Source organism: Amphibalanus amphitrite, unplaced genomic scaffold (genome assembly GCF_019059575.1).
Source record: "Amphibalanus amphitrite isolate SeventyFive unplaced genomic scaffold, NRLGWU_Aamphi_draft 000109F_arrow, whole genome shotgun sequence".
NCBI classification, from domain to species: Eukaryota; Metazoa; Arthropoda; class Thecostraca; order Balanomorpha; family Balanidae; genus Amphibalanus; species Amphibalanus amphitrite.
The window spans coordinates 427,819-532,336 of record NW_024881604.1 but is presented as its reverse complement, the minus strand read 5'-3'; the positions used below and the strand labels follow the sequence as shown (position 1 = coordinate 532,336).

The following is a 104,518-nucleotide window of genomic DNA, read 5'->3' as shown; positions in this document are numbered from 1 at the left end:
GGCCAGTGGCGGCCGCTGTGTGCCTCTCCGGTGGGCTGACCCACACTCAAGTGACCTTAGAGGTTGTTGTGGCCTTTGTACTCGAGCGGGCGGCGGGGTGGATCGTGCCGACGCCCCGCCGTCCGTCCAGAAATGTTTTGTCGAGATCCGATGAGTGATCGCACGCCTTGCACTAACTCCAGTCGGCGACCAATACACTCGGACGCCAGAGGCGGTGGTTTGGTTCGCCGTCTGACCTAGAGCGCCATCTGCACCGCGGGATTTTGCAGATGACAGAATACGGCTGTGAGCCGACATCGGTCTGCACTCGCCAGCGGGCCGACAGTTCTACATGTTGGGTCGGGGTCCGAGAGGTCGTCCAAATATTTCCAGATGAGTCACCTATCCGAAACTCCCTCAGTCCCTTCCAACATGATAGGTTACTAGGTCGAGGGGAAGGTCTAAGGATCACTTCGTGTCCGCTGTCAAGTGGAAATCGGCTAAACGCCTGACTTCAAACTACATCGATGGAGCATTTTTCTTGCTTGCTCCCCTAGCCACGACTTCGGGGCTGTTCATTTCAACGCCGATGACCACTGTAGTCCGCCCCCTCCCTGTTCATTCCAAGCTTAAACACGCGCACATACGTACGGCTCCGATCATCAGCTGGGTTTGTTGGTTCATTTTGTAGAAATCACAACCAATTTGCATATAAGACGCCGTTTACTAATGCAGGAACCATATGCGACATCCTCATAGCCAGGGTTACTTTTACAGGAAAAGTTGAGAGGGGGAATAAAGTTCGGGGCAAAGGCGGATCCAGGGGCATCTGAAAGGGGGGTGGGCGGCAATACCATTAGGTTTTTTGTTAGGATGGAGCCCGCAGAACCTTACCTACCCCCAAATCCTATTCTTTCCTCGGGTTTCAGCCACTTTATTTTGGAAGGTTACCAAAAAATAATTTTGCTAAAAAATATACGCACCTACCTTGGCTGTAAGGGGCGGGGGAGGTCCCAACTTGACTGCGCCCTTGCAAATGCCAATCAGTAGTATCAACCTATCAGTGGTATCAATAACTAGTAGGTATACCCCGGCCAAACATTAAGTAACGCCTTTCTAAAGAGAGAGGTTAATCCGCGCCCTGATTGGAGGTCATTTTGGCCCCCATGTGGGTTTTCTTGAAAAGCGAAAAAACGGCGGCGCGCAGCGCCGCCAAATTTTTAGTACCTTACCGGGCATCAATTTGAAACCTTCGCACAAAATTTCAAGTCTTAGGTCACCTTAGGTCAGGAGTAATTGATGTCAAACTGTTCGAGCAAAAATGAGCAAAAAACATGAAATTCTTAAACGCTCACAAAAGCTACAGTTAACGAGCAATTCCAAAGTTCTTTGTGTGGTCGTGTATGTAGAGAAACGACGGCGCTACAAAACTGCAACCTCTACAACTACAAGGTGGGCAGTGATATCCGAACAAAAACTAATGAAGCACAAAACTTGAATTATTACTATTAGTATTAGTGAGCAGTGAAAGTTCCATTGGGAAAGCCGGCTGTGATGAGGTACATTTTTTTGCGCCCTGCTCTGCATGCAAAGCAGATGAACGTGAATGCTGCATAAAGAGAAAAGTCATTTATTACTCAAAGCTTTAACCCTATTCCTGGCGGGCTCCGCCGGGACAAGAAACTGGCGGGGGGGCCGATTCGACCCCCCCCCCCCCTGAGATCTCGAGAACGAAGCAAGATAGCGACAAACGGTAAACGGCATCGGATACGCACGGTCAAGATCTACAATTTTTACTAAGGTCATTTTCAGGTCAGGTCAAAGATGATGTCACAGGGGTCGAAAAAGTCAAAATGGCGGCGCTAGATATGGAGAGAGTTTTTCTCGAATAACTTTCGAATTAGTCAAGATAGGAACAAACTAAGGGCATCATCGTGATCCTCTCGTCAATCCGCATCGAATGATATATATGTTGACCTCGCAAGGTCAAGTTCAAAGGTTGACCTCAGGTCACGTGACCTCGAGGTCATCATGTATATCATTCGATGCGTCTTGACAAGCTGAACACAATGAGACCATCCACGCGTCTGTATCTTGTTCCTGTACGGAGTTATTGGCCAAAAACCTTTGGTAACCTTTGATGACGTCACATGACCTCACAGCTGCCCAACAGCAAAACAGACCTCAAGGTAGTGAAGGTTGATCGTATATGAAGTCATGTATGGTATATGGGGCCATTCCGACCCGTTTTAGTGGTAAAAACAGGGAGTTGATTTTTCCCCCATTGACTTATAATGGGGAGGTCGCGAAACTGACCTGACCTTAGGTCACCGATATCAAAATTCCGAGATATACAAATTGCACATACTGGTACCCTAACTAAAGCCTGAAGAGAAGAAATTGATCGGTCAAAAACTCTAGCTCTGGCGTGATTGCAAACTTTTCTGAGGTAGGGTCACCAAACCGCCTCTGGTGACCTGACCTGAGGTCAGATCAACTCAAAATTTTCAGACATGTTGCGTAGAAGCCTTTTAGGAAAAGTCAGAAAATTTGAGCTTCCTAGCTCAACGCTTTGGGAGAAATAACCAAAAAACCTCAGGGGGGGGGGGCTCCTGAGGCCCCCCCCGCCAGGAATAGGGTTAATGCCTATGGGACAAAAATAACGTTGTTTTTCCTTCAATGATTCCGGTTTGGAGGATGGTTAAACACGGCCATTGTCATATTGGGACAAAAATTTTAGATGTCTGGCCTTGGCGTCGATGAAAAAGTGAAAATAATCGTGAATAAATGGGTCGTTTCTGAGAAAGAACACAGAATATAAAAGGGGGTCCAAAAGGGGGTCACCTTCTTTTTGCGTCAAAGGAGGGGCCATGGCCCATTGCCCCCCTCCCCCTGTATCCACCCTTGGTTCGGAGAGGTAATCCCGTCCCCCGCCGGTTTCTACGCCGACGCCTGTACCGATATGTCAGTGATTGCGAAAAGACGGAAGAGACAAGACAAGAGACGGTCCCACCGACTATCCGATCGGTATCGGGTCAAATCTGGAGTTCCTGCTGCACTGAACGTAAAATGGTTGGATGGAACCGAAAATTGAAAATTAATAATTATCTTAACGCCAGCAACGTTGATTGATGACGAGAATCTGATTAACGATGGCTATAGAATCTGAATAGCGAATTGATTGAAAATGGGCTCCAAAATAAATTTGAAAGGGGGAAATTCCCCCTTCCCTCCCTAGCCGTTCAGACACGATTTGAAAGGGGGAGCGGAATTTTCGAAGGGGGGAAATTCCCCTCTTCCCCCCTTTAAAAGTAACCCTGCTCATAGCTCATGTTGGACATGTATTACGTATGGATCAGTCGTGGACCAGAGCTTTCATAGCGTCGTTGGTCTCATCATTTGGACATGTATCGGCCATTTCAGAGTAAAATAAATCCCTGGAGCGACCGGTGCATCACTGAGGTCACAGTAGCACAGAAGCGTTTGTAGTTCGGATTGCACAACGAGGAAAGTATAGCCCGGTGACGGACTGCTCCGGTTGTTTTGCAATAGAAACACACAATTTTAACGAAAACTGTTTGACTGATTTTCAAATAACCTGCGGTTACGAAACAAAAAGCCAACGAAGCATGCACTAAGCACTGAATAAATATAAATCCACGTAAAACCGTGCCATGGCCCGCAATCAGAATGGCATGAAATTTGATAATTTGTAAAATCATGAACCTACCCGACACCCGTGTGGTGAAAATGGCAAATACATATAGCCAGTGAGGTACCTCAAAATGCAGTTTAATGTAATCATGACATATTGCGGTTGGCAATCGTCAGCGTACGTAAGCTGGTTTAACCTGGTTTAATATCGCGTAACGTAACCTGCGTAACCTGGTTTAATATCATCAGCAAACAAGCACAATACAAATAAGCAACATTAAGGTTGCCTCAATTTCAACAATCACAAAGCATGACAGAATCTACGAGTAGTTAGATGCGTAACAGACATAAAGCTCTATTGAAGAATGGCACACAAGCGAATGTTCATTTGCTCTTGCTGGCTTCCCTCCATTGGGCGATTTTCGGCTTCATGTGTTCTTGGTACATTTGGTAGCAAACGCCTAGCGTCAAACAACTGACGACAAAGCCCTGAGCTCCCACCCGCATGTGGATCAGGTACACCGACAGCTTCATGTCCTTGGGCTTATGCCGCAAGTGGTACAGGTTGTAGCCAACCACGCCAACCAGACCAGCTAAACCTGCGATCAAGCAAAGCATCGATTGTGAAAGAGTTTGGTGGCAGTCAAAACACCGATACCATTCACCAATGTTTATTCACAGTTTTCAATGCTGCTGAAAAATTCATGTTTTTATGTTTTTTTATAATTATCCACACTCATTTAACGTGTAATCTTGGATTCTACTACAGTGAAGATGCTAGGTCAATAACTAAAAATGTGTTATTTTTTCTTATTTATGCTGATGACCTAGACTTACTGTGATAAAAGGAAAAAATATTCAGTAGTGTAAAGTTTTTCTATCCAGTGTTTACATTAGTTTTTAGTTCACACTGCATTCCCTTGGTAGGTTTATAGCATCTAATGTGTACTCCTCTTCAGGTCAAGGCATGTGAAATTGATGTGCCTTTTGGCTTACCTGCCACCATAAAAGGAGACTCCTTCATTTTTCTGGCTAGTTTTGAGCCCTCAGCCTGCTCAAATGATTCACTTGGAATTTCCCTGGATGGATCCATGTTGTGAAAGCCTGTGAAGAAAAAGATATTATTTCAGAAATGAGCTATTCTTATATATTTTCTGTTTCTGTGCCTGACAGGGCCCTCTGTGCCTGAGATTGCCCTCTGTGCCTGAGAGGGCCCTCAATGTGCCTGAAAGGACCCTCTGTGTGCCCGAGAGGATCCTGTTTGTTCCAATTTCCAAAGAGCCCTATGTTTACTTCACAAGGTCCCTCATTTGCCTAAAGGCGCCCTCTGATAGTCCTCAAATGGTCCCTAAAAGAGTTCCCCAATACTTTTTCAGTATGCAAAAAAAAAGGAAGTGGTCAAAAGGGCCCTCAAAGTCATTTCATTTTGTTCATAGTTAATTTTTTTTAGGCTCCAGGGGGAGGGGGTTCAAGGACCCCAGGACCCCCCTTAGATATGCCACTGAATACTACTTGTTATGTATGTTATTCATGATACAAAAAATAACAGGTAGCTACAGTGTGATTCTCTCAAAACAGTTTTTACGTGATGGAGGGTGGCTCTGACTTTTTGCCATTCACAAGGCCAAAGCAAGTAGCAACAATTTGTTAGTATGGAGGTAATACTTTTTGCATGGGTACTGCATTTTTCTACCTATTTAAACAAAAATATCACAGTCATGATGGGCCTTTTATCCACCGTAATGATACATTTGAAGTCAAAAAGGTAGGTACTACAGGTACCTACCAAAATGAATAAAAAATTGATTCCATGGCCATAAATGGACATGGCTCCTCCCACCAGAATCAAATTATTGGGTCTGTTCCAGTTACACTTCCTAACACCTCTAAACTCCTCCAAGATTGCTTCCCTGTTCCAGTGGCAGCTCTAGCTCCTACAAAGCCAAGGAGGGCCCTGCTCCAACCAATATTCCTTTAGATAGCTCCAACCTCCTCTACCTTGCTCTTGGAGGAGTTTGGAGGTGTTAGGAAGTGTGACTGGAACATACCCATTGATGCCTCCATATTTTGATTCCAGAGGTCTAGTTTGCCCAACTACTACCTACACTCTTCAGTGCCAACTGTGGCCACCACCCAGTTTGAGTTAAACTTTTTAGGTGTGCCAAGACCCAATATTACAAAGATTGCTAAGTTGCCAAAAAATGCACCAAGAAGGGTCCTATTTGGACTCAATATACAAAAACAAATTAGTCACGAGAATGTAGTCAACCTCTTTTCATTTTGATTTCTTGACATCATTTCACGAATGCAAAGTCAGCTTACCGAGATCGAGGTGTGCAGGTTGCAGCCCAGACGGATGTCAAGATGATACTACGCTTCAAATACTTGTGCCTAGGCCAGGCAGTCTTGATCCGCTATTGCTATGCACTACTGACCCAGTGCTGCCAGATGGAGAAGGCTGTAATCCTCCAGATCAGTTACAAAAATCCTCCAGATTCCTCCAAATCCCATTGGCGGATCCAGATAGGCGGTCTTGGACGCTGCGGGAGGGCATATCTCCGAAAAGGTTTCTCCAAATTCTAAAAACTCATCGGATTTCGATTCCTTTCGCACTGCTGTGTAGTTTAAAAGATGCTTTTTTTATAATAAAAGTTGTTTAGTTTTCGTTTTATCCTTGAAAAAAACGAAAATTTTCTTCGATTTTGGACGCTGCAGGAGGGGGGGGGGGGAATTTGCGCCAAATGTCCCCCTTTGATCCGCCAGTAGTTCGGTACCTTCAAAAACATATGGTACAATCGTACACGAAATAGGAACAAATAGTCACCATGATATTCGTGGATATAGCTACAGACTGAGACATTCCAGTCTCACGGTGATAAAGGGCAGTGATATATCCTAACGGGTAGGGTGAAGCTGGGCAGGAAAATGTCTTTTGAGTCTTGAACGCGTTGTATTTTTCCATGAAATTGAATATATTAATCGGGTGACAAATCCTCCAGATTTTCCTCCAGAATCAAAAATCCTCCAAACGCGAAATTTGTCCGCAAATAGAGTTCAAAATCCTCCAGATTTGCGGAAATCCTCCAAATCTGGCAGCACTGTACTGACCTACGCAATACTTCTAAGGCTGTTGCAACGTTGCAACGCGCCTAAACATCGCCCACAAGCTGCGTTGGTGCTTGGAGCTGCTGCGCCATAATCGCAATCGCTCGGCTGGCTGACCTCCAGTGTTGACCTTCAGACAGCACTATTCGACTGCCATCAGTAGGGCGGAACACCTTCATTTTAAGCACACACAAAAAATCCATTGCAAAAAAAAAACTAATTTGAGGAAAGTGCCTTTTGGTTCCATTCTTTCCATGCAACGCCCATAGGTAGGACTAATGTTAAAATGCCAAAATTAAGGGGGCACGGTGCCCCGTTGTTCCTCCCCCCGTTCCGCCGCCTATGACTGCCATCTTGGTCAGGGGTGTAATTTTATATCCCTGTGTACGTGCAGATGCAACCACAGGCCACAATCCTGAATTATGCCCCCACAATGATGAAAATGCACCCACAAGTGACAAATCTTTCACAAGCGTCCTTTCGAGAGCACGGCGCCTTTCGCATGCTCTAACGGCGTCCTCCTGACCAGGTGGGTGACGGGCGACGGCACGTGATCGCCTGAGGCGGTGGGGGGCAAAGATATTTTCGTCATTTACCTAATGCTCAATGCAATCGCTGCGACTTTTTACAAGACCTCCTCGTCGTTTCTTGCTTTCAACGACTGGTCCCCGAGTGATGATTATCCTGAATCCTCACGCAAGATGGGATGAATGGAGCTAGCAATTAAGCCCAAAAAACATCGAAAATGTTACAAAACAATTCTTTTGAAGGAGCTGGATTGAATGGTTTTGGAGCCTCGCGAAACTCGGTCAGGGCTCTTCTTACTCGGCTTCTGGGCCACGTATGTACCAGCACGCCAAAAGCAACGTTTGAAAGAGCGTAGGTACTTAAACAATAATTACGAAATTACTTCGGTCACTTTTTAGATCAGGTCAAAGGTCAGGTTGCAGAGGCCATCCAAGGTCAAATTTCGCCAATTTTTAGGTCCAATTTAGACTAGTTTCAACAAACCACCCCATAACTCGGAAATGAATAGAGCTGCAGTGCCTAGGAAAAGCGTAGTTAATAGCTCTTAAACACCCGTTTCGTCGTTCACATCTTCAGGTCATTCAAATCTTTCTGCTTCTCCCCACGCCACAACCCCTGTTCTGGGGCTGGACGGGTAACTTTATTCCATGCTAGCGCACCGCAGCTCCTAAGGGAGCACACCCGTAGCCGGGTGCATTGGGACTTAGGGGGCTGGTCGGCCTGTCCTGTTGGACGGGCTCAGCCCCGGTGAACCACCAAGGTGCCCGCCCAGACCAATGTCTCCCCTCGGCTCCCCTCAATTACTATCATCCTTTCCGGCCCTGAAATGGTCTCGTCAGACCGAAAGGGCATATCCCAACAAAACAAACAAAGCTCTTTTGACACTCTTTCTGTAAAACTTAGCTCAGATTTGACCTAGAGTCAACGCTTCAGCCTGCAGGAGGCAAGAACTACCAAAATAGACGCTGTTTTTGCGGAAAGTTTTTGCTGCAATAGGTAACGTGTGATTCAGAACTTGCACGGCCAAACTTTTACTGGCATCGTGCTTCTCTTGTCGAGTGGCCCGTCAAATGAGCAGTAATTTGACCAAGAAAGGTCAGCATGAAAATTTAACCTCTGATCAAGGTCATAACCTGACCGGAAACGGGTCGTGCTATATAGGTATCAGTCAATCCGTATCGTCGAACTGAACACATCTAAGGTGTTTTCATCGCTCTAGAGTCTAGTGTGCCTTGATCAAAAGTTATTAGCGACAAACCGTCAGATATTTTGTGACCTTAAATGACCTCAGGGACCTAAACAGAGATCACAGGTGCCATAGTCCGCTTCATCGTGACATGGTTGCTCATGTAACTGGGTGTTAAGAACAACGTTCATGCAAGAGAGGCGTCTTTCAATTTTCTCCCATTGGCTTAATGAAGATTTCTCAACTGACCTGACCTAAGCTCAACACTATCAAAATTCCGAGATATGCATTTTAACAGAGTTAGGTAGGTAGGTACTGTTGTCCACATCGATTGCTGAAAGTTTTAAAAGCGACTTATTATCGCCCCCCCCCCCCGTAGGGCGCGGGTTAACACCCTTTCAACTCAGGCTTCAAGGGCCCTTTTAACATTTAGGGCCCTTTCAACCGAGTCAGTCAAGGGCCCTTTTGACTGCGGGACCCTGGAAGAAATCCTAGATACGCCACTGCATGTATCGTTACCCTTGCAGCTGCAACTTTATCTATTGACGTCTTTTTTATCACTCCGCATTAAAAAATCTCCAGTCAAAGCCACCCGTTGCATAGGCGGCGGAACGAGCGCGGCACCGGGACACCGTGCCCCCTTTGATTTTGGCATTTTAACATTAGCCCTGTGGGTTTTGCATGGAAAGAATGGAACCAAAAGTCGGCAGTGCCCCCCTTAATTGAAGGTGTTCCGCCGCCACTGATCCGTTGAGATTAGTAAAACGTGGGTAAAACCACGGTGACTATTATAAATAACCGCAAATTACTTAAGCGGTGGGCTGTAGCCTGTACGTTTTCTTTTGTGCGATGCGGACCTTAATGATCATTGCGTGACCTTGGTGACCCTGGAATGTATGAGCTAAGTAAGTACCTACCTGTAGGATAGCCTACGAAAGGTCCGCAATTCGCAAATCTGATATATAAAATATGGCAGCAAAAAAGCGAAATCGCCTATTAGACGTTTCAATAATTTTGTGATCATGCAAGCTTCGATACAGCTGCAGCTGTATCGAAGCTTGCTGTATTTAGAGAGCGCCCATGGGCGCTCTCTAAATTCATAAATGGCAAATCATGATGTGTTCACTCCCATGTAGGATTGAATAATGTTTCGAAATATCCAATACCGTCTTAGCCTCAGTCCCGTCTGGAGGACGGTCGGCTGAATGAATTCGTTTCAGAGTACGAATCAGCCGATCATTTTCTGCAAAACATGGGCTTTGGCTGTGCACGTGAAACGATCATGCTGCGTTATTTTTGTGCTCGCCTGTCTGGCATGTTTCCAGCGGCGAGCGGCGCTGCAGAGCGAGTGACATGCGCAGCAGAGCCGTCCCGTGATGGTCGGCCAGGGGCGCCGTGGATTGTGCAACCGCGACACTTCGGGAAAGGCAGCGGCGACGCGGCCTGCGGCGGGGTGCGCAGGGCGCCGCTGCGATCAGTCTCAGAGCGCTGCAGACCTGTCCGCGGTGGCCCCTGTCACTGGCGGTGGCGGTCAGACGACTGGAGTGGTCCGCAACAAACGGAGTGCACCAATCCTACCACAGCAGCACTCACAGCACCATGGCGCTATGGATGCTGCTGTGCTGGTTTGCAAACGAACCGGAGTAGCACCCGTAGCAACAGCAGTGGTCCATTGCGGCACTTGAACAGCGGCAGTCCCATCCATGATATCAAGCGTGTATCGTGGCAGGCCGCGCCGAGGACGTGTGTCACCTATTCGCTGTTCAGGGATCAGTGACATACGGGGATACCGGTAATCGGTATCCATCAAATAATAGAATCCGCCAATGATTCACAAGTGTAGAATCGCGTGGAAGACAGCACGAGCGAAGGAGTCGGCACGAGCACTATGTGCCTTATCCAGGCGCGCTACGAGCACCGGGCTTCACCACAGGCCGGCGAGGCGAGTCGAGTGTCCCCGGCAGGCGGCAGGTGTGGGCGGCTCACGATGTGTCACCGCGCACCGAGCGACGTCAGCGCGCTTCCGGCGGCCGTGTCGCCGACCCCATGTCCTCCAGGTGCTACGCAGGTGACGTCATTTCTCCTGGTTACGTTATAGCAGCAGGGCCGACTGCCATCGGTGTGCTGGTGGTCCGAGGCAGTCAAATATACGTGCACAGGAAACTACCTAGTGCACGGGAAGGCGATACGTACACGTGGCTGAAAAACGAATCAATGCGATTTGTCCAGATAGCGGTGACGTCATGACAGACTACAATAAAGTGTAGCGTCAATTCGGAGAACGCTGCGGTCCCCAAACTGAGAGCTATGCATGCACGCTCCCAGACCATGAGCTGCAGATCTGCCTGAATCCGGCTCATGTCGCGCAGTTAGTAATCAGCGATTGAATTTCCAGATACCTCTACACACTTTCCTTTGACGTATGCGGTGCATTCAGCTCACGTCATTACCTGGCTAGACCAGACGAGACGACGACTTTGATCAACCGACGTGGTAATTTGTGCATGGCTCACAGGAGGAATGTTGCGTTATTGCAGCCAACGAGACGCCATTCTCCTCATGGCTTCTCACAATGAGACCCCGTTCTCCTCGTGGCTGCCCACAATCAAGGTATCATCCATCTCATCGGTTTATTCACTGTAATTACCAAAAGGGCAGAATACCTATTTATTTGTGTCGTGCAGTGGATGCCTATCATAGACAAGATGGCAGCTCCCTGTCGTCGCCTCCCTGGAACCGCCATTGACAGGTACTACCCCGGTTTGTTTGCAGCGAGCTGTGGTGAGGTTCGCGGTGTCTTATCAGGTGTTGCAGGGAGTCGAGGGCAGACGAGCGAGATCCCCCTCCACGTCGTTTGACCTGTGCAGTGTCAATAGCAGCGCTGGTTAGTGCTTGCACCGCGGCGGTTTTTAGCAATGCCAAATGAGTTGTGTGTTGCATCACGCTGTTGCTCCGGCCATGGGTTACAGGAGCCCGGCGTTGTGCAGCTGGGAACAATGGGCCCCGCTCGGCGGCGGCCAGTGTGATGCGGCGTGTCGGTATGGGCTGGGCGGCGTTTACCTGCCGGCCGACCTTCACGGCACGCCACGCTGTTGTCCGGTGCGCAGTTGACGCTCCACCGACCCTGCAATACATGCACCGGGCCACCGCTCTGCTTGCCTACCGGGAACTCGAAAATCGAGCCCGAGACTGCACCTCGCCGGCCCAGGCGCCGTCTTAGGCACGGCCCGGGGTCAGCTGGGCTTCCGAGAAGGTGAACGTTTGTATGTACTGAGGTGCATGCATAGTGCATGCATACAAGTCTGGCGGAGTGAGTGGCTGCCTCTGGGCCGGGAAACCCGTGGTCGTACAGCGTCAGCCGCCAGGCACGCCGCACCGGCCGCTCGCTGCGCCTCTCCCCGTCACCGCCACGGGTTGCGCCGCGCTGAGTCAGCGAGCACACACAGCCCGGTATCGGTGTCACCGGAGCGCGCCGAGCGGCGCTGAGCCGACAGCAGGAGTGCTCTCAGACCGCGGTGACCCGGCCTGGTCGTGGCTCCGTGCGGCGTGGGACGCTCAACGCTGGGCTGCTGTTGATAAACATTCCGCATCACTGGTCATTGCGAGTTCTCCGTATAATGAGTAACGTTTCCTAGTACTCGTCGTCATCCTGTTTCACCATCTCTGGTGAGAGAATGGAGGAGATAACGGAACGTTCTCGTGCTGAAGTTACGACCTTCTCGGGATACCTGCATTCTGCTGCTTCATCCGGGGCCATTAGCTTACCAATCGCATGGAGCGAACAGTTTCGGAAATGAATTATTCCCATACCCAACGTCTTTCCGTCATACCCTTAAATTCGAGTTGATTCGTAGCCCTAACGTAATTCAGAAATGTTGTCGATGAGCGTGACATGCAAGACTGCATCCAGATCTTTGGTCCCATCGTATGCACAACACATGTCAGCATCGCTATCGCTTTCCTTGTGCCTCCAAACACGGGGTAAATGCACAGTTACATATTATTTAACATGAGCCAATCAATAAAATGGATATGAACGAGTTGGGAACATGTGCTGCATTATAGAGCATGCAACGACAGCAATGCATGGCAGGCCGCGACATCCAGCGAGCTAAAACGGGAAGCGACATAAATTGTCATGTCACGCACATACGTGCACTACCGCGTCTGCCGCTATTTTGCTACATGAGCGCAACATCTCCCCAGAGCGGAGCGGTAGTGGTGAGGTGCTAACAGTCAGCGTTGGTAGGCATCGAGCGGAAACAAGAGCATCATCACGGAAAACCCCCAGGTACATAACACAACAACAGCTGATACACAATATCACAGACGCTCGGAATCGGCGTGGCGACAAGCGTGGCTTTGGGGATCGATGCGAACTCACTCACAACGGGTGCAGCAACAACACCACTCTATCAGTGTCGTCTGATCACGCCAGAGCACTGAAAATCGCCACGCCCTTCAGTCTTTTCCCAGTCCAAACACTCCTGATTTCTGAAACTCACGCGGTTCGGAGGCTATGCCGACAGCACTGCTGAGCATCCGGCCCCATCCTCGCCGAGCTGACTAGATAACTACACGCGGCCCAGTGTCGGTCCGTCTACACCATCTGGTCGGCCGTCTGGTGAACGGCGTCGGTGCCCAGTTTGCCCAGAGCGGGGGCGTGCATCCCGTTTCCGGACGGCAGTGTGATGCCGTTGGCCACCGGCGGGCCCGTACCGTTCACCATCCCGAGCATACCAAGCTTCTCGGTTTTGCGACCCTTGCCTCGCTTCAGGCGTCGGCCCTTGTGTGGCAGGGCGTAGCGGAGACGCTGCCAAAAGTGGGCGTCGCCCCATTTAAGATAGGTGTTCGTACTGATGTAGAGCCGCAGTTCGGGAGCCATGTCCTCCGGGTCGGGTAGGTCGCCGTAGACGATCATAATCACGCGGTTGCGCCGGTCACTGAGCGCCTGCTTATGGGCAGCGATAAACTCGTGCCGGCCCCAGTCGCTCTGGATGAAGTTTTTGGACACGACGACAATGACGCGGCGTGAGTCCTGCACAGAGGTCTGGATCTGGTCCAAGATAAACTCTCCGGCCAGCCAGTCGCGGAAGTGCAAACAGAGTGTGTACTTGGGGTCGCCGCACTCCAGCTCCGGCACCAGCTGCTCCAGGATAAAGTGTTCGTCCAAATGCGAGTAGCTGATGAACGCGTCGTACTTCTTATCTGCGTCCAGCTCCTCCTCGGTGACGAACCAGAGACAGAGGTTGTGCGAGTACAGCCACGCCTTGAGCATCTCGCCGTTGCGGTAGTAGATGCAGAGCATCACCAGAAGGCATGTGGCGACGGCTGCGGCCACTATGCAGATGGTGACTATGGTGGCCGTTCGAGAGGGACACAGCTGCTCGGAGGTCAGCTTCAGGACGCTGTTCTGCTCGCCGCCGACGCACACCATCTGCGCGGCGTCCATGATGCGCAGCGAGTTGGCGCTGATGTGCAGCTGGAGATAGTGGTGCAGCGGTAGCAGCTCGCAGTCGCACACGAACGGGTTGCCGCCCAGCCAGAGACGCGTGTCGTTGTTGGAGGCGGCGTCGAGTCGCTCCAGGAACTGTTTGCTGACGCGTGACACGTTGTTGTGGTTGAGACGCAGCTCGCTCAGACCGGCCGGCAGCAGGGCCGGGGTCGGGTTGCTGATAAGGTTGTGACCCAGATAGAGGCTGGCCACCTGTCCTTCCGACCAGGAAACGTTGCCCAGGTCGCGAAGGCCTGCTCCCTCCACACGCAAACTGACTGCGTAACCGTGCTTAACGGGCGGCGTCCAGGCCGGCAGACTTGAGCAGGCCGTGATGAGCGTGCTTCGACTAGGCTGCCTCGTGCAGTTACAACCGGCCGGACAGCCCTCGGGTACCGGACAGACCAGCTCATCCGCCGGGACTGTGCTGAAGGTCCGGTTAGCCAGTGGTGCCGGCCCTGCACATTTCAGCAGTCTGGTGTTCAGTAGAAACGGAGGGCCGGGCAGTCCCTCCGGCTGGGTCACATTGGTCCGATTGATGAAAACGTTCAGCCCTATTGTCTCGCAGTTGCAAATAAGTGGATTTTCGCCAATGTATATCAAGTTTGGATCGGCTTTGCCCGCTGGCAGCCATCGTACATCCATTCTGGAAATGTTATTGTACATCACACTGATCTCCGTACCGGATGACAAAAAGTTCAGAGATGACATGTCAATAGCCTGAAGGTCGTTATGCTCAAGATCCAGCCTTTCCAGCTTAATCAAGTTCAGTCGTAGCTGGCTTGGGATCATCCGTATGCGGTTTCTATGCAAATCCAAATTACGGACTTCGCGTACAGTCGAGAATGCAGACTCATGACTGTCTAACACTAGGCTGTTGTTAGATAGGTCTAGGTGACGGAGACTGAAGTCCAGACCGGTAAACGCACGAGCACCCAGCTCTGTGAGGTTGTTGTCCTGTAGGAATAGTCGCTGAAGGCGAGGTGTGCGGACAAACATCTCGTTCGGCAGCTCCGTCAGACCGTTGCCGTTCAAGTAGATGGTGTCTAAGCTTCTCAAGCCGCGCAGCAGTCCCGAGGATAGCTGGCGCAGCTGGTTGTGACTGAGATCCAGGTTAAGCAGCGCGGTCAGCTCGGCAAAGCTGTCATCCGGTATCTCGGTCAGCTCGTTGTGGTCCAGAGTCAGGTTTTGGAGGGCGGTGAGGTCGCGGAACAGGCCGGGCGGCAGCCGCTGCAGCCCCAGCCGGTCCAGCATCAGTAGCTCCAGGTGCGACAGGCCGCGGAAGATGCCCGCCGGCAGAGAGGACACGTCCACGTCCACGTTCAGCCGGCCGTTGATACGCAGCAGCTTGAGACGAGGTGTGCCGGCGAACAGCGTCTCGTTCAGCGCTCGGAATGGGTTGCACTCCATGCGCAGCACCTCCAGCTGGGTCAGAGACGCGAACACGTCACCCGGCAGCGTCTCCAGACTGTTTTTGTACAGGTCCAGGTGTCTGAGCCTCCCTAGGTCACGGAAATGCTCTCGTGTCAGTTCGCTAAGCCCGTTTCGGGTTGCCAACAGCTTCGTGAGATTATGCAGTCCGTGAAGGAATGTGACGGGTAGCCTGCCGGCGTTCAGGTTCCGGATGTGCAGTTTCCGCAACTGCGGTGTGTGCCGGAGCAGCCCGTCGGGAAGACTCGTGTTGGTACCAGTGATGGTCAAGTTGTGCAGACTCCCGGTGGACGCGAAGAAGTCGTCGTGCAGTTGGATGCGCGTCAGTCCGTCCAGATGTAGCGTCTCCAGGTCCATGCCGTCGAGGAAGTCGGCCGGCATCGTGTCATTGAGCAGGCCTAGGGACACCACCTTCACCAGCCGGACACCGCGCACGCCCAGCTGGTGCACGAAGTGCCGCAGCGTCCCGTCTGGCAGCGGGCACTGGTGCAGCACCACGCTGTGCGTCACCCCCAGTCGCAGGTTCATGGCGTACAGCGCCTCGTAGTCCGTTCGTCGCACATCGTGCGGCTCGCACACGACCACCAGCCGCGAGTGGGTCGGCGTGTGCGAAATGCGCAGCCGGAAGTCCGTGTTGTCCAGCAGACAGAACACCTCGAGCTCCGTGGCGTTCTCGGCACTGAACCGGGTGCAGTTGGGCAGCATGGTCGCCGGTGTCGGTGCCGCAGCCGCAGCTGCAGTGTCAGCAGCACCGGCCGCCAGTGACGCCGCCTCCGCGGGCGCTGCCCTCGCTACGGCTGTCAGCGCTGCTAGCGCCGCCACCAGGGGCGCCAGCGTCGCCAGGCGCGGCGGCATGACTCGCGATCGCCGCTCTTCGGCCGTTGCTGGTAGTTTGGAGCTCGTCAGTGGTAACGGCAGCCTGTCCTGAAGAGTGGGTGGCTCGTTCCTCTTTGGCGTGGGCCGGCCGCCGACAGCCACCGTCCTCAGGAGACACTCTCTCCGGACCTGCGGAAAAGGTCACAGCCTTTCAGATGAGCTCAACACAATGAGAGCACCGTTAACATTTCGTTCATGGACAAAAGTCATGAACAGACCGGTCACAATGAGAACGAAAATTGACCCCGGAAGTCACCAGTTAACGCAAGTAGTTCGCCGTTGAAGCGGACTTCTCGTGAACTGGTGGACTGAAAATGAAATTGTCACGGCAATGTAAAGTTACTAATTAAATTCACACCACAACCATAGTGATGGTGATGATATCATCAGAACAATGAAATGCAAAAGGACAATTGACATCGCACGAGCGCGGTACCTTTCAAAGGCGAGATGGGTAGGGGGCGGGGAGGGGGCGGGGAGTAAACGTCAAAGGCGATGTCAATCTCCCACTCATTTAAACGGCATAAGACGATATCATCGATATCAGCGTTAGCATCTGCATTCTCCAGTGGTAGCAGCTGTGGCTGTTAGCAGCTGTGGCTGCTAACCCCGCAGCTGTGGCTGTTACCACTGGGTGATGGAGATGGTGGCTTTTTGGGCTGTCCAGGGGCTGAGCGGATAGAGGCTCTAAAATAGTGGTGAATGTGAATGGTGGCGGCTGTACAGGCGAGCTCTCTCCGTGTTTATGGCGGGCCGTTCCCGTTCGGCGGCAGAAGGCCGGCGGCTGCGGGGCACTGCGCAGTGCGGCTCTAACCCAGCGAGGTCGGCCGCCCTTCATACCCCATCGCACCGGCCCGGCGCGCCGCCCTGTGCCCCGCCGCCTGAGCCGCAGAGTGCAGACAGGCACACACGGCACACGGGCAGGCAGCACCGGTCGTGAGCGAAAGGATCTCACGATAGAACCACACGCTGGTACCGGGTGATTCAGCGCTGGAGCACAAAAGAGCCGAGTCTCCTGTCTGAGCAATGCGCCAAGGGTTTGATGAACATGATCGACGACGAGCCTTATATCCACATCCCTCATTCGCGGGGTTCACCGTGCGCAGTCCCGCTGCAGGATAGCAGCTAATGTGGGCCAATCAGGTATCGCTAATCAGGTGTGCTCGTGCAGCCGTCGCGCGGTGGCCCCTCAGAACTGGTCAGGTCGGGATCGCGCCCATTTCAGATGGGGCCGATTACATCACGCGGGCTCCGTGGAAGGCCTTGGCCGGTCCGGCGAGCGCTGCTGCTGGGCCGCGGGGCCACCGATGAACGCCTTCTCTGAACAGGCACCATCGGCCGCCCCTTCCTAGTAGCCACCTGTGTGTTCTCAGCCGGGCATGGGGCCAAACATTGCATAGGGTCAGCGGTGCGCGCCTGCTGCGGGATCCGGGGAGTCCCCGGGCCGGGCCGACCGACCGACCTTGGTGTGACCGGAGCAGTGCACGGCGCGACCGGCCGGGGACCCGGACAGCGGGGTTCAATCCCTGCCGGCCAGCCCGACCGTCAACGAGCGCCCGCCGCGGGACCCGCCCACGCCATTAGGCCGGCGACCTACGGGAGGGGCTGGCGGCAAACGACGGGTCGTCCCGCGGCGGCTATATTGCCGACACCGAAACAGTAGTGTCATTACCGGCACTGCCAGACCGGCTGTGAGCCATCCGTTTGGAGGGAGGCTCATGACGGGATAAGCCTTTCCAGAGAACTGCGCAACCGGCTATGTTATCAACTCGGACGGGCCTGGTGGCATTGACGCAAACTGGTTGGTAATGCGAGGCGCGACTACTGACAGCCCTATGAAGTCTCCAGTAATTCCGGTGTTTAGCTGGAAGTCTTCAGAAAGAGTTGTTCCTGAGAAACCGATAACGAGTATTGGCTGACGTTCGATGAAGTGTTTGCATACCCGCCGGTGTGGGATTTTGTGACATCCGATACCACCACTAGATTCGTAAGGTCAGCCAGTTTACGACTGGGTATACTGGATGAGCCACGGACGGGGTCATTTTCCACCACTCTCCAGATCTGAGAACTTGCCAGAAATTGGAAATGGACAAGATATCCACATAGGCGCGGGAGCCGGGGGGGCAGTGGGGGCAGCTTGCCCCCCCCCCAACTCTGGGGCCGTGGGGGCGGTGCCCCCACAGCTTTGAGACGGAATATCACACTTTTTTTTGCAAATGTTTTCTTTTTTTGTTGAAAAAGCCGAGGGGTGAAAAATAAGTGGCCTAAAACCGGTGAGAAAACTAGATTTGGGGGTACCCTAGGTTGATCTCTTTTATGGTGTGCCCCCCCAGTCGGAAAGTAGTTCCCGCGCCCCTGGATATCCATTACACTGGCGGCCTACGCCGACCAAGAATATGCCACTTGATATACGACAGTCATACCTGCACCCGGACCTCTGGAGTCCGACAGGTCTTGAATTCTCAATTTAAAGGTCAATGGGGCCGGAGGTGCGCTGTACCGGCTCGTTCCAAGGAATGCCGGCGGGGTACCGCACCGCGCCGCCGCCCCAGGGAGGTGCCCGAAGGCAGCCCGCCGAACAGCTTGTCTAATGGGGCCCCCTGACGACACCCGACTGACATTTACCAGCCCCCGCGCGGCAGCGCTCATGTGCACATTTAAATATTAAACTTCTGCATTGCTGCTTCGCGGGATTGCACAGCATACCAGGCGCCAATGTGAGGCTCAAATCAAATTTGCGAAACTGAATGCCTGCCTGGGTTCTCTTTGGAATTGTACTCGGGGCCATGTTAGATTGCAGTCGTTGAGTTATGAAACATCCTGTAACACAGACTGTTCATTTTGAACTAGGCGGCTATAAAGAAACGGTTGCTTTTCTTGTCGAGGGACGGGGTGGCTGAGCAATGGGAACGTCAAATATGCGATGGCCAGGAAATTCACCAGAAAGGTGGATTGGCCAACCATTATCATCAATCATCAACTCTGGAAAAGTCACAACTGGAGCATCAGAAGCACGAGATGGCGAGCCACCCAGCGGCTTAGCATGCCCAGCGCCGAGAATATTTGCTCGAGCGCAGTGCAGAACGGAGCCGGCGCGGCGGTTTGCCGACTTATCGTGCCACTTCCTCCGGCCAGACATCTCACTGCAGCCGTGCACGTGTGAACAAGCCGGGGAGTCGGGCCGTGCCGAGCCGAGCCGCAGCTGCACGGGCACAGCTGCGCAGTGACATGGCGACGAACGCACCGCAGCGGCCGGCGCCCGTGACCCAGACAGAGCCCAACACTGTATCAAAACGGACAGACAAAGCACGACACATGGCGCACAGACAGAGCCCCCAGCACTGTATCAAAACGGACGGACAAAGCATGGGACACGGCGCAGATACAGAGCCCCAACAGTCAACACTGTATCAAAACGTACGGACAAAGCTTGGAACACGGCGCAGAGACAGATCCCCGACTCCAACATCAAAACGTGCGATCAACCCACCAGTCCACGACACATCACGTACTTACAACCTCGACACAATGCTGTAGCGTACCTACTGCCAAACACAGCACATGACATGGCGCGTGGACAGAATATGAACAGCACAAACTTACTACACCGAGTACAGCACACGTCTGACAGACAGAACGCATGACAGAACACACGCCACATTTAGACGTAATGCATGGAGTGAGCTCAGCCTCCCCTATAGTTTGCGACATAACAGTTCACTACACGACGTCGACGCCAGACATACCTAGTCACTTAGCACAGCACACCGATTTATCAGCACACACGACTCGCTGACAGACGCGCCGAGCACAGCCATACTCTGCAGACGTATACATTTACCTACAAACCGATCATGTTGCTACGAGTGGGGGGGGGGGGGCGTATCACTAGGTGGGGCCCCGAAGTCCTCAAACACATACCACTACCATGGCGGACGGGAGGGGCTAGCACTGAGGAGGGAGGGGCTCGGCCCCCACCGGACTGTCGCCAACCAGTTCCCCACCACACGGCGACACTGCGCGCCGGCAGTGGCCTTGGAGAAAAGCCGCCGAGCGAAACATGGCGCAAACGAACCACAGACCGCATCGCCGCGAGACAGGGCTGTTCCAATCATGCATGACATTTTATAGACAAATCACGGCACATGTGCTGTGAGGCCTGGCTTCCGAATGTGAATACTACTCGTACTGCCTAGTCGTTCGATGCCGATTCATTAGTCATTTGAGGTCGTTCGATGACTATTGGATTGGACCTCTTTGTTCTGTCGAGTGTGTGCAACTGTATTTATGCAGCGACATTCAGCGGCCTGTCCAACAAAGGGAGAGCAGCAATGCGGTGAGGTCAGCCGGCGAGTCCCCGGCACCCCTGCAGACTGGTTGCGGTCCCCTTCCGCCGCGATCCCGCGGGCCGAGTGTCGATCAGGAACCGGCAGTGGCTCGCCGCGCGAGCGGCGCCCAGTCCGGCACGCCAGGCGCGGCCCGCCCATATTCGGCCGGCACGCCCGGCCCATTGCGTGCAGGCCTCTGTCGGGGCGTCACGTGAAGTGGTATCGCTGGATGCAGTCGGCGCCTGAACAGGCGGCTCCGGCGGCCGTGACACGTGGACCGGCTGTGGGACGCCGGCGGCCCCGTCGCGGTGGTCGCGACACTTACTGCCGACGGGTATTAATGGTTACCGCAGCGGCAGCCGGCAGCCCGCACATTTACCTGGTCATGGTCCTGGCGAAGGTAAGTGAAATTGAGGTGGGAGAATTTCCCACCGCAGAAGCTCTGAAGTGAGCCGAAGGTTTCCACCAGCCGCCTGGTAACCAGTACCGGTGCGAATTGGTGGTCACCGTGCAATGCACATGCCTACCGAACCGTGCATGGCTTGGGCGTTGTCCCGGTCTGATGTTTTGATGTCCGAGATTCTCATGATAACATTTTTCTAGGCAACGCTTCATTCGTCGAAAGTCAATTATAGAGTCATCCATTGTATCATATGAAGGTGCACTAGGTAGAGCAGTTTTTTTTTAATTGAATGGATGGGTGGAGTTTCCACGAGAGAGCCACTTTTTGCCAACATAAAGCTGCCGATCAGTCTTTGTCGACAAAAGGGTCACTCGTTTCACCATTCATCCTGTCCATGGCCTGGGTCGGTTCCGTCAGATTAGCGCAAGGGCTCCGCCACCGGGGGGGACGGGGGGGGACACGTCCCACCCAACCAAAATGTTGGGTGGGATATAGTGTCTTTTGTCCCCCCAAAAAATCTGTCCAAATTTCCACTATAGTTATTCAAACGTATTACAGATTTTGTCACTCTAGAAGAAAGGGAACGGCCACGGGGTAAGCCTATGAAGGAAAAATGGCTAGCAGAGAGTTACTTCATATGGAAGCGATTGCTTTCAAACTCCGTTGCCGCCTTTTATTTCATTTTTCAAGTTGTGGGAGGTTAACAGGCTTTTGCCGTAATAGGTAATGTGAAAATATGTACAGAGCTGAAAAATGGCTTGGCTGTCTCCAACTGTACAATAACAGGCTCAATTGTGTCTCCCTGTCTCAAATTGTGCAGATATGACATAACATACCACATAATGCATATGTCATGGACAACATGGATTATACACATATGTACATTGGTTACATTTTTCTTTTGAACGTTTTCACCAAAATAACAGGTAACAATCGACCGCCCAAATGGTAACAGAAATATCTTGATATTTTAATGCATGAACATTACAACTTGGTGTCAATGCTAACGCCAGCGGTAAGCAGCGTGATAGTGGCCGTGAAACGGACAGGCGTTTTTAGGCGGTCGCCATAAGTGTCCGCGCCGGCGAGCGCCAGATGAAAGCGCCCATTGTTACATTTTATGGCACACAGATGCTACCATTGGGCCCCAATCCCATACTGAACGATACGTAAGCGAATGCAGATGTCTGGGCATCGCTCCGAGCGGCGAAGAGCCTCCGCCCTACCCCATCCGGGCTAACCTGTGCCCGGGCGCCCAACATTTGTTGGGTGGCCGGGCCGCCTGTGGCCCGCGTGACGGGTCGGTGGTCAGGGGGCGCCGCCTCGCGTGGGTAGAGGTGCGAGGCGGCGTGGGCGGAGACCGACGCTATCACCTGCAGTGTAGTGATACCCTAGATTGTGAATATCTATATTTGTGATGTATGAGTGTCAATCAGATGAAGGCATTTAAGCTAGCTCCTAGCTGCAATAGTTTCAGAATGTTTGGGGCAGGGTAACAATTGAAGCTCTTCTCGTAATGGCCAACATATGGTGAATACATATCGTGGTATCGATTGTTCCTTGTGGATGATGCATGTAGAGTAGCTGATTAATTTATCTCGAGTGCAATAACTATATAGCTCTTTGCTTTTGTATAAAAGATGACAACAAAATTGTTTAAACTAAGGTGTTATGCATATCTTACCATCAACAAACGATTCAAAATAAAAATTAACTGAATTCGCAACTGAATTCGCGACAAGTAGATACATGCATGCACCTATTCATGTCTGGGCATCGCTCCGAACGGCGAAGAGCCTCCCGCTACCCCATCCGGCCTAATCCGTGCCCAACCGCCCAACATTTGTTGGGTGGCCGGGCCGCTGGCCACCCGCTATTCTTACAACCGTCTTTGATTTGCGAGACCGCCCCCCCCCCTCCCCTAACCTGAACTCCGTGGCGGAGCCACTCGGCAAACCATTTTTTTTACTGTATTAAAAAAAAAAATAATCGCGCCAGGGCTATGACGAAAAATAAGTGGCCTAAATCCGATGAGAAAACAGGATTTGGAGGTACCCTAGGTTTAGAGGACACACAGGGCGATGAGCGAAGAATTGTCCCCCGTCCCCCCCAACCAAAAGTCCGTGGCGGAGCCCTTGGATTAGCGGGCGCCGGTCTTATAAGGAAGTCGCAGGCCGTAGGCGTAGCATAACAATACATTTACGGGGAAATATATCAATAATATTATGATGCTCTCATAAATTGAACAAATACCTGCCTGGGCGGCCGATAATGTAATCATTTCCTATGGCCGGGAAATGTCCACTGGGACATCCTCACCTTCAGAGGTCTAGTGAGGAGGATAGCGCGACAGGGAAATCTGAAAGGCCGCTCTGCATTCGATTGATGGACAATCCAGCGCCGACCATAGAGCCAGTACGCGTCTTTGGGCACTCCCAGACCAGCAAACGGTCACTGACTGTCACAGAACAACTTCCGGGAACCGTCTGTGCCCCCCCTCCCTCCCCCCTTCACCCGAGAACGCCAGGAAGGATTAGCAACTCGTGTCCCTCGCCTCCTTGTTTCGACCGCGGTGCTAACACGTGGTGCTTATATCTCGGTATATATGGCCAGCACTCATGTTTTGGACATGCCACATGCACGTCATGACAACCAAATTTGGCCATCACGCTTCGTTTGATAGTGCTTATGTGATAACAAAACAACAAAAAGCGATGAACTGTAAAAATATCTCACCCATAACTGCTGGTAACTGCTGAGCTCAAGAGGAGACTGATCGAATCAAATCCTGTTTTTGGGGCAAGTCAGCATGGGCTGTGAATCAGAGCATTTTTAACTCCATTTCAAATCCTAAAAATGGTAGGGCGACGAAGGCTAATATAAACGATATTTACAAGAAACTACATACATATCTCCCGATTTAAGCAGTTTCTTAGCAACTATCTGGTCTCACTTACAAAAAGTCGTCCGCTTCATTCCGTGTTCACTCTGGCCGGCCAGCGCACGGCGGCCGTTTATTGAAGGAATGCGGCTGAACTGCCGACAACTGAATGCTAACCGCAGCCGGTCCGGCGCAGCAACCCTCAGCTCGCTGCTAATGATTCCCGGTACATGCGAGACTTCGAGGACAGGCGTGCACGTCACGAGCAGACTCGCCGCCGCTCCCGGACGCCGGAACAAAAACGTCGCGCACGCAGGGGCCACAGGCGGTTCCAGGAGACTGGGGACGTTCGAGCAAAAACGGAAATTCTTCCAGAGTACGGCTGGCGAAGACGGACACCGCATGTCTCACGAACAGACTGCTGTTCGTCATCACATTAGTCTGCAAAATAAGTTTTGTCGGTGTTCAGGAGGCCCCGGGCTGCAGCGTATTGTCGGTATTCAGGAGAACCCGGGCTGCAGCGTGGCCCCCTTCTGCTGGACAGGCGGCTCAGACGAGCCCTGTTTCGCTGTCGCTGGGGATGCCCCTGCCTGCCGAACCAGCTCCTCTTGTCCGAGCGTCTGGCCCGAAACCGTGTAATTTAACTGGTGGATCAGAAACTCAACACAAGCACGCCGTCACGGAACCACCAGGCATAATCCGCATAAGACATGCACTCGTAAGCCGAGATAAGGCCCGTTTACGATGGGACTCGGACGCTCGGTGCGCGGAGATGGTCGTGCGGCGCGCGGGACGACTCCTGCCGACGGGCGCGGCCGCTCCCAAAAACAGGCAACCAGGCTCCGTGCTTCCAGGAACGGGCCAGTATCGTGAACCGCGCCGCTGATCTCATGCCGGTGCTCCGGCAGAAAACAGCGCCCGAAGTGGCCATCGCCCGTGTCTGAGCAGGCATTCCGCTGGTGCCCGGGCCGGCAGGGCGCGCGGCGCCACCACACCTGCCCACTGCAGGCGAGCACCGCGCTCATAGCGTGCTGGGGCCCATGGGTGAAACTTTGACATCACCATTGGGGTCCCAAACGTCCAAGGGGGCCTCCATTTAGTGGGGGCCTCCAAGCAATTAGGGGCCTCCAATTGCGGAAGCGGTAATTTACGAGCCACGCCAGGGCCTCCTCTAAGAAATTTTCATTGGGGGACCAGAGGCTCAGAAGCCAAACATGGGGTACCCCCAAATCCAGTTTTCTCATCGGATTTAGGCCACTTATTTTTCGTCACAGCTCTGATGCCATGATTTTTTTTTTTTAATATCGATAAAGAAATGGTAGGTCACCTGACCCTACTGGTGGATCCAGGCCAGCAGGGTGACATTGTATGTAAATATCCCCCGCGGCATCCGAAATCGACGAAAATTTCTGGCTTTTTCACTTTTGACAATAAAACACAATGCCTTTATAATAGAAAAAAAATAACGGCACAGCATTGCGCAAGGAATCTAGCCGTAAGCCGACCCCAGAAAGTGTGAGGGTTAACCTTCGCCGGCACCTGGGGGGAGGGTCGCCACCCCCAAGTTAGTTTTTCTGCTCTACACTTAACATTTTTAAAGCTAGAAACCTGATTTTCTTTGTATAGCTGCTTTTCTATCTTTTCTCAGCGTCCATTGAAAATTTCAAGCTTCTGGGGCATTTGGGTTTGGAGATATGACCTTGTTCTTCAGGTCATGACATGTCATGTCCTAAATGACGAATACCCAATATCTTGCGATGGCTATGGGCCTTGTGAGCTTTTGACACGCTGATTTCGGCTTTTTTTTTGCCAGTCTTACCTCCCACCTATCATTGAACATGTTGTTCTGCGATGTACAGATGTCAGAGTCAGGGTCAAGGTCAACCTAGGTCATCTAAAATTATTGCGCTTTAGGCAAGCTGAATTTACTTTTCGTGAAGTTTCTTTGACTGTATGTTTAGTAAAAGCTTCTCACTTCATGATCAAGTGTAATAGGGACACACAAACCGATCTGTGCACACATCAGTACATACACAGACATACACAGACATACAAACACATATCATTGACCTTGACCTAACTTGACGTGAAATGACCACAGCCAGCAAATTAGTCGGATAGTGTGACAAAGAGCTGTTCTAGCTCGCTTGGCACTAATACGGCAGCGTCATCGGTATATGATGGGTTGGCCCGCTGCTTGTGTAGGTATCTTATTCGACATCACCACAATTTTTTCTTACAAGATTTTAAGCCTTGCGGTCAAGAGCAACAGATTCTTTGGGAAGTGACGAATCCAATGATACCAATTTTACCTCATCAGGTCAGTCATTGACCTTCCAGGTCAGGTCAAACTAAAGAATGTTGCTGTTTGGGGTCACCGTTGCCCGTTGGAATATCACGTGCGCTGCTCATCATGTACCGATGACGCTGCCGTATTGTGGTGCCAAGCCAGCTAGAACCTCTTTGTCACACTATCCGACTAGGTTTTTGCTGGCTGTGGTCATTTCAGGTCAAGTTAGCTCAAGGTCAATGACATGTGTTTGTATGTCTGTGTGTGTCTGTGTGTACGAGTATACTGATGTGTGCACCGACTGTGAATGTGTCCATATTACATGAGATCATGAACTGAGAAGCTTTTGCCAAAAATACAGTCAAAGAAACTTCACGAAAGTAAATTCAGCTTCCCTAAAACGCAATATTTTTAGACGACCTAGGTTGACCTTGACCCTGACCCTGGCATCTCTACATCATTGAACAACATGTTCCATGATAGGTGGGAGGTAAGACTGACAAAAAAGGCCGAAATCAAGGTGTCAAAAGCTCACAAGACCCAACGCCAACGCAAGATATTGGGTATTTGTCATTTGGGTTATGACATTACCTGAAGAATAAGGTCATATCTCCGAAACCAAAAACCACAGAAACTTGAAATTTTCAGTGGACGCTAAAAAAGGATAGAGCAGCAGCTATACGAAATATCCGACTTCTAGCAATCAAAATGTTTAGTGCAGAGCAGAAAAAAACTACCTAGGTCGGGGTGGGGGGTGTGGCAACCACTGCCCCCCCCCCCATGTGCGGACGAGGATTACCTAAGTAATTTGAATATCAGGAAAATAATTTATTAAATCAGGTATTCCAACAGAGTCCCGCTTTTTTATAGGTGACCTCCGATTTGTGTTGCATCTAAGTTACCCAGGGGGCCTCTTATTTGTAATTGTAGGTACAGTACAGAGAGCCTCCTACTTCGACTACTTGCACAGAGAGCCTCCTAGCGTACATACGGCTAAGCTTCTACAGGTCGAGCGCCGGTCTCTTGTACGTACAGAGAGCCTCCTACTGTTACAGAGGGCCTCCTGTTTGTCTAGGGGGCCTCCTATTGGTTAACGGCGCCTCCTATTTGTCCAAGCGGCCTCCTATTCGTCTATGGGACCTCCTATTTGTCCAGGAGGCCTCCTGTTTCTCCAGAAGGTCCCCTATTTATCCAGGGGGCTTCTATTTTCCAGGGGGCCTCCTCTTTATCTAGGGGGCCTCCTACGTGTTCAGGGGCCTCCTATTTGTCCAGGGGCCTCCTATTTATCCAGGGGTCTTTTATTCGACTAGGAGTCTCATATTTGTGCAGGGGCCTCCTATTTGTCCAAGGGTCTCCTACTTGTCCCGGGGCCTCCTTTTTTTTAAGGGACTCCTTTTTGTTAAGGGAGCCTTCTATTTGTCCAGGGGGCCTCCTATTCGTACAGAGAGCCTCTAGCTCCTACTTGTCCATGGAGCCTCCTATTTGTTCAAGAGGTCCCCTATTTGTCCAGGGGGCCTCCTATTTGTCCAAGGGACCTGTTATTTTTCTAGGGGGCCTCTTTGCCCAAGAGGCCTCCTATTTGTCCAGCGTGCCTCCTACATGTTCAGGGGGCCTCCTATTTGTCCAAGGGGCCTCCTATTGGTTAAAGTAGCCTCTTATTTTCCAAGCGGCCTCCTATTTATCCAGAGGGCTCCTATTTTTAGGGGGCTTCCTCTTTATCCAGGTGGCCTCCTTGTTCAGGGGGCCTCTTAATTGTCCAGGGGCCTCCTTTTGTGAAAGGGGCCTCCTATTTGTCCAGGGGGCCTCCTTTTGTGAAAGGGGCCTCCTTTTTGTCTAGGTCTAGGACCTTCTATTTGTCCAGGGGGCCTCCTATTTTTGCAGGGGCCTCCTATTTGCACAGAGGGCCTCCTACTTGTCCATGGGGCCTCCTATTTGTCCAGGGGCCTCCTTTTGTGAAAGGGGCCTCCTGTTTGTCTAGGTCTAGGACCTCCTATTTGTCCAGGGGGCCTCCTATTTTTGCAGGGGGCCTCCTAATTGTACAGAGGGCCTCCTACTTGTCCATGGGGCTTACTATTTGTCTAGGGGCCTCTTATTTGTCTAGGGCCTCCTATTTGTCCAGGAGGCCTCCTACTTGTCCAGAGAGCCTCCTATTTCTCCAGGGGACTTCCTGTTTTCCGGGGGCCTCCTACTTGTTCAGGGGGCCTCCTACTTGTTCAGGGGGCCTCCTACTTGTTCAGGGGGCCTCCTATTTGTCCAACAGGGCCTCCGATTTGTCCAAGGGGCCTCCTATTTAAACAGAGAACCTTTTATATGAATATCGGACCTCCGTTTGCAAAGAAGCTGATGCGTCTCGGGGGCCTCCACTATTGGGGTCCCAAAATGACAATTGGGGTCCCAAATGTTCGCATTGGGGTCCCACATGGGACCTCGAAAGTATACAAAGTTACACCCATGCTGGGGCCTCCGCACGGAGCGCGCCTGCTGGCGTTTTGGGGGAGGGTACCACGGCAACGTCGCCACTCCTCGCGCCTGCCGGATGGGCGGGAGAGACCCGTCTGCCGACTGAGAGGCCCATGTTTACATTTTGGAGCGACTGGCTATAGCCTGTCGCGCGGCGCCCCAGCAGTGCTGGGTCCCGCGAGAACGTAAGACCACTGCAAGATGTTTTGAACGTTGCTGCAGACAAGGCCTGCTCTTCGGATTAGGCTAGCAGTTACTGTCGTCAATTCATCCAAATATTTTGCCAAGAAGCTGTCTGGTGCAAAGTGCAGTCGTGAACGCAGACGGCATTTCATTACATTTTACGACGCTGTAATGCGACATTAATCCAGGGTAACTACTGAATTTGACCTGCAGGTCCCTTTCATCACTTTATAAGTCAGGAAGTGGTTCATGCTAGCATCCGTCTTATTCACTATGGCATACTCAACCAAGCCTATGTAAAGGTCAACAACTGGATTGCGTCCTTGTCATGTAGCAGATCCTATCAGACAGCATCTGAGAGCTTTTCGCCGAATTTATTACATTGAGCCCCGTGAAGTCTCGAAACGTCTGTGTACTGCGTGCTTTGAGGCAGCGCTGGGTGGCGCGGGACCGCACTAGCTTGCGTCCCCAGTTCAGCCTTCTGTTTCCGAATAGTCGCGCCCTGTATTCCCTTCAGCGAACCACCCACGATGACGAGCCCATGTATGTCCTTGGCAAAGGGGCTTCTAAGGACAGCACGTCGAGATCTGAAATCGCTCTCAGAATTCAGCCAGACTAGCGTGGTCGTATGTGACATTGAGGTTCCGGATACTAATGACGGAGAAGGCAACTGAAGTGTAAGTAAATGGTGGTCCGAATGGAGGTTACTTCTACCTGCAATACCAACGTGTGGCACTGGACCAGCGGATTCACAAGCGGGGAGGGACGTAACCCAGGCCCAAAGACCTATGGGTAAATATTGCAGCCATTTGGGAAGATGGAAAGCATGCCCAATGTTGACGCTAGACCTCTCCGGTAGCAAATGCCATGTGGGATCCGTCCGCGGGTGCAACAGTCTCACTTTGAAGGGTTTGCCAAGCTACGGGCACACCCGAGCGCCCTGGGAGACAGGTCGCCGAGACCCCGTCGGAGCAGTGACTGTTGCTCGAGCCTCGAGGCTGTCGAACCTCCTCAGCGGTGACTGCGGGCGATCAACCCGGGCCCACCAGACCGGTCCGCGATTCGCTCCACGGCGGTCTGCACGGCCGCTCTCACCGCCTGGGCGCCCGGCTCCCGCGACACTCACGCCATGTGCGGCCGTGAGAGCTGCGCGCAGCCCGGCTGTCACGCGCGCCCGGCACAGATGGCCCGTCACCGAACCGTGGAGGGAACTTCGTCGAAGGCGCGTGACGTCAGCCGGCCCGGAGAGCGGCGTCTCTGAGTCTGTGACGGTAGCGTCTGACGGTTTATCGCCGGCCCCGACACGGGCCATCGGCCGGCGGTCCAGGTCCGCCCCGCCGGCCGCCAGCGGCGTGACGGTGACTCAGCTCCTGCCAGGTCAGCTGCGGGCCGCTGACCTGGCAGGATCGGACAGTTGGGAAAGCGAGAGGCCTTCGGTGACAAAGCCCGCGGCCATCTAGTTCAATAAGAGCGGCACGGCCAGCCGCGGTGGCGACGACAGGTCCGGGAGAGCCGCCGGCGGGGGCGGGGCGGGAGAGCCGCCGGCGGGGGCGGGGCGGGCAGGCCGCGACACCGCCCCCGGGCCGTGGACATCGATCGGCCGGGTCACGAAGTATAGGGTCACGGCACGGTCGCGCCCGCCCACCCGCCCCCTGCCATCGTCGGCCGCACCGATCAAACGCTGCAGAGGCCGGTACCGGGACCGGAGCCAAGTGGCCACCAGTGTGCCGAGACGTGAGTCAGTCGCAAAACGGCCGGTCCGCTCGGTTGCAACATACAATAGTATTGGGTGGAGATACGAGTGACTGGCGCCTGCCGTTGCATGTCCATTAGTCAGACGGTTCCGAGAAAGTAAACACGCGGATGGTGGGTGGTGAATAATCGGACAGCAGCGCTGGAGTCGACTTCGCAGACTCTGATTACTTACTGTCGTTAGCTCCGCATCAAATCTCACCAGTCGGTGAGTGTCCTCCAACCAGGCTTAGTTTTCACCCTCCGTTTTACCATCGTGTCAATGTCCAATGAACACCGGCCCTTCGGCAGCCCCTGCTGCCGCGCAGTGTCCCTGACCTCGATCCAAACCTCGGACCGTCTCCAGAGCCGTCACGTCGCCTCGACCAGCGGTACCGAGGGTGCTCGTCAGAGCTGGCCGCTCACAGGGCGCCGCTTTCCTCCCGGCGGAGGTGCGATGCTACGCGCGATAGGCAGCGCCGACCGGCCGCTCGCTGCCGGGCGCCGACTCATGCTGGCCGTCCGGGCTGTCCAGCGCACACAGCCGCTATCAGGGTTCAGAAGTGGCCAATACCCTAATTTTCGACAAATTTTAAAGCGTGATTTTCTCACATTTTCTGGTCGTAAATTGATCAGACTGTATAAAATATCATCCAGAAAAAATATTACTCATTCTGGCACAGATTGGTGGGCTCCCAAAGAACACCGTTTTGTTTTGCTCCGTGAGACCGAACTTGTGCTGCGATTTTCATGTAAATGTTGACGAGTCTCCTGTCATATTCTTTGCTTGAAAATGCGTAAGTAAGATATCAGCTGAAAGGGGAAAATGTGCGGAATCCATTGGTAACAAAAGTGCATCTAAAAAACTTCCCAATCAGTTATTATAAGCTAATTGTTGCGCACTTGCACAAAGCAGAAGGGCTTGAGGATTTAAATATTTACATAGGCCTACCAAAAAACGCACAGCGTGCTTCACATCGAGACAACGTCCATAACATATACCGTACAACTGTGATTCATTTGCTGAAAAAATTAGGTCGGCATCACACTGCCGGCAAAAGTTATTGCAGTTCTAGTGACGCTAGGTCGCCGCCCGGCCGACCCCGGTCAGGTCGGCCGGGAAGCGGCCGTGCAGCTGACGTCCGTGCGGTTCGGCAGCTGACCAATCAGCTGCGAGAGAGGAGCGCGGTCCGTCTAATCGCCCCCGGCAGTTGCTTGTGCTGAGGGGTGCTCGACGCTCGTGTCGATTGCATTTGTTGGTTGTCGATTGTCGAATGACTTGTGGGTATACTTTCTGGTGACCAATAAATGTACGTCGTCTTAACAGAATGTAGTCTGATCAAATTCAATAAAGTAAAAAGACATCCAGCCAACAGAATATCGTAAGAATGTCCGATATGGTTGATAACATTCAGAGTTTTGGGGAGCAGCCATCGACCAGAATGAACGTCATTGGCTTTTGTATGTAACATTTGCATTGCTTTTGGAAAGTTTCAGTCAGATATCTTCAGAAATGGCAATGTTATTGGCTTTTGCATTTTACCGTAGTCAGTTAATCACAACTTTCGAGATTGCAAAGGCAATTTCAGTACGTTCTTGACATCGAAAACCAAAATGAATAGCATCATCGTGTTCCAGAGCTCAAATTGCATCCGATGCACATCTTTTTTGTTGATAATGCTCAACTTCAAAATTTGACCTTTTTGACCTCGCCGTGACCTGACCTTCATTTGTCGAATGGAAATAGTTTCGAATCGGACGACCCAGATGACATCATTTGTAGATGCTTTTGCCGAAATGGACCATTAAAGATGTGTCGCATGACCTTAAAAAATGTATACATTTCCTTCCATGACCCTTTCCATGACCTTTTGTGACCCATGACCTTTCCATGACCTTTTGTGACAAAGTTAGGTTTCGTTTATCAGCTATTCCTATCAGAAGCCGTTTGAACTTTTAGTATTGAACGAGTAGTTTCGAAGACAGCAGGGAAGCTATGCAGAATCCCCTCCCGAGTCACCCACGTTATGGGATATATGCCCGTCATCCGCGGATTACAAGCAAAAATATTTTTTACGGCAATGATGTATCAGCATGGATGCTCATACGTTCCCATATGTGACCTTACGGTTGACCTTACATACCATAAAAATTCCTTGGCAAAATGTCAACTGGTTAACGAGTTATCGCATTTTGGCCACTTCCGAACTCAAATAGCGGCTGTGTGCAGCGGCGCGACCGGACGGCCCCCGCACGGCCACGGCCTCGGACGAATGGCGGAAGAGCGGATGAGCGGCCCCATTTGGGGCCAGTTCCAGCCAACAATAACAAATCACAGAGTACAGTGCGTGTCGCCGCTACTGGCGCTGTCATTGGTCGGTTTCATTGGGTAATACCGTGCGAGTCTTTCTCTGAAGCAGCCATTACGGTCACCGTACCCCTGTGGGGCGCCCCTTCCGGACTAGCCGCTCGCCGTTGGGGGACAGCGGCGGCTCCGAAACTCTCTGGGTCTACTCACCTGTCTCTCCTCTGCACGTTCCGTTCCTCACACGGCCCGTGGACCGCCGCGGTCCGGCTCGATCACAGCGCAGTCGACCGCACCCCCTCCCTGTCAGCGTCACAGCTATCACTGGCAGGGAGTCGCCGCCGGCCGCGGCCCGCCGCCCGTGACGTCACGGCACCGCCTCTGACGTCACGACCCGGGCGGCGACGGCAGCGGCACCGCGGCGATGGCGGGCGCGGGTCGCGTAGTGCCGCAGGCCGACCCGCGGCACAAACGTCAACAAGGGTGGGTGGTGTGTTTCGCCGTGGGGTGAGCCCAGGGCCGGGCCGCAATGGTCGGACTGACCCAAACAGACCGAGGAACTTGCGGGAGCGGCCGGCGGAGGACAAACAGCGCAGGACCCCCGACAGGCGCAGTGAACAGCGGCGGCTCCAGGAGCCCTCGACAGGGGCGGATAGAGCCTTACAGCGACGACTGACTACCGACAAATACCCATAGCAGGTGGTGTCATAGCGTTTAAAGTTTAAACCCTGCCAGGCGTTAAAGGTGTTTAACTTATTGTGCCTCTGGAGTTCTTTGAATTGATGGGACAACGTGTCGGCCGAAGAACCCGTCGTCCGAAATGTCATCGCCTTGTTTGTTTATTGGAATTTTAAGGCGCGTCAACTGCGGTGATCATTTTGCGCCCCAACGTTGAAAATGTCATCCCCAAACCCCTCCCGCCCACCCACACATTGAGATGGGAATGTCTGTACCCGGTGACCTGCCCCGACCTAATCTGTTTTAGCGCGCTCCGGTGTCCGGGGCATGCGACTCGGTGGCCTGAGTGCGGTCGGCTGTCGTCGATTGGCCCACAGTTAGTGGACAGTGCGGCTGTCGCGGGATAGCTATAGCCTTCATCTGGGGACGATCGCCCGTGAACGGCCCACCCGGATAAGGATGGGCCTGAATAAGGCGATACCGTCCGCGTCCGCCACGACCCGAATAGTGGCACATATGGTGCGCTATTTGCATATCCACACCTACGTGTGCCGGGGACTTGTCGTTTGACAAATTTATGGCACTTGTTGAACATGACGTCACGAGATTTCGCGCTGCGAGCAGACAGGCCACGGAACCAGCGCCCGCTTCAAACGTGTCGCCAGGATTCGTGTAGCCGCCATCGGAGCTGATTTACCATCCAAACAAGGCTCGGAAGTCGCTCGACAAACACCATCGATCCATTGTGGCGTTGTATTACGAAATGTCCACCGGTGACCGGAGCGCGGAATGATGATGAATGTTTCAGTGCGTGTCAGCGAGAACGCGACCAGGGTGCACGGAGGGCATAGTCCGTGGCACCGGAGATCCAGCTGGAGAGCAACACAGGACGGCTTCTGACCGACCGAACTCGCAGCCAGACATCCCGGAACAGCATAGACCACGTCAGCACAACACAAACAGGCAGGCGTGCTTGGTCACGACAGCGGCGTCAGAAGCTTCCCGGTAACACCTTGTACAATTTGTTCATGAGGAATGAACCCCGACCTTTCTGAGGATCGGTGACGAGTGTGGGTCGTCATTTGAGCTCGGTCCGTGAGTCGGCACAGCTGGCGGGCTCAGTCGCGGTTGGCCTCGACGTCGGCCGCCGGCTGCTCTGACTCCTCGTTGTAGATGTTCTCTGCCATCTGCCAGACCTGCATGATGTTGTCCTCGGAGACGGAGCACACCACCCACGGCTCGTTGGGGTTCCACGAGAAGTCGGAGATCTTGGCCGTGTGGCCGCCGTGGATGAAGAGCAGCTCGGGCGGCCCGTCCTCAGCGTCCTCTGCCGACTGCTCCTCGCCGATCTTGCTCAGATCCCAGACGTGCAGGCGACGGTCGGTGCCGCTGCTCGCCAGGATTGTCTCGTTATGTGGCGACCACTGCACCTGGAAAATCTCGTCCTTGTGCGACTCGAACGAGTGAAGTTTGAGTTTGAGGTTGCGCAGGTCCCAGAGGGCGACCGTCTTGTCGGCCGAGCCGGTGGCCAGGATGTACTCCGAGTACGGGTTGAACGACAGACAGTTGACCTCGGCCGAGTGGGCGTCCACGATGTGTGACGGTTTGTTGGTGGTGTTGGAGCGCGTGTCCCAGATCATCAACTTCTGGTCGTCAGCCACCGAGCCGAAGAACGTCATGTGCAGCAGGTGCCAGGCCACGTCCTGAGGAAAGAACCGCGTGTCTGATGAAGCAAGAACACGTCTAACACCAAGTCCTGTCGAGGCATGATCATATGCGCATGTATCTTTGCTGAGATCGACTTCATAATTGACGAGAAAGCGGCAGACGGTTGAGTTCCTCTTATAAATAAACAGCGAGATTGATATCAGAAGCAATGAAGAATGATTTCGGCCAGGCTCTACGAGTTCCATTCTCAAGCCAGCGTACCTCGACGACGGCGGTATGGCCGGTGAAGATGCTCTTGGCATCCACCACCTTGTTCTCCTTGGGCGTGGCGTTGATGTCCCACAGGCAGATGGTGTGGTCGTCCGAGGCCGACAGCAGGTTACCGTTCACGGACGGGTTCCACGAGAGGCCGTACCCCTCCTTCTGGTGACCACGCAGCCTGGTGGCACGGAGCGGAGAGCGACAGTCAGCGCCCAGCGGTGCACACTGCACAGGACTGTTACTCGGGCTACTGTGTGTGAACGGTTAACAATACCAGACAATGTTGCATTTCTTATGCCTCATAACTGCTCAAAACTTTGTATTTTATCTTCCTTAGGACATGTCTATGATTGACGCTGACCTGAGGTTGGGGCTGCACACGCCGCCGGGGTCCGACTAGGGTGACTGACCAGAGGTCGAGCGAGAACCGCATTGTGTGACTGACCTGAGGCCGAGGACTGATTTGGGTGACTGACCCGAGGTCCAGGCCTGGTTTGGGTGACTGACCTGAGGTCGGGGCTGCACTCGCCGCCGGGGTCCGGCTTGCTCGGGTGTTTGGTGTAGTCGAACACGAGCACATCGGAGCTGGGCGTTTTGGTGGCGATGACACACGGGTTCTGCGGCATGTAGCGCGCCCGGTTCACCTCGCCCTCGTGGTTGATCTTGATCTCGATGTCGATCCGGCCATTCACGGAGCTGAAACCGCCGAACTCTGCACGGAGACGGGGACGGTGAGATCGGTGGTTGGTTGGCGTGGGGAAGGTGTAAGTGAGGCGGAAACGGTGCCGATAGGCTGGCGGATGATTCTAACTACTAAGCAGTTGTATTCATCGGACGTCTTCGGAAACATAAACATAGAAATTTCGGGAACATGGGCCAAAAATATAAATGTGAATGCAGTCTTATTGAGTTGGTATTATTGCCTCGATGGGGCACAGGAATTTCTAAACAGGGTGTGTTTTTCGTGAAGCTGCTCAAAAAGTATTTCCAGTTGAATTCGGGTTTAAGGCCCTCAAAAGGCAAACTGTAGAAGAGGTCATTGGTTTCCCAAGTTGTAACATTAAGCAGCGACTACTCGCATTGAAATATTCTTTCAAAAATTGACGACCGCGGCTTCATAACGACATTCAGAAACCATTACACATATGTTTAAGAACAATATCAGTTCAATGGTGGCATGACTATTTCATCGTGTGACATTCCGAGTTTCTCAAGCATGAACATGCTTTGCGAAATAACTGCGGTTACCTGGTGCTCGATGTTTAGTCAAGCTTGGCTTGGTGCATTACCAGAGGCACGTACTGAAGGACGAATGGCGTGACCGGTCGAATCTTGAGTTCGCTACTTAGGTACGTTCTACTTTTGCAATGCAACGCTAAGCTGTTGTTCGGAGAATCGGGCATGCTAAGTAATTCCAGTGGTAGGGCTGCATGACAAATAGCAAGTTTATTTGCTGCTATTGCATTAGCTCGTCTAATCAAGAGGAATGCTGAATGATGATAACTATACCCGTAGATCAACTATGCCGCCCGTATACAATAAAACTACTGACGTATGGCTACACATGTCTACCTCCCTAGTCGAACCAATCCAATCTATAAAAAGACTTGGTTTACAAGGCGCCAAAGAAGTCAAGAAATGAACCGTAACACGCAGGGAACTCGGAACAATTTCCAGCTCGATGAGCGCCACTAAACAACGATACCTGAATTTATCGGCGACAAACAATGATCGCAATTCGATTAACATCTTTGACGTTTGAAAATGACCCGACTGGGAGGAGAAATGGTTCTGTTCGGCCAACAATAAAGTAAAACAAAGAACATCTAGTAAATGCGCAAGATAATTGTATGAGGTACTCTGGTGATTGATAACAACAAAGAAGCTGTGTGAGTTGTGACACTGATACAGCGTCCCATTTTTCGGAATCTCAGGTGGAAAATCACATCAAATGGGACAAATATTTTTATCCCCCCCAAAAAGAAAAAAAGTGGTATTACTTCACCTTAAAAAAAAAACGTTTCATGCATTTGAACTTGGCAAGGTTACATATGATTGGACGGTTGATGACCCATGGGTTCACATCCTTTTCTTTCAGATCCTGACAGGAAATCCTGCTTTATCAAATGGCGTTAAAAATGGTATTGCACCCTTTGGCGAAAATACTATAGAAGGTATGCGTCGTATCTTTTTTTTGTCATCCTATGATTTTTTTTTCACGGGGACAATCGACCAAAATCCAATTTTAGTACACTGCTGTGATAGTTTGCAGTGGCTATTGTCTTACCTCCTCTCACACTGTTGGTAGAGTAGCGGGTCCAGCTAGGTATCATGCTCAATGCTTATGTGAGCACCTACGTCGCTCGCTGTTGTAGTGGGATGGGTCGAACAGGGTTAGTACGTCGCTGTGTGATCCTGTCCTCCCCGCTTGCTGTCGTAGTGAGACGGCTCCAACTAGGTAGTCTGTGCAATCCTTACCTCCCCGCTCGCCGTCGTAATCGGACGGGTCCGTTCTTATCTCCCCGCTCGCTGTCGTAGTAGGACGGGTCCGTCCTTACCTCCCCGCTAGCTGTTGTAGTGGGACGGGTCCGTCCTTACCTCCTCGCTCGCTGTCGTAGTGGGATGGGTCCGTCCTTACCTCCCCGCTAGCTGTCGTAGTGTGACGGGTCCAATGGGGCAGTCTGTCTGTGATTCCTAGTTAGCTAGGTAGTGGTGTGCGATCCTTACCTCCCCGCTAGCTGTCGCAGCGGGACGGGTCCAGCTGGGCAGTCTGCCTATGATTCCTAGTTAGCTAGGTAGTTAGTGTGCGATCCTTACCTCCCCGCTCGCTGCCGTAGTGGGACGGGTCCAGCTGGGAACTGGGCAGTCTGTCTGTGATTCCTAGTTAGCTAGGTAGTTAGTGTGCGATCCTTACCTCCCCGCTCGCTGTCGTAGTGAGACGGGTCCAGCTGGGCGTCCTCGGTCGGCAGCTGCACGGAGGCGATCAACAGGTGGTTCTGCTCGTCCGACGTGTGCGTGCCCAGGATCAGCCGGTGGATCGTGTAGTCCTTCCCGTCGGGCCTGATGGTCACAATATCCCGGTCATTAACTGTTCCTGGGATTCACTACTGTTTTTGCCACATTTTCACACATGCATACATCTCCACATCTCTAATGTTGACATCCATACCATCCAGTAGCTACAAGAAGGTAACTATATGATAATATTAGCCAATTGCTATGGATATCTCCAAGCTCCCAAAGTGTAACAGATAATCACACAATCTTCTATCATAAAGCTGAAAGCACCTGTGGTGGCATGGCCTCTCAGCAACACTCCTCGCTGATCATGCGCACAGGAGATGTATTGGCTCACGCACGAAGTACAGTCCGGCCGTAACGCCCCTCGCCGGTCAACTGCCCGTCGGTCGGCCGCGCGGCCGGTCACGTGACCGTACAAGGTCACCGCCGCCCAACGGTACGGCACGGCATGTTGCACGGGCCGCCCAAGCCCGATATAGACCACCACAGCATCATTATCAGTGGGTATAATACCATCTGTCACGATTTTCTTCATCGCGGGTACAGTAGTGACTAGCAAGCTGTTATTTAACGGCACGAGAATTTGTTGACCCCAGAAAATTCATCGCAGCTTGAAACAGAAAGGTTACTTTTTCTCGTGGCCGTAGAACGCTTAACATATTTGACCACACATACGACAAACAAATATTACGAACTTAGTGGCTAATGTAACGTTTAATATACAAGGTTTGTTTATAGATCGTGCGTCAACAACTTGCAAACGCGGTACGAGAACACCATCATAACAGGAGGCATGCCAACAACATCATCATCATCATCAACATCATGCCAATTATTTTAATTAGACCTTTGACACTACATAAAAGAATGACAGTTTTGATAAGATCTTGTTGGCGTAGAGTTGCTCAGCTGAGCCTGAGCTTAATTACCAAGTACAATGGAGTGTTCCATGAACTTAGTGTGCCTTTTTTGGTACCACCTTATGCTATTTCAAACTGTGCTGCCTGAGCAGAGTTGCCCAGTCAAGAAAAGGATGCATGCGAGACATGGCTGAGTTAGCTAGTGTCTAACACTTTTCATTCGATCCCAAAGATAAGTGTATTTTATATAGCAGGGCAAAAAATAAACACAATTTGATGAAAGTCATAGTATTTAGTTCTATTTGAGATGAATGAGAGAAGATTTATCCCCCTACCTGGTGTAGTTTGTCAATGCTGCTGCCATTGATTTAATTTCTGGTTGGAAAGGAACCCTACAGCTCACAACTTCTGCCAACTGCATCAGGTACCCACCTGGTGACATCAGGCAGCCACTGAGCAGTCAGTGAGGGCCACTCCAGAGCATGTGTCATCACCAGGTCATACAGGAATGGGGTATTCTTCTTCCAGATCTTGTACTCCTCATTGATAACCCGCTCCTCCACAGCATCATCGAAATGCTCTGTGAAGGTGACAGCTGCATGTAAGTTATCGGTAAAACTAGGAACAAGTTATGGTCAATGGATGGTAAGATTCATAACCTTACCACAGCATGAGTTATAAGTACTAACTTACCCTACAACAGGGCAAAAAATAGACCTTTGATGTTGAGAAGCTCTAACAACTGTACTTAATTGTTAACTTTATTGTAAGATGTCCCTTAAAACTAAAATGTGTCAGAATACCTATCCAAATACTGCACTCATGCCATAGTCCTGCATTGCTTTTAGTTACAGGGAAAAACAGGAATTTCTCCTTGATTTTGAACACTTCAAAGGGGTGAGAGGCATATGTGCCAACCCCAATACCTACCCTTGGACCCATAACTGTTAATTATTCTCACCTCCATCCTTGTCTGTCATTGTTTGCCTTTGTAAGCTTCCTTGAGGAGTCTCAATTGTTCTTGTGAGTTACTCCTATTTTTTTCTGAAAAGGTCACAGATAAATTCAGTACAAAATATACCCATGAACTAAAATGTTGTAACAAAGGCAAAGTTGAAAGAAGCTTAGCTACCTACCTACTTCACAATATACCCACAGTAGCAGCGGAACACCTTCAATTAAGGGGGGGGGGGGCACTGCCGACTTTTGGTCCCATTCTTTCCATGTAACACCCATAGGGCTAATGTTAAAATGCCAAAATCAAAGGGGGGTACGGTGCCCTCCCCGTTCCGCCGCCTATGTATACCCACTAAAAACATTCAAGTAACAGGTACAAAATAATGGTATTGTTCATTTACGCAGATCACCCCCTGATCCTGAAGTCCGCAAACAGTGTGCAATACAATTTATAACAATCCTGATCCTAACTCTCACTGACACCACGCACCCACACCGCGATCTCCCAAACGAAAGAAACAGAGCGCCGACGAAATGGCGCGCTTAGCAAGTGTATTTCACTGTTCAGTCATCAATGTCGAAAGCTTGCATGTCTTCTTTAAGCCAATCAACGATAGAGTTATCCAATACGCTATGAGTACAGCAGTATTTGAACACAAAGTTAAATTGAGACGAAGCTTGCGCGTTAGCGCATAGAATGAATCGAAAACTCGAAATATTTTATTAGCAAAAATGACGTATTTGGTAGACTTGCTTTGGGAGACATTGATTAAAGTTCCGTCAAAATATTTCAATATTTGGTGTAAATCAGAAGTAATTATGATAATCATAAACAACTTAATGCTTTGAACTATTTTATTTAATTGAATTTGTCAATGCTTTTTCATATGACTTCGTGATTCTTATGAATTTTCTTCTTTTCAATGACGTCAGCGAATTATTAAATGAGCCAATCGGGTGCTATGATTGTACGTGACCTTGTAAACGAAAGTTGTGAGTGGTAAAAAGCTACAAGCTCTTGTCTTGAATTTGTGAGTATGCATGCTGTGTGTGTGTATGCCTTTTAGTTCTTTGCGTGTGTTATATCATGTATGGCCGTTTGTGTGTTCAATTGCTTCATGGGAGTAATTGGGTTAATATCTTGTACCTTGTACCTTGTAAAGTTAATTAAATTAATTATTAGGAAGTTGCTTAAACTTTTTATTTGCCTTTCTAATGGGTTGTTATTTTTGCTCTTTTATATGTCTGAATGTCGCTTTTATCCTACTCACAATCTTATTTGTATTCACTGGCATTTTACTGTAATATGGCCTATTTTGTTAAGTAAGCGTATGACGAATGTTGCATGTATGACAAATGTTTGACTGGATATTCTTTTATTTTTTCAGGCTACCATTACCTAAATAGCATGAAAAAGGCAACTACAAAATGAGCCACAAGAGCTCAAGAGAGGTATGTATCAGTGTGATACTTTTCATCAGTAAAAAATTCAAATACATAAAAATATGAGATCCTGACTGCATTGGTGCAAGTTGCAAGTTGTAAAAATGCCCAAATGCAACTGCGGATGCTGGAGATGCCTACTTAAAATCAAAGGTGTTTTGTCACATGAAATCAAGCAATTTGGTACCTATTTATATATCATCCACAGCATAAGAGCCTATCATCCTGACCTTAACATACATAGAGTTTTAGGCAGTGTTCCATTTTTCAGACTTTTTGGTGGCAAATCACACCTAATGGGGAAAATACTTTCATCCCTAAAATATGAATGGCCGACTTTACATCATCTCTGAAAAAAGTTTCATGTATTCCCAACAGCCAGTTTACATGTCACTTGACAGTTGATACACCCACATCCTTTTGTTTCACACCGTCAAGATTCTGACATGAAATCCTGGTTTATCAGTTGGCATACAAATTGGCATTACACCATTTTACAAATATACTTTGGTTATTTATTTCCCTTTTTCTCATCCTATGATTTCTTTCTTCATCAGCACACCCAACCAAAATCAAATTTTAGAACACTGGTTTTAGGTGCTAGTTAGTAGGCACTGATGTTACCAGAGGTTATTTCTCTGAATATCACCAATTTAAATTGGCACTTATTAAAAAAAGAAAACATTTTAGATTTTGCAAACAATTGATTAAGAAGTAATGCTTGAATATTGACATTTGTCATGAACATTTTGTTAAACACCTTATTTTTTACAGACGTAGTTCAACCTTTATGCTCATGTTGAGGAAATTTCAGCCTCAGATCAATAAGGCTGGTAAAGTCCTTGGTTATTTCTTTATGGGGCATAAGAGTGCACCAACAGGGAATGGTCATGTGACCAAGAACCAGTAGTCCTATTGTAGCTTATCAAGATAGGTGGGTGGGTTATGCCCCCTCTCCTTGCCCTCTTACCTGGCTGATGGCTCCTGGGCCATGTAGGGATGTAAGTGGCATTTGAAAGGGCATACAAAATGAGAGAACTCAAGTAGTTTTTGGGTCAGGGCAATGGTTGTATCACCAGAATTTATCAAAGGTTAGATTGTTCTGTTTTTTTTATATTTGTGAACAAATTGGGTATTTGAACAAATCGACACATAGCTCATTTATTACCTAATACAAACAGAGCCCAGAACATTGAGGATAAAGACATTCAATAGGTGTGTTTTTGCCACGGCCAGGCATTGAGTTGTCAGATTTGATCTAATGCCAACAGGTTAGATCTACCCCAGGTCTCCAATACTTAGGTAGAGGAAAAACATTTTACATTCATGTTAAATGCTTTTTTCAATAGCCTTTTCGTCACTGATATTGCCTGAACATCATATTTCACGAGCATCGTGCTTCTCCGGAGACGTCTCGAATATTTCGGCCTTGAGACACTTAAAAAATAAAAATAAAGTTCATAACGTCATCGATACAGGTCGCTGCATACCGGTCGATCTGTTTGGTTGCGCCGAACATATGCCAGGTGTTTTACCCCGCGTTCGATGTCTCGGACGACGAAGATTCTACGTCGTCCGGCCAATCCTGTTCTAGGTCGGCGGGGGCTCGGCTGCTGTTATGGAACGTGATTGGCCAAACGGCATAGAATCTTTGTCGTCCGAAAGACATCGAACGCGGGGTTAATTCCTTCAACATGTCGTTCTCAAAAGTTACCGTTTAAAACTGCTTGTGACTTTGATTTGAGATGACCTCAGCTGGTGTCATTTCTCACTGATTCGCCTGGGCGCAGTAGTCAGTACACTTCTTCTCTTTGACTCATTTATGACTAATTTATGACTTGGAAATTTTCATTTTGATGCTTTTTTCAAAACCCCACATCCGTTGTTTGTGAATTTCCGGGAAGTATGACATAATTCTTTTAAAAAGTGTCCAATCGTCTGATCCCTGATCAATATGTGTGTTCGTAGGCTTGTTCTGGCATTGCTTGATCTGCCAAAACTGCCAAACTTGAGAAAAACCGAGTGACTGTACGTTGTTGAAAATTTATACCCAACTTGTCGGAAATTCACGGGAGAACGGATGTTGGGTTAAAAAAACCGTGTCGATTTTTGCGTTTAAGGTCCATCATTAGGTACCACTGCCCGAAAAGTAGCGCGTAGCTAGTACCGTGATTTTTTTTTTGTTACTTGCGAAAAAAACGTAGGTTGCGTAAACAAAACTCGCCCCATGATGCTCCTCTTTGCTAAGTGCCCCAAGTAATCTCCTTTAGCAAAGTTTGCGTGCAACAAACAGATAAAGTTATTTAAAAAGATCAAGACACTGAATCTTATGATGGCCTATGGCTAGAGTAAGTATGTTCCATTTTTACACAGCCACTTTTGAACGACATATCGACACCATTTTTTTAAACCCCACATCTGCTCTCCCGTGAATTTCCGGGAGGCACGAAAGATCTCCTTTTAAAAGTGTCCAATCGTCCGATCCTGATCAAATATGTGTGTTCGTAGGCCTGTTCTGGTATTGCTTTATCTGCCAAGACAGACAAACTTGAGAAAAATCGAGTGATTGTACCTTTTTTGAAGGTCTCTAACCAACTTGTCTGAAATTCACCGGAGAACAAATGTGGGGTTAAAAAAAAGGTGTCGATATGCTGATTCTGACATGTTGTTGACAGTGTTTTCCGATTAAGTAAATTGTTACTCGGCGTCACTCTCCGTTTTGCCCGGCTGGGCGCGGCGGACCGTCTGAGTGTGCCGTCACAGTTTGGTGACGGACCGGTGTCGTGTGACACCACCGGTGGTGGCGCGTGGCGACCGTGACCGTGATGTGACGCCCGTCCGCGCCCGCCGACAGGAGGTGTGGCAGCCGGGCGACAAGGTGGTGGCCCGCTACAACTTCACGGGCAGCTCGCACGAGGACCTGCCCTTCCAGAAGGCCGACCTGCTCACCATCGTCACGCCTACGCGCGACCCCAACTGGTACAAGGCCAGGAACTCTGAGCAGCGCCAGGGCCTCATCCCGGCCAACTATGTGGAGAAGCGGGCGTCCAGCGAGCACGGCGAGCGGCGCACTGCCGTCAAACTCAACGCCATGCCGTGAGTCAGATGTCGGGCCGGGCGGGGGCGGAGGAAGGACGTCCGCGGAGGGGAGGGGAGGGGAGAGACAGTGTGACTCAGCGCGGACAGAACAATCACAGCGCCGCCACCGCAGCCGGCCGACAGGGGCAACCCGAGCAGCTATCCTGCTCTTCCGCCCTCCGACAGCCGCCGCTCAGTTCAGGTCCGCGCCACACAGGATATTTCCGTGGCCCTACACTATCATTGGGGCATGCACGATATGTGTCATTGAGTCATTGTGTAAGCTTGTCCTGTGCCATGCGGCAAGCACCACGTTATTGAAAGTGAATGGTTGATAGATTGTCATTCATCCTGTCCCCATGTTTGTTTGTTCTTTCATATTTACCAGGGTGAATGATAGTTTCAGCAACGTAGGTTTGACCGGCTGGTGCCAATTTCCGAGGCCACTGATGTCGATTTCTGACCGATTTTCCCGGTTTCAGCTGGTTTCACGGTAAGATAGCCCGTGAGAAGGCCGAGCAGCTGCTGTCGCCGCGAGAGGACGGCCTGTTTCTGGTGCGGGAATCCACCAACTTCCCCGGCGACTACACGCTCTGCGTGTGCTTCCAGGGCAAGGTGGAGCACTACCGGGTCATATTCAAAGACAACCGGGTCACCATTGACGAGGAAGAGTTCTTCGAGAATCTCACCAAACTCGTCGAGGTAGGGCAAAATAGGAGACCGATCGCTAGGTGGCAATTTTAATCAAATCAAGTGTGACTAGTGGAGTCAGCTATGCTTTGGACGATTCCTGCACGGTAGCTCAAAATAATTTGATCTGTCTACAACTCTTTGTTTTGGTTTGTCTCTGAATTTGTCTCTGGCTGGCTCGTTATGTCCGTTTACCTCCGGCCGTAGGTATCGGTTCGTTGTTAGCAGCTCGAGGTGTGGGTTTGTTGTTGGCTCGGGATGTTCGTTTCTCGCCGCTGCGTCTGACGCTCACTGTTCCGTGCAGTCGGTCAGTGCTCTTTACAGGCCGACTGATAACCTGCACGGCTATCCGTGTTGCTGTCACCCATCTGTGTCGATGTAGCGTCTATCAATATCACTGTCCGACTATCTGTCTGTTGTGCAGCACTACCACAAGGACGCCGACGGCCTGTGCACCCAGCTGAGGCGCAGCGTGCCCAAACAGGGTAAACAGGACTTCTCGGTCGACTCCAAGGCGTTCGAGACAGCCGGCTGGGTCATCAAAAAGGAGGATCTCAAGGTGCGACTCTGTGGGCCGTCTCGGCTGGTGCGGTGACAGATGGAGATTGATCTTATAGATGTTTCCCCAGAAATTTGAAAGATACTGAAAGAACAAGTTGTGTCGCATTTGGTCACATTGCAGGACATAAATACTTTTATGTATTGCATCCTAGCTGTGGAAAGTGATTGAGCAATAGATATCCCGTCTTCATTTATTAATCCTCCCCGATGCTTGCGTGGTTCCAGCGGTTCAGGATTCCAAAGGTAGGCCACTCACCTACACGTGCCTCCCTCACTTTGATGTAACCTTACCTGGTCTCCCCATAACTCTTTGAAACTGTTAACCCTCCTGAAGACCCCTGCCCTCACTCTGACCCTAGTTGACCTCCCGTTGACCCCGCCGCCTCGTCAGCTCGGCGAGCCGATCGGGAAGGGAGAGTTCGGTGACGTGCGACTGGGCACGCTGCGGAACCACGAGAGTGTAGCCGTGAAGACGCTGAAGGACAGCAGTCGGCCGGTGCAGCAGTTCCTGGCCGAGGCGTCCGTCATGACCTCGCTGCGGCACCCCAACCTGGTGCAGCTGATCGGTGTCGTGTTCGACGAGGGCGTCATCTACCAGGTACGGAAGGGGTTGAGAGGTCACGTGGGGTTAGCTGCTTAGGTACAGTAGCTACAGGGAGACTAGGTGATCTGCTGGTCATGGCAGGACATTCCTCTCCTCTATTCATTTATTAATTTATTCGCCCATTTATTTATTTATTTGTGTATTTATTCATTCATTCATTCATTCATTCATTCATTCATTCATTCATTTATTCATACAGTAATTGATATTCAAGCCATTCATCCAATCTATCCATTTTTTTCATTCATTCATTCATTCATTCATTCATTCATTCATTCATTCATTCATAATATTTCTGACCGATGCAGCGGCCGTTGAGCCCTCTTACTGCTCCGCGCTAAATGTTATGTGTTTCTCGGCTCGTCGTTTGCGACCGATCCAACACGGATGTGCAAGAATGATGTCGACTTTGTGTCTATTTACACTGCTGTCGGGATGTTTTGCTCGCCTTTGCACCGTGTACGGAGAGCTGATGCACATTTCTGTGCGTGTTAGGGGGATGCGGTACGGCCGTCAGACGTCCAGCACACTGATGCATGGCGTTAACTGCCACGGCTGGTTCGCTGTAGCGATGTGTGACGCTGAGGTGGCTGTACCGTGTCACGGTACTTGCGTGACATCATCATAGTAACTATTTGACGTGACCGTGCCGCGTGTGCTGGCCAGGTGATGGAGTACATGGTGAAGGGCAGTCTGCTCGAGTACCTGCGCTCCCGCGGCCGGCTGCACGTCTCCAAACTGGACCAGATCAAATTCGCCTGGTGAGTGGCCGACTGTTGTGCTGGGCCGGCTAACATGGCACCCAACGCCCAGCGCTGGCATCTGCCTAGCAAATATACAATCGTATATATTTTGGAGAGGGTCCTCTGCGTTTGATTTTCGTTTGTTTTCTTCGAGCGGTATTTCATGACGCATTCATTTTCAAATATGTCTCTGCCGAGTCGTGTGCTGTGAGTGTGGACTTGTGGCTGACCCGCTGACTGGCCATCCTTACCCACTGAACCATTGACTGACCACTGACCCGAGCGCTGACCCCGTCCTGCAGTGACACGTGCGCCGGCATGGCCTACCTGGAGTCGAAAAGGTTGGTTCACCGCGACCTGGCCGCGCGGAACGTGCTCATATCCGAGTCGGAGACGGCCAAAATCTCCGACTTCGGCCTGGCGAGGGAGGAGCAGTTCAACCAGGAGGGCGGCAAGTTCCCCATCAAGTGGACGGCGCCAGAGGCTCTCAAAGACAGCGTGAGTGGCGAGCAGGCGCTGACTGCTGCGATGGGGTTCCTGTGTACTGCGATAGGAAACCCGGCGTGCAAAACTCGTCTGATTCATTCGCTGTTCTTAGTGAATGCACTCGTTCTGTAGTCGCTGTGTTTATTGTAGTTTGTTTACGTTTCCCTTCTGATCCGAGATACGTCGATGCACTTCGTCAGTTCGACGATAGGCTGGTTGAAAATATAATTTGTGGTCGCTGCCGTGTACTGATACTCGTGTACTGAATCTGATAACTGAGTCTCGCTCTTCACAATGAATCGTCGCTGATCTCTTCTCGTCCCGTGTCTGCAGAAATTCTTCTCCAACAAGTCGGACATGTGGAGTTTCGGCGTGTTGCTCTGGGAGATCTACTCGTTCGGCCGGGTGCCGTACCCGCGCATACCGCTCACTGAGGTGGTCCGGTATGTGGCCAGCGGCTACCGCATGGAGGCGCCCGAGTGGTGCCCACCTGAGGTCTACCAGATCATGAAGGAGGTGGGTGACACGACCTCCCAGCGGGACAGACGTGTGCTTGTGTCAGAGGTAGATAGGGAAAATTGTACAGTGGCAGGATCAATGTACCCAATGAGGGGTTGTTTCAATTCGGCCTTATTTATCATACTGTGATAATAATTGCATCGTGACAGGCGTCGCTGATGCGGTGAATGGGTCGTCTCCCAGCGTGTCTCCTGCTTTTAATTTTAGTTTTTCCTTATGTAAAAAATATACGAGTTTGTGATGGGTAAGCAGGTTGAATAGGTTGATAGCGGTGCAGTGTCCACCATTACAGTGGTCGTCAGCAAGAAGAGACTACACACCACTTGGGCCCGTCAAGACCCAACCTGACCGTGCTGCGCCCTCTGCCCACAGGCCTGGAGCGCCAACCCTGACGACCGCCCCACGTTCCGGGCCGTGGAGACGCGTCTCAAACAGATCAAAGCCACGTTAAACAGCTGAGTAGCGCCGCCTTCCGCCAGACCGACTGGAGACACCACGGAGAGACTAGGAGCGCGAGCGACCAGCGCTGACAGCCACACCTCCATACGCGCCGCCGTCCGGGCCCGGCCCGCCCGCCCGCTCCCCCGCCTCGCATCGCGCCACCCCGTCTCACCCCGCCTGTGATGCGCATTGTCCCTCCCCGCGCTCCGCGTGCCCCCTGCCGGACGAGCGACCCCCGGACCGGCCCGGTGGCAGCCGCCCCCTGAAGCTGTGCCTACGCTTCCGGACCGCGCCGCACGGACACAAAATGGCGGTCTTTATTACTATTTTGACATTGTTAATTAGGTACTTATATACGATAGCGACGATAAACTGCTCTGTACATAGGGTCACGCTATTGCGGGCCGACGTATGCGAAAGAGACGGAAAACTGAGTGTGATCTGCACGAAAGCTATTAGGCCGTTTACATACTGCTACTGGCGCGCAGTGAGTGTACGCTCCCAGTGGACGTTTTGTTGGTGTCTGTAAAACTGGGTGGAGATTATGCCGGTCCGCTGAGTGTTTTGTATAGGGTTTTAAACGTTCCGAAGTTGTGTCGGTGCGCCACATGTTTATGACGAGTGTTTTATTGGCGTGTCGCCCTCGGCAGTAAGTCTCGCCCTATTTTTGAGTATGTCGTCTGCGCTGCTCGAAGGCTCGATATTCTCGACAGGGGACGTTTCCTCTGTAGAAGACCCCAGCCTCGACGGAGGGTCCTGCCCTCCCTGAAAGGCGCTGCTATTTCTAGAGGCCGACATCTTCCATGGAGAGCACTGTCCTTTGTAGTGCACGTCGATATCCTACGGGCACCACACTTGCTGGATAGGACAACCCCTGCCGTACATGTTTCATTTTCTCCTGCCCTGACTGAATGTCGCTCTCTGCTGGTTGCTGGTGATCGTTTCACAGACGTAACCTACGGCTTGCCCTGTGCGCCTGTCGAACCGGACAACCCACTGCTCCTCCGCGCTAGTACCGGGCCTTCGCGGCGACCGGGGCACCTGTCTGTGTGTGGAGAGCGTGGGATCGGCCGCCGCCCCGCTTTGTACTGGCCAAAGAGCGACGTCGGACGTTTGAATGTCCGAGTGAGCGTGACCGTGTATGTGACAGAAGGGCAGTGCGGATTCTGATCGAATATCTCCGCCCAGTGTGTGTGATTTGTCGAAGCTGGTGGTGACAGCGCCCGAAATGTGACGCGGAAGGATATGAACTACTGGTCAGCGTGGATGGGATGCCGGCGAAGAGAATGACACGCCTGTGTGTGACGTGACAGTGTGACACGCTGTGACGTGACGTTGTGACTCGCTATGTGTTGTGACAGTGACACGCTCGCCAGCAGACTGCCTGGGCTGTCTGCGCCCGTGGAGGGCCAGCAGCAGCAGCGGTAACTGTCACCATGTCGCCCTCTGTGGCTCACTGAACAACCGCAGGCACAGCTCCTTCGTGAGTGAGAGAACCGGAGAGCAGCATCCCCGTGTGTGACTGGACGCGGCAGTGAGCGAGCCACGGCCGTGTTATTCCATGCCGCTCGACCGGCGACGGGCTCGTCTACTTGGCTCGGAAGGGTGAACTGCGTCTGAACGCTTTTATACACTTGGACCGACTGTTCTGGCACTGCCCCGCGCCAGGGGCCGTGCGTCAAATACAGTAGAATGCGACATGTGTCTGGTTTAGTGGTATTTCTCAATGGCTGATCGATATGGCGTGCTTTCGCTCGCCGACCGTGCATTTGACGCGCATTTTTCATGCTAGTGCCACTTTGGGTATTGTTCGTGTGGAAATGGGGTTATATAACACACGATGTTATTTTTTCCACGACCGACGAAACTGCCTGATGATGCTCTAGCTCGTGCTTGACTTCTGCTTCTTGGCTGCCCAGCGCTTGACGCGCAGTTTTGCCCTTAGGCGCAGAGCCACCGAGGGCTGTCCCGTTTACGACAGTTGGTATCTAATGTCTGTTGGGCCATTAGAGATATATAAGATCTTTATGTGTGACAGTGTCCGTACCAGTCTGAGGGACAGCTTTCGTTCCGACCCGCCTAAGTGCTTAGTTTTTTTCCGGTCACACGTCTGGGGCCCTTAAAACCACAGAGAAAAGCGCAAATTTAATCTCAATCCTCTTCACATTTCAAAGTCGGCCGTAAAATAATAAATTATGCATGACAATCTGAACAGCAAGCAGAAAGGTGCAGGATTACGGGGATCGCGTGTCTGAAGCGGTCGTAAAGTTCATTAACTGGCGTCAGTGGGACCGGGGACGGTCACTGTCGACACAGGCGGGTTGTTAGCGGCTCATGAGCCTCTGAACGGCCGATATATGTCTGGAGTCTCGCCGGTAGGTAGCCGTCGGGGCTGCCAGAGGTATGGCCCACGGGCGCCTGTCAACGGATCAACAGCGGAAGCCAACGAAAACATGTCGCCACGAATAAACAGCGCCGTTCAACATTTCTGGTGGTGATTGCTATCCATTTTATTTTAAAATAGCACCCATTTACCCACTCCCCGAGGGACGCCTGGGCTGGAATGTCGTCGCTCGCTGTCGAGCCGTCCTACTGTATCGGTATGCGTCTGTGACGGACGGGCGGGCGGTGGAGCTCCGCCCGTCCCTCCGCCGGTCCTGACGTCAGCGGCCGGCCGGCCGGCCGGACCGGCCGCGGCTGGTGGTGGACACCGGGGGCCCGTGGGTTGCTGTGCGGCGGGCCGCCGACCGGCCCTCTACCGCGGCGCCGAGTGGCGACACCTCGCAGAGTCTGAGCGGAGCCGGGCCCGATCGGCCGGCGTCTCCCGAGCCGCTGCTGTCCAGAGGCCGCCGCTCAGTCGCGTGGACAGAGGCACGGGCCGACGGCGAGTTTTTATCGAGTGACTGCGTGAGACGACTCTGGTGCCTGGTGAGCGGTTGCGTTTCAGTGTTTTACGAGTTGCAGAATGTGTCCTCGGCGGCCGGGCTCTGCGTATGCGTATCGATAAACAGACTGGCCCTGGCTGTCAAAGGATCTGGGACGCGTCTTCCTGGAGTGAGAGGCCTTTTCCGACAGTCGGAGAGCTCGGACAGACTACCAAGTGCCTAACGGTGAAAACGGTGCCCTAAGGACGGAGTGCCTTTTGAACAGCGAACCTGAGCGTTATCGGTCAGAATTGACTGCGTGTGCCTGCCGAACAGTGCCGATCTCCAGATGGTCGAAACCAAGTGTCTTTCATTGAAACCGCAGAAACAAGACTGCATATTGCAATAGAGTGTTTGTCGGACGGAATACTTGTGAAGAAATGTTGAGTGACTGTTGAAGTGAGACTCGGTCGGTCAGAGACGGCGCATTCCTGATCCATGCTCACAGGTCGAAGCCTTTGTGTTCCGTGATACCGGTTGCTCATTGTGTTCTCATCTTACCTGCAGCTGCCCTCGGTTCTACGGGGCTACATACAGCGGGTCTTGCTAGTGAGCCCCAGCTGTCCCACCTCACCCACAGAATCTCCGATCCATCATCCCGCTGTCTTCAGTTCTGATCCCGTCTCCAGCGGCCCAACACTGTCTCAGCAGCTTTGAGCTTCGATTCCTTTCCCAGCAGCTTGGGTCCCTCCTCTTGCTGTCTTACCAGCTCCGACCCCTTCCCAGCAGTTCCAGCTCCTGCTCTCATAGTCCCAGCAGCTCTGGTCCCGTCTCAGCAGCTACGGTTCTTCCGGCCATCCCAGCTCCGCACGGCTCACGGCCGTCTGCTGATCGTTTAGCGGCGGCCGGATCTGCTGAGCGTGTCTGAACAGCCGGCGCAGGATGGCTGTGCCGGTACCCAAGGGCGAGGACTTTGGCCGCCGGCAGCGGTCGCGGCGCACGCTGGTGCTCGCCGCCGTGTTCCTCGTCTACCTGGCGCTCGGCGGCGTCGTGTTCGGACGACTCGAGGTCTACGAGAAGGAGCGCACCGTGCTGCGCACAGAACCCGCCTGGCGCGCGCTGAAAGGTGGGACAAGGGTCGCCCGTGCGCAGAACGGTGTGAATCGGATGGGTTTTATCATACCTACCTAAAGGGTAAACGGTTTATATCGAATGGGTTGGGGATTTGGGTGAGTTCCATAAGTGATTACTTTTAATTAATCATCTATCGATTTCTTTTCTGCTGGGAAAACTTCATTATTTCCAGGACATCTCGTTTTCGTTGCTCTATCATCCTGCTAAAAGATTGATTTCCATGGAATATGGATGGGACGATGAGATACTATCTTATTCATGATATTACCCACCGAAAATCGGTTAACTTTGGAATCATCATTTAACCTCAAATATAGCCGGTAAGTATCCTACTGCATGGGGTTGCGTAAGTAGGTAGTTATGCAGTTCTCCAATTCAGTATTCAAGAAACACCCTCTATGAAGGTGTCGATAAATACGAAAGAGGTGTTTTTATTTTTCTCTCATTGAATTTTAGGGGAGTCTCAAAATTGGCTTGACCCTAGGTCACCGATGATTCGTGATAAGCATTAACCCCACCGGACCTTTTGCCTTTCTACATACGCTCCGGCCGAGTGGGAGGCGCGGCGGGGGTACGACCCGCCCCCTCGCCGTTTCGCCCCTAATCGAGCTTATAGTCTATAAGTTGCAGAAAAAACGAGCGTACGCGCCGTTACGGGACGCAGCGATTGGTACCGAATTTTAAGGTCTCAGGTCAACCGCGGCGAACTCTGAGGTCAGGTCAAGTACCTGAAGGCACGGGCTCGGTTTTTAGTAAATCATTTCGCCAAAAATAGTTACAGAGCCGTGAATTTAGCACCATCGTGTTTATCTTGAGCAGGCGCGTCGAATAATAGGTACTGTTTATTCGGATGAGGTCATCTTAAGGTGTTGACTGTTGACCTCGGGTCAAGGTGAAGTCAGAGCCATTCATATTTCAGGTCACGAAGCTGGTCAAAGGAGGTCATATTGCATAGGTATCATTTGATTCAGCCGAGTCCATTGATGGCTTGCGAACTTACTCTCGCTAACTTGTTATAGGTGTGATGAAAAAAAGACATGACTAACGCTGGCTTCCTTTTCTTCCCTTTTACTTGCTTCATTGTAAGACGGCCATAGATGCTTAACTAGGTATATGAAACAAGATTTAGTGGTGTTATTAGGTAGATATACTTTGTTACATGAGCCAGATGCAGTCATTAGCAACGTGTCAAAACTTAAAGAAACGTTAAGTGAGACTGAAGAGTCATGTCTTAATAGTTAATACCCAGGTAAATGCTTATTTGAAATTGTTTTAACGGACTTTCACTGGGTAGTGGGTAAAAGTTATTATTGGTCCCGGTACTCCGACTTGTATTGAAAAGTCTTCGATGGGGCACACATAGGTTTAAAACCTATGTGTGCCCCATAGATGTGTGCCCCAAGACTTTTCAATACAAGTCGGAGTACCGGGACCAATAATAATTTTTACCCACTACGCAGTGAAAGTCCGTTAAAACAATTTCAAATTAAAGAAACGTCTCAAAACCGTGGAAGATTTATGCTGGGTAAATAAAACAAATCCTTACCTAATCCCCATCCATCGCGTGGCTGTCATTGACGCGGATAGTGTTAAGCTGACGATTGATGGCCCGGTTTGTGTATGCGGTGACGCGCAGTAAAACTCAGCCGATACGACATGGTTTTCCATAGGTAGCTGGATTTCTCCGGCTGTGCTGTTGACTAAGCTATGTTCTTGCCTGTAAGTTAGTACCTTCTATTTATTTTATGCATTGCTCAATGAGTAAAAAGTTACCTATACCAGTAAAACGCCTTTTGGGCGAAGAACGAGCGAGCGAGATAGTGAGCCCTGCACGTGCAGAAGGGCGAGAGGGTACTTCCAACGGGCTTGTGCAAAGCACCCTTCTAACCGGTCGCTAGCGGTGTACCAAATTTGAACGCAATCGGTCCAGCCGTTCCTGAGATCTGAAAGCGGCATTCTGCACGTGCGCACGTGCAAACGGGGTCCAAAATGACTTTTGCACGGCACCCTACTAACCGGTCCCTAACCGTGTACCAAATTTGAGCGCAATCGGCCCAGCCGTTCTCGAGATCTGGAAACGCCCCCTGCACGTGCGCACGTGCAGTAGCACCCTAACCGCAACACATGGGAATGCATTGCCTGGTGGGTGCCTACCTGTATGCCAAGTTTCAGCGAAATCGCCCCAGTAATTACCGAGTTACTGAAATGGGAACAAATTTGGCACCTCTTATTGTTGTATTTTGCACGTGCAGTGGGGGTCACTCACATAGATGAAGAGTATCCGACCTTTGGTAGAAGGGATGCAGCTACCCTATAAAAATGACCGCAAGACCATCGCTCAAGCCGCTGCTGAGATATGGGCCTCTCAAAATCATTACTTTTGCAAAACTGCTTGAACACCCTTGACTTTTCACGTGGCACGTGCCACGGCGGTCACTGAGATGTATCAAAAGTAGTCAATTACGGGGTAGAAGGGATGGGGCTACCCAGCAAAAAAGACTGCAGGCCAATCAGTCCAGCGGTTGCTGAGATATAAGCCTCTCAAAAGCGTTACAGGCCGGGCCGGGCCGGGCCGCTCATACTGAGATTTTCCCGTTATATTGAAAAGACTTCGCTTCGCTCGCTGCGCTCGCTCGCTCGTAACCATTTAAGAATGACGGTTAATTCTTTAACACATAAAACGGCTCCCACTTATGATAGGTACCTACATATCCGAGATAAATTGACGATTATACAGTGAGTTATGCAGAGGTCTATGATTTATGAAACAGACAGGGTCAAATTTTATCAGCGCAATTCACACGTCTCGCTGCGACAGAAACACGATTTACGATTCAAGAAAACTGCATAATACCTACCGTGCAAGTTTATGTCAGAAGCTGATTGACGCATGCGTGTCAAACATGAGGACACTTCAGCGAAATACCAAAATTTAAAAGGCCTATCGAGTATCGAATATTTTTTACGCGATGTTATACCCATGAGGTTATTTGTATATGAACGTTTATATAGCCTTGATATTAACGTCTAAATTGGGAAAATTGGACTTCTGATGACCTCTGGTGGCCTGACCTCAAACTTGACACATATGTAAATGAACAGGTATAGTATTTCTTGAAAGTATCGCGTCTCGAAAGTATCGCTATCGCTCCCTGGAGTGGAGCCCCTGGCTATTGAGGGCTGGCTGCCTGGCCGGTCCGTACCGTTTTCATGGTTTCACGGGATTTCTTCAGGCTTTGTTAATGATCCCTCAATTGCCGCTTACCGTTCGTCACAACCATTTACCTCCATAAACGAATAAAAGTTAAGAGCAGGCACCTCCCCAATCCGAATCGAATCACTCGAGTCAAACAAAGATCTATACCATACCACGGGAACGCCGTTTGCATACGTTTTGAGAGTATAATACTGAGCCAAGTTTTACCAACAGAAAGATAGCCGCTTGCCGGAATTTTTTGCCTAAAGATCGCTTCACATATCGAGCGTAAATGGTTGAACCCTATCCGCTTACGTGCCCATCGTGTTTAGGGGAGAGTGGGGCACATTCGTGCAAAAAAAGGATAAATCCATATATCTGTTCTTTGGTTAGTGTAACGGCAAAATTGTTCATTGTAGTATGGAAAGGAACTATTGCAGATATTTTTCCTCCTTAAAGTTATCCTCTAAAATTATTGCTTCTATTAGAAAAATGACTTTTAGTAACTCTGAACGTTTGCACGAAACTGCCCCACCTATGGGCTATGGGGCACATTAGTGCATGGGATGGGACACTTTCGTGCACCCTGAAAAGTTCGAGCAATTACCGGGCATTACCAGAAATTTACCAAAAGAAATTGGCAAATGGCAGTGGGTCATTTCACTTGATTACTTTCGACAAGAATGCATGATTGCACAGCATAAGTAGAAAGAATGGGCTGGCCAACAAGAATGTGCCAATTGCCGGCCTCCGTGACCTCGCCAAGGTCGCGTGTCACACTCACGACGTCGCAAGCAGCGGAGACTGAGTCAGGCGAGCGTCATTAGTGAAACCTACCACAGATAAAGTCATAAATCGCAAAAACTAAAAAGAAAAATATGCACGAATGTGCCCCTAGGCAGTGTGTACACGAACCTGCCCCACAACGCTATCTGTAATATATCTCAAAATTTATTGTTGAATAATGACACTTTTCAACAAACAAGTTTGCAGCAGTTTCGTGACTAGAGTGAGCTTTTTCGCCCCCCCCCCAATTTCAAAAAGCTGAACCACATTTCCGAGTCACGACTCACGATCACGAAAATGGATGATATGAGAAAAGTTTGGAAAGCTCACGAATATTACAAATTTGCGTTTTTATCAAGCATGACTACAGGTACAGTGCAGTAGCGGCGGAACACCCTCAATTAAGGGAGGGGGCAGTGCCGACTTTTAGTCCCATTCTTTCCATGCAACGCCCATAGGGCTAATGTTAAAGGGACCCTCCCACCTTCAAAAAAGTTAATGAATTTGCATGAAAGTGATGTCGCTCGGTTCAGAAAGAGCAAAAACGAATATCTACCAAATTTCATCGAAAAATATTCACCGGTTTTCAAGATATTAGACTTTTACTTTTGTTTACTTTTTGGGATCTCCGCTATTCCTAGCGACTTTATTTGAAAGTGCGGCATTTGTTGCGCGCAAAGCAGCATATACCACCGCGTGCTACAAAACGTTTTAGTCAAACATTTAACGGACGTTCGAAAGCCTGATGACGTCATCAGATTCCCGTAATGGTTAAGAGATAGGGACCAAGCTGGTCCCACCCTGCAAGTAAAGGGAAGAAATTTCTTGAACACCATAAAGCTGCGGGGGTTGCGACCAGGATAAATGGTGGTTTCTGAGCCTGGCCGCAAACTTGGCTATCTCAACTCAAAACTAATGTTAAGGTGGGAGGGTCCCTTTAAAATGCCAAAATCAAAGGGGGGCACGGTGCCCCGTTGCCCTCCCCGTTCCGCCGCCTATGGTACAGTGTTGTCTTCTACAGTGAACGAAGGGCGGCAACGATAGACATATTTCCATAATTTACCTTGAGCTCGTGCAGTCACTCGTGTTCCCATAAACTGCTGAAAACGACTGTGCGCCATGCACGAATGTGCCCCACTCTCTCCTATGCTCCGTATGTGAAGCGGTCTTCAGGCAAAAAATTCCGGCAGGCGGCTATTTTTATGTTGGTAAAACTGGCCTCAGGTCACCTCGGCATGGTGTAATCGGGGGCGATCGCCACTCGCCAGCCCGCGGCCAAAAGGAACGTCTCACACTGATAGCAAATTAACACCCGATCATGTCCACCTACACGCAGTCAGCACCCACTTCAGAGGTTAATAAAAGTGTTACACTCGATTGCTAGGTCTTTGTACACTTCGAACACTGCCATTCAAGGTCATCGCTGAAGTGCAGCAAGTTAACACTCAGTGGCAACACTCAGCTACGGAAGTTACACCATGTGCACACCCTACGTAAGTTCCGTTCACACTCGAAACACTTGCAGAGCTCATCTCCTAAAGTGTGATCATAATGCGAGTGCTTTTTTCCGGCCCGAGTGTTACCAACTATTTTTCCAGGGGTCATTTATAACGCTCGTCGACGCCATTTTATATATTGGCGGAGTGGCCGCGCGGCGCGTCGTTGTTTCGTTGGCAAATGTGGATTGATTTAATTTAATTGTATTGCACTGATTTTTGCATTTCGAGTTGATTTGCGGAGAAGGTGAGGTTGGTTTCAGTCAGGGGGGTACGCTCCGGCTGTTTAGCATTACGAAAAGTGGTGACAGACGTTTGTGGAGGATTGTCGACGAACTCTTGTTCCGCGAGCAGCACTCACGCGCTAGCGGAAAATTCACCAATCAGCGCTCGGCAGTGCTCGACGCTGATTGGCCCGACGCTCGTGACGAAATTGCGGGGGACCGCAGTTATTCTCTATGGACCCGAATAGGCTTTTGGATTTCGGAGGGGTTTCTTTAAGATTATATGCTGTTTCGAGCTGTTTTCGAGTTGAAATATATTTCTTATGACTGTTAGCTATATAATGGCACCATAAAATCATGATTTTAATTAATATTACCGATGTAATATCGGCCGAAAAGACATGCTGTCTTGGCACGGACTGCCCTGCGGCTGATGTGGGGCCACTAGTGCCAGCGTATGGTAATAATGGGCTGAAGAAGGGTTATTGGAGACTCTTAGAGCCCCACCAGGATTCAGTATAGGGTCATCAGAGGCCGGGAACGTCCATCAGGGGTCTGAGTAGGCCTGCCATAGGGGCATACATGACACATCATGGAACATGGGTCAATCTAGATCCATTAGGGGTCGTTGAAGGGCCATCATTTTTCAGCGTGGGCCCGCAATTACCTCTGATGGGCATGCCGTGCCCCGATGGACTAACGTTGGCCTCCGATAAACCATCACCAGCCCCTGATAGGTCTACAAAGCCCCCTGCTGGGTCTAAATTGGTCACTGATATGCCCAAATGGGTCACTGAGAAACCCGTACAACATCCCCTGACTGCACCTGATGGACCAATGCCGTCCCCTCATGGGCCCACCACGGCTCTTGAATGGCCTCTTCAAGTCCCTGAAGCACCTTTATTGGCCTAAATGGACCCCTGATTGGCTTATGTGGTCCCTAATGGTCCCATATGGCCCCCATGAGCCCTCAATTCGTCCCGAGACAGCCTTACATTATATGCCACCGACCCCTGGTAGGCCTGCACTGGACCCACTGGGCCTATACCGACCCATAAAGGGCCCATGTCGAGCCCTCATGGGCCTCCGATGACCACACGCCGGCATGTGTGGCCCCATCAGCAGTGGTCCGTCTATCCCATGTACTTACGGTCTTTTTGGCCGATGTGACACCGATAGTATATAGAAATGTCATGATTAAATGTCGTTATTATATAGTCAAAGGTCACGGAAAGAATATCCAAGCTCAAAAATGGCCTCAAAACCAACAAAAACTGATACAAATCCCCTTCAAAAGTCATAAGTCAATGAAACGCCATAGGGGAGTAGCTGTAGTCCCCCACAATTTCGTCACGAGCATCGGGCCAATCAGCGTTGAGTATTTCCGAACGCCGATTGGTCGATTTCCGCTAGCTTGTAAATGCTGCTTGCGCATATAGTCTTGAACAAGTGAGGGTCGCGGCAACTAAATATTGCTTGTCACCACTTTTTCTTCGGGAGCGTTCTACCTGGTTTATATAGCCTTGGTTTCAGTGTTGGCACAATGTTGATGTGGTGATTGACTATTCCACCCAGTGCTGCCAGATTTGGAGGATTTCCGCAAATCTGGAGGATTTTGAACTCTATTTGCGGACAAATTTCGCTTTTGGAGGATTTTTGATTCTGGAGGAAAATCTGGAGGATTTGTCGCCCGATTATTATATTCAATTTCATGGAAAAATATAACACATTCAAGACTAAAAAGGCATTTTCCTACCCAGCGCCACCCTACCCGTTAGGATATATCACGTCCTTTATTACCGTGAGACTGCAGAATGTCTCAGTCTGTAGCTATATCTACGAGGGTACCAAACTACTGGCGGATCTAATTAGGGGGACATTTGGGGCAAATGCCCCCGGTACCCCTGTAGCGCCCGAAATCGACGAAAATTTTCGTTTTTTTTAAAAGATAAAACGAAAACTAAACAACTTTTATAAGAAAAAGTATCTTTTAAAGAGCACAGCAGTGCGAAAGGATTCGAAATCCCACGAGTTTTTAGAATTTGGTGAAACTTTTTTGGGGGTATAGCTCCCCGCAGCGTCCAAGACCGCCTTTCTATATCTACCAATAGGATTTGGAGGAATCTGGAGGATTTTTGTAACTGATCTGGAGGATTACAGCCTTCCCCATCTGGCAGCACTCACCTGTTCAACTCACCTGTTGGGGGTTCCCTGCCTTCCAGAGTACAGCATAGAGGATGTGCATAGGATACGTGAGGAAGGAACCCGCGAACGTAGGGCTCGCCCGGCGGAGACACCACAAGGGGGTGCTGCCAAGCCGGGAACAAGAGCCTGCATAATGACAAACACGAATTTTGCTATAGTTTCATGATACATACAATAAAAGATCGTATACAATAATGCAAACACAAATTAGGGGAAACAGGTCAACGCAATAGCCATCACATATGATAAGAGAACAAGGCATCACCCATCGAGTCAGCCAACATGGCCTTGAACCTGCTCAGGTCGGATTCACCTACGACCTGGTCAGGGAGTGCGTTCCAAGCGGTGATACAACGCTTGCTGAAGGACCTGGTCCTGACATCAGTTTGTGCTCGAGTGTGGCGGATTTTGAACATGTGGCCTCTGGTACTAGACGAGGGATCAAGTTCGAACATGGTAGTGGCATCTATACAACACTTTGCGTGGAAAATCTTCCAATATTGAATCAGATCGGCACGTAGAAGTCTGCCCTGGACCGAGTACTGGTTCAGAGCCCTAAGCCGGGATTTATAATCAAGCTCTCCCATGCCTAAGATCTTTTTAGTCCAACGGCGTTGAACAGATTCGAGGAGGCGCACGTCCCCTATATACGCAGTGTGCCATACACATGAGCAGTATTCCATGATGGGTCTTACATGAGTGTTGAATAAAGTGAGCATGAAATCAGGGGATCTGCAGACAGTTGACCTTAACAAGTTTTGGGTAAGGCCAGCAGCCTTTTGCACTGTCAAAGCCACATGCTGGTGAAACTTTAGGTCAGAATCAATAAGAACCCCGAGATCAGTGTGGGATTTCACGACCTGAATCGATGTTTGGTCTAAGTGATAGGACGGGGGAGGTAGGACATGGGACCTTCTTTGAAAGCGGATGACCACACATTTTTTCAGATTTAAGTAGAGACACCAGGACTCTGCCGTGCGTTGTAGCATCGTTATGTCCTTCTGACAAGCCTGTGAATCACGACAGTAGTTAGCTGGACTGTCGTGGCGTATTGTCATGTAGATCTTCAGGTCATCTGCAAATATTTTATACTGACAGAGGAGGTTACTTGCGACATGGTTGACGAAAATAAGAAAAAGAATTGGTCCGAGGACAGAACCCTGGGGTACGCCACTCGAGACGTTGCGCTGGCTGCTTGTCTTTCCCTTTACCTGGACTGACATGCGGCGACCAACAAGAAAGTCCTCGATCCAGCGGATGAGGGGGGTATTGATCCCTAGCAAATGTAACTTGGTGAGCAGAATAGGGTGAGATACTACGTCGAAGGCCTTGGAGAAGTCAAACATGATGACGTCAACGGTGTCGCCCCTGTCAAGGTGTCTGGAAACGTCATCGTAAACCAGCAGTAGTTGGTCCATGGTTGAGCGACCTGCACGAAACCCGAATTGGTGGTCAGACAAGATATTGTTGCTCTCGAGGTAGTCTGTCAGGTGGCGGGCGATTATTCGCTCTAGACACTTGCATGTTACTGAGGTCAGGCTAATAGGGCGATAATTAAGGGCTTGGTACCTTGAGCCTTTTTTGAAGCACTGATTCCACCGGCCACCATTCTCTCAGATGCTCTCGGCCGGCGAATCCAGCGTAAGGTAAGCGATTTTGCAAATTCGCAAATAAATGGAAAATCAAGTGCAAGTGTCCTGAAAAGTAATCGACGACGTAAAAGTGAGTGTTGTGAATGCTGTGGGATAGTTTTTTCCAAGATTGGTTGGTGGAATTACTTATAAATTGATTGGTAAGACTGCGCTGTTCCGCCGGCGGCCATGGCGAGCGACGCGCTGGGGGGGATGAGAGAGGGATTTCAATATTTTTGTGCGATTAGGAGCTGAAGGGTGGTTTATAATTATCGTTTTATTATTTAATCAAGTTTAAAGTGACCCATTGGGCGTATGCTACACCGGAAAACAATTTATTTGCTCATATAACTGGCGGCATTGTGTGGTGGTAGCGAAGCAAAAAAGCATATTGCAAAAAGGCGACGTCCAGTGACCGTCCGGTGACGTCACGTAACGTTGTGCAGCCGCCGGCAGCCAATCAGGTGCTGGATTTTCTTCTTCCAGTGACGTCATCTATTCTATAGAATGTATATACAATTTGATAGGCAATGATTAGCTGGGTGTTTTTACAATACAATGAAAGCAATTTGGCCTCATTTTGTCAAGTTCATTTAGGTAATAACATTGTCTTCGAATGGGACAAACGATATCCAGATTTATTGCTGATCAATGTTGAATGCACCTTTTCTGGAATACATCAAGCTTTCTGAATTGATTTCAAATTGAAATGGCTGGCAGAACACTGGTGAGCTCGGGTTTTTCACAAAGCGTCAGATTTGATGTGGTTAGGGCAGTGTGAATAGTTGTGTGTTCAAAAGTTGTAATGGTCCATCGTGACCTAATTGACCTGCCCCAACCTAATGTGACCAGTTTGACCTGCATTTACCTATCGTGACCTTAGGTGACCTGTGACCTGGCCTGATCCATCGTGACCCGTGACCTGGGGTGACCTATTGTGACCTAAGCGACCCCTGTGACCTTGCATGATCCGAGTTGACCGGAGACCTGACCTGACCCATCGTGACCTGGCATGACCTATGGTGACCTGACCTGACCTATCGTGACCTGGGGTGACCTGTTGTGACCTAAGCAGCCCCTGTGACCTGGCATGACCTATCGTGAACTGACCTGACCTATCGTGACCTGGGGTGACCTATCGTGACATGACCTGACCTATCGTGACCTGGGGTGACCTTTCGTGACCTATCGTGACCTATCGAGACCTGGGGTGACCTATCGTTACCTAAGCTATTCCTGTGACCTGGCATGACCTATCGTGACCTGACCTGACCTGACCCAAAGTGACCTTATTTGACCCATGTGAACTCAAATAAACTCATTTTGACCACTAAAACACCATTTAGCGTATATCTAGACTTCTAGAAGTCACTCTAACGTGAAACCTTCACTATTCGAACTGGCCAATTATGCGCAAACCATATCATACCTATGCGTAGCGATAGCAAGCAAAGTCCGACGTTTTCCTCTAAGCGTCACGTGACCTTTGACGCTCCTTAGAGGGCCGCTGGTGCAAAATTTCGCTTGAATGGTCAATGATCAGCTTATTGGACATGACTATGAGCGTATCTATTGGAAATAATGTAATTCAAATGCATCCGGAATTTCTCCCATTGACTTATAATGAGAGTATCAGGATCCTAAGTCAACAACTGGTGGGGTTGCAAAGTTTAAAATTTGCCTTTTGTCATAGTCACTTGACCTCCCGGCTCTAGAAAGTGGTTTGTGGCCCGCCAGCCTATAATGGCCCGCCGACTGCTTATTACGTAAAACTGAGGTTATCATATTCCATTATCTATCTGTTCCGACAAATAGCAAAAGCAAATGACAATATCCCCACGGTCGGCGGAACGTGACGTGTTTTCGGGACGCTGAGCCTCTTGGTGGCCTGCGAGACTCGAAGTGGCCCGCCAGTCTCGCTTGCGACTTTTGCGGTTTCTACAGCCGGGCTTGACCTGACTTGGTGACCTGACTTCTGGTGATATCGTGTTTATTTCCGCACAAAATGTGCAAAATTGATGTCGGAACAGGTATGTCAAATTTTTGGGGCGCGCGGTGGCACATAGGTACATACCCCCTCCCCCGGCAGTGCGAGGGTTAACTTCTAAATAAATTGATCTAGGGTCACCAAATAGGAACGCCAAAGCGTGCTTCCATACGCCATTTGCGGCTACGTAATTTTCGTCTGTTTTGTGGTACAATTATGTGTGTTGCTTGGCAGCTGAAGGAGGCAATGGACAAGACCTTCGCCGACCGCCGTCAGCTGGTAATCAAAAGAAAAATCGGACTGGCGGCTCTCAAACGCGTCTATCCCGCCCTCTTCAATGAAGTGGAGGTTAGTTCACGAAACGAATCTACAGAATCTGGAGACCGTTCTTCTCGGAAGCAAACGTTTTTCTTTTTAAGCGACTAATTGTTATACTTTGATTTTTTTTTCAAGCCTGACTATTATATCCTGCTCTTGAGGTTCCAGCAAAGGTTTATTCACCATTGCACTTGTAGTCGCCGTGCCCTAAACCCTAATCATTATCATTTATTTACCATTGCAAAAAAATCGTAATTTACTCGGGGTTAAATAATCAGACTAAGTTGGGCCATCGTTCATATCAATACATTGTTAGATTAACCCTCGCATGTGTAGGGGGGGGGGGGTCGGATGGACCCCCCCCCATGGTTTTTCGCGAATAACTCGCGTAAAAAGCGGCCGATCGCGACGAAACTTTCAGTACCCTCGAATTGATCAATTTTACACCTACCCTGAAAATTTCATGACCCTGACCCAAATGACCTTTGACCTGTGACCTCTTTTCCGAGACCATGTTTGGCCGGAATCGCGATTTCGCGTATGTCGGCTCGCACTAGCCGCGTGTTTGCAAGCTTTTCGTGGTTTCAAACGTTCAAACATGTGATTTGATGTTACTCCCGTGTGTGTCAAGGTCACCTGAAGGTCAGGTCAGGTCATTGACCTTTGGTGACCTTGGGTGACCTCGGGTCACTTTTTCGAGTTTTACATGTTTCTAGGCTAGTTTTTGGAGCTGAATTCGAATTTAGCAACCATTTGAACATTTACGAAGTAGTTTTGGTGACTTCGTAACATGTTACGAAGCTGTCAGAGGCGGTTGACACGTACTACGAATACCCGTCACGACGCCTACTGGTTGACCTGACCTGACCTGACCCGACCTGGTCTAAATGCTTCAAGACATCATCTGTGATCAAAACTAACACGATATTCGTGATCAGCACCCCGAAAAACCCCTTAGCAGCCACACTTTACGACTTTCTAACAGGTCCCGATTTTCCCGACTTTGGGTCATTGACCTGACCTGGAAGGTCAACCAATGACCTAGGACCTTAAAATTGGGTATCATCGGCTTCCTCTCGTCACGGGCAACACGCTCGTTTTTTCCGCGAAGCTCTAGCTCGATCAGGGGCCAAACGGCAAGGGGGGGGGGGGTCCAACCGACCCCCCCCCCCCCTACACATTAGAAGCTGGCAAACGCCGCACACATGCGAGGGTTAAAATGTCAAAGTTTCTTGGATTTGAATTGAGTTTTGGTTAAGTTCTTGGTCATTTACGTGAATCACGCATTTAAAACGGAGCACTCAGTAGTTTTAGCTTATACCAAAACTCTGTTCCAGATCTGGGAAGAACTCGCAAGGGTGCGTGGGGTAAACAGGACCTGGGAAGAGGAGTTGGAGGAAGCGAGGATGGCGCTCAAATCCATGTTGAACGAAGTCGCCTTCTGTGACACTCTGGGTAAGTGAGGAACTTTGACTGAGCCCATGTTGACTAAAGAAAGTGGCGTTAGCTTGGCGTACTCCGGCTTGCAGTTGAGGGGGATGATCAATTGCACTTTCTCGATTTAAGTGCCTTTCTAATTGTCATCCGAAACACTCATCAAGCAAAAAAATGTCATAGGTCCCTGTCGTTGAAATGCATCACTCATGTTATTTGGTATAGGTCCATCGGGGTCATCTGAAGTCACCAACGATTTCCTGCAATAGCTTTGGATCGACAAAAATACTAACTTTATTCCAACATCATTGTGTTTTTCTTGTCAACACAGAACGAATGATGAAATTCCACGAAGGTAATTTAATGCCAAAGTTTCAGATGCACCAAAATCTGAATCAAATGCATCTAATAGAAATTCCGAATAGAACGCGGATAGAGAGTGACGTAAGTGATTAAAGAGGTCACATGCAACTGTGGCACAAACTTCTGATCTGCTGACTTCTGACTTCTGATGACCTCTTTGATCTGCTGACTTCTGACTTCTGATGACCTCTTTGATCTGACCGAAATATGACCGATGTACACAGTACAGCCAAACATATTTTTTACGATATTTCGAAACCTGGTTACCGCTTGTCTCTACGGCACTCAGGAGGGGGGGGGGGGGGGGTTCAGCTGCAGGGGAGTCGTAAACCACCTCGTCCCGCTCTTTTCCTCTCTCTCTCTCTCTCTCTCTCTCTCTCTCTCTCTCTCTCTCTCTCTCTCTCTCTCTCTCTCTCTTCTCTCTCTCTCTCTCTCTCTCTCTCTCTCTCTCTCTCTTTCTCTCCCTCCCCCCTCTCTCCCTCTCCCCCTCTCTCTCTCCCTCTCTCTCTCTCTCTCTCTCTCTCTCGCTCTACCTCCCTCCCCCTCTCTCTCTCCCGCTCTCTTTCTCTTCCGCTCTCTCTTTCTCTCTCTCTTTCTCTCTCTCTCACTCTCTCTCTCTCTCTCTCTCTCCCTCTCCCGCCCCCCTCTCTCTCTCTCGCTCTCTTCCGCTCTCTCTCGCTCTCGCTCGCTCTCTCCCGCTCTCTCTCTCTCTCTCTCTCTCTCTCTCTTTCCCTCTCTCTTTCTCTTCTGCTCTCTCTACCGCTCTCTCTCTCTCTCTCCCGCTCTCTCTCTCTATCTCTCTCTTCCGCTCTTTCTCTCTCTCTATCTCTCTCCCGCTCTCTCTCTCTCCCTCTCTCCCGCTCTCTCTGTTCCACTCTCTCTCCCGCTGTCTCCCTGTGTGTTTTGTTTTGCTTAGACTTTGGTCATCTATTGCAGATGAAAAGCTGGCACATGTGCTGATGGAGATGAGGGAGGAACACGTCGTGTTCGGGCCGCCAGGAGGTCGGGCTGGCCCACCGACCATCCACGAAGAGGAACTATGGGTGGAGGGCGTAAAGGTGGCCCAGTTTGAGAGGTTCATGTCAAAGCCGGACCAATATCTGACCTGGGGGGCGGCATTCACTGTGTTCGCACAGCGCCTCAGTTTCCGCGCGACGCAAGCAGCTGCCTACTGGGCGGGGCGGGCGTACGCGGCGCCGGCCGTTCGGCTTAGCGCCCCTGCGAGTGGGATCTGAAGTGTCGGCTGAGCCCGCGCCGCCAGCCTGAGACGGGCGGCGACGTCTCCGGCTGGCGGCTCCGGTCTGGCGCCGGCCGAGCTCCGTACCTACTTGTGATGCGTTGAGGCGCTGCCCGCGGTGTCCGCCGGGCGGCCTCTCGTCCCGCGCGGCGACTGCGGCTGCTGCAGTGCCAAGATGCATGCTCTGCATTTCTGTTCGCACTATACGAATCAATACAGTTGACAGTAAACGGTAGTGTATTTTACAAAACACTGATTGTGATGATCAGAGGAGAGTTTGTGCAATATTCAAACCAAAAATCACGGAGAATATGTCTGAAAGAGGAAATGCTACATGCATGTGGCATTTCCTCTTGCGAATGAAACTTCTCATGAGAAATTTCATTCGCATCCAGCTCAGCAACACTTGGGTTGGGTGTTTAAATTACACTTCTAGGGGGTGTTTTGCATTAAGTGTGATACACATGCGAGGTGTTTTCCTGGGTGTAACCAGAAGACAAGACACTTGTAATGAAGGTTTTACTCTCGGTGTTAACACCAGGTTAAGGTGTTTTCGACACCCGAATAAGAGGTTATGACAAAGTGTTACACCTATGACGGGTGTTTCTATGGTGAGTGTGATCCTGGTGGAGAGTGTTAAAGACGAGTGTTACACTTCTACAAACACCCAATTTAGGTGTGCACTTGAGACGGGTGTAAGTGAGCGCACCGGATCAACGACACTCGTCTTAGGTGTTAACACTCGAGACGGGTGTTAATTTGCTATCAGTGCAGAGAATACCTCTGAGGGATGACCTTGGAGGTTTAGGAGCCTGTCCTTCGAGACGGGCGCAGATAAATCGACGGGTGCCATTGGCCCGGCGTGGCTGCCGCGGTCCACCGTTTCTCTCGGACACGTTGTTAGTTCTGTAGGTATCCTCATATTTCTTCCTTCACGAATGGTCAGTGGCTTATCCTATGGTGTATTTTTAAAAGCATGTCAAGTTATATCGGCGTTTAACGTTCGACATTGGACAATGTGCACGTAACCTGCCACGAAGTTGCATGTGCTGTGCTTGAACATTTTGTTACCGCACATGTGCGTTGTGCAATGTGCATCGTGCAGCACTTATCAGACACTGCTGTTGAAGTTCGTGTAAATCAAACGGCACACATGCAGCTATTGAGCAAGCATCACCACTTCTAAATAAATTAATGTGTGGGTAGGTACTGTCAATCACTTATGCTTATGGGCATACCCAGCTTGCATGCCCATTGTCAATGCGTGAGCATTGAATAGGCACGTTCTACTATGTCGTCTATCAGATCACATGTATGATGTGCGCAGCTGCCGACGGGCCTCCTCAGACATACATTGGAGAAACAAAGCGCTGTTTCAGATACAGGTTCGATGAACATTTTAGAGACGGCACCAATCGTACGAGGCAGACTCCCTTTGGAGAACATATGAGGGAGAGCCATCCGAATGAGTCAGAGCCTCGGCTATCTGTCACCATTCTTCGCAGATGCAAAGACGCAGCTGACCGGAAGATAGCCGAGGCTCAGGCTATCCGGGATAGGCAGCCCTCTCTGAACGGCCAGATCGACACGTGGCCACTGCTCCACTGAACGATTACGTTTTGTCAACCATCGATCGATGTGTTTTGTATATGTACATGTTGCACGTATGTAATGTATTCGGTGTGATGTGTTGATACATTTGAGTACGAGGTGTAGGACCCAATTACTTGTAATTATTAAATTTCGGTACCGGTGTCAAATGTGTAATTGTGTAGTGATCGTGTGTGTTCTTATTTAGGCCAACATGCGTCATTTTAGTTCTGTATACCTATGCTGCCAGTCTGGGGAGAAGATCGTGATCGTAAATTATGCCTTTTTTATTTAAGGTATCATTGACTTAGATGTATTTAGGATTAGTACTTAGGGTAAAGTGTTAAAATTGGATTATTGTTATTTATGGCAGCAACAACTTGTGATCGGTGGTTCAAAGAATGTTATCCGCACGTTCGCCATCTCTGCTTCAAATATGAATGGTTTAGATTATGTACTCTGAAGAAGCCACAAGGGCGAAATATCAGTCACTTTATATATATTTTGTTTTTTCGTCATTTTTCGATTAAGTATGAGCAAAGGCTATTTCATCATCACTAAAACTATAATACTAACAATGCTCATCACAGCCATCAACCATATATGTTCTCAAGGCACGTTCTACGTTTCATTCGTGGATTAATGTTTTATGTTGAATGGGTCTGCCATCCTACATCCACTTTTTCAGCATGCTAACGCTTTACTTGCGAGAGCGAATCTTTTTCGGTTAAAACGATTTATTCAGTTTTTTTTTTTTCGTGCAACATTAACTCGCCTCCCTACGCCGATTCGAAACACGATTGAAAGCAGGTTAAGGGTCGACGCACCGAACTGATTAGGTCGCCTCACCTTTTGCAGGCTTTATTACGCAACGAACATACCTGAGCCCACCATTCTCACTAAACGCGTGCCCAGCAAAGCTTCTGAAGGCCAGTGCTGCCGCCGGGAGCCGACGGAAATTGAAATGAGCCCTCCTCAGCATTCTTCGGTCGAGGCCGTGACGTGGCCGGGGGGCGTTTGTTTACCAGTTTGCCTAGTCTGAACGGCAGAGAACATTGCTGACGCGATGGCGGGGACATCGGTGACGGTAGACGGATGCTGTTTTGGTGACCTCAGATACGGGCGATATGACCCTTGTTGTGTCAGCTCAGAGCCTTCGCCCTTGGACTGTGACTTTCACGTTTGTTTTCCTCCGCTCGGTAGTTCCTGCAAGGCAAGCCCGCGGGTCGGCTGGGTCTTCGATAGAACGTTCTCCGCGTGTAATGGTAGAGTACCCAGCCATAAGCCCGCCGTTACTATATTATTTTTTGTTTTTAACGGAGCGCGATGAGGGACAGCTAACGAAATGAAGGCCTCACAGCTATGTGAGATTAATCCTTTCCGGAAATGTGTACACGTATAATCACTTGTTTGTTTTGCATGCCATGGCCCTGCTCTAGTACACTCAAGGTTACCTATACAGTAAAGATGAAACAAATATCATCACATTAGGAAAGCAGCTCTGGTTAATGAACGATCCGGCCCACCATAAGCTAATGATCACGATTCTATTCACGATCACGGTTAATGCATTCCGGAACTAATTGACTTCTAATAGGAACGTTTGTATACAAGCAATCGCCTTTGTCATCGAATCACCTGTGTGATCTGACATAAATAGACACATTGCACATCGCAAAAAGCGTGATCTAATGAAGTGGCACGAGGAAAACAGATCACCGTCTTCAATATCAATGAGAAGAGGTGAAAAATAGGTGCAGTGCGGCAGCATCCAAACTTGATCCAAACTGAAAAACCTCGACGAAGCTTGATTGATCCGCGTTAAATCTATGTGAATCCATGAAAGCTCAGCAAACGAAGAAACTTTGCCAAGGCAGTAAATAGACATGATCGGCCTGCAAAACTTAACACTTGGCGGTCAAATTGAAAAATGAATCGTATTGTATACGGCTGAGTTCTAAACAATGTAAAGGAGACGCACTGATGGATAAATTTCCTTCTATTGCACAATGAGGCAATTACAGTTTAAAGATAGGTACGCAATGCTTTATTGTCCGGTAGCTCGTGCTCACACCAGGTTTAAATAGTTATTGATTATTGATCGGTGGGAAATATAAACACCATGCTTAGGTAATTCTTTATTTCTTTACGTGCAATGATCAGTGCCAACAAATCCTTCACTATCGGGTGAAGTCAAGGAAAGAAAAACATCAGACACACAAGGAACAAACATTAAACCTCGAGGACACGGGGACAATATGGATGCGCTTAGGTATGCCGGTCAGCACAAAAGTGTGAACTTTAATGGTGCATGAATACTGAATAGCCATGCTACATTAAAATTCATCAGTTGAACACCGAAACTGTCAGGCCCACACAGTCAAGATCGGCAGCCGATGTTCTGCTTAGCTGTATGATTATGAGGCTAATTAATGACTTACGTTTAGCGTGCGATACCTGAAAGGCCCGCAGCTAAACTGACCTTTCGTCTCTGTCGCAGATCACCTCAACGTGACAGAGAGTGCCGGCATCCAGGAACAGCCGCCGCCAGCAGACGACCCTGCCGTGGAGCGGACGGGGTCAGAGCAGGACCCGAGGTCGCGTCTCGAGTCTGAGTCAAACTCCAAGTCAGACAATGAGTCAGACACAGCCTCAAGGCCGAAACCTAAGTCAGAATCGGACCCTAGGTCAGCCCCTGCAGCAGAGTCAGACTCCAGGACAAGCCCTGAGTCAGTGACTGACTCGAAGTCGAGTCCTGACTCGGAGTCGGACTCATGGACAGCTCTGAAGGCAGCTGCCGTGGCCAAGTGCGATCCAGAGACGGCGGCAGAGATCGGTAAGTCCGAGGATGTGGCGAAAGTCATGGGCCGCGGCGAAAGTGGCGCTGCAGGCGACGAATGGCTGTCGGGAGGCGTATTTACAAATTGCAACCGAGCTCCGCCGTAGGGTATTTTATTTCCGCCGTAGTGTATTTCACTTGGGGAATTTTCTACCATACAACTGCCTGAGCTTAGGGTAATTACAATATGTCGGCGACTTTAAAAAATGATGCACTTTTTTCGCAGTAGAGGATATCGCATGTGCATATTTCTGCCTTTTTGGGTGCGCTTTATCGGTTTTTCGTGAGTAACTCGCGTAAAAACCGTCCGATCGCGACGAAACTTTCATTGCCCCCGATTTTATTAATTTTACACCTACCCTGAAAATTTCATGACCCTGACCCAAATGACCTTTAACCTGTGACCTATTTCTCGAGACCATGTTTGGCCCGAATCGCGATTCGGCGTATGTCGGCTCGCATTAGCCGCGCGGTTGCAATCTTCACGTGGCTTCAAGCGTTGAAACATGTGATATGATGCTGGTCCCATGCATTAGAGTGAGTGTCAAGGTCACCTGAAGGTCAGGTCAGCTCAATGACCTTTGATGACCTCGGTTCCTTTTTCGAGTTTTACATGTTTTAGGCTAGTTTTTGGAGCTGATTTCGAATCTAGCAACCATTTGAACATTACAGGGGGTGTAACGAAATTATCCGGACACCTTTCTTCCCGCTGTAATTAAATAGCAAAACAATCTGGTACTTTTTCTTTTAACTGAGCTTGTAGCCACCTTTCATAAAAACACAGTGGTGAATGTTCTGGAGCATTTCAGCCAATGAATTCTCCAGCACACTGGCTTTGATGCGGACCAACGCCGTCTAAACCTGTGCCTGCGGTTGAGCAGTGCTTATGGCGGGTGACTCTTCATATACCTCCTGCTGAACAAGAGCCAACAGGTTTTCGATTGAATTGGGATCGCGACTTTTTCCAAGTCATAAGCGTTAGCCCAGAATGATTGAAGGTTCTATAGGCATCACTTCCCGTTCTTTTAGGGAATTTTAAGTAGCGCGCCGCCCAGGGCCTATTTTAACATGTTAACTGGGGGGGCAAATGCCCCCGCACTCAACAGAATTGCCCCCCTAGTCGTCGAGATTTGCCCACTATAAAAATGGGCATAAAGGAACAGGGTGACAAACATACTACGTAACTACTGTGACTTGTTTTGCAATGGATGTCAAATGAGTCAGTCTGTAAGTAATGACCAGTGGTGTATCTAAGGGTGGGTCATATGGGTCATGACCCCCCCCCCCACCCTCTTGGGGCCCGGGGACACCACAGGCCTGCCAGGGGCACCACCGGCCTCGCAGGGGCACCACCTTGGGCCTGTCAGGGGTACCACCACAGCTAGGCCCGCCAGGGGCACCATAGGCCTGCCAGAGGCACCATAGGCCTAGCAAGGGCGCCACGGACCTGTCAGGGGCACCAGAGGCCTAGTATGGACACCACATGCCTGGCAGGGACACCACCGGCCTCGCAGGGACTGGGACACCTTGGGCCTGTTAGTGGCACCACGTGCCTGTCGGGGACACTCCAGGCTTGTCAGGAGCACCACAGTCCTGTCAGGGCCCAGGGGCACCACCGGCCTCACGTGGACACCACCGGCCTCGCAAAGGCATCATGGGCCTGTCAGGGGCACCACGGGCCTGTCGTTGGAACTTCAGGCTTGTCAGGGGCACCACAGTACTTTCAGATGCACCGGCGGCCTAGCACCATGGCACCATCAGCTTGGCCGGGATCGCGATTCGGCGTATGTCGCCTCGCATTAGCCGCGCGTTTGCAGTCTTTTCGTGGTTTCAAACGTTCAAACATGGGATATGATGTTGCTCCCATGCATTAGGGTGGGTGTCAAGATCACCGGAAGGTCAGGTCAGATCATTTACCTTTGATGACCTCGGTTCACATTTTCGAGTTTTATATGTTTCTAGGCTAGTTTTTGGAGCTGAATTGGAATTAAGCAACCATTTGACCATTTACGAAGTAGTTTTGGTGCCTTCGTAACATGTTACGAAGCTGTCAGAGGCGGTTGCCACCTACTACGAATACCCGGTAAAACCCTTACTGGTTGACCTGACCTGACCTGACCTGACCTGGCCTAAATGCATGAAGACATCATCTATGATCATAACTAACATGATATTCGTGATCAGCACCCCGAAAAACCATAGCAGCCACTCTTTACGACGCTCTAACAGGTCCCGATTTTCCCGACTTTTGGGTCAATGACCTGACCTGGAAGGTCAACCGATGACCTAGGACCTTAAAATTGGGTATAATCGGCTTCCTTTCATCACGGGCAACACGGTCGTTTTTTTCCGCGAAGCTCTAGCTCGATCAGGGGCGAAACGGCAAGGGGGAGGGTCCAACGGACCCCCCCCCCCCCCCTATACGCTCGCTACTGGAAACACCAATACGGGCGAGGGTTAATGGATTATTAAAGACAATTTTCCAGGTTGCCCCCCCAGTCAAATTCCCTTAAAATAGGCTCTGGCGCCGCCCCACATGAAGACAGCGCGGCTTGAATCAGGCATCAGTGCGCGTTCAGAAATCGTGCCCTCCTATGCCGTCTGGTTGAGCGCCTCCAATCATGCTCCACCACCTTCCCTGAAAAAGCTCCACCCTTGCCTATGGGGCAAAATATAATGGACAAAAACACAAAACAAGACAGATAAAAACAAAACAAAATTAGCTCATTACCTAATGAAAATCAGGCTGGAGCAAATACATAGGTAATAGGTATCTATGTCAACTTAGAATGAAAGATTAAAATCAACCTGACCAGGCCTTACGGTCTGACCTGGTCCTAACCACCTTACTAACCCAATTCAACCTAGCCTACCATAACACCTGCAGAGGTACCTTCCTGGAAAAATGACGCCCAGGGAGGTGACTGTCCAACTTATTGGAATACTACCATGATTGCTTGTCAAAATGTGTGTCATCATGCTCTTGTTTGACAAGTGATGTATAATAAATGTGATATTCAATAACTATCTCCTGACTGTTGACTGTTGAGTGGTCAAAATATTCAAATAATCAGGGTACAATGCTGTGCATAGTGCACACTAATCATGTGGTTTTTGTGTAGGCCCTCTGCACATTGTTGTGTGCACTGCTATGTGCACCTTAAGTAAAAAAGTGACTGGTGGTACATGACAAAAGGTTGTGCAACTGTGAAGTTCATGCCCTTGGTCAAGCTGGTGCCAAATGCCTATAGCTATAGCAGGATCAGTGAGGGTTGTAACCGAAGGTTTGTTGTCAATAGTTAAAACAATATTCTTTAGAATTGTGTTTTTCTATTGAAAAACAAATCTGAGTTCCCTGACAATTTGGCAAAAGCTGCCTGAGATAGACATGCTACATACATTGTGCATTGAAGATATTGGCACAAAGTTCATCCGTAATTACTATGCTTAACACCTAATGTAAGAAGCGACATAAATGCCCAGATGATAAAACTCTCTGGTCAACATCACACAAATTTATTGACATACTTTGCAGGTACATATTTACATTCATGGCAAATACTTTCGATTTGATTCAGAAACTAGTTGCTAGAAAGCTAGCATTTTTGTGGGTACAACAACGATCATATATTAAATCATAAAAACCTTCTCATGGCATTCATCACATGCCTTTTTACCGAACAAGTACCTAGCTACCATGCCATGATTCTAAATTTTTCCGCAATCCATCTATATCTCAACTGACACAATAAATTTGAAATACCCTAACAAAACCTTTAACTGTACATAAGAAGAATGCAATACTACACAAGAACTATGACAATGTACAAGAACTGTGAATATGTATTGTACAAGAACTAGTATGTACAAGAACTATGAATTTATGAAGTTATTCTCACATGCTGGAATGTTGAAACTCTACTTTTGTCGTCCATTTCCACGTTTGATTGAGCCATCATATCGAACTGTTTTCTTTCTTCAGTCACAAGCTTTCGCACAAATCTTGAATTTTTACGCATCATCTTGAACCATGCTCCAGTATTTCCAGCAAGGTACTATGTAACATCAAAGCAATTTTGATTTTTTACAACAGCTTCAGATTCATGAAAGGCTTGAGGTTTGTTACACCATTTGTCAGACAAATATCTACAAAATGTGTATCAATTCCCAAACTAAGTAATTGATCATATCAGTATTTGCAGTTTCCACAAAATGTTTCATAATACTATTCTATGTTTATATAAAGAAACTCAAATAATCCACAAATTGTTATTGAAACACTCCTACTTCAAGAATTCACAGCAGTACAAGTTCAGAAGCAAACAAACATTGCGCCAGATTTCGTATGAAACGCGCCATCGTCCTGAAGTTTCTACCACAGACGGTAGTTCAGCCGCAGCCGTAGTGCAAAAACCCCTGCCCACCTTACCCCACGGCGGAGCTCGGTTGCAATTTGTAAATACGCTGTCGGGAGCCGGGACGCTGACGGCCGCCGCTTTACCAGCGACTTTATTCAGGCGGTTATGGTGATTTATTACTCCTGTTTCTAGAGACAGCATTTCTTGGATGAGCAGAGCTAAATAGGCATAATACAAAATTGATTGCAGATAAATCTTTGTCAGCCTATTTAGATGCTAAATTTGTACCGTCACTCACCGAATATATCCATTAAGCTAGCGTTTCTGCTCCATGAAACAACGAACGATCGTTGGAAAACATTTTGTCAGTCATTTTTATCAACATGCTACATATAGCAAACCGTACAGCTGACCGTTATAGTCATCCCAACTGTCTGATTTTATCATAAAAGCCTCTACCTGCTGGCTGCTATGACCGGGTCTTCTGTCTGGGGAAGCGGGACATCTTCAACACAAGACGCAGCTAGCGCAATGACTGTGTTTTATCGCGCTCCCCAGAGTCACTGCTGGACGCGGCGGCGGAGGGCAATGTCAGCTCGCTGGAGACGGCCACAGAGCGCTGCGGACCCGGCGCGCTGCTCACCACGGTCGAGCTGGTCGAAGTCAACTGGAGCTTCATTGACGCCTTCTTTTTCTGCATGACCGTCATCACGACTATCGGTAAGAAAATGAATCGGATGGAGCGAAAATGATATCACCTCTCACTCGTCGCTTAGATCTGCCTCACCAAGCCCAGGGTTGCATTTCCAGCGTCATGAGACAGAGAAACCACAGGTAGTCGTGAACCTTACGGCACCGGGCCCGCCTGGCACCGTGCTATGGAGCACAGTCTGGTCAGGTGTTCAATAGAAGCACGCATCAGCGGCTGCCGAACGGCGCGGAGAGCACGCGTCGCCGTCGTTACTCGTTACGGACCCGGGACCGTGCTGGGTTTGGCACGGCTCGTGCTCGGTTTGGGTTCGGTTCATGTTCGTCTCGTATACCGCAGAATAATGTCCCAATCCTCAAAAGCAGTCAGTTGGCTGGAACGCTAAGTTGTCTGCCTTTTTATGCAATATGCAATTAAGCGTATCCTTGGTGATCGCTGATTCACATAGTTAGCTGCGTCATTCAGCCCGTGTGATGCGGCACAGCCTACCTAACACTCATAGCTGATTGCCTGTGAAAAGTGGAAAATCATTTTGCAGTCAACTGTACGGTTACGGAGCTAGAGCTAGAGGCCGCCAAGTTGACACACACTTACCCATTTGACACGCAAAGGCTCTTATTATTTATTCATTTATCGTCATATTTATAGAAGCTTTAAACATTTCTCAAATCGCTATTATACTGCATCGTTTGACGGCGGCGTTATCGGACAGTTTTCTGTTGGTGAGATATTCTGGGTCTTTTTATTTCCACACAGCAAAAAATGGCAGATGCGTTGCGGGAGCTTTCGGCTTCATTTTTACAGGAAGGCTATAAAGTAGCCCTAACTGAGGGCACCTAACCATGTGGGTGTGCATCTGTAGGTAGGTATACTGACCGCCAGTACCAAACGTTGCCAGACATTCAGTGAATTATCATAATCGTTTACAACGCTGTGACGACCTTTATCAAGCAGGTATTTCGGAAAACTATCAAAGTAAAAAATGATGCATGAGCACTATGAACAGTGCGCATCTGTGGTGTTCCCATAGCGCCTTTTCTTCTCGCCAAAAAATGCGGGCTGACTCTTGCGCACGAACTTGCGAATGCTAAGAGTTGAGACTATATGAATCCGATGATCGCACGAGTTTTATGTATTGAACAACAATGCTGGCCAGCTAGCAGCTCAGCACGTCTATTTTTCTTACATGCCAGATACGGCTCGTTGCAGCTTGCAAGGCTCCTTGTTTATATTAATACGTTGTAAACATAGCGCTAAGGGCCTATTAGATCATATTTGGCACAAACCTGATATCAGTCCGCCATTCAGAACAAAGATAAACAAATAACTTATGGAAACAATCTAGAACCAGTGCAACACATCACAGTCCTGCCTTACTGTACGTTCCTCCACTGCAAATTTTCGACAAAATGCTATCGAATGCTATTGCTATTTGTTATTCATTGCATTATTAAGGTTATTTTATTACCAACTTTCCCTCACTCGATTTTATACAGTAATAAAATACATTCTGAGAGATGACAGAATATACCTAAGTATGTTTCCCGTTCCCAAACGTTAATTAACCAAACGTTAAAGGGACCCTCCCACCTTAACATTAGATTTGAGTTGAGATAGCCAAAATGGGGTCCCTGGCTCACAATTACCGGTTTCGGCACTCACGACATCGAGAAATGCCTTAAATCGGAAATATTGAATTTCAAAATTGCAGCATTTTGATTCAGAGGGGCTAATGCTTAGGAATACCCCTCTGAATGTGTGACGTAAGCGCAAATTTCTAACGATTTTTAAATGTTTGACTAAAACGTTTTGTAGCACGCGGTGGTATATGCTATTTGCGCGCAACATCTGCCGCAAACGCCGCACTTCTAAAATAAGGTCGCTAGAAACAGCGGAGATCCCAAAAAAGTAAACAAAAGTAAAAGTCTAATATCTTGAAAACCGGTGAATATTTTTCGGTGAAATTTGGTAGATATTCGTTTTCGCTCTTTCTGAACCGAGCGACATCACTTTCATGCCAATTCATAAACTTTTTTGAAGGTGGGAGGGTCCCTTTAAAGGGACCCTCCCACCTTCAAAAAAGTTAATGAATTGGCATGAAAGTGATGTCGCTCGGTTCAGAAAGAGCAAAAACGAATATCTACCAAATTTCATCGAAAAATATTCACCGGTTTTCAAGATATTAGACTTTTACTCTTGTTTACTTTTTGGGATCTCCGCTGTTCCTAGCGACTTTATTTGAAAGTGCGGCATTTGTTGCGCGCAAAGCAGCATATACCACCGCGTGCTACAAAACGTTTTAATCAAACATTTAACGGACGTTCGAAAGCCTGATGACGTCATCAGATCCCCGTAATGGTTAAGAGATAGGGACCACGCTGGTCCCACCCTGCAAGTAAAGGGAAGAAATTTCTTGAACACCATAAAGCTGCGGGGGTTGCGACCAGGATAAATGGTGGTTTCTGAGCCTGGCCGCAAACTTGGCTATCTCAACTCAAAACTAATGTTAAGGTGGGAGGGTCCCTTTAAGTCCTTAAAAAGAGCTTAGGTATATAACAGGGTGTGCGTTTTTGCGGAACTCGCACCAAATGCTCACAATATGGTTCGAATGAAACGCACATTGCAAAAACACATGCCTATACTTTGTTGGGAATGAGTGAATGGTGAAACTCGGATAATTTAATTCGTATATAATTCGCGAAGTTTGATGGTAAGTTTATGCACTAAAACTTGAAGTAAAATCATTTCACCTTCAAAAAGGGTTGCAACAAGATTTTTTTTTTTTTTAAGACGTTTGGTCACGCCGAGGTAGTTTTTATCGGATAAGGGATACAGTTTATATTTCGTTCATTCAGGGTGTTGTAACATCTAACCATTTACCTCGCCTGTCTCTCTGTTTCTGCAGTCGGTTCGTTCATCCCTCGCCCCTATCTTACCCGATCTCCGTTCCGCCGGCCAGGCTACGGTCACATCTCGCCGTCGTCGGCGGGTGGCCAGATTTTCTGCATCTTCTACTCTCTGCTGGGCATCCCAATCAGCGGCCTGCTGCTGGCCGGCCTCTCGGACTTCTTCGCCGGAAACCTGCTCAACTTCTACGACTCCAAGTGGCAGAAGAGATGGGGCGAATCCAGGTGAGTCCAAACCGAGTCGCGGGTGGCTGGACAGACAGTGCTAGCTGGTTAGACTAGGGACTATCACAGTTTGCTGGGGCTACATGTCGTCGGATTCGAAAATCGGAGCGACGTCCACCAGTCCGGTGCTCGCGTGAAACTGTTCGCATGGTGCGGTGCTGCCACCTTCCGAGAGGAGCCTTGGCCAAACGAGCACGAGAGGGCAGAGCGAACAGCAGAACCGGAGTGACCACCGCCAAATCACAGCTCCACGGATCGTGCGTGCACCCTTATCTGATCCCCATTTACGATTTTTTAGATTATATGGAGACTAATGGAACTCGGTAACGTCTGTTTTTATTCAATACTAGAAATCAGACATGTGCATGGATCCGAGTGATGGATCTATGATCTCAGTGGATCTCAAAGTAAACTACAGGTTGGGATCTATGATCCCACCGGATCCGGCGCTAAAAATTCATCTCTGATCTATGATCTCATATGATCTGACGATAAATTAAGAACATGGATCTGTGATCTGAGTGGATCCCACCATGCACCACATTTGAAACCATGTTTTAAAGGGTTTCTATGCTAATGTGTGCCATAAAACTATGGGTTATGACGTGCGATCACATAAAATCACTAAAACAGAACGTTTGTGAGCTGAAACAAGTGTTTTTTGAGGATTTATGTGCTATTTATGTGTTGTTAGATTTATGTGTTGAAATAAGTGAGGATCTATGATCTCACTGGATCTCAAGCAAGAAATGAGACTCGGATCTGTGATCCATACGGATCTCTCGACAAATTACAGAGCTAGATCTATGATCCCGTCGGATCCGAGATCAGGATCCGTGAGATCAGATCCCAGATCCATTTTTTCGGATCCATGCACATGTCTGCTAGAAATCTTTCAGCGTCGTCAGTTGTCACTTCACACGGGCTGCTGGTGCCGCTGTCTAATACATGTACTGTGCCCCTCAGATGGAGTCTGGCCGGTTTCACGGCTCTGTACCTGCTGGTCGGCTTCCTGCTGTTTGTGTTCGCCCCGGCCGTGGTGTTCACCTGGCTCGAGGGCTGGAACTACCGCGAGTCCGTCTACTACGCCTTCATCACACTCTCCACCATCGGATTCGGAGACTACACCGCAGGTCGGTACTCGGTCGGATAGATTTAACTCGAGTGTCCTATTCCTATTCATACGAGTAGAACATATTTCTCATCCATGGTATCGGCAGCTGTGACTGCGCTTTCGAAGGTCCCTAACCGTTATTGGATCACATGGATGACACCGATTAGTTCCAATTGTGTCAATCAAGATTACTAGGACATGAGGTTGGGCAAATTGTGACGTCAATATTGTCGAGTGTCATCGCGTTATGTAGAAACATCGACTAGGTTTTCGCACTCTCAATTTTAAATGAGACTTACTTTGATGTGTTAATTGTCATTGAACTACTGGTGCATGATTTCACTCAACCGAATATACGTGGTGCACTCCAGAAGTTTTGATACTTTTTCAGTAGAGACAGTTTGCTGTTTCAGAACAGCATGAAACTTCAGTGACTCTCGAAATGAGACCTCCCGAGCTCAATACACTTGCTGTAGCGCTCCGGTCACTTCCTGAAGGCCCGCTGCTAGTAATTCAAAGTGGAGGTGTCCAGGGCCTCTGTCACAGCCTCATCCATCTCCTCCACATCCTCCAAGCGGCGTCCCCTGAACTTCTCGCTCAGTCTGGGGAACATCCAGAAGCCACAGATGGCCAGATCTGGACTGTTGGGAGGATGAGGGACAGTTTTGATGCCCATCTGTGTTAGTTAGCTCGTCACCTTGATGGTCTTGTGGGTGGGTGCGTTGACCTGGTGCAGGTGCCCCGGGCCAAATTTGATGAGTTCGGATCTCTTGCGGCGAATTCCCTTTCTCAACTCCCCTAGAACTTTTATGAAGCATTCCTTGTTAATCATCTGGCCGTGCACGGGACCCAGCTAATGAATATAATGCCTTTTTGTCAAAATACAGGATTATTATGAGCTTCACAGTGGACCTGCTCTGCCTGGTTTTCTTGGGTCTGGGGGAGTCAGTGTGCTTCCATTGAACACTTTGTCTATTGGTGTCTGGATCGGTAAAAATACATCCAGTTTTCGTCCCAAGTCACTGGAGAGTCAATTTTAAATGTTTCTGGGGTATTTTATCAAGCTAATCACCAAATTGTATTGCCTAGCGACCCTCAAAGTTGTCCTCACATTAACAGCCTGACCATGCTGTGCACTGGCCGCTGTGACAAGTCGCTTGCGACTTGCAGTGTTCAGGGTGATGCCCTAGCCGTCTCTTGCAACGTACAAAAACAAAATTATGCAAGTACGTTTACGACAACTGTGGTAAGGACACATGAAAGCGACAAGAATCTAGCACTGTTAATATGGCTTTTACGAGGGCAGTCTCAAAACTTCTGGAGTGGACGACGTACATAGGTACTTGGCCTGGTTCTTGGTATACCTGGTTCACATGGCATGATATGGCTCGTATGTCATACGGGTTTGCCATGCGAGTTAACATCTGCATAAGTTCGTGCGTCGATTTATTATCTGTGTAGACGCTTTCACGTACCCCGCCCGCAGCGATCGCGAACGACGACGCCTGGACCACCGTCTACAAGGTGTTTGTTATGCTCTGGGTGCTGATCGGCCTCGGCTACTGGGTGCTCGTGCTCAACTTCCTACAGAAGGCGCTCAAGTCCAAGGAGGTGGTGGCCGGCCTGCGACAGACCTCCAAGCTGATCGCCAAGGAGGCTGAGGACATCCGGCAGGCTTTGGTCGACGCCGGCATCCTGCAACGTGACGCCGTCTTTGTGCCTGAGCACTCTAAGATGACCATGAACCTGATGATGAACATGAGTTCGATGTTGGCGGTCGGTGGCCCCCACGCGGACGGGGCGGGGGCAGAGGCCGGCGCCCCGGCGCCGCACCTCGGCGAGGTACGCGGCATCCACTCGATGGGCGCCTCGTTGCGCTCTAACAGTCTGCTCAGCGCGCTGATGGCCTCCCTGCCGCCGTCTGCCGCGGCCGCGCCCCAGACGCCGGCGGCCGCCCCGGTCACAGCTGAGGGCGCCGCCGCACTGACGCCCCTGCTGGAGCAGCGTGCAGAGGAGAGCTCTGTAGAGCAGCGTGCAGAGGAGAGTGCCGGGGGCGAGGGCACGGAGGAGGGCACTGGGGGCGAGGGCACGGAGCAGAGTACTCGGGGACAGGGTACAGCTGAGAGTCCTGCGGACCAGCGCACAGAACCAGAAGAGAGCCCCGTCTGAGCTACTGGGACAGTCGTGGCCGTCTGAGCTGCTGGATTGGCCCGGCGTCCCGTTTTAGGTGATGGGACAGCCCTGGAATTCCGTGTGAGGTGGTGTGAATGTGCTAAATATGTAAGTCCCGATTGACTTGGTGGGCTACCTTGGATGTCCGTCGAATTGGAGGGGAAGTATGCTGAGCCTCGTTTGTTCCGAGAGCCCCTAGGCTGGCCTGATTGTCGAGGGCGCAATAAGACAGTGCCAGATATCCCCCGCAGGTGAGCGAAAGCGGATATGAAACTTTTTGAGGTAAACTTTCATTCCACATCGACTCGAGTTGTTTGTTTTAGAACTTCTCTTTTCTTACTGTCAAATGAGAACGTAGGATTTAGAAGGGTTGTATGTAGATTTGCTATTGCTATTCTTTGGCTATTCTTGTAGTTTGTTGAAGATGACGCGCTTTTTCATGCGTTATTTTAAGATCTTAGAAGCTTGACGAATCACTAGTGTGCCTATCAACCGTTTAGAGAAATCTTTTAACCCGCGCCCCGTAGGGCTACCGGCGGACCCTACCACCCGTAGGGGGGGGGGGGGGGCGTTTCGGCCCCCCCCTAAGATCTCGGAAAGTTACCGGCCGATTTTCAAAATTCAAACGGCGTTCGATAGTCCCACCCGGGAACTACCTTGTGACCAAATTTCATTGACCTAGGTCAAACCGATGACGTCACAGGTCAGGTCAAAGGTCATATTTTCACCGTTCACAGGCAATTCAAGAAATGTGCTGTGAAAGCGAGTAAATTGGTAATTTATTGAAAACCATCGATGGTACATTGTTCGTCAAACACATACTTTGCTATCTGAGGTCACTGATACCAGGTCAGGTCACAGCGAGGTCAGGTCACCGGGGGTCACAATATGAATGTGTCGTGTGATACATGTTTTATGGTCCATTTTACATGACAAATGCGATTATGTGGGTTAGGCAGCCTTTGGGGCCAGCCTAGGTCACGTTTTTGTGAAGGTCAGGTCAAGGTCAGGTCAAATTAGGTCAAATTTCAAAGTTGATATTTTTGCATAAAATGGGTATCGATTCGATGCAGCTCGTCACGGGAAGTCTAATGGTGGTCTTCGTTTTGCTCTACGAGTTCTAGAATTGCCAAAAATTGAGTTTGAAAATTTGACGTCATCATTTTTGAACAGTTTTTTCGCTATAACTTGGCCAAAAAACGAGGTATCGAGTTGAAATTTGGTATGTAGATAGAAGACGGTAGGCACTATCACATATATTCCGGTTTTTTCGAAACTCAAAAAACTTTTTGGATTTTTGGCGAATATAAAAAAAAAAGGCTTTTTTAATTTTTGGGGGTCAAAACTCAAAAATTTCAAACATTCGAGATAGCAGTTTTGTAGCCCTGTCAATTCTACACCTTTTATGTCTGATCATTTTTCTGTATCTTCAAAGCTGTAGTCCTGACATGTCTTCTCGCGAAGGTCTTTTTTCGGTCGAAAATGACAGAACATGACGTCACTCTGACGTCATTTGTGGCCAACCTATCATAGCCTCTGGAAAAATTTTTGGTCACAATGTGTAAAATTGATGCCCGGAGGGGTCCTGAAAGTTTGGTGGCGATATCTCCAGCCGTTTAGGAGATATCGACCGAAAAGGACAGGGGGGGCCGTTTCGGCCCCCCCCCCCCTACGGGGCGCGGGTTAAATCCTGATAAGATATGTGCATGCGTTGGGATATCAGATTCGGACAATAGGTACTGAACGAGACATATGAAATATTTTGAATATCATTAAGTAACTATGTGTTAGGATCCATGACAACGTGTTGAATTTGAATACGTGTTTTGACTGCTTTGTATATTTGCACTCTGCTCAAGCAATGGTGCTGAACTGAAATGACTGTGTCGGTTTTGAGAGCATTGAGTATTGATAATAATACATTTTTTTAAAAATAAACTTACCTACGTTTCATTTTCATGTCAAATATTGAAAGATGACTACGCATAACGTCTTCAAGCAGAACGTATGTAAATAGCATTGTTACAATCAAATACCGGGTGGCCCAGAAAAAACGTTCCCAACTTTAAATGAATATTTCTCAGAAAGCGATAAAGATACAACATTGAAACTTCGAATAGTCAATGCGGCACACATTTTCAGTAAATGGTGTGATTTTCATGGTGTTCGGTAAATTACTTTTTAAACGGTTCGTGTTTCAAGCATGCCATGTAAAAATTACTTTTTTGCTCCGATGTTTACTCAAAAATGTGAGTGAACAGGTCACTTTCACCCCTCGGCCCACGGCCTAGAGCCATGGCTGCTACTAGCAGCTAGTCTCATTGATGGTTCGGGTCTCAGGATGACACATTCCATCAGGCAACCACGATGGCTCTGTGCCAGTGGCTTCGGAAGAAGTTTCCAGTTTTCTAACCATCTTGTGGCTCAAATGCTTTCCTGGCTGATATTCCTGGGAAAAGGTAGCTTTTCAACCAGTTTTCTTTTTTGTCATCTGCTGGCAATGTTGTTTTTCATAAAATGTTATGTGGTCTTCTGGCACAGGAACTAGTCTGTTTTAGTTTGTTTTCCTTATCCGGTCGATTTACTGTTTGATCTACTGAAAGGAGGGTAATCAGCAGTAATCCATGCACCGTGCCACGAATCATGATTTGGTGTTAAAACGAATGGCATCCATGAGCACCATTTTGGCTCAGTATTTGAATATTTGGCACATAAGTGAGACACAAATATTTAAAATAAGAACATACGTGTTGGTTTCATTCACATGCTCTATTTTTCTATTCTTTTTTATAACATGGGGCGTCTAACCCAATCATCACTATCGTTTGACATCGGCAAAAAAAGCAAAAACGTCTTGCTTAATTCAACTCAAGATTGCCAGCTTGAAAATGATGGTATAGTGTTATAATTTAGCATACCAATGCGCAAAGAAATGACGCAAACTTGCTGAAAATTTTGTCTCGTTATTTGCACTCGAATTTGATACATAGGCCTCCAAAGTTCGGAACGTTTTTTCTGGGCCACCCGGTATACCTACCTATGCAACGACAACATTTACGATTAGGATAACATCATTCTGCTGTTTCTATTATTTTCATATTCTTTAATTTCATTTTTAATGTAGGTATTCATTTCGGATTCTTTTAGTTATTAGCAAAAAGTTTATTATTCATTCTTACTGCAAATATACTTACCTATTCATTCTTATTGCAATTATGCCTACCTATCATTTTATTTCTATTAACATCACAAGTGATTATTGCACCTAAAATACCTTTAGGTACGTACCTGAAGAATGATCTTCTCCGATAATCTATTTTTGCGATCAGGCTGCCCATTTAGTTCAGTGTGATAAAATGTCAAAACTGACCCGGCCCGGGCTGACCGGTCCGTCGCCGACGCGGGTGTACCGGTATTCGCCGGTATCGGGCTTGGTATCGAGCCATGTTTGGCCACCGCCCCCCGATATCTCATCAATGTTTGCCCATATTGTCAACGAATTTGCGCGTCCGCTCCCAAATTACTGGTGTCGAGCATGACCAGTGTGGTGCCAGCAAGGCCCGCTGCTTCACTGCCCCCCGGTGTGATTGACGGTGGAAGGGTAACTTCGGTAAGTAGCGTCAACCTGTGCATAACCTAGGCTGTCAGAGGCCACGGACTCCCCCGACCACCGCGCCACAGAGGTATGTACTCAGCTACAGGAGGCCCCGGGACCGTGTCAGTTCGGTCAGGGTCGGCCGCCGCGCCGGCTGCCGAGACCTCGGCGGTATGCGGTACCTCATGAGACGTGACATTGTTCCGCACCGACCGGGCGTCACCAGACCGCTCTCAGTCGCTCATTGAGAGTCGACTGCTCGGTGCTCAAAGGGGAGCCTGTGATGTCCCGGCCTCTTGTCGAACCCTGCCCGGTGAGCGAGCAGATAAAAGGGACACTTGCTGATGCAATGCTTGTTCACGACCATGAAGGACAAGGGCATGACCTTCAAGAAAGAGTCGCGGGCGGTTCCTTGAGCAATTGAACATATAGTCGAACAGCATTGTCCGTGCACTAAAGAGACACTTTGAACGGCATGATCCTCCGATTTTGCACAAGATCAATTTAGTAGTGCCTTGCATGTCGCACCATTTATCGGTAAGCTAATCTATGCATCTTTTGACACAGGCAAATAAACTAAGTCTGACCGGAATTTCCTCACCAAGTTCTACACCTTGCTGTATGTGTAGCGTGCTCACTGCTCGGTCTGGGTCCGAGCGGATGTTTGCGGGAGTTACAAGATACGCCTCTCCCCCCCCCCCCTGCCTCGACCGGATGGACGGATGGACAGCTATGCGGCCTGCGGTGGACGGCTGTGGACCGGACGAATGTGAGCCAGCGCAGTGATGTGAGGCGAGGGGGGCCGGATGTTGGCCGATAGCCGCGGACGTTCAGAGGGCAGAGGCACGAACGCCTTTCCCGCCTCTTGCAGTTGATAGCCACTAGACAGCAAGGCTGTGTGTTATCCAAAGCAGCGAAACGACCAGCGAACCAACCGACTAAGCAATGCCACACTTGTTTCTGTCTTATGGATGTTTAAACACAGCAGATGTGTTACATGGTGACGGAGGCCAATGCGATGAGGCATAAGTACAGACATATAGGTACAACTATACCGAGTATGTTGAGGAGAAACGTTCACTTGCGAAAACTTCATCAGGGGTAACGTCTCATCAGTTCAGATTCGAAACAGCCGAGAAAAGCAATCTTGAGACATGATGTCCAATGCAGTGTGCAGTGAGTTATACGTTGGGAGCACCGAGCCAACCGGTGCTGTTTTGGACGGCCGGGCCTGCGGCCTGCCGCGGACGCTCGTCGCATGTCTGCCGATGTCGCCCCCGGCCTGCAATGTTGTCTCTTCACACCTGTTGTGCCGTCGGTCGCCAATCGGGGCGCGCGACGCAGCCGGGTCGCTATCTGACCCGGACCGGGCTGCGTACATACCACCGGCGCCAAAATATCGGCCCGGACAGCCCAGACCAGCGGCGACCACAGCCGAACCAGCTGCAGTCGCGCCTCGCTCACCGCACCGCGACGGGCCCGGCCGACCGATGTCACCGGAGCCACCTCTCCCCGCAGTTCCGATATGACGCTGCTGACGGATTCGTGCAGCCCGTCCGAGAACTGCTCGTGGACCTCGATGGACACACAGGTCCGGATCAACGTGATCAGCTACCGGTACTGCTACCCGACCATCTCGGCGGCCGGGATCGCGTGCAGCCTGGCGCTGCTGGTGACGCTGCGGCGCGCCTGCTTCCAGGCGGCCGACGTGTACACGTATCTGCGCTGCCTGATGGTGTCCGACTGCGCCGTGCTGGCCTTGAGCGGCGCCTCCATGCTGGCCGACTCGGCTCTGCCCACGGTGCTCTGCGGCGACCGCTCGTTCCTGGTGCGCTCGCACCTGTCGGCCGTTTGGCGCGTCGCCTTTCTGCCGCTGGTCAACTCGCTGATCGTGTTCAGCATGGGCGTCCAGCTGTGGATGACGCTGGACCGCTACCTGGCGGTGTGCGCGCCGCGGCGCCGGCCGGCCCGCCGCCGGCGCCGGCGCCTCCTGCTGCGCGTCGCCGCCACGCTGCTCGTGGCGCTGGCCATGCACGCGCCGCTGGTGCTGGGGTACCGGGTGGTGCGCCACTGCCCCGGCGGCCGCCAGTTCTTTGAGGTGGCGCTGAGCGGCGGCAGGGCGCAGCTGGGCCACGCGTGGACCGCCTACCAGTGGGCGCTGCAGCTGCTGGCGCGCTGGACGCCCACCGGACTCCTGCTCTACTGCAACGGCTACATCATCGCTGCCATCAGACGCCGGGAGAGGCGCATCAGCGCCACGCCGCGCCCCGCGTCTGACGAGCCGGGCCGGCCGGCCGCAGCACCGGGGCAGTCGGCGGCCAGTGAAGGCTGTCCGGGGGGAGATCCACAGCAGCAGCCGCGGCTGTCGATAATCAGCGACTCTTGCCAGGAGGGGACGACACAGCAGCAGCAGCAGCAGCCGAGACTTTCGGTGGTCAGTGACGGCTGCCAGGAAGGGATACCGCAACAGCAGCAACAGCAGCAGCCGCAGCAGCCTCGGCTGTCGGTGGTCAGTGACAGCTGCCTGGAGGGAGCGTCGCCGCAGCAGCAGCGGCGACGGAAGCGGCAGGAGGCCGGCCACCGGCTGGAATTGCTTCTCTGCGCCATGGGCCTGTCCTACCTCGTCGCCAACTGTCTTCAGATGGCCCTCTTCATCGCTCAATACGTGTACGACCAGAGAAACGACAGCGTCCAGGTATGTCACCCGCAAAAGACACGAGCACTGCACAATCGGGTCTAAATTCATACTTGCCGCGGCGATGGTCCACGGCAACTACCTCGTAAACCTAAATTGCTCATCTCTATACCTACCCCGAATTAAAATCGAACAGTGGGTATTTAATTCAATCCTAACGAACAATCTTATAGGGTTTTAACCAAATGCCAAAAAAGTAATAAGCAAATCAGTTAATATGTGCCGTGCGCACATACAAAAAGGTAATAGGATTAGGTATCAATGATTAAAAGTTCCCTTATTTGTAAATGGGTATCGTCCATTTTCGTTGAGCTAGGTCGAAAAAAGGTGAGATCACCGTAACTTACTATAACTACATAATAACTATATTATTATAACTAATTATAACTTTAATTTATTATTAATTAACTGATTTATCATTAATTATAACTACATAATTCTTCTGTGTTTCGTGATGTATGGTGTCATACTTCCTTAGCTTGACACATAGAGATTACATTCGATAGCTTATGACAGCGTTTCCGTAAAAAGGTAAATACCTAGTGCCTAAATCGAAACAAATCAGCTCAAATAAAAGCTGACTGAGATCCCACCACGGAGCTGGTCAGAACTTTCACTATCTGTGTCCTCAGATTTGATCTAAGGCCATAATCCATCAGCCTGAAGCACACGTCAAAGTCCATCGTGCATAAAAGGGTACATAGTACCACGTAAAAAGTTCGACGCATACGCATATTGCACGCATTGATATATTTTCATATCTTCGTTGCAGATCTTCCGAGCCGTCGCAAATAACTACGAGGCGCTAAATTTCATGCTGGATTCCGTCTTCGCGCTGGCGTTCCTGCCTCAGATTCGCCGCGAGTCTGTCCAGCAGCTGAAGACTTTATTCAAACGCTCCGGCAACTAAGCTAGCCGCAGTTACATCCAATAATCATCAGCATTATCACCATCAGCATAGGGACTATGAAAGCTGTTGTTTTCGCGTCATTCACCATTATACCGAGATTCCGAGAACGAATATGACTGTTCGTCTTCGTAATAGTACATGTCATGTGTGCGCTTTGAACGGCTTGGAATGAGTGTGTTGTGTAGGTACCTTAGTGTAAGGGATCGTGAAGTTGCAGTATCTGAGGTTTAAACGAGTCTTGTGTAGTTATTCAGAAACGAATTATTCGACACCAGTAATATGTATATGATCGGTAGCTTTCGGGGGCTGCTGCCTCCATCAGCCTGCTTTTTAAATGCATTAGAACACAAGACAATACGTTTCAAACATGTCTACCAAAAAGGAAACCGCCACGAGGAAAAGTTGTAACGGTACGTCTCAAGCATAGATGCACAACAGTTTGATACATGATAACAAATAATAACACATAATTAAGTCGCCATCGTCCGTAATATCCGTAATAAAACATTCGAAATTAATCGTGATCCGTGGTCGTAACAATCGAGTTCGCACAATCGGGGTCATGACACATTAATCGATGGTAATCGTTATAGGATCGTAATCGTTACATACTCGTAGGCGCACAAGCTTGCATAAATTCGCTGGCTGATAGCCACACGCCTATACAACAAAACAATTTTCAACAATCCAAAAGCAAGTGTACCTATTTTTGACAGCTCACTCAGCCTCATCGAAAAGCGCCTTACACACGTAGTGCCCGGTACATATCAGGCACCTCCCACCCGGGTAAGATGTTAATGCTATTGTGTCTTTCTACCCTGGAAATGTAAAAACCCTCCTTCACCTTTCGTTTACCCCAGTTCGTTTCATAATCCAAAATTTTAACTTCGTCCCATTTGATAGAGTGCCCTGTCTCTAGCATATGTTTAGATATCCCTGAGTGATCCCGGTTTCCGTTTGCTATAGCTCGTTTGTGTTCCGATTCCCTCGTCCTTAGCTTTCTCCCGGTTTCTCCTACATAAATTTTTCCGCACTGACACTTATACTGATAGACCAGCCCAGCCTTCTCCTTCACCCCCAACCTGTCCTTAGGTTTGACGAGTCTAGCACTAAGGTTGGCTGCAGGTCTCGTGCTGACCTTCGCGAGGGTCGAAGGACGCGCGTTACCTGTTCAGTCACCCCCTGGATGTAAGGGATACTTACATAAGCCCGGTTGTCATCTTCCGCTCCCCTAGCTGTCCGTCCGGAACCCTCCCCCTCCCCCATCCTAAGCCGTTCTTTATTCTTTACCCGCCTCTGAATACGTCGCACCAATCGCTTGGGGTAGTTGTTCTTCTCTAGTGCCCGTTCTATTTTCCCTGTCTCGCGTTCCTCGTCTTCAGGTGTTGTTGTGAGCCGTGATGCCCGTGTGAAAAGTGTCTGTGGGACTGATGCTTTGTGTTGTGTGCTGTGGTGTGACTCAAAGTGAAGGTACTTGTCTGTGTTTGTCGCTTTTCTGAACACTTTGGTAGACATGTTTGAAACGTATCGTCTTGTGTTCTAATGCATTTAAAAAGCAGGCTGGTGAAGGAGGCAGCAGCCCTCGAAAGCTACCGATCATATACATATTACTGGTGTCGAATAATTCGTTTCTGAATATTTACCATGTCCCGGTACAACAATTCCATATTTAAAAAGAGTCTTGTGTAGGTACGGTAGGTAGTAGGTAAGTACAATGCTTTTTTTCTGGAGACGTTGCGATAACTGTTAGGCCATGAACAGGCGGCGAGGATGAACAATCACTAAAAACTGGATTTTGATACCACAAAAAGGACCAAATTAAACATTGCTGAATATCTATTCTTCACCTTATGTACCTACTTGCATACTGTGTAGTGTGTATGTGAAAGCGACCTCTAAAGGCACACCAAACCCTATATCTGTGGTTTGCTTGTTTTGTCAACGCAGGCATGCACTGACATTGGACATTGACACTGCCCTTCCCCTCACATTGGACTATCGAGCCTATCGTGTTAGACGTTCAACATTCAGCACGGCCCGCTGATGAGATGCCGCTCCAGCCGCCGACGCCGAGGACTACAAAATCATCCCGAGACTTCGGGACTGAACCAAAAGCCACAGGGGCCGAGCCTCCCGAGGACTGCATCTGCATGAGAGTCGAGACTGTCCCAAGGACTGTAAACGGGAACCAGAAGTGGCTCCAGAAATACGGGACAGTTACCTACACTGCAGGGCTGGGGATGACGGGGATGTCCCGACTCCCCAGAACTATAGATAATTATACGGGACTGGCCCGAGTCCCGGGAATTGAAACTGGCCCAGCTTTCGAGAACGCTGACGCTGCCAACAGACTTCTCGCCGCCAGCTTCTGCAAACATATAACTGTATGTTTATATATGTTACTATCGTCATCGTCGGCTCGTGACATTGGATCGTAGCTTGGTCGCACGTATAGCGTACCGGAATGTTTTATACTGCACTTCTGTTCATTTAACAGTCAAAGATGATTGAGTGCGATAAGTGGTGTGGAGTGGAGTGGGTGGGTCAGTTGATACTTACCCTGTTGTCGCGATAGGTGGCGAACGATTGATGTTGCTAGGAGAGTGCGGTGGCCAGTGGGCGCTTGACTCTTGGCAGCCGTCTTATCAACAAACAAAACTGAAACCGAGTGAAGCAGTGAGTCCCGGTGAGCTGGCAGGGGTCCCGTACCCCCCCCCCCCCCCGTAGCGGGCCCGCCGGGATGTCCCGGCTGTCCCCGGCCCCAGCCGCTATCTAGCGGTGGTCTGAGTCACCCGGGACGTTTGCATCAACTCAGCGGGGCCGCGGACGACTCAGATAGCGCCCGCTTGTAGAGACGAGGGGCCGTGCCGTCAGGCTGCTCTCGACTCCAGTCGTCCCGCGGGTCCGTCGTCGGACCGACGCCGGCACGCTCCATCGGGATACCTCAGCGGCGCATAGCGACCATCATGCTTCCTCAGGTATGTTCGTATGCATTAAGACCAATACATTGGTATGTACGTTGAGTGAATAACAGGTCTTTGTGGACCTTTGAGAATTGAGCAAATCAGTGTGTGTTCGTCGAGGGTAAACGGTGGTTTATGCTAGTTTATTAGACGTCGAAACCTTTTTTCTATGGTGACTTGATAAGAAAGCGATTATAGAGGGTGGTGGGTTAGATAAATAAACACAGACGGGCACCGCTCTAAAAAGGAAGGACAGTAACTCAACTTATCGAGACGGTCATCTCTGGACTTGAACTAAGCCCTCGCCGGGACAGCTAACAGTCAGCAAACAACACTGAGACAGTGGGACGCCAACTTTAACCTCGCCAAACCATCGATGTAACCCTAACCCAAGCTGAAGGGACCGAGTTTAAAGGGACTGCTGGGGGTTTGTCTCATCAAGAGGAAGTAGCTCATTAAAAAAAAAACGAGGTCAAGGTCATAGGTCTAGGTCAAGGTCACTTTAAAAGTCGCCGTACCCTATAAAATCTTTATTTTTGGAGATATTGGAAAATTTCGGCCACCACTGTCTTCGTCTCATCAAGAAGCAGTAGCACCTTTTAAAAATCCGAGTTCAAGGTCATAGGTCAGGGTCAAGGTCACTTTAAACGCAAATATTTGGATTCAAATTCGAGTAATGATTTCGCTCAAAATTGGTATAAAGATAGCCCATGGCAGCTGAGTTCGAAAATGGTGATCTTTTTTCCTAGGTCAAACCGTTTGACCTTGAAAGGTCAAAACACTGCGTACCCTGTAGAATCTTTGTTTATGGTCCGATTTGAAAAAATTCGCCCACTAGTGTGTTCGTCTCATCGAGAGGAAGAAGAATATTTAAAAAAACTCCGAGGTCAAGGTCATAGGTCAAGGTCAAAGTCACTTTAAACGAAAATATTCGGGTTCAAATTCGCGTAATAATTTCGCGCAAAATTGGTATTGGTACAGATAGCCCATGGCAGCTGAGTTCGAAAATGGTGACCTTTTTTTCCTAGGTCAAACCGTTTGACCTTGAGAGGTCAAAACACTGCGTACCTATACCTACCCTGTAGAATCTGTGTTTATGGTCCGATTTGAAGGAAAAAAATTCGCCCACCACTCACCAGTATGTTCTTCTCATCAAGAGGAAGAAGCACATTAAAAACCCGAGTTGAAGGTAATAGGCGACCTATGATCTTGACCTCGGTTGATAAAGGTAAATAAAGGTGAATTATATGCTTCTCAAGATTGTAAGGAGTTGCTTAGGTATAATTAAATACACTGTAGTCGGGCCAGCCAAAACCGGATGACGTCCTTTTTAAATCAGATGGTTCGTAATGCGCCTTCCGAAATATTCAATTGTGCAGTTATTGCATTTATAACCACAGCCATCCACAGCACATATTCTGCTCGCAGGTCATGCCTATTGCCCGTTTTAACTAGGCATCTGGCGAATGCGTCTTATTTGACGAAATCTGCACCAAATCTCTTTTACAACAAATATCTTCATACCATGGATTTATTTCCAAATCTACACCAAATCTGCACCTTATCTACACCAAATGTGTATATACCTACAGATGGTCGTCGTAAAAACGACTATGATACAACCTATTATGGTCATAGGCCATATTGGTTATTGAACAAAAAGTAAATATATGTAAATTTGTTGTTAAAAAAGATAAAATGGCTGCTGCAGCCGAGGTCCGACCGTTGTTGACCCGCCCGACCTGTTTCAGCCGACAGCGGGAGAGGCGGCCGGGGCCGGCGGACGCGCCGTGCCCATCCTGGTACCGTCCGCGGAGGGTCGCCTGGAGCTGGACGAGGCCGCGCTGCGCTCCGTCCTGCTGCAGGACGACGTGCGCCACCTGCCCGTGGTGGTGGTGGCCGTGGCCGGCGCCTTCCGCAAGGGCAAGTCGTTCCTGCTCAGCCTGCTACTGCGGTACCTGGAGCGCGGCGGCGCGGCCGACTGGACGGGAGCGCCGGACGAGCCGCTCACGGGCTTCGCGTGGCGCAGCGGCCGCCAACGGCACACCGTCGGCATCCACATGTGGTCGCGGCCGACGCTCGTCCGGCTCCCCTCCGGCGAGCAGGTGGCCGTGGTGCTGATGGACACGCAGGGCGCCTTCGACGACCGCACGGCGGTGGCTGAGAACGCCACTGTGTTCGCGCTCAGCGCCCTCATGAGCTCGGTGCAGATCTATAACGTGTCGAGAGATATAGGCACCAGCGATCTGCAGCACCTGCAGCTGTTCTCTGAGTTCGGCAGTCTGACTGCCGCCGAGGGCCACGGCACCGCCTTCCAGCGACTGCTGTTCCTGGTGCGCGACTGGCAATCACCCTCCGAAGCGCCGTACGGCACCGTGGGAGGTCAAAAAGTGCTGCGCGAAGTGCTGGACAGCCCGCCGGGCACGCACGAGGAGCTGCGACAAATGCGCCAGCACGTGCGCCGGTGCTTCTCGGACATCGACTGCTATCTGCTTCCACACCCGGGCAAGATGGTGGCCACTAGCTCGGAGTTCACCGGCTGTCCCCGGGATATCGACGACGAGTTTCTCCTGTACGTAGAGAGGCTGGCGCGACTGCTCTTCAGGCCGGAACACTTGCTGGTAAAGAAGTCGGGAGGCGAGACGCTAACCGCGGCCGACCTCGTCACGCACTTTGTGACGCTGTACGGCGTGATGGCCAGCGGCGAGCTGCCTGAGCCGCGCAGCCTGGTAAACACCATGTCAGAGGCGCAGCACCGGACCTGCGTGGACCAGGCCAGCATTCTGTACGCCGAGCAGATGCGTCAGGTGTGCGACGCTGACACCAGCTCCCCCGGCGTTCCTGAGGAGGAGCTGCAACGCCATCACGAGACCGCGCTGCAAAGGGTCGTCGCAGAGTTCGAGCAGAAAAAGAAAATGCTTGGTAGCCAAGGGGCCCAATTCAAGCAGCAGATGTTTGACGCCGTTGAATCATGGCGGCACCAGTTTTTCCATGCCAACAAGACGAAGAACGATCTGACCGATGCGCGCGACAACCTCTGCTGCAACAAGGCACTGATGGACGCTCGCGATCAGCACCGTCAGATGCTGAGCGACCTGCTGAGTGGCGCGGCGGGAGAACTGGACGGGAACGAGCTGCAGGAGCGACACGCCCGCAGCCGCGACGACCTGCTGTGCCGGTTTGACGCTCGCACTGTGGACTGCATCCGCCGCCAACTGGTGGCCTCCTACCGCAACCAGCTAAAGACGCAGCTGGAGAACAGCTTCGAGGAGGCCGAGCTGTTCCTCGAGCAGCGCCGCAGCGGCCAGGCTGGCGCAGAGACCGACCGGCAGGCCATGAACCAGGCGCGCCAGCAGTACCGCGACATCATGGACGACTGCCTGAGGGGAGGTCCGCTGTCCGAGGGGGACTTCGCCTCCCAACAGCGCGCCGCCGAGGAGGAGGCTCGCCGACTGTTCAGTGCCAACCGCGGCCCAGCCCACGGCGGCGCGCAGCGCGTGGACCAGCTCTTCGACCGTGGCATCCAAGAGGAGTCGCAGAATGCAGCCGTTGCCAACTTTTTTACATCTGTATTGAACGCACTGATGCCTACTCTAGTGTCGTTGGCCACAAAGGCTGTGGCAAAGTGTGTTATTATGTAGGCGCAGTGCTGGCGGAATATTCTACTCGTAAGCAATGAGATTCATATGCGCCCTCGTGGGACATTGCTTTTTTCGACCAATTACACGTATAACATACCTACCGATGCCATTTGCTGCGTTGCGGTATTGGTGCATCGCTTAACAAGGGAGTGCCATATGTCTCTATATGCTGAAACTGGCACTCAAGGGACTTCCTGATGATGCTAAAGCATCCATGCCATAGGCACGAATAAATTTGCAACGAACTGATACACATGTGCCTATAATTTACGATCATATGCATGCTACATGTCTACTGGCTTCTACATTGGAGGCTTCATGATGATTTCACAAGCGGTTGTTATATTGTTATAGTCACTGATCATCCACAGACTTCTCTATAGGTATCCACAGAAGTCTGTGGATATAGTTCTTACCAGTAGGGCCTACCGCTGGTTGGTTCACTCCGAATAATGTAAAGCGTGAACTCACCTCAAGAAAGACTGTCCCAGGTGTCCATATGGTGTAGGTATGTATTAGCCATTTTCACGACGGCCATCTGGTACACATTTGGTGCAGATTAGGTGCAGATTTGGTCAAATTAGGTTAAGCGTATCTCTTAGTAGCTATGAGCTAGGGTTGCGCTAATTGTTTATATGCCTGCTGTCATATTATCAGAGAGTATCATCGATTAAAACACTGAAATGAATTCATAAAATGAAGATATTTGCTGTAAAAGAGATTAGGTGCAGATTTCGTCAAATTAGGTGCATTCGCCGGATAGCCCGTCGTGAAAACGGCTATTACGTAATGGGTAGGCCGTAGGTATAGAGACAGGGGACAGCTGATGGTTGATGGTGGTCACTCCAGCGGTCATATAACTACCTAATGCTAGCGTACGGGGTTCAACGCTCCGAAACCTGCAAGCTTTTAAAGGGACCCTCCCACCATCAAAAAAGTTAATGAATTGGCATGAAAGTGATGTCGCTCGGTTCAGAAAGAGCAAAAATGAATATCTACCAAATTTCATCGAAAAATATTCACCGGTTTTCAAGATATTAGACTTTTACTTTTGTTTACTTTTTGGGATCTCCGCTGTTTCTAGCGACTTTATTTGAAAGTGCGGCATTTGTTGCGCGCAAAGCAGCATATACCACCGCGTGCTGCCAAACGTTTTAGTCTAAGATTTAAAAATCGTTAGATCTCCGCTGACGTCACAAATTCTAAGGGGGCATACCAATGCATTAGCCCCTTAGAATCCGAAAACTGCAAGTTTGAAATTCCATATCTCCGAATTAAAGCATTTTTCGATGTTGTGAATGCCCAAACCGGTATTTTCAGGCCATGGCCACCAATTTGGCTATCTCAACTCAAAACTAATGTTAAGGTGGGAGTGTCCCTTTAAAGGGACCCTCCCACCTTCAAAAAAGTTAATGAATTGGTACGAAAGTGATGTCGCTCGGTTCAGAAAGAGCGAAAACGAATATCTACCAAATTTCATCGAAAAATATTCACCGGTTTTCAAGATATTAGACTTTTACTTTTGTTTACTTTTTGGGATCTCCGCTGTTCCTAGCGACTTTATTTGAAAGTGCGGCATTTGTTGCGCGCAAAGCGGCATATACCACCGCGTGCTACCAAACGTTTTAGTAAAAGATTTAAAAATCGTTAGATCTCCGCTGACGTCACAAATTCTAAGGGGGCATACCAATGCACTAGCCCCTTAGAATCCGAAAACTGCAAGTTTGAAATTCCATATCTCCGAATTAAAGCATTTGTCGATGTTGTGAGTGCCCAAACCGGTATTTGCAGGCCATGGCCACCAATTTGGCTATCTCAACTCAAAACTAATGTTAAGGTGGGAGTGTCCCTTTAACCCGCGTCCCGTAGGCCTATCGGCGGGCCCTACCACCCGTGGGGAGGGGGAGGGGGTCGGCCCCCCTTAGATCTCGGAAAGTTACCGGCCGATTTTCAAAATTCGAAAGGCGTTGGATAGCCTCAACAGGGAACTACCTTGTGAGCCAATTTCATTGACCTTGGTCTTTCCGATTACGTCACAGGTCAGACCAAAGGTCGAATTTTCACCGTTTCCAGGCATTTCAAGAAATGCGTTGTAAAATCAAGTAAAAAGGCATGTTATTGAAAATCATCGATGGGGAATAGTTTGTCAAACACATATTTTGCTATTTCAGGTCACTAATACCAGGTCAGGTCACAGAGGCCAGGTCACTGGGGGTCACAACACGAAGCGTCATTTGATGCATGTTTTATGGTCCATTTTACATAACAAATGCGATTATGTGGGCCAGGCAGCCTTTGGGGCCAGTTTAGGTTATGTTCTGGTGAACGTCAGTCGTTAGGTCAAGGTCAGGTCAAGTTTGGTTAAATTTCGAACTTGATATTTTTGCATAAAATGGGTATCGATTCGATGCAGCTCGTCACGGGGAGTCTAATGGTGGTCTTTGTTTTACGCTACGTGGTCTAAGTCAAACATCCTGCCGGAGCGGCGCGGCCGGCGCAGGCCATTGCTCGCCGCCTGAATGGTAGACTGTGCCGGCGCGGAACGGTTCCATCTCTGCACTGCGCTTCCTACAGCTGATTATGATCGATTCCCGTCAAATCTCGTGTGAATACTTAAAAATGTACAGGCAATCTTATGGTCAAATAAATACGAAAATCGACTGGTAAAAAAATTGAATTACCTATTAGGGTGCAAACACAATATTATGATTGAAACGTTTCCCGCGTCGGCCGATCTCCGCCTCTGCCGGCGACATTTTACTCTTAGCAGGCCACTAACTGCCAAATTTATGGTTAGATTAACTAGAGATTCTTATAACATACTAAAAATGTCGTATAAAGGAAGAAATAGGAAAATTGGCCGGTAACTCTTAGAGCAAACGCAAAATAGTCACTATAGCAAATTTGATCACATTTAACCTCATTCGAACTTATAGATATTGATCTAAGGGTCATGAAATTGGCACACGATAAAGTTCCCCACCGCCCCACCTACAATTCAAATTCCGTTTCTTCAAATACCTATTTTGGCCAAACCGGCCCTTTCTCCCATAGCGCTGGGAGAGCTTAGAGCAATATTGGTGTCACCAAAGGTCATCAAAGGTCAAAATTTGCCAATGGTCATTATATTTTTCAGAAAACATGCCGTTATCTCAGGAACTATGGAAGCTAGAAAAAACGCATGGAAAAGCAATCGATAGCTTTGTAACTCTTCTTTTGATAAAGTTTTCATCAAAATTGACCTCAGGTCAACGGTTTAGCCTCCAGAGGGCAAACACTCTGAATATAGCTCTTTTTACGAAGTGTTTTTCGACAATAACTTTCGACTACAAAAAACCACGACATTTCTATTGCCAGAATCGTGTTCCTCTCGCCGAGGCGCGTCGAATGAACTATAATTTGACCTTGAAAGGTCAACTTGAAAATTTGACCTCAGGTCAAGGTCATGACCTGACCGGAAAAGGTCATGTTGCATATCAGTCGATGCGTCTCAACAAGACAAACACAATGAGACCATCCCCAGCGTTCTATCTCTTTCCAATCGCGAGTTATTGGCAAAAATCTGTTTGTAGCCTCAAATGACCTCGGATGACCTTTCTAGAGGCTATCAGCAAAAGTGACACCTTAGTCATCACGGGTGGTCCAAATCATTGTGATTCTGAAATATTTCGACTGTTCCTATGCGTACACACGGATCTAGAGGCATTTTCATTTTTCTCCATTGACTTGTAATGGAAAGGTCACGCCACTGACCTGACCTTAGGTCACGGATATAAAAAAATCCGAGATATACAAGTTGTAGGCGCCCATAGCATCATGCTATCCACCAAGTCTAAACCTTTCTGACAAACACTGCAGGCTGGACATGATTGCAAACTTTTTTAGGCTTGGTCAGCTAACTTTTTTTTATTTAGTCGGACCTCTCTCCAACGGGCTCTTGTCCCAATTATAGGAGAGAGCTCCTCCCGCCGTCCTATTCCCCACCCCCCAGGCTACGGCTGAAGTGGGAGCCTACCCCACACCTGGTGACGCAGCCGGGGACGACGCCCGCGGAACGGGCGGAACCGGGAATCGAACCCGAAACCCGGCACCGCCCGCACCGCGGGTCGACGCCTTAACCGACTGCGCCACCAGGGCCACTTGTGGCCCAACTTGACCTGGTGACCTGACCTGACATGACCTGGGGTAAAAAATTTCACACATTGTCCAAAATTGATGTACCAAAAGCTACCACAAGCGGTGCGGCGCTACGCGCCGCGGTTTTTTATTCACACGCAAAAAACGCGACAGGGTGGTAACATATGCCCCCCCCCCACTGGGGCGAACGATATAATTTTGCAAGATATGTTTGCATTTTAACGCCACTAGACCTCATTACTTCTTAACAAGTAAAAAAAAAATCACCCTGTAGATCCAGGACTTGGGTCGCGACTTCCGGGTGAAATTTAGAGGGAAGAAAAAGTTCGCTCACCGAAAGTTGTTGCCCCGACGACACCGTACAGGCCAATGCCCCGAGAGACGGGCCCGCAAGTCTCAGGTACCGCCGCCTTTCACCCGGCGGGCATGCCTTTCCCGCCGGAGGCAGTGATACGGATGACCGGGCTTGCATACACTGTGGTAGTCTCCGTCACGCCTCTCCACACACATATATCGCGATCAATTTTTCCTCTTACAATATGTCATTAAAGGTCCATGTCAGCTTATTCGGTACTCGATTGTAATGCTGTAAACCAAATACTAATGAAGTTTCAAGTTGATAATGACCTTATCAAAAGAAGAGTTCAAACGCTATCGATTGCTTTTCCATGCGTTTTTCTAGCTATCATAGTTCCTGAGATAAATGCATGTTTTCTGAGAAATATAATGACTTTTGGCAAATTTTGACCTTTGATGACCTCCAGTGACCCCAATATTGCTCTAAGATGAAAAATGACCAAATACTTTCAAACCTACGCATTGAGAGCTATCGACTGCTTTTTACCGCGTCTTTCTAGCCCTCTTAGTTTTTGAGTTAGAGGTGGGTGGTAACATATGCCCCCCCCCCCCCACTAGGGCGAAGTTGGCTGAGACCGCCACTGGGGCGCGGGTTAAGGTAGCTAATGTCGCCATACGCCGGAGCAAAAAAGCCGGAAAATGGAAATCATAAATTTTTAATGAATATTTTTTGCTGGGCCAAAGTTGCCATGCTAGCATACAACATTGGCCACTTGAATTTTCGAGAAAAAAGGTACTAGGTAGGCATACACTATACAGTGTTGCAGCACACACGAATTAGTCATTTTCGAAAAGCCAAGGGTCGCCTTTGCCTCTATCTTGGCCCTACCTTGTAGGCACATAAACAGATGACTGAATTATTGAGGCCTAGTAACGAAAGCAAGTGGGCCAACGTTGCACGAAACTACGGTATAGGCCTAGGCGGTATAGGCAAATACATAATCGATGGGAATCACTGGGCTCGAGTCGAACCCACCCAGTTATATGATTCCCTTTCATTGGTTCGGCTCTTACGACTAGATGACTGGGGCCGGTCTCCCTGCATTGATGCATGCATGGTGGACTGCGGCTATTTCCGGCTGGGAAATATAGTACCAGCTGAGAAATATCAAATAGCCGCAACCTGTATGTTGTCTTGGGGTATTAACTATTAGCGTATTAGTAGTGGTTTCCGCATGCGATAGGATGAGCGATAAACGATAAACGATAATCACGAGCGAGCGAGCGCAGCGAGCGAGCGAGTTCATACTGAAGAAAATCCTGAGTACGAGCGGCCGGCCGGCCGTGGGGACGCTCTTCAAAAGCTAATATCTTAGGAACAGGACATCCGATTGACAAGCGGTCTTCTTTACTGAATGTCACTTGGACGTAAACGTTCTGTGGTGTGATGGCCACCATGCGTTCTTGCCAACCACCGCACGTGGCGTGTGGTAAAGTTGGACATTTTTTTAAGAACCCCCAAAATTGCATGACCTCAATAACGGCACAACGGTTGGGCCGATTGAATTGAAACTCGGTACACAGTTAGGTCTCCATCAGATAATTCATCTGCATGTGTTAAGGTTGGGGTGCTACTTACCGCTTCCAGATCTCAGGAACGGCAGGCCGATTGCGTTCAAGTGCGAATTCGGCATCCGGAAAATCAGGGATAAGTTTCCGGGATCAACCCGGGATCATTTCGTGTTTTAGGCTGACACCGTGCACAATGGACATGCCCACTGGCGGATCCAGACTTGCGTTTTGGGGGGGGCCAACTCATGCAGGAGCCAAACCTAGGGTACCCCCAAATCCTGTTTTCTCATCGGATTTAGGCCACTTATTTTTCGTCACAGCCCTGACACTATGAATATTTTTTTTTTTAACTAAATAAAAATATATAAATGGTAGCCCACCCGACCCATGCCTTTATATTACTTTGTAAACACTTACTATTGCTTTTGTCGACCAGTTAACCCGCTTCGAGTCAGTGCTTGGGTCTCTTTGCGGGCCGGGAGGTGGTAAAACGGGAGGTGGTCTAACTCGGCTCCTGGGCCAGGCACTGATTGAACTGTGCTTCATTATCGCTTGGGGGAGGGGGCAAACGGGCCACTTTAGGCCTCTGGGAAGGGGGCATGGCCCTAAATGCCCCCTCCCTGGATCCACCAGTGTAAGAGACCATTGGAGCTGCAGTTGAGTACCTCAGACGTCAGGGTACGTCCTCAGATGTATAGGACTCGCATGGAGACCTCTTATGCTATAGTGGACTGAAAGGACCCAAAGGAGCCTGTCTAGGGCTCCCGGAGATAGACGTGGGCCCTCAGGAGCCCGCCAGAGCCCCCAATGAGGGATAAGTGAGGGATACCAAGTGCCTGCAATTGCATATTGCATAAGCCATAACGCCATTACAAATCAATATAATATGTACCAGTGGCAGATCCAAGGGGGGCCACATGGGTCATGACCCCCCTTGGTGCCCGGGGGCACCACAGGCCTGTCAGGGGCACCACCGGCCTAGCAGGGGCACTACCAGCCCGCCAGGGGCACCACAGGCCTAACAAGGGCACCACGGGCCTGTGAGGGGCCCCACAGGCTAGGCTTGTCAGGGGCAC

The 104,518-nt window shown here is 49.7% G+C and overlaps 7 protein-coding genes and 1 long non-coding RNA gene across 22 annotated transcripts; 5 read left to right on the top strand and 3 right to left on the bottom strand.

Moving 5' to 3' along the window:
• Positions 1-3,307: 3,307 nt before the first annotated feature.
• LOC122380932 lies at positions 3,308-6,087 on the bottom strand. The gene is made up of 3 exons (XR_006256424.1): positions 5,956-6,087; positions 4,630-4,737; positions 3,308-4,232 (listed from the first exon to the last, which is right to left on the bottom strand). It is a non-coding gene; the product is annotated as an uncharacterized LOC122380932 (long non-coding RNA).
• A 6,347-nt stretch (positions 6,088-12,434) lies between these two features.
• On the bottom strand, positions 12,435-33,503 carry LOC122380931 (protein toll-like). The gene is made up of 2 exons (XM_043364580.1): positions 33,048-33,503; positions 12,435-16,382 (listed from the first exon to the last, which is right to left on the bottom strand). Exon 2 carries the CDS (start codon positions 16,230-16,232, stop codon positions 13,053-13,055), a length of 3,180 nt encoding a protein of 1,059 aa, XP_043220515.1. The 5' UTR covers positions 16,233-16,382; positions 33,048-33,503; the 3' UTR covers positions 12,435-13,052.
• Positions 33,504-34,251: 748 nt separating this feature from the next.
• Positions 34,252-40,841, bottom strand: LOC122380929 (histone-binding protein RBBP4-like). Of its 9 annotated transcripts, none has more exons than XM_043364570.1 (7): positions 40,770-40,841; positions 40,284-40,366; positions 39,755-39,902; positions 38,356-38,501; positions 35,949-36,153; positions 35,442-35,619; positions 34,252-35,215 (listed from the first exon to the last, which is right to left on the bottom strand). In XM_043364570.1, exons 2-7 carry the CDS (start codon positions 40,300-40,302, stop codon positions 34,631-34,633), a joined length of 1,281 nt encoding a protein of 426 aa, XP_043220505.1. In that variant the 5' UTR covers positions 40,303-40,366; positions 40,770-40,841; the 3' UTR covers positions 34,252-34,630. The 9 variants fall into 9 exon arrangements, with proteins under 9 accessions (XP_043220505.1, XP_043220507.1, XP_043220506.1 ...); XM_043364572.1 differs by having other exon boundaries at positions 40,761-40,799; XM_043364571.1 differs by having other exon boundaries at positions 40,774-40,799.
• Positions 40,842-41,234: 393 nt separating this feature from the next.
• On the top strand, positions 41,235-50,544 carry LOC122380928 (tyrosine-protein kinase CSK-like). 5 transcript variants are annotated; one of them, XM_043364565.1, is made up of 10 exons: positions 41,235-41,310; positions 41,668-41,731; positions 44,577-44,818; positions 45,283-45,502; positions 45,915-46,049; positions 46,443-46,649; positions 47,322-47,416; positions 47,701-47,896; positions 48,218-48,400; positions 48,776-50,544. In XM_043364565.1, exons 2-10 carry the CDS (start codon positions 41,708-41,710, stop codon positions 48,860-48,862), a joined length of 1,389 nt encoding a protein of 462 aa, XP_043220500.1. In that variant the 5' UTR covers positions 41,235-41,310; positions 41,668-41,707; the 3' UTR covers positions 48,863-50,544. The 5 variants fall into 5 exon arrangements, with proteins under 5 accessions (XP_043220500.1, XP_043220504.1, XP_043220502.1 ...); XM_043364569.1 differs by having other exon boundaries at positions 41,248-41,272; XM_043364567.1 differs by having other exon boundaries at positions 41,275-41,329.
• Positions 50,545-51,454: 910 nt separating this feature from the next.
• LOC122380926 lies at positions 51,455-85,565 on the top strand. Its single transcript, XM_043364561.1, has 7 exons — positions 51,455-52,834; positions 71,810-72,145; positions 77,065-77,226; positions 80,175-80,346; positions 81,313-81,479; positions 82,947-84,141; positions 85,316-85,565. Exons 1-6 carry the CDS (start codon positions 52,651-52,653, stop codon positions 83,627-83,629), a joined length of 1,704 nt encoding a protein of 567 aa, XP_043220496.1. The 5' UTR covers positions 51,455-52,650; the 3' UTR covers positions 83,630-84,141; positions 85,316-85,565.
• Positions 58,452-67,954, top strand: LOC122380927. Of its 3 annotated transcripts, none has more exons than XM_043364564.1 (4): positions 58,452-58,567; positions 64,602-64,715; positions 66,023-66,140; positions 67,419-67,954. In XM_043364564.1, exons 2-4 carry the CDS (start codon positions 64,614-64,616, stop codon positions 67,715-67,717), a joined length of 519 nt encoding a protein of 172 aa, XP_043220499.1. In that variant the 5' UTR covers positions 58,452-58,567; positions 64,602-64,613; the 3' UTR covers positions 67,718-67,954. The 3 variants fall into 3 exon arrangements, with proteins under 3 accessions (XP_043220499.1, XP_043220498.1, XP_043220497.1); XM_043364563.1 differs by lacking the exon at positions 58,452-58,567 and adding an exon at positions 62,314-62,395; XM_043364562.1 differs by lacking the exon at positions 58,452-58,567 and having other exon boundaries at positions 63,913-64,715.
• Positions 85,566-88,752: 3,187 nt separating the features above from the next.
• On the top strand, positions 88,753-91,061 carry LOC122380872. The gene is made up of 2 exons (XM_043364402.1): positions 88,753-89,922; positions 90,695-91,061. The coding sequence occupies exons 1-2, from the start codon at positions 88,753-88,755 to the stop codon at positions 90,830-90,832; spliced, it is 1,308 nt and encodes a 435-aa protein (XP_043220337.1). The 3' UTR covers positions 90,833-91,061.
• Positions 91,062-93,217: 2,156 nt separating this feature from the next.
• LOC122380925 (atlastin-like) lies at positions 93,218-97,687 on the top strand. Its single transcript, XM_043364560.1, has 2 exons — positions 93,218-93,810; positions 95,547-97,687. The coding sequence occupies exons 1-2, from the start codon at positions 93,799-93,801 to the stop codon at positions 97,434-97,436; spliced, it is 1,902 nt and encodes a 633-aa protein (XP_043220495.1). The 5' UTR covers positions 93,218-93,798; the 3' UTR covers positions 97,437-97,687.
• Positions 97,688-104,518: the final 6,831 nt, after the last annotated feature.

Coding starts and splice junctions, on each gene's coding strand:
- LOC122380931 (XM_043364580.1), bottom strand. CDS start 16,232: ATGCCGCCGCGCCTGGCGACGCTGGCGCCCCTGGTGGCGGCGCTAGCA.
- LOC122380929 (XM_043364570.1), bottom strand. Junction 38,502..39,754: donor TGGCTGCCTGATGTCACCAG/GTGGGTACCTGA, acceptor TGTGACCATCAG/GCCCGACGGGAAGGACTACA. Junction 35,620..35,948: donor GAGTGCAGCCCCGACCTCAG/GTCAGTCACCCA, acceptor CCGTGCCACCAG/GCTGCGTGGTCACCAGAAGG.
- LOC122380928 (XM_043364565.1), top strand. CDS start 41,708: ATGAGCCACAAGAGCTCAAGAGAG. Junction 41,732..44,576: donor GCCACAAGAGCTCAAGAGAG/GTATGTATCAGT, acceptor GCCCGCCGACAG/GAGGTGTGGCAGCCGGGCGA. Junction 47,417..47,700: donor GACCAGATCAAATTCGCCTG/GTGAGTGGCCGA, acceptor CCCGTCCTGCAG/TGACACGTGCGCCGGCATGG.
- LOC122380926 (XM_043364561.1), top strand. CDS start 52,651: ATGGCTGTGCCGGTACCCAAGGGCGAGGACTTTGGCCGCCGGCAGCGG. Junction 77,227..80,174: donor GACCGTCATCACGACTATCG/GTAAGAAAATGA, acceptor TCCGCCGGCCAG/GCTACGGTCACATCTCGCCG. Junction 80,347..81,312: donor AAGAGATGGGGCGAATCCAG/GTGAGTCCAAAC, acceptor TGTGCCCCTCAG/ATGGAGTCTGGCCGGTTTCA.
- LOC122380927 (XM_043364562.1), top strand. CDS start 64,584: ATGTGTGTTGCTTGGCAGCTGAAGGAGGCAATGGACAAGACCTTCGCC. Junction 64,716..66,022: donor CCCTCTTCAATGAAGTGGAG/GTTAGTTCACGA, acceptor ACTCTGTTCCAG/ATCTGGGAAGAACTCGCAAG. Junction 66,141..67,418: donor CGCCTTCTGTGACACTCTGG/GTAAGTGAGGAA, acceptor CATCTATTGCAG/ATGAAAAGCTGGCACATGTG.
- LOC122380872 (XM_043364402.1), top strand. CDS start 88,753: ATGACGCTGCTGACGGATTCGTGCAGCCCGTCCGAGAACTGCTCGTGG. Junction 89,923..90,694: donor AGAGAAACGACAGCGTCCAG/GTATGTCACCCG, acceptor TCTTCGTTGCAG/ATCTTCCGAGCCGTCGCAAA.